General features: G+C 37.2%; 6 protein-coding genes across 8 annotated transcripts in view; 5 read left to right on the top strand and 1 right to left on the bottom strand.

The window, feature by feature from the left end:
* The first annotated feature begins 6 nt into the window (after nt 1-6).
* On the top strand, nt 7-4,848 carry pax1b (paired box 1b). Its single transcript, XM_079889435.1, has 4 exons — nt 7-39; nt 1,407-1,534; nt 2,036-2,231; nt 3,961-4,848. Exons 1-4 carry the CDS (start codon nt 27-29, stop codon nt 4,023-4,025), a joined length of 402 nt encoding a protein of 133 aa, XP_079745561.1. The 5' UTR covers nt 7-26; the 3' UTR covers nt 4,026-4,848.
* A 26,007-nt stretch (nt 4,849-30,855) lies between these two features.
* mgst3a (microsomal glutathione S-transferase 3a) lies at nt 30,856-54,692 on the top strand. Its single transcript, XM_079888016.1, has 7 exons — nt 30,856-30,928; nt 51,371-51,500; nt 52,003-52,127; nt 53,847-53,920; nt 54,191-54,248; nt 54,329-54,401; nt 54,510-54,692. Exons 3-7 carry the CDS (start codon nt 52,011-52,013, stop codon nt 54,638-54,640), a joined length of 453 nt encoding a protein of 150 aa, XP_079744142.1. The 5' UTR covers nt 30,856-30,928; nt 51,371-51,500; nt 52,003-52,010; the 3' UTR covers nt 54,641-54,692.
* An 812-nt stretch (nt 54,693-55,504) lies between these two features.
* Nucleotides 55,505-68,369, top strand: LOC307168253 (uncharacterized protein). Of its 2 annotated transcripts, none has more exons than XM_079888012.1 (11): nt 55,505-55,954; nt 56,224-56,266; nt 59,591-59,712; nt 60,960-61,041; nt 62,888-63,065; nt 64,334-64,407; nt 64,785-64,861; nt 65,674-65,774; nt 66,303-66,394; nt 66,590-66,715; nt 67,289-68,369. In XM_079888012.1, exons 1-11 carry the CDS (start codon nt 55,889-55,891, stop codon nt 67,453-67,455), a joined length of 1,128 nt encoding a protein of 375 aa, XP_079744138.1. In that variant the 5' UTR covers nt 55,505-55,888; the 3' UTR covers nt 67,456-68,369. The 2 variants fall into 2 exon arrangements, with proteins under 2 accessions (XP_079744138.1, XP_079744137.1); XM_079888011.1 differs by having other exon boundaries at nt 55,512-55,954; nt 66,590-66,748.
* Nucleotides 68,370-69,244: 875 nt separating this feature from the next.
* LOC307168254 (uncharacterized protein) lies at nt 69,245-86,594 on the bottom strand. Its single transcript, XM_079888013.1, has 5 exons — nt 86,238-86,594; nt 79,331-79,492; nt 73,194-73,598; nt 71,129-71,277; nt 69,245-69,808 (listed from the first exon to the last, which is right to left on the bottom strand). Exons 1-5 carry the CDS (start codon nt 86,308-86,310, stop codon nt 69,764-69,766), a joined length of 834 nt encoding a protein of 277 aa, XP_079744139.1. The 5' UTR covers nt 86,311-86,594; the 3' UTR covers nt 69,245-69,763.
* A 771-nt stretch (nt 86,595-87,365) lies between these two features.
* Nucleotides 87,366-132,142, top strand: ipo13b (importin 13b). 2 transcript variants are annotated; one of them, XM_079887982.1, is made up of 21 exons: nt 87,366-87,781; nt 94,994-95,119; nt 97,832-98,442; nt 108,642-108,782; nt 110,331-110,472; nt 112,538-112,704; nt 113,133-113,253; nt 114,390-114,537; nt 114,754-114,935; nt 115,033-115,059; nt 115,785-115,919; nt 120,092-120,241; nt 120,327-120,407; nt 120,553-120,690; nt 122,392-122,488; nt 124,378-124,430; nt 127,229-127,295; nt 127,420-127,478; nt 128,412-128,501; nt 128,615-128,796; nt 130,807-132,142. In XM_079887982.1, exons 1-21 carry the CDS (start codon nt 87,734-87,736, stop codon nt 130,901-130,903), a joined length of 2,862 nt encoding a protein of 953 aa, XP_079744108.1. In that variant the 5' UTR covers nt 87,366-87,733; the 3' UTR covers nt 130,904-132,142. The 2 variants fall into 2 exon arrangements, 1 of the variants encoding a protein (XP_079744108.1); XR_013822908.1 differs by lacking the exons at nt 124,378-124,430; nt 128,615-128,796; nt 130,807-132,142 and having other exon boundaries at nt 128,412-128,488.
* Nucleotides 132,143-135,358: 3,216 nt separating this feature from the next.
* The window catches only part of eva1aa (eva-1 homolog A, regulator of programmed cell death a), a 51,503-nt gene continuing 51,264 nt past the window's right edge, over nt 135,359-135,597 (top strand). Inside the window, exon 1 of the mRNA XM_079888963.1 lies at nt 135,359-135,549. Coding sequence (XP_079745089.1) covers nt 135,447-135,549 — 103 coding nt within the window. The 5' untranslated portion in view covers nt 135,359-135,446. The remainder of the gene's footprint in view (nt 135,550-135,597) is intronic.

Below are 135,597 nucleotides of genomic sequence, written 5' to 3'. Positions count from 1 at the left end.
GCAACATATTAGGAATACGGGCTTTCATGGATCCCGCAGGTATTCACACCTAACCGTATTATCAATTATCGAAGCCGCGTAAACGTTTGGTACGATTTTACGCGCAATGCATGATGCTATTTTGATTAATAAGAACATATTAAAAAGGGTTAATTTATCATCAGGTAGATCTTAACAGTTTTTTGTTCAGTTGACATCCAACAAAAGTTCCTGTGTTGACGAAATATTGTGAGGGAATGCCAGCGTGTTCTTAATATAAATAATTCAACTAAATCTGTCATTCTTGATGTCTGTAATCGTATTTTCACTAAACGTCACCATAGGCTGCCAATTCAAATTTCCAATTTCACATAGGCCTATCAGAGATACAATTCTTACTAGTAAAAATCATATTTTTTTATATCAATATATAACTTACTGTTACTAGTACAAATATTTTCACTATTTGAAATGTTAATTCTTGATATCTGTAAATGTTTTTCAATATGTTACATTTGTTATTTCTGATATCTGAAAATGTGTTTCTGATATAGCAATAATTAGCAGAGTAATTTCAGATATCTAAAATGGCTTTCTTACTGATCACATTCATGACATCAGAAATTAACATCGTCAGTATAGTGACAATCGAATTATTGTCAAAAATCAACATTTTTACTAGTGGCAAGTCAATTGTTGATATCAAGAATAGATATTTGCACTATAACCACTCAATCAATTATATCAATAAAATTTGATTTTTACTAGTAAGAATTGTATTTCTTTAAGAAATCGATTCTTGATATCAACTAGCCGATTGTGACATTTAACCAGTGAAAATACAATTACAGACATCAAGAATTCTAGTTTTTACTATAGTTGAAATGTAATTCTTGATATCAAGTGATGAAGTTATGATATCAAGAATGAACATTTAGTGAAAATTGAATTGTTGATATCAAGAATTCATATCCTGGGAAAGAGTAAAAGTTAAAACGGCTTGCCATAATGGGGAACCGTTTATGCATCTGGATTATATCGCTGTTGCTTCTGCTGTCTGGAGATGAAAATCTTTTCCTGCTGAGTAATATTACAGCTTCTTCAGATCAGTGTTTAGGTTCATCTTAAAGCATGATTACAGAGAATAAAAAATACAAGGTTTTCCTATAAGGCATAACTGAGCTTCTGAATTTGAGGCCCACGTTTAAATAAATCAGCCGCTCTGATCATGCATTTATAGAGTTTCTAAATGTGACAAATGTTGTTTGCATTATAGCAAGAAGACCATCATTTTCAATTCTTTATCTCAGTGTTTACTCCAAGATCAAGAGTGCATCATCGTGAAATCCCACTCTTTGAACTGTTGCTGTTAGCGTGATGCAGCTGCAACTATTAAAATGCGTTTTGATTTGTTTAATGTTTTACAGCCATTGCTGGAACAGAGAGTTACCAGCAGAAAATGGAGGACTGGACGGGCGTTAACAGATCTTCATTTCCTTCAGTGCACGGAGTCAACGGCATCGACAAACCAGAAAGTGACATTAAGTACAACCAGGTGAACTTTTCATTTATGCTTTATTTATTCTAGCATGAGTAATTATAAATTAACACAATTACTTGTTTCATTTCCAATATAAGCAAGCGACATAAAAATAAAAAGGTTTTTTTTTCGCAGTGATGTCAGAAAAGTCCCAATTGGGTCCCAATTTATTCTTGGTGTGAACTGTGAAGAATACTTTTTTTTTTTTTTTCACTTTAAAGAACCTTTTGTGAAATGGACTAGATACCAATAAAGAATCTTTATTTTTTTTTAAAGTGGAGAGATCGTGTGGATCTTCAAACCTTGTTTTAATGTTCATAATCTCTTTTTCTAAATTGTTTATTCAGAACTGATCTTGTACGTTCCGTCGAGTATTATTGCATCATCATTTAAAATGATCACAAACTTGTTGATTTTATTTTATTTTCTCATAATATAATTTTATGTCTTTGTTATTTGTAGTTTTTCTTGGTGCAAAGGTGTACAATTCTAAATGATACCTTTAATTGTTTTCAGGCTTCATCAAATTTATCGGGATATGTTCCCGCGTGCGCGTACTCCGCTAATCAGTACGGGGTTTACGGAGGGCCCGCCGGGAACTACGGGCACTGGCAGTCTCAGGGCGCGAGCCTCAGCCATCCGAACACCGGGGCCATGATCCAGAGCCCAAACCTGCACTGCGCCATAGCCTTCAAAAACCCGGCCCGGGACGGTAAGAGGCCACCTGTCCTGAGCACTCAGTCATCCACATGATGACCTCTGCACACAAACAAGAAATCGGTTTTCAAAAGTTTAGTAGAATATGTGTGTTAGGTTTTGCAATAAACACCACAATAGGAACCTTAACGGAAAAATAATGTAAAATCGCTGCAGTAAAACATATTAGTTTGTAAGCTATGACTTATAGGCTATAGAAATAAAAAGCTAAGGTTGTTTACTGACTAAAAGAAAGAAGTAGCCTAAGTCCCACCAAACTGCGCAATTCAGTTGTAAGAAATTAATACATTTATAGCCTACTAAAATCAAAAAATTGTTAATTCGTTTTTTAATGTCTCTGAATAAATGCCATATTTTAAAAATAGATTGTGTTATTGAAGTCATTCAGTAAGTTATCTGTTGCTGAAGCAGCGTAAAATTTGGGTGTACAGTGATACAAACTCTACGAAATCTTATATATCAATGGACAAATTTAATCTAATTTAATCCTATTTATATTGATTTATGTGCTTGGATTATTTAGATCAAAACAAGACATGGTTTGTACTGATTATTGACTTCATCCATCCGTCTTCCATGCCGCTTATGGGACGCGGCAGTGCTGGATGATGACGTGTACATCAGGGTAAATTATACCAGAGTAAAGAGGTTAGATGAACGTAATGAGAATGTTCTGGGAACACTGTAAAAAGTGATCAGTTGACTTCACTTTTTTGTGTGTGTGTGTGTGTGAGGAAACCCGTTGCCTTGAAATTATTAATAAACTTAATGCCTAATTAAAAAAAAAAAAAAAAAATTGTGAACTTGACAATTCCACATAACTTAACTTTTCATTTAAGCAGTTAAGTTGAGTCAACTGACCACTCTTTAAAGTGAAGGTTATAGGGGAACGTTCTATTTGCGTAAAGAAAACTTTCCTGCTATAACCAACATAGAACGTTTGGATGTCTGTTCTGGGAACCAGAAACTAACGTTCACAGAACGTTCTAAAAACCAAAAATTGTTAGCTGGAATATTGTTAAGAAATCTATATGCATAAGTTTACTGTAAAAATGTTGATGTTTTTTATAGCTAACAAAAGCGATCTCTTTTTATAAAGCAATGATGACATGATTTCCCTGCGTAAACAATATGTTTATAATTGATAAAAATGTTATTCTTTATGCTGTTCTTATTTTATATGTGTTTTATATTGCAGTTTGTTCATTTAGCTCATTAGTTGCATTATTTGCTGTGTGACGGCATGGCGACTTTGTCTTTTATGCCAATTTTAATGCACACAGCTGCCAGTTTTATTACTTAAAGGGAATAGTTCACCCAAAAATGAAAATTCTGTCATCATTTACTCACCCTCAAGTTTTTCCAAACCTGTACGAGTTTCTTTCTTCTGCTGAACACAAAAGAAGTTATTTTAAAGAATGTTGGTAACCAGACAGTTGACAATAGCCTAGACACATAGTATTTTTTTTCTCAATGGCTGTTTGATTACCAATATTCTTTCAAATATCTTCTTTTGTGTCCAACAGAAGAAAGAAACTCATACAGGTTTGGAACAACATAAGGGTGAGCATGTAATGACATCCCCTTAATGTAATGTGTCTCTTTAAATTTACCCCCCAAAATTGCAGTGTATGTCACTCAGACTTTATAAAGGAAGCTATCAGCTGAAAGGCTCGTTTTCATCTTGTTTGCTACATAAACACTCCTCTCTCTTTTGGCTCCAGCTGTAGAAAGAAAGAGTCCTCTGAGCAAACAGCAGCACGACGTTCACGGACTCTCAGAGTCATAAGAACACAAAGACCAGCAGAGAAAACTACTATCATCTGTTCATCCTTCAAAGACTCGCTCGTCTGGATAAAACGCACCTGAATGTTTCACACCATCACGGAGAAGTGGGATCTGAAGCTGTGGAGACAGAGACACCACAGAGGATTTCTGCAATATTTGCAGTAGATTTTTTTTTTCTTGTTCTTTGGTGTAAATAAATTTGGCGTCAGGCTGCAACATTGTTAGAGTCATGCGCCTTATGGAAATGAAATGAAACTGTCATTGCATTTTCGTGACTGTATGATATTGAATGGCCTGTAGGCCTATATATATATATCTATTTTTATAAATTCATTTCTGCTTAATAAAGGCATGTCAAAAGTGAACTGTCTTTCAGCGTATCAATTCGATGGCTGGTTTCGGTCACAGATAACATGTTTACAGAGAGATTATGGGATTTCACGCTGAAAACCTTGTGAATAAACAGATGGACGATGCTGTCAAACTGTTGCCACAGGTCCGTTTAGCTGACCTTAAATGTATATAAGATCTATTACGATGAATAATAATATCAACTAAATTGCTTTATAAAAATAGCAGTTTTTTGGCGAGTAACGAATGCGAGCTAAGATGCATTATCTTGTCTTAACATAGGTCTATATGTTAAATAAATACACAGAAATAGGCCTTACAACTATTAAATACAATAAAATTTGAAAGAACGAAAGAGAACAAACGAAAATGCATCATATTTCCTGACGGGCATATGCGGAATATTTCCAGATTATTCTTTTTTTTTACTTGCTTTTTTTTACTTTACGTGAGTATTTTATTGGTGTACACTGAAAAAAAAAAAAAAGATATATATATATATGATCAATAAGTTATGACAACATATGTTTTGCCTTTAGCTCATCAAAATAAATTAAGCTATACCAGATTCATATTATTTTTTTAAGTCAGCTTAATGTAATTTAAATTGAAATAACTTCAACATCCAAGCTGATTAAATAAATGAAGGAAGCAATTTACATTGGTTTATTTTATTTGTAATTTTATGCATTGAGCATACAATTTACCTTTCAACTTTTTAGTTGTTCGATTTTCTTTTACTTTTTTTTAAATTAATGATAATTATAATAATAAAGCAAAACAATTGGGGCTTTGGGTTTGACGTTTTAGCGGTTTTTTAAAGAAAATCTGGAGTTTACATTTTTTCTAAATCGGCAGGACTGAATTCAGCACTTCAAAATCCCGCAAAATCTTTTAATTAGCATATTTTTACTGCGTCTGTCAGATGAAGTTCACACTGTGAAGTGTGTTGAACTTGAACATCTGGGTTTACTTTTAGCACAAGGCAACTGCTTGGATTCATAATTAAATTAAGTCATTTGAACGAGGTGTAGAATGTAGAATCAAATGATTACACAGTTATAAAACGCAGTTGTTGTTTTTTTTGGGGGGGGGGGGGGGGTGACACTTTACAATAAGGTTTCATTATACAAACTAGGCTAAGTATTAATAATAATTACAGCATTTATTAATCTTAATTCATGTTAATTTCAACATTTACTAACATATTATTAAAATCAAAAGTTGCATTTGTTAACATAGTTAATGCACTGTGAACTAACATGAAGTATTGAATTTTTATTATAACTAACGTTAACAAAGATTAAATGTCTTGCTCATTAGTTCATGGTTAATACATTAACTAAGGTCAAAAAATGAGACCTTATTGATACTTTGCAGTCACGTGATATCTGGCGGGCAACAAACGCTGTTAGTGCATCCAATCGCACAACAACTATCTGGCATGTCGTGTACACCTCAAAACACCAACTTTTGTATATTAAAACTGGAAACGTCCTGGCAAGATCCTTGATTATTTACTGGTTTTCGTTGCTAGAGAATGACGTTCTTGCCCGCCAGCCAGTACAACTGACGTCACGTGCAATGTATCAACAGTAAATGTCACCGTTTTTTTAATAAAACAAAGACTCAAATATGTGAAACCATGAGAAACGTTTTATTGCAGATTTGAACGCTATATTTGTAGATCTAAGCATGCATCACTTGTCATATTTACACAGAGGGATTTCAAATAAAACTAGGCACACCATGAAAACAACTATATCCTGGAAAAAAGTTGGTTATTAACTGTGGGCAAACTTTTTGGTCCTATTGGTTCTTCCCGTCTAGAGCTTCTTATTCAGAGCTGAACTCTTGACAGTTGCAACAAACTCTCAGCTCAACTCAGTGAACCAAAGTGTTTTACCATCACATGACCAATAAGCAAAAATGCTAAATATTGAGTTCTAGTATATGCTCCATGAGACTATATGTTTGAAATATTAGACTCAGTCTGTAAGGCCCTGGAAGTCAAAAGTGTTGCAATGAAGATTGGCATCAATCTGTCAATGTAATTTATATGATTCACATAATAGCCAGTGGAACACACAAGTTTGAAACTTCATTGAAATTTTTTCTTTCATTTAAATAGGGAAATAAACAGTTTTGGGGTTTTAAAAATTGATTGTGTATATATGTAGCCTATATGTGTGTCATGTTTACATTTTTAAAACCCCAAAACTGTTTATTTCCCGATTTAAATTAAATAAAAAAAATCTAGATTTCAATGAAGTTTCAAACTTATATGACATATGTTATCATATATTCACACTTTAGATCAGGGTCCAACTCTCACTATTAACTAACTATATTAACTTTTGCCTCAAAAACCTGTAATTATACTTATTAATTTTTAGTAAGTTAGTTGTTAAGTTTAGATATTATGTAGGATTGAGGGATGTATATGATCATGCAGAATAAGGCTAAATTAACATGTGCTTTATAAGTATAGCCAATAGTAATAGAACTGTTTTTATATATTTTAATATATTGTGTTCCTGTGATCAAAGCTGAATTTTCCACATCATTTCTCCAGTCTTCAGTGTCACATGATCCTTCAGAAATCATTCAAGACATTTATAATGTTACAAGAGATTTATATTTCAAATAAATGCTGTTCTTTGTCCATTTTCACAGCCAACATAAGAACGTTTGGATGTCTGTTCTGGGAACCAGAAACTAATTACTGGGATTACTGGGAACCAGAAACTAGCTGGGATATTGTTAAGAAATCTATAAGCATGTTTGCTGTAAAAATGTTGATGTTTTCTAGCTAAAAAGCAATCTCTTTTTATAAAGCAAGCGCTTATGATGACATGACTTCCCTGCGTAAACATGATTTCCCATGGTTTCACAGACAGACAGATATATAGATAGATAAATAGACAGACAGACAGACAGATATATATAGATAAATAGACAGACAGACAGACAGACAGATATATATAGATAAATAGACAGACAAACAGACAGAGATATATATATATATATATATATATATATATAGATGGATAGATAAATAGACAGACAGACATAATGTCTCAGACTTTTGGACCCCATTGTAAGGCTTTAAAGAATGATGATATTCATATCATTGTGTTTTTTTAAGACTTTGCAGGCAAACAAAGAGCTGGTAAAGAAATACATCACATCTTTGAACACCTTAATCCACGTCTCAGACATAATCCTATACACAAAATCCTAATTTTCTGATGATGATGATGGAACACGCTCACAGCATCACAAGAAGAGACGAATGTCAAACCCTGAAGCTAATTATGGGGTATTATGGTACACGCTTTGTTGTGTAGAACTAGTTTTGTCTTTTGTTAGTTATGATTGTCCTCCACACCTCGGAAGATCATTAATCTGGTCCAAGTCAAACACGATTAGCTGTATTTCAGGCCAGAGGGTTTGAACGTCTCAGTCAGACAGCAGGCGCCGTGAGATGCTCTATACAGTCAGAGCGTGAAACCACAGCCTGACGTCTCCTGCACTGCTGGACTACCATCACACACTCATTCACAAGCACCACACACAGAACAAAACGTGTATCTTAATATCTCATAGACCAGCTGATGGGTTGCTATATATAATTGTGCATTGCAATAGGATAAAAAAAATAAATAGGCTTATCAAATTTGAAAAGGGAGGAGGAAACGCTTCCATATCTTTTGTTGTTGCTGACGTCAAAGGTTTTGTGTTTGACAGGTTGCATGACAAGCCCTCATCTTCAAAAACCATGAATAAAAAAAACAAAAAAACATGCCATTAAATACTGCTTTACTGGCAATGAGATTTTGTGCTGAATTCAAAGTGTTTTGTATCGTGAATTGTTGGCTATTTTTAAACTATCGAAATATAGACATTTACAAATAAAATACATTTGTATTATTACAAATAAATGATTCAATATTATTAGGCCTATAAGGTTCATGACAATATGAATCATTTTCAATGTTTGATTTTATATTTTGCATGAACAACAATTTTGGGTAACACTTTTAAGGTGACATGTTACTATACACTGTAATAATAACAGTAAACTATGCATAATTAACTTGGAGTAACTAACCCTAAACCTAACCCTAACTCTATAAGTACGGTATTAATATTACTCAGTACTTACATGAGTAATTACAATGTAACTACGTATATAAATAAATAAATAAAGTGTAGCCCAATTTTGTCACAGCACTTGATGACAATAGTTTGGTTGTATGAGATCAGTTTATAATAATGTAATGTTTTAATGAATCACTCAAGCGATTTGCAGATCCTGTCTAATCCAAAATCATAAGTGTTTGATCATATTTACATGTATGCATTTGACAGACACTTCTCCATAGTGACTTCAGTGCATTCAGGCTGTACATTTAGATGTTTGTGAGCTGAAACACTATTCTCAAAACCACTATTTAAATATGTATTTTAATACAATCGCATGGCTTTTTTGTTGACAGTTCATTGAGTTCAATAGGACAGTTTCGGTAAAATGAGCCTGCACTTCCCAACACTAGAGTCCCTGACACCAAATTGACACCGCTGAAATAAAGAATCACAAAATGACTCTTCTTTACTAGTGTGTTTCTTCCCCATTCATCAAACACATCCTGACGTGCAGCTTCATGGGAAATGAGCTAATGGATGCGCATGTGATCTCAGCAGTTTAGGGTTACTCTGTTTGTTGAGCACTTACACAAGTGTGTGTGTTGCCCATCTATTTCTGTCGTTTAGCCCATCTTGGTCTTCAAACCCAGGCTTTGTCTTCTAAACAGTCTCGGTTTGCTCTTATATTATAGTCATCTACGGCCGCTGAGGAAGCCTGCGGTTCTGATCCAGCGACGGGCTCAGCACTTCTTCTGTTTGTTTGGGTGATGATATGCAGGCTTGGCTTTGAAAGATGGCTGGACTGACTGACCTTTTAGAAGTCCGGCATACTAAAGGATATAAACTATTATCCGGAAGTCCATAAAATGATGGGTTTTATGAGGTCCCTCCGAGCATATTCATAAAAATTACGTTTTTTTAATTTTTTTAAAGTGATTAACCATTTTTGCTTCCCCAAAGAACCTTTCAGTGAACAGTTCTTAAAAGAACTAATTGGTGTCAAGAACATTTGAAGAACTTTTTTCCACTATAAAGAACCTTGTGTGGAATGGAAAGGTTCCGTGGAAGTTTAAGGGTCTTCATGGAATCATCAATGCCAATAAATAAGCTTTATTTGTAAGAGAGAGAGTGAGAGAGTCGAGGCTGTATTTGTTTTAGTTGTGGCTTGTGTTTGAGCCAGGCAGCTTGCAGAAGTAATGCTGAGAATATTTGCATGAAATAAACAGGAATTTCCTCTTTTTGGCAAAAAAATAAAAAAATAAAACTTTTATTGCTCAATGGTAAGATGGCGTAAGATGATCTCAACGTTTCCACGCTATATTTAAATATTAATAATAGTTAATGATCTAATTTTGTGTCTAGAAAATAGTGGCATTGCATTATGGTGAATATCTCAGTCTTTTGTGTCTATTTGTTAATAAGAGATGTGTGGACACATTGATGGTTTTAGATTTGTGGAGTAGAAATTACAGTTTGGTAATTTGAGGTTTAAAGAAATGGCACAGAAGTCCTAAGTGGTCCCAAATTTTGTAACTATTATTTTTATTTATACTTATTGTAATTCAGTGGGTTATTATTCAATAATAATAGATGTATTTCAGACACTTTTCATTAAAACCTATTGGTGAAATCTTTAAGTTTGAATTCATAGTGTTGCTATTATGACATCTTCAAATGTGGGCAATTAAGCATGTCAATTTTCATTTGCCTATAGATATAATGTGTCTTTCAGATGAGTCTCTTTGGCTGGGATTCTGCTTTGTCATCGGTAATAAATTGTAAAAACCACAATTTTAAACAGATTGGAAGAATGGAAATAAATGTTGTAATGTTATTTCCATCAAGAGGTGCATCAGTTTTTGGTCCAGATCTTGTATTGTCAATGCAAGAGTCCAGCTCTCTGTAAAGTCTCCTCCAGCACATCCCAAAGACTTTCAATGAGTTTAAGCTCTGGACTCAGAGGAGCCGATTCATGTGTGAAAATGATTCTTCATTCTCTCTCACAACCATTCCTTCACAATCTGAGTCTGATGAATCTTGACATCTGGAAGAAAGTCATGATGTGTCTTCATACATGGTTGTTTAAGAAATGAAAAGCTACACACTCCATCAGTTAGGGTTAGAAGAACTGTTGCCAAACATATAAAATTGCAAGAAACATAAAAATCACTGCAATAATGATCCAAGCATAGACTCGGGTACTGACCGGGCAGTATGTTACAATTTAAAAGTAAATGCACATTTGGGGCTCAGAAAATGTTATACTGTTTAATTTTTCGACACCGATCTTGCAAGAGCCAAACAGGCTGTACATTTTGTGCTCAAGTAACTGAAGTACAAGAATCCTCCCCTCTCACCAGCAGCCCACCCTATATGACTTCACTGTATCCCATAATGCAATGCTCCTAATGTTAACAGCTTCCTCATCTGCGGGCAATGCAAGAAACAGATGCGAAAAGCTGCAACACTGTGCCAGTGTTTCTACAAAATGAGCTTTAATATGCAGTCAGGATCCTGATTTAAAGATGTGAAAATATAAATCCAAAATGGGATGCATTTACTGTTGTATAATTAGTATATATTTGCCTGCATTATTTAATGAAAAGTTGTATTTTGCAATAACAAATTAAGGTTTGTGTTTCCACAGATGCAATGACTAGTTTTGATTCTCCTGAAGAAGAGAAAAAAAGACGCCTTTGCTTGTTAGAGACCGTCTGTGCTTTCAACAGTGTTTCAAGGTGGGTCTATTTCAAAATCACCTACCATGATTGAAAGACCTGGATAAGAGCTTTCTGCGGTCATGTGACACCAAGTTGTGTTTCATCTTTTGCACTGACTCTCTGCTGACCTTGTCAGAGTGTTTCATTTGTAACGGTGGTTGGCAACCGTCAAACTCGTTTTTCCACCGCAGTGACACGACTGTCTCTAATCTGAGCTCCACTAAACTCAGTCTGCACATTGGACAAAAGAAAGAAAGAAATGAAAAGAAAAGCGAGGTATTGAGATGCTTTTCATTGATGCCATTGTGTTGATTGCTCCTGAAAACACGGTGTGAATATGTCTGCGAGTCAAAGGCATCTTTAATGAAAAGCTGCACGCACACATGAACTTAACCGATCGCTATCTCCTCCTGAGGAGAGAAAATTCAAGTCTTGACTGTAATCGGGAAATTCCATCTCAACTTACTGGCTGACGTCCACAGAATCTCTCAGGCCACCGATATGGAAAAGGCCCACTAAAAAAAAAAGTGTGTGTGTGCAAAGAAATGTAATGATTTCTGAGAATTTATTGTGCAACATCCAATAAAATAAAATAGCGTATGGGATGAAAATGAGAACAGTTCTAGTGTAGCACAACAAGTTGAGCAATTTAGATGTCTTCATGTCTAAATTTGCTTAGTCCAATCCAGTCACACTTCTTCAGATCATTTACGTTTAGACTGAAAAATCTGTCATCATCCACCCACTCTCATGTCACTTGAAACTCCTATGACTCTTTCCCCAATGAACACAAAGGAGCCATTATCAACATGCCATGTTTTCCATGCAACAAAAAATGCATTATGATCACCGGCTGTCAAGGTCAGATGCGGTTTTAATTTTATTAAAATAAATAAAAAGAACTACTATTGTTTGTAGTTTATTTTGCTTGATTCTTTAGTCATGTCTTATCTCGCCTAGGGAAAAAAGTGAGCCCTCAACTGGTGCCCTTAAAAAAAACTGCATGACGCCCGTGTGTGTGTCCCGTTTTACCTTCTCAGCGGCTCTGAGCTTCTGCACTGATGGCGGTGACTGATAGAGTGTTGTGAGTAACCAACCTGTCTCCAACCTCATTGAAATCAACCAAGGGAACAGATCACCAATAGCCAGAGAGAAGCTGACTTTACCCTGCCGTGCCACACAGCACGACCCCATTCCTCCAATTCCCACTTCACTTTATCACCAGCAAACGACTGTGAACAATTATCAAGGGCACAGTACTGATTCTCTAATCGCTCCATTAGCCAGAGCGAGTCCTTTCTGACGCTAGGTTCTGGTTTAATCCGAAACATCAGTGCTGAGACGGCACATTCTGAAGCACTGAATCAGAAAGCCTTTAGACTTCTTTGAATAGATTCAGCAAACTTCCGTGTTTTATACACAATTATGATTTTATCAATGTGGGTTTTTTTCTCACTGACCTTAGTTGAGTTCAAATCTGTGTTCTCTTGTTCAGGCTATGGTATGTTTTCATAAAAATTTAACAGTGCCAAAATTTGTTCAAAACGTGCTCGACCTTGACCCTGTTTATACCTGGCATTAAAGGGATAGTTCACCCAAAAAATAAAAATTCTGTCTGCATTACTTACCCTCATGTTTTTTCAAAACTGTTTGAGTTTTTTTCTTCTGTTGAACATGAAAGAAGATATTTTAAAGAATGTTGACGGTATCCATTGACATTGAAAAAAAAAAACACTATTGAAATCAATGGCTACCGTCAACTGTCTGGTTACAACAAATTTCTTCTTTTATGTTCAACAGAAGAAAGAAACTCATACAGGAGCAAAATGAGGGTGAGTAAATGATGATAAAATGTTCATTTTTGGGTGAACTATCCCTTTAAATGCGATTACCTTAGTCTGATGACCCCATTGACCTGGGAGTTTAAAAACAAGACAAAAACTTAAACTGAGAAAAAAGAACATTAAAGATAGTGATACAAAACAATAATAAAATCCATAAAAAAATTAACTTTCACTGTTGTCCAGCCAATATTAACATTAAGTTATTATTAAAATGAAAAAAAAAAACACAGAGAAGAGAGAAAGTGGACAGAGGAACAGTTCTCTAAAGCATCTTTAAGTCACATTTCTAATCTATTAAGGTCGGTGTTAACAGCATGTACGGCAGAATGTAAGTGGGTCTCATGGGGAGACGGCCCTCAAATCTCACTCTGTTTCCTCTCTCGTGAAACTTGAAGCTTCGGCGTCGACAGACGGGTGAGTGGCCGAGCCACACCTCATTCTCAGAGGAGCTTTAAAAGCTTCACTCCTAATCCCTTAACTAAATATTTTCAGATTATTTAATGCGGTGAGGGTTTGCATCTCCAGAAAATCTCCGGAGATTAAGAGAACACTCAGGTAGGTGGGAATGTGAAGGTGAAGATCATGACAGAGACGTCAGCGACAGCAAAGACACCTAGAGGGAAATGTTATTGCCCAGAATGCTCTTTCAGGAAGTATCCCGTCTCTCTTTGGGGTCATTTTCTCCATTTGATCTTCATTTCATCTTATTGCAAACAATTGAGAAATCAAAGAGATCTCATATAGTTTCCAGTGGGCAGTTTCGGATGAATTTCAGTTGTTCAGTAAAACGCCACAGGATTGTTGTTCCCACGGACATACTTATCATTATCACTTCATTATTCTTCAAATAGACTGAATCTAATGTTATTGTGTCTCACGTGAAGCCAGTAGTCCTCATCTCATCCGTCACTTGTGTGTGCGCAGAGTGAGTGAGGATGTGTTGTTTCCTCTCAGCTCATCAGCTCTGAATAGGTTGTGTGTACACACTGGTGTGAGAGAGATGCATCAAATGGGGGCTCATTCAGGACCTGCAGTGGAGGAGGATGTTTTCAGCCCTTCTGGGTGGTACTGTGGACGCCCCTGATGCAGATAGGATTGTCAATGGGAAAAGGTGATGTGTTACAAAAGAAAAGAAGGAAGAGCGAGAGAGATGCATGCTGGGATACATGTGCAGGTAGACTGTCTGCAACAATGGTGCTCTTTGAGACTTATCTGCACAACTATAGTAACCAGTAGATGAACTCACACACGCAAATGCTCAAGACGTATATGTAAAATGCTTTATTTGGATTGACATTTTAATACGATATCTTAAATGGATAGTGAAAATGAAAATTCCCTCATTAATTACTCACTCTCATGTCGTTCCAAGACTTTCGTTAATCTTCAGAACATAAAATGAAGATCTTTTTGATGAAATCTGAGAGCTTTCTGTCTCTCAATTGACAGTTACGCAACTACCACATTGACGCTTCAAAAAGATCATAAAGAGATTATAAAACTAATCCATATGAATTGAGCAGTTCAGTCCAAATTTTCTGAAGAGACACAATCACTTTATGATGTACAGATTTAATTTAGTCTTTTATTCACATTTAAACTTTGATAATTGAACATTAATGGAAACTCGACAGAACCTGCTTAACATGCGAGGACAAACCTCATTGGTTCTTGCTGAAGCTTAAACGTGCTGCGTAATACGAGGACAAACCTCATTGGTTCTCGCATGTCAAGCGAACATGCTTGAACTTCCGTTTACCACAACTGACCTGTGAATTGATGAATGTTCATATGTGAATAAAAGCCTAAGTTCAATCTGTTTATCATATAAAGCGATCGAGTCTCTTTTGGACTAAACTGTTCAATTCATACGGATTAGTTTCACAGTCTCTTTATTAACTTTTTGAAGCGTCAAAGTGGTAGTTGTGTATAGCTGTCTATGGAGGGACAAAAAGCTCTCAGATTTCATCAAAAATATCTTCATTTGTGTTCCTGAAGATTAACGAAAGTCTTACGGGTTTGGAACAACTTGAGGGTGAGTAATTAATGACAGAATTTTCATTTTTGGTTGAACTATCCCTTTAATATCAGGGAATTTTTGGAACTGTGTTAAACGTATCATAATGTTAAACAGCATTTAAGACTTTAAGAAGTTTTTAAAGAGGCTGACAATTAGACACTTGTGTCCACTGTTAATATCACTGACACACAACTGTCCTTGCCAGATCAAAAGGTCTCAAAGGGAATAAAAAAATACTTGACCCGGGTAAAAACGGTACAGTCACACTCATTAGTTTACAATAAACAGATTAAGAAATGCAATTAAAAGTGATCTTAGGAGTTATACGTCTCACCTTTCAAATCACCCCCTCATTTGTTCCATGTCGGTGATAAGAGGCTTTAATCATCGGCTCGGTCTCAGGAGAAACGGTCCAACGTTCATGGTCTGCCTGCAATGTCTTTGCTAATGGGTTCAGGCAGCAGTCTTACCAGATATTACAAGGATATCAATGACAGGAGCCTGTCGACTATCAGTTAATAATGTTAAACATGAATATTAAAAATAACATTTACTTGATTAGTAGAAAAAAAGATTAAAAACACTGGTCTGACAAAGTTAGAATGCTGAAAATGAACAGCATAAATGATAAGTTACATGATTGCAGTGTACTTTTTAATATTATAATAACCTATTTTATTATAACGTTATAACGTTAACGTTTAAAAAAGTAAAATCCTATGTAGATATATTATTTTATTAGTAGAATATGTCCAAACAAACATTTGCCTAATTCTCATTGATTTGAAATGCTATCAGAGCACTTACAGACTGCTTTAGAAAGTAAAGGTGTGGGAAGACATTAAAAAGAGAGAGTGATTAACTACAGGTGACAAGTGTCTTTTACATAATCTTCTGTTGATCTTCTGTTTGACTGAATTTTATAGGTGGTCAAAGTTCAGGAAAATGGCGACATGTTCTTGTAAAACAGTCTGGTTCGATTGGACATGTATGTATACGGTCTGTTTAACGGCTACTATGATGGTAGGGCTATCCTAGCATCGCTTAAACTAGCGAAGCTGTTAGTTTAACCAACACTCTCAGTAGCCTAGCTAGGTGGCGTCGTTGCTATTTTCTCAAATCATTAAGCTTTCAGTTAAGTAGCCTAGTTTTTATTAAACGTGGATTTCGGCTAAAAAGAAGCATGTTCATTATTCACAAACCGGCTGTTTAGAATCAGAACAAGCGATGTCCGATTCAGGAATTAATGAGTCTTTCGAATCTGTTCATTTCGACAATTCTGAATTGTCAACCCGTTTGAATCGATCGGAGCTGTTCCAGCGTCAATGACTCCCTCAACCGGATCGGTTCCTCCAAACAGAGACTCCTCGCGAGTTCAGCAGCCATGTGGGTCCATTATCATATTTTGCCAGGTGCAAGAGATTAATAAGCGATATAAAAATAAGCGGGAAAAAACAAGTAGGCGTAGGCTACTTAAATGTTTGCTTTTCTTCAGTCCGAAGATGATGATGCTTTTACATACTGTAGAATATAACCAACACATATTCAGGTGAGGAAACTGCTGCTTAATTGCTGGTTTTGGATTTGAACATTCGTTTAGCCAATAATGAATAACCACTAACCAGCAACCGGCAGGAAAGCCCTAGAAATCACATAGAAATAGACAGAGCCCTATTCCAAAATTAATTTGAACTTTAACATTTTTAAAGAGTTAAAGTGATTCTGAAACAATGTCTGAAGTGTGTTGATATTTAAATGTTCGCTTTTAAGTTAGACAGCTAGAAGTACAATTGGAAATGCAAGGACTGAAATAACAAAAAAACTGTCTTTATTGTGTGGTATGTTTGAATACATGTGATAATTGATGACTTTGATCACATGAAATAAACATTTGAAAAAGTCATGAGATCACAGAAAGACAGTGTTTGACTTTGCTGTTTTATTGTTAGTCTAACCAATAAACCAGCCAATAAGAACGTATGTTTTAGTCATTTCAAGTGTTTTCAATGAGGCATTTTGTTATTTTTTCCCTTTTAATGGACGCACAGCACACATTTGAATGTTATGCAGAGAGAAAACTGCAGCAGACCACCCACTCCTGCACGTCTGAAACAGGGTCCAGAGAGGGTAATTAAGCTGTTTTCTCGGGTCATACAAGTCTTGCTCGTTAAAAATGAGAGGAGTGACGGGTGGTTGTATGCTGGAATACGCCAAAGACCGCTGGGTCAAGAAACTCCTGGGCCAAATATATTTTGCTGTTAATGAAGGACGCCAATAATATGATGGTCATCATCCTCATTGTGTGTGAGCGATCATATGTCTCTGAATCTCACGACACATGTCAAGAAGGTCAAGGTCATATTTCACCTTAAAACCAAAAGAAAAAGACAACATTAATTAGGCACTACTTGAAGTGATAGTCCACCCAAAATTAAAACTATTTGTTTACTCACCCTCATGGCAATTTCTCTAAAAAAATCCTGTCGTCAATGGCGTGCAATGAATTAGGGTAGGCAAGGTGGAGAAGGATCCATCTGTTGTATCCTTCATTGCCTGTGAAACAAAGGACCCATTTTAAGGCCGCGTTTGAAGGAGCCTTCGAACGATGCAGCCTCTGAATTGGGACGCTGCTAAAGGTGTGCAAGATGCAGGCAGTCAAGAGGGGTGACGGTGTGTGTATCACAGAACCCGCACTGTTTGCCGCTGTTTGTAAGCAAAGCCGAGCAGAGAGATTATCTGCAGTAAGAGCTGTGGGCTGTTGTAAATGATCTGTCGTGTGGGTGATAAACCCTGTCAAAAGCACCTCTAGCGCGGCACCTGGGCTTAAAGAAAGTCATGCTCAGATTTGTCTCTTGTGCAAGATTAAAATCAGGATGCGGTTGACTTCAGGGTAGGACTGAAGGGTTTATTTAACTCTAATGAATATTTTTCATTTCACACAAAGTTATTTCTGCAGAGATCTCTGTGTATCTCTGGGTTTTGCGTCTGCTAGCTACAGCATGAGAACAAGCCATTTTCATTGTTGCAAACCATCCGTATAGGAAACACTGAGCCGTGTGCGAGTGTGTGTGTGTGCATTTTTTGTGTATTCCTCACAGTGTTAATCATCAGTGCTAATTACAACAAACCCATGAACAGACTGACTGGAATCTGTAAAGATTCTGAGGATGATTGCGGCATAATATGTACACAGCCAACCGCGGCGTCTCATTTGGTTCATCCAAAAGAAACAGCAGCAAGCCCACAATAAATATTGTGAATGAAAATAGAAATAGCTTAAAATAGAAATCTCTTTTTCTTAACTCGTTGTGCACGTCTAACAAGCTCCATCAGCCAATAGATTATGACGTTACAGATGAAAGCAAATTACAGATCTAAAATTTGTTGTAATTGCTGTGATTAAATGGTTGGAAACGGGTGATAGCATCTCTCAGCCCTCCACCCACTAAAGAATGAGACTCAGCCATTAAATTATCCAGCTATCAGGAGTGCTGGAGTCCTACTTTGAAGTTGTTGGTTTAGAGAAATGGCGGGACTCGATTATGGGCAAAATTAGGGTGGCAGGCCGACCGGGAAGGCGCCGCGGCGTAAAGGGTCAACACCGAAACAGGGCGGTTGCCAGTCGTATTTGGGTAACATGTTACTGCCATTTCAGAGAATAATTTGTTGTTTCTGGAAACAGATCACTTAATCTAATGGGTTTGTAAATTAATAAAATCCTATTGGCATGAAATAAACCTGAATCAAACTCTTCAAAGAGTTGTTGTTAGCATTCTTATTCAGCTGTTTACTGCTGGACCATATGGTAAAAACTTGTTGCCTCGCTGCCCTATCAGACTTTGTATGCAGCATTTGCACACGAAGGAACCTCAAGAAACTGATTTCGGACAGACATAATGGTTTAATGATTTACAGCATTTAAAGCGAGCTTTCTTGTAAACTAAGAGAATATTTAATTACTACAATAGTAATTTCTCGCTAGAAATTACATCAAAAGTGGAAAAAGTTGGTCAAAAACGTATTTACACAAAAACGGACCAGCAACCGCAAACTTGCAGACGCCATTTTGATTTTTTAGCTCAACTGTCACAGAATTGAAAGCACATGATTGTGGGATATCAAGGAAGGATACATCTATGCTGCCTTCGAAAATCGATCAGATGAAGGTATTTTAGGCGACAGGAAGTTAAGCTAACTTTGAATTTGTAGCTTTCGGACACAACTTTGTAGCATGGGGTCTACTGACCCCATTTTGGGTTCGTCAAAATCTCTAGTGTCAACAAGAGTTTTAGCTTCTTAATTTTGAATTAAAATACTTGGAAACAAATTGATTTTTAGACTGTGACTGCATCCAAGAACGTATAGGCAGCTGACTTGTTGCCTCGCTGCCCTATCAGGCAATGACTTTGCAGGCAGTGCTTGCGCACGCAGGAACCTCACAAAACTGATTTCGGACAGACTTCTGAGGTAGCGTAACGGTTTAATGATCTAGCTAAATAGAGCGAGGAGCGAGGACGTGTCTTGATGCCTTCCGACCTTTGGAATGCGTCCTCCGAAGGCTGCAGTTTTCCAAGTCTTAATAAAAGTCATTCAAATACATTTGAAAAGTTTAACATAATTGAAAAAGCTAAATGAAATGGCTGGTGCAGATGTTTTTTTATTTTTTATTGTTGATTACTAACAATTATTGTAGTCATCATAACATTAAAAATGGAGTCATATAGGCCTACACTAGGCTACTGTTCAAAATATGTAAGCAGCACATTTTTTTTATGTTTTTGAAAGAAGAATCTTCTGCTCACCAACGATGCATTTGATCCAAAATGCATAACCATTTACTACGGAGCCCCTAAAGGGACCTTTGCAAAAATAAAAATAGGCTATAGCTACATATACTTTCACGTGCTCCCGCAAATAGTTTCTCGTGCGCACGCTATATGTTTCTCGTGAGCACGTGAAAGTCTTTATATTTTTATTTTTGCAAAGGTCCCTTTAGGGGCTCCGTAATTTTCTATTGGCATATATTTAAAATATAATTTATTTCTCTGATGGCAAAGCTGAATTTTCAGCATCATTGTCACATGATCCTTCAGAAATTCTAAAGGATTTTTATCTTCAAAAAAGGAAAATCTTTAGTAACATTATAAATGTATTTACTTTTCAAATTATTGCATCCTTGCTGAATAAAAGTATTTATTTAAATAAAAAAATTGTGATCCCAAACTTTTGAATAGTAGGCTACTAGGTCTTTATTGCACCAAAATGTAAATAAACTGTACAACAGTTAAATGTAGCCCTTAACATTGTGGCTTCCATTTCTGTTCTCGTAATAGCCCACCTTGGTAAATGTGGGTTATCAAAAGACGTCAGGAAATCCCCAATTTCGTCCATGGAAGGCTCATCTCCAAGTATGGATACTGAGTTTGGCTGGGCTGCCGTGAATTCCCTGTAGCCACAGACAGTTAAAGAGGCACTGATGCACACCGATCAGAACACATCATTTGGGCTGGAGCTCACACGGACAGATGGGAAAATGACAGGGTGAGTCAAGCCAAGGGGAAGAATGAGTTTCCTGTCCACAGAATATTCCTGATCTGGGATGATAGCGCAGGAATGACCGTCCACAATCAGGGCCCCTGAAGGGGAAGTCTCACAGAACAACATATACAGACTCGCTCGGAATCTTGTTCATCTAAAGCGACGCCAAGAGGACACAAAATATTCATCAAAATGTGAACTTTTGCCAAAAAGGAACTCTCAGTGAATAATTTGAATAATCTAAAGAACCTTTAGAACCTTTGTGGAATGTAAACGTTCCATGGATGTCAAGTTTTTAAAAGAGTGTAACAGACAAATTGCAAGATATGCACTTTTTTCCTCAGGGCAATAAAGTTAGATATGGTCACCTTCCTAAAATAATTGCCCAAGTCATTTTTTGACAAAAATGTCCTCTTCTCATGATGCTGGCCACCTCTGGTAAAATCGCCCACATCCTCCGTTGAACAGATCATGCAGTTCTACCCCTGTAGTGTAATGGCCTATGTCAAGAGTGTGACTTAGGCCGTTTTATTTTGCCTAAGTCATAAGACAATGAGACTTAGGCAATTTTACAAGCTTTTCAAGATGGGAGCTGCATCAAGAAGAACGAAAATCTACTCAACCTCTGAAATTAGGTTCAGTTTTTTGTGTTTTCTGAGAAACCTGAAAAAATGACATGGGCAATTATTTTTGGAAGGTGACGATATTTAAGATCCTTTTGAACACAATTTCTGGATTGTGATGCAAAACTAATGCTATAAATCTCAGGTCTGAATCCTGAAATCCAACCACAAAAAGAGAGACCACATCTGTGGCAAAGTGTCCATTAAACACCCATTTGTGAGTTAACGATGTGAATCTGTTTGGATGCACTTGTTGTATATGTCACTAATGGCTTTACAGTGACTGTTACGCCCATGTTTCTTTTCAACACCTAAAACCTGTAATACCCAGATGCAGGACTCTGAATAGACTCCGACATGCTGTTGTGTGTATACATGTTTAGGTTACTAACAGGCCACCTAAATATTTGTGTTACTAACATTTCATTGTGGTAACACCTTAGCGAGACAGGATGGCATCATATACAGCTACATGTTCAACATATACTGCCACTTTGATTTCAATTTTACCTCATTATCTGATTAAAAAGAGGCAGTTTACTATATCCGTATCTCATCTGAATGTCTCCTGGGATTAAACTAGAGATAGTAGGGGGTTTTCCAGCATCTCATTTGGGAATGTTTATGTAACCCTTACAATAATTTGGGCTGTTTGTTTCGGGTCCAGCCGGTGGTAATGAAGCCAGTTGAACTTAAGAAACCGTTTGAAAGCTCTGTTTGTTTTCACTCAGTCTTATCAAAAGATTTGAGAGCAATTACACTTTGATATAATTACTATTAGATTTAAACTGGCTGCAGTCATCAGAAAACAAGTCAGGAGCTTTAATGGAGTTTGTAATCGTGGGTGGCATAGTTAAAAAAAGTCTTTAAATACAGTATCCAGAATTATTTGATACTATTTAATTGAAAAAGTTATTAAAAATGTGTTCTTGGTGTGTTGAATATATGGTGTGTTTGTGTATATTATTATTATATATATAATATATATGTGTGTGTGTGTGTGTGTGTGTGTGTGTGTGTGTGTGTGTGTGTGTGTGTGTGTGTGTGTGTGTGTGTGTGTTTATGTATTTGGTTGATCAAATTTGTTTTAATTTAGGCTATAGGCCTACTTCTTGCTCTGTGAAGTCACAAAAATTTGTCTGACAAAAATAGGACAAAAGATTAATTATTTTCCCTTTACTTTAAAATATTTGAACCAGTAATTAATAAAAAATAAGGCATTGTAAATGCAGAATAAAATACTGAAATGGGGCATTTTACGTGCACTTCACACCATGAAAATAACTTTTTAAATCAATTAGCTAAATAATTATCAATGCCCTGCAATGATTCTGTTCTTTTGGTATGTTTGAATCAACCAGTGCATGTTTTGGCTCACTCTGTTTTATAGCCTAATATTTCCACACATTAAATGCATCCCAGCAATAAAACATCTAGGGTAATGAACTTGAATAATGTTTCAGTGAGAAAGATGTTTGCAGGTTATGGCCTATATGCATTTAACTATGAATGCAGTTAACTATGAAAAAATAGTTAAAATATATTTTAACACTACAAAAGTTTTGACTGAGAGAGAGAGAGAGAGAGAGAGAGAGAGAGAGAGAGAGAGCACGGATTAGGAGAGAAAACAGAGATGTAAAGTGCCGACATTAGGCGCATTGAGAAAAGTTGGAATCACAAGGTTAGAATAGAGCAATCATAAAAAAAGAGAGAACATTTGCTATACCTGCTAAATTCTGCAATGTTGACGGTTTTTTAAATGGTCTATTTAAAATGTCTTCTCATGCCTTAATTAAAAGTGTTAAAGAAACGGTTGATACGAAATGTCTGCGTCACTCGAGTTCAAACACAAAACATGTTCCCGATGTCAAGTCGTCATGTGGAATTCAGATGCATGTGTAATGTTACATTATTTATGTACAATTTTGTATGCATTTTAAAAATACATTTGGTTTGTAGCAAAAGAAAATATGTTTATCAAAATCTTATTTAAAAGTTTGAGAAGGAACTTGTAGCCTATATAAAATGGCCTACCCTTAATAACAATCTAAACCATGGTAAATCGTTATTTCATATTAGTTTGACAGACTGATCGACACTTGGCCAACAGCAACTCGACATATGTCTTTCATAGCAATAAAACACACTGAGTCCATCTCAAAAAACATCAGAATCTTCACACCACACTGCTGTTTCGCGCTCAAAGCGTCACAACGATGATGCAACACTGCCATCTACTGACCGGGAGAGACTATTGCAAACTCAAAAGTATAAAGTACAGTAGGCCTGTCACTGTGATTTTGCAAAGTAAGACATGTTCATGGATCAGCATATTTTGTTGATCCTGAAACAACATGTCTGAAAATGTAGTTCTACCCAAACATAACCCTAAAATCAGAGAGAAATAATAGTTTGAATACCTAACCCTGTTTTAAGCCTATAAACTTGACATAATCTGTAAACATGTCCATGAAATCTGATTGGTTGATTGGAATGTTGTTCCAGAATCAACAAAGATGTTAATCCAGGAACATGTTGTACAAATCACATTCACTATGCTAACCAAGTGCAAAGGGAGAGTGTTTAACTTATTTTTAATGTATAAACAAAAGAGAGTTATAAGGAATCAATAAATATCAAAAAGGCATTTTCTCATTGTAATATAAGTAAAACAGTTTTCAAATATACTTAAAAAAAAAAAAAGTTGCTGCCTTAAATTTTCCAGTACAATCAACTTGGATGTTTAAGTCATTTCAACTTAAATTGCATTACTTAAATGAGATGAATCTTGAAAATGACGTAACTTATTTTGATGAGTTAAAGCAATGTAAAAACATAAGTTGTATGTATAACATAATATTTTACAGTATCCAAACAAAACTGAACTCCATAATGTGACTGTATATACTCAGGTTATTAGTGTAATGAAAGATGTTTTGTTTCTGTCTAGAAAACCATAAGGGGATTTTTTTCTTTTTCTTTTTACATTAAGTAGCCTACATTTTATTTATATGACCACCAGCAGGAACTAGGTTTGATGTTTGACCAGATCAAACTCAATGCACAATTAACTTCTCTGAAACACACTTCTGGAAAATCACTTCAGTCGTGGTCTTTCTGGCTAATGCGTCGTCTTATAAATCTGATCCAGCGGTTGTCCATCTTCCATCTCATCACTGACATAAATCAGAGGTCCATTAATTCATGACTAGTTCTTATAATGAATAACCTCTGAAGATTTTGTCTGCAAAAAACTTCACTTTGCAAAAAAAATGTCTGATGGAAAAGTCAGTCTTTAATGATTTAAACTGAATGATGGCTGGCCTGTTAAAAGGAAAATGAAAGAATGCAAAAGTTCAGAAAAATCATATGCATTCATCAGCAGGGCAAAGCACCTGCAGGCACGCCGTCGACATCGGGATCATCTTGTGCGGCCTGAGCAGCCTGTCTTCACGTGGAGCTCAACGAGCGGCCGGGGAACTGAATGGAAGTTGTAAAAATAGATGAAAAAAAGCAGTAAAAGAATTCATCCTCATTTGGCTGTGACGGTGGTCTGGGTTTTTTTGTCCCGGGTGTATCCTCAGCAGCTGAAATCACTGAAGATGTTTGTGTTTGCAGGGAAAATATCACATCTATCATTCATTTGGGGCTTGTAGGCCAGAACCGTTTCCACATTTGACATACGGCTCAGTCAAGCGGTTTCATGTTACGCTGCTTTCCAAAAGACCGTTCTCATTCACTGCAGCACAGATTCATTTTACCTGACCCCGTATTACAGAGTAAAAGCACCAAGTTGATAGACAGACATATAGACGGACAGATAGATAGACAGACAGACAGACAGACAGACAGACAGACAGATAGATAGATAGATAGATAGATAGATAGATAGATAGATAGATAGATAGATAGATAGATAGATAGATGCATAGATAGATACATGTGCAGATATAGATAGATCTTTATTTACATGCTGTTCCTTCCATACTTTTAAATGATCAAGTTAATAGTGTTTAAGATTTTGTTTTTGAAATAAATCTTATGCTCACCAAGGCTGCATTTATTATTCAAAAATGGACCAGTAATATTGTGAAATATCATTACAATTTAAAATGACAGTTTTCTATTGTAATATATTTTAAAATGTAATTTATTCCTGTGATCAAAGCTGTATTTTCAGCATCATTACTCCAGTCTTCAGTGTCACATGATCCTTCATTCATGATGATTTGAACATTTCTGATTACTATCAATCATGTATGATTATTATCAGTGCTGTTTAATATTTTGGTGGAAATTGCGATTCATTTTGTTTTCCCCCAGGATTCTTCATTTTAAAAAAATGCTGGGTTGTTTCAACCCATGTTTGGGTCAAATATACATGGAGAAACACAACCATTGGTTTAAATTTTTAAATTACAATATTAAACCCAACATTTGGACGTGTCCATTTTTGATGGGCTGAAACAACCCAGCATTTTTTTTTTAGAGTGTTTGATGAAACAGTATTAAACAGAAAGCTATTATAACATTATAAATGTCTTTACTGTCACTTGTTTAATTTAATGCATTGCTGAATAAATGTTAACTATATATATATATTGATAAAAGAAAACTAAACATGGTTTCCATCTTGATAAATGTGAGTTTTATGTAAATTATGATGGGGACATGAAAATAATAGGAAGGACCCAGTCATGTTCATGTATCTCACCCAAATGCAGGAAACCTGCAGTATTTATTTTTCTTGGTCTCTTTGTGCCTTGAGTCTAAAACAGTGTGTCATTATAGTGCTGAAACTCCAAAACTCACAAACACAACCAGCAGAAACTTTCCACATGCGTACCAATATGCCAGAAGTGCTGTATCCTGACTCCTCCTGATGTGTGTATCAAGGCCTTGGGCCTGAGTCTCCTCTGCTGGTGGCCCGAGCTCTCATCTGTCCACTGTCCCTCAGAGCCCATCAATCCTTCAGATGAGATGAAGTCCTTGCGTTCCCTTCTAAACTGCTGCGTGAAATCTGCATGGCCGTGTTTTGACAGCCCGTGGCTTTAAATCAATGTTTTATGACGGCCAGGGAAAACGTGTCCGTGTTCCCGCCGCTGATTTATGTTCATTGGAGTCTGGAGAATATGATAATTTGGCTTGAGCAGATGGATCGAGAGATACCAAAGGGCTTCTGTGCCAAACGCTCTCATGCGCTGCACAAATGGAGTCCACATGCTGGAGAAAGACCCTGACATCTCTGTTCATCTCTGTTCATCTCCTCAACATCACGTGCCTCTTCTCCTGCCTGATGAATTACACTTATGTTCAACAAAATAAAGGAGGGATCAAGTCTCATAATTCATAACTCTGAGTCATACAATCATAAAAGAGCTTAGAGTGGGAATAGCCAACATCACTGCACACACACACACAAAAAGCTGAAATGAACTTGATGCCATTGATTTTTTCAGGAACAACTGTTTTCCGAGCAGAACAGAGCAGGATGAGTGAATGGAATCTGGTTTCCTCTATGACTGCAAATTTATTTGACTTGTTCTCCTTCTACAAAGCCAACAGTGTCATTGTTTATACATGGACTGTTATATCTGACTGTTGGCCTTATTATAAAAATGAGCAGCGTTGGGGAAAGTACTTTTAAAAGTACATTGTTACAGCATTGTTACACACATTACATTCTTTCGCATTACTTTTTCTCACCTGGGATGGGCTCGCTTGCTTGTTTTTTAATAACAACAACTAAAAAGTTATATTATGGCAAATGTAAAAGCCCTTTCACACCAAAAGTGAAATGAATAAGACTGAAGTCAGGCTGAAGGAAATGCAAATTCAAGGCTCAACGAACCTTTCAGCTGCTGAATCGCAGACGGGAAACACTCTTACTTCTGCAATGCAAACAACAAAAATGAAATGCGATGTTTATCTAAAGCCAGTTTGCTCATTCGTATAGGTTGAATTGGATCATTGGAAGGTCAGCAGCAAAGACATTGGTTAATAAAGTGAGATTAAGTATATTTGTGTTTTATAACATTATTGTTGGTTTGCGTAATATTCGGAGTTTGCATTGTGCAGTTTTTATTCATTTTGAGGAATACTGAATGTGTTTTTGTGCAAGTGAGATGAGTAAACGCCTGCTCACTTTTCTTTTTTTAAAGGGGGGGTGAAATGCTCATTTTCACTCAATCTCCTGTTAATCTTGAGTACCTATAGAGTAATATTGCATCCTTCATATCTCCAAAAAGTATTTTGTTTTATTATATTAATAACAGAAAGATAGACTGTACCGAGTCTTTCCGGAAAAAACCGAGCGGCTGGAGGCGGGCCCTGTGGGCGGAACTAAAGCTGTGCTAACGCGCCGAGCTAGTGACAACACACAGAGACATTTGTTCAGTTCAACAGTTTTACTCACCGTCCGGTTCCAACGCACGACCGCGAATCTTTATCATTGCGACTGCTCGATCCTAAGCATTAGACGATCTGCAAATCCGTCGATCTGGGCTTTGAAAACAATCATCGTCGAAATGCAGGGAACAAACAGTCTACACAACTCCGTTTATGCTCTGAAAAACAAACTCCATCCACGGGTTCCTTAACGCTGGGTTCTTTGGGAATCTGTGCAGGGTTGTCTTGCCCTGGCAACCAAAAACACACTTCTTTGGTGACATTGACTTCCCTAAAGCCGGGCAGGGCGCTTTGATGGCGAACTGCTTTCACTCTCTTGCTCTGGTCTAAGAGTGCGCGCGCGGCCGCGATCTTACCGGAGAAGTGCCCTTAGGACCCATATAAGGAAATTCCGTTACATCTGACGTCACACATACCCATACTCGAAAAAAACTTTCCGAAACTTGTGACAAACCGGAAGGAGTATTTTTGGAACAAAAATACTCCTTCAAACGTACAACTTAGTTTTTGAAACTTTGTCCATGTTTAGCATGGGAATCCAACTCTTTACCAGTGTAAAAAACTCAGTATGCATGAAATAGCATTTCACCCCCCCTTTAAGATTCCAATAAACTTCCATTGAAGGTTGATCAAGCATCTGGAGATCAGAAGATCACAGAGACTTGAGAAGGGACTCTTTATAGTGCAACCATCCAGAACATATCAGCAACACAGAACTCTTTAACTACAATACTGAAAAACACACAGATCACCTTTGCAACAACTGAAAACATGTGGCAACAAGGTTTAAATAAATACTGTTCTTTTGACCTTTCTAAAGAATCCTGGGGGGAAAAAAGTATCAGTTTCCACAAAAAATGAAGCAGCACAACTGTTTTCAACATTGATAATAATCAGAAATGTTTCTTGAGCAGCAAATCATCACATTAGAATGATTTCTGAAGGATCATGTGACACTGAAGACTGGAGTAACGATGCTGAAAATTCAGCTTTGATCTTACATTTTATAATACATTCACATAGAAACCAGTTCATTTAAATTGTGATAATATTTCACAATTGTACTGTATTTTTGATCAAATAAATGCAGCCTTGGTGAGCAGAAGAGACACCAAACCCTAGACACCAAACTTTTTCTTTTTCTTTTTTCTGAGGCAACTGTAATTCTCCTAAATGTTTACATGTACGCCTCACAGGTACTGGAGGTCATGATGTGGACACTGGACAGGCGATGGTGGTCTGATTCTGACAGCGGATGCCCAAACCACACGGGCACTAACTCACTCTTCTAGAGAGCCAGAGCGTCGTCCAGGACAGGCAGGAGAGCTGAGACAGCCAACAAAACTAAACAGTGCTTTGGGTCATATAAGCCAGCAGATGTTCAGTGGCAGACTACAGTCCAGAACATGTTGATCTTCACATTTCTACATTTATGTTCTTACACAACTTATGTATTAATGATTTGCCTTTAACAACATTTCCGTGCACCGCAGCATCTTGCTCATTATAGAGGTCGACTTATAGGAACAATGGCTCTGCACACATATAGAGGCTAACTGGGAATTTTGAGTGAGACCTATAATTATTTTCCCGAAAATGTTTCAATGAAGAAATGAGTCAGATGTATAATTTTCCCTATGATCTTGGCCAGCGACGCATTAGCTAATCTGTTATCTAAAGGGGTCTGAATTCTCAGAGCAGACTTTCCATCCTTTTTCACTTGATTTCCAGAAGTATCTAAACATCCCAGCGTAGACTTTAAACATAGTGTGGTTGAGCCATTTACCAAACTCTCTTTCATCCCACATGTCTTCCCACACTGTCCAGTGCACAGAGCCACAGCATGGAAAAAGATTTGAGCAGGCCCACCCATGTCTTACCTCACGCCCTTTGGCCCCGATCCTGCGAGATGAGTTTTCCTCACTCGTAAACGCAGCAGTTCGGGAGAAACCGGCTCTTCATTCTGATCCTGCTCTACTGTGTCCTGAGAGTAAGGACAAGGAAAGTCACAATACTCAGACCATTTTCACCAGCGGGTTTATAGTGCATATAAGTTGTTTTGAGCATTTATTCCCTTGAATTCCTAAAAGTTCATTTTAAAGCAAAAAAGAGAAAATAACATTATAAAACACTGACTGACAAAACAGCCATTTCTAACTTTGTCTTGCTGTGTGTGGAGCAGGGTTGTGGTCGTTAACTCAACTAAAACTAGAATTAACCAAAAATTGGTAATTGAAATATAAAAAATAAAATATATAAATATTACATAAAAAAACTGAAACACAAACTGAAAAAGTTGAAGCATTAAAACTAAACTGGAAACTGAAATAAAACTTAAACTGAAATAAAAAGAAATATAAATAATTATATTTTAAAAATTTAAAATTAAAAAATAAAATGTCAAAAGCACACAACAAATATACAAAAAATTAATTGAAATTAAAATGACAACTGAAAATATAAAAAAAGCTAATTAAATGGGACATGCTTTTGGGAAAAATATATTAGATGGGAGGAAATAATATTGTCCCTGATAGAGACCTGACGGTCAAAACAATAGTGTGGAGCAATTGTGCCATCTTTAAAGCGTAATAATAATAATAATAATAATAATAATAATAATAATTAATAATAATAATAATAATAGACCAGCTCTGATTTAGGTTATGGAATTTTGCCCACAGAGTTTGGAAAAATATTGAATTATTCTATTGAGGAGAACTATTGGGTTCAATTAGTGTGCAAGAACTTATTGTGCTTTTGTTCTGTAGTTTCCAACTATAGCCATCATTTGAAACCTATAAAAAGCATTACAGACAGCAAACACATTTAACACAGAGCTTCTCTGCAATCTAATTCAGAATGTAATATTAACTGCTCCTGTCTTTTATGTATAACCATAAAAATGCTAAATAATATGAAAGCGTGATGTAAAATATAAGTGTTGATTTTGTCCTGTGCATGATTTGCAAATCTGATGGAGTTGTCATGCGAAATGCCTGTTGTTTTTCATTTCAATATATTTTCTTTATTCCTTTTCTAATGGCTTTGTTTATTTTCTTTTTTTCTAAAAATCCTTTTACAATATTAGGCTATATATATATATATAAAACACATGTTTATCACAGCACAAACACGGTGCAGACTAATTAGCTACAGGCTTCATTAGTCCACTAATAAAGGACCTCTACGGTGGAGATTTCCAGCAATTTCTGAATAACATGTGACCGGAGTTGATGGAAAGATACAAGGTGAGCCTCAGTTTTACGGATTGGACTTAATTTGAGTCGGAATTGATATTTTAATTGAAATATAATGGTTGTTACTAATGGTTGTTACTTTCTGAGGGCTTAGCCTACTTTAAGGAACGACAGTTTCTCATAAATTATGTACAATTCTAGAATAACGGGCGCTTGTTAGAAATGGTTGATGGGTGAAAAGTTTGTCTGGTATCATGTTAATATTCACAATCGCTATTAACAATAATGTATACCTTTGATGGCCTTGTTTTTAATAACTATAATCGTGTTAAACGCAGTTTGGGCTGTAGAGTGCCGTACCGTTCATTAACACTACGTGTCGCTGCTGGTGTTATTCTTTCATTTACTGTAGTTTTAATGAATAATTTAATTTATATGTTTTATACATCAATATTTATGTTTTGATATGCCTCAAAGCTGTTCCTCAATACTTTCCCGGTTTAATTGCTGTTTCTCTGTTGATAATTCCATATCTTTTTTAGTGAGGCAGAATTAATGGGATAAAAAGATTTATTACGATGTGTTTTCCCTTACAATTTTCATCTGTTGTCTATAATTTCAGTTTTGTCCGTATTATATCAATGGAAATACTGGGAAACGAGTAGATGTTTGTTTGTTTTAGTGATTGAGGTGCTTTAGATTTTTGTTAATTTATTGTGTTAATTAAGTTCGTGAAAGAGTAGCGTGATGATGAAACCGGAAGCACTTGTATACCCACAGGCAGTGCGATTTGTTGCATTTCATTATAACCTATTGCTATTATTGTATAATCTATTGTTATAACCTATTTCATTAGCCTACCTAATGCTGCGTTCACACAAAACGCGAATTAAGCGTCAAATTCGACCATCTCTGTAATAACAAAGTACTTTTTAATTGGTGGTCTTTTTGCATTGTATTTCTTTACTAAGCCTATATAATCCGTGTGTTATCAGTTGTGTTACACTATTGTTTCTCACATACGCATTAATGCACTTCATGTTCGTACCGGTCCTGTGGGAGATGTGCCCTCCGTGGGGAGGAGCACAAGGAGTACTAATAATTGTTTTGATGTCGTGCTTTATTGCGGGGCTCTTTAATAATGATTAAAATCAGATGGTTGCAAGTGGAATGGGCTGTTTTAAGTTCTGCTTATGGTATTTTGTATATGTCAGATACACTTTTTCAATATTGTATTTGAGCAGATTTGGTAAATTTGGGCAAAAATTTAAAAACGTACACTTCTATTTATGTCAACTGAGTATTGTTAAAAAAAACAAAAACTAAAAAGTTACTTCTCCCCGTCGGGGAATCGAACCCCGGTCTTCCGCGTGACAGGCGGAGATACTGTCCACTATACTAACGAGGATGGGACTGAAGGTTGTAGGCAGGATATGGTACTTTTACCTTACTTTTATCCGGAACAGAAATGCGGAAATGTCAAATTAAAAGTCCCACATTCCGTTAGTAAAATCAGTCCTCTCCTCGTTAGTATAGTGGACAGTATCTCCGCCTGTCACGCGGAAGACCGGGGTTCGATTCCCCGACGGGGAGAATTAACTTTTTTTTTCTTAGTCAATTTGATTTCAAGCTTATACATACACAAGTGGACCAGGTAAAAGTACCTAAAGAAATTCCAATAAATTATAAATTTCTATCAAAAGTTTGGTTTACTGTAATTTTTATTAATTTAATTTTTGCTAAAAGATTCATATTTGTTTGTATTTATATATTCAACTTTACAAACCATTCAAAACTATTAACAACACGATTAAATAATTGATGAATAACAAAAAAATAAAATTCCACAGCGAATGATTGACAGATGAGACTGTGCTATTTAAATGACACGCCACGGAAAAGGCGAAACAGCGCCATGAAATCTTACATGTGGTCAAAAATATATTGCATCCGTAATGTTAAGCACTAGCCTACCATAGAGAATAAATGAGGAAAGTTAAGGGACTTTTTTATTTTTTATTTCTTAGTCAATTTGATCTCAAGCTTATACATACACATACACGAGTGGAGCAGTTAAACTTTTCGACATATTTGTGATTGTTTGTCATGATCATAAAAACAGTTCTAAATATTGAATTTTTTATTATTACTTTTTTATTTTTTTTAACAAACAGAAATTATACTTTGCTACAAAGCTTAGATGATTTTTCTTTTTTCTTTATGTATTTATTCTTAAATTGATTAGTGGACCCAGTCATGAAGGCAGCCAGCATGTGTCCAGCATGCATGCTGTTTTAAATTATATTTATTTGCATACTTTATTATTTCATAGTTTTGATTATTTTACTATAAATTAATAGCAATGACTGAAAAATGCTACAAGGTTTATTGCATATAATTATTATTATTATTTTTATTGCATGTTGTATTTGCTTGTAGTATTTCCTTTATTTCATTTAGCAGACATTTTATCCATAGGTCATAGTTTGTAAAGCCACCTTTCTATTATGCCAGGAAATATAGACGTATATTATATGTTTACAAGTAAAGCCAAAGCCGCTTTAAGGCAATAATATGCCATAAGAAGACAACCTATGGTAAAGCGACCTGATTCCGTGAGCGATGACGAAACCGGAAGTAAACCCTCTTACCCACAATGCAATGGAGTACTATACATTTCATTAAGTCTTTTTTATTTTATTAACCCATACACTCTTTGTTTGTTATAAAATTTAGTCGCATAGTCGTTTTAACATTATAATACGTTGTGCTATAGCATAATATTTGCAATGTTTATGTCTGTCATATTGTCACCGTTCGTGTGAACCGTGTGTCTGTCACTCGGGTACCCGCTGGTGCTCGAGCAATCTTCAGTACACTCATGTTTCTCTTCAGATCGTATAAATCTTTCGCCTTTTACTAAAGATTTCCGTGGGGAGGAACACAATGAGTATAAACTAATTTTTTGATGCCCTGCTTAACTGCGGGGCTTCCTTTACCTGTTGAAAATAAGATTAGTTGCATCTTGTCATGAAATTGGTGTTCTGACTGTACACCATTTCATTTTTGGTGTACTTTACATGCTTAGTAGTTTCTTATTATGTATGTTAATGTAATGGTATGATAAATATTATGTGTTGAAATCGTATGTTTTAAATGCGCGAGCGGCGCGATGTGTGGAAGCGTGACTGTACTGAAAAGTAGAAGTGCTGTTTCGTTTCAGGATGGCAGTTTCGTCTTGGGTGTAAAGTGGACACGATATTTTAGGCTGGTGAAATAATCCCTCCGATTGCGAAATATATTGTGCTCTTTTTGTCTCAACGCACACAATAAAGAAACAAGTTATGCTGTACTCATAAATGTCTGTCTGTCACTTGTCCAGAAAGTGCTTCTCACTTTCAGTTTGGTGTTTTTGTTAGTTTCTAAGAAGAATTAGAACGTTAGAAGAGAACTTTTCCTTTGTGTTCCACTCACTGATGGAAGAAGACAACGCCCTCTGTTGGTCTGTGTCAGTTCAACAGGGATCATAAAGTGTGATTTATTATTATTATTTTTTAATCTCATGTTTAAAATAAAAAAAGAGCAGATTGGATGAGTCACTTTATTATCATATGAAAAGGTTCTAACTATCCAGTCTCGCAACAAATAATCAATGTTAAATGTTGAACACACAGTGTCCTTCACCGTTCTCGTGAAGTGTGTTCCCTACACTCGGTCACGTGCTGGTACAGTGAGGAAATTAGTACACTCATGTTTCTCTTCAGATCGTATAAATCTTTCGCCTTTTACTAAAGATTTCCGTGGGGAGGAACACAATGAGTATAAACTAATTTTTGATGCCCTGCTTAACGGTGGGGCTTTCTTACTGTGTTTAATGTTAGAATCACGTGGTAATCCGGCCCTGTTTAGTAGTAGGCCTATTATAGAGGCTACCTGTGTGTAACGTGTGCATTTGTTCACAACATGTTAGCAGTAATATAATGGTGTGCTTGATTTAATATCGAGCGATATCACATCTAAATGACATTTAAGTAACTAAGAACTTCTTATAAAACATTAAAGGCTATAGTAATCAAGCAATTATTCAAGACAAACTAATACAGTGACAAAAGACAAGAAATTAATAAACTAATATATATATAGGCTTATATATTATTATATAAGTAGGCTTACCAGCAAAAAATAAATAATGTAGGCTATTAACAGCTAAGGTAACCATTCAGAAATTAAAAAGACTGCATTCAAGTGTAAAATAAAACGGCCTAAATTTCTCATTATCTTCGTCAAAAATATGCTACTGCATCATATTTTATTAAATAATAAAGATAATAAATGTATCCTTCAAGAGCAGTGATATGTATATTCGCGGTTTTTGGCAGTAGTGTTATCTTAAACATTTCACAACAGAACTTTAGAAGTTCTTTAAACTTTAAACTGGTCTGTGTCAGTTTAACAGGGATCATAAAGTGGTTTTTTAAATCTAGAAATCACGTTTAAAATAAAAAAGAGCAGACCGGACGAGTCACTTTATTACCAGACAAGGTAACTATCCAGTCTACAACAAATAATCTGTTAAATGTTGAACACACGATGTCCTTCACCGTTCTCGTGAAGTGTGTTTCTTACACCCGGTCACGTGCTGGTGCTTCATTAAACTTCAGTACACTCATGTTTCTCTTCAGATCGTATAAATCTTTCGCCTTTTACTAAAGATTTCCGTGGGGAGGAACACAATGAGTATAAATTAATTTTTTGATGCCCTGCTTAACGGCGGGGCTTCCTTACAGTGTTGAATGTCAGATCACATGGATAACTGAATGAGTTTAATCGTGTTTTCTACACGTGGTGCGTGGAATCTGTGCATTCGGTCACAAAAATGCATTGATTTAATCACTTCTGTATTCTGGGCCTCCACTCATATCAAATATGGGATAAGATCTGGGCATATCAATAGCATCATAAATATTACCTTTGCTTATTGTATATAAATTTATATAGGCTACAAGTCGATATAAATCTTACATCAAAATTGCGTTAAGCGATTATTATGAAATTATTATTCTTATGAAACATTAAAGTCATCAAGAAATTATTCAAGACAAACTAATGAAATAACAAAAGACAAGAAATGAATAAACTAATAAAATAAACATTATATAGGCTACATGTCTCCATTATAGCTACATCTCCAAAATGTCTTATAAAGAGCACTTTGTCTGGAAAGCATCTGCTGTGTAAACATCTGATATACGTCTTTAAAAGGTCAGTTTTACATAAATTCTAAATGAAGATAATATGCTACTGCATAATATTTTATTAAATAATAAAGCTAATAAATGTATTAGTGGCGGCTGCTGGTCTTTCAAAGAGGGGAAGCTCATTTCCGGCCTACATCATAAAAATTGTCCATTTATTCATACGTAAATTCTGCCCTTCGTTCCTTTTCAAGAAAATGCTCTGTGACCCTGTCGTACCAACTAGGCGTCTTTTCCAGTGACTTGACCAGTGTCCTCTCAACGGCCAGTTGAGCTAGGCTGCTTACACGGCCTTGGCCCATTGTGTTACAGGTCTAGGACTTGAGCTGCTTTAAACAGGAGAAGCTCCTTTCCACACCTGCAGATTTAGCTCCAATTGTTGCCACTAATGAGAACAGTTTGTAAAGCTGAGGCATTGCACTGTCCAACTCCATGTCTTTAAAGTCAGCATGAAACGGAAGTTGAGATTATCATTTTTTTCCTTGTTGTGACGTATATCTGAGTGAAATGGCTTCTGAAATTAGAAAAAATGTAGGGCGGGGCTTGATTTCGTCCTTCGGTAATTGATTGGATCGTTGGAGGTTAGGTGTTGCAAACAAAATGGAGGTAGATTTGAATGCCAGTTTACATTCTGTTGTGGAGGATTTCTCTCCACCGGATTCCCCACTGTTACCCTCCCATGAAGGATTTTTTATTGAGGAGCCCGGCGACGAGAACGAGGACGAGCAGCTAAATTTTCAGGTTTCTCTGAGAGGCGGTGCAGAAACGAGACAGACACTGATAGCCGCACCCTCATCGGCTCTGGCCGCACCCTTTCGCCATGGCACGTGACCGAAAGAGAAGAGAGGTCGTTTCGAGGGGGGAGGGAAGGGTAATGTATTTGATTAAAGGAGAACTCCGGTCAGTTTTAACATTGAGCACATTTTTTTGTAAATTTGGAGTGCTGTCAGTACAGAGAACAACGTCAAAAATTATTACGGTCGAAGCCCACGGTAATCGATTGTCGATACGCGCATAGGTTTAGTACGTACGATCATGCGCCCGAACTCGACAATCGACTACTGTGGACTTCAACGGAAAACAGGATGTAAATACAGGTATGTGCGCTGGCTGAAATAACATCATTTTTATTCATATCTTGCACATCTACTGCAGTCAGATTCACCCGTGTTCACTCTAAAGGAATCACTCACATTGGCTGTGCACTTGTAATGACACATCAAGGATGTTAAGAGGCTAAAAGCAGGTTTAAATATTGCCCCATTGAAGTCAACAGGGTGCAAATTTTAAAAAGAGGATAACACGGTGTAGGCAACACCGATTTTTGTCGTTGTTCTCTGTACTGACAGCACTCCAAATGTACAAAAAAATGAGCTCAATGTTAAAATTGACCGGAGTTCTCCTTTAAAGATTATAAGAGTACATGAATTTTAAAAAAAGAATGAAGTGCACAGATAAATCATTTATAATAAACACTACAATATTACATATAAAAAGAAGATTTGTCAAATTTGATTTCATGCCGACTTTAAGGCCTGGAACACACCAAGCCGACGGTCGGCCGTCGGGCAGTTTTTGTGCGTCGGCCGACTAAGTTTCCTCAGTGTGTTCCGCACCGTCGGCTGAAATTGGTCCTCAACGGCTTTTTTTCGGGTCGGTGAAAGAGGGAACTCTGATTGGCTGTTCAGCTTAGTGAACAGTCAGTGCATGAGAATAATAGCAAAACAGCGAGCAAAGTCAAAACGGTACAGATAGACGCTGTTCTAATGTTACGTCATCTTACCTGAGTGTTCCTTGGCGAATATTTCAATATTAACATGAGAGGAGTGGAATAAAGAAAGTGTTTAGCAGGATTGATTTTCAAAACGGTAAGCACGCACTGCTTTGTTTATGGTTTGTTTGTGTATCTGCAGCCTGTTTCCCTTTTTGAATGACGAATATAGACGAATATATCTGCAGAAATAGACGGTTGTCTCATTTACACGCAGGCGCAGAACACGCTTTCTAGCTAACAGTCGGCTGTAGTTCTCTCAGTGTGTTCAAGTGCAGCTTTTTACCCCGACGCGAGGCGACAACACAGTCCGCTTTCATCAGCGCTAGTTCGTCGGCGTCGGCTTGGTGTGTTCCAGGCTTAAGGAACACCAAGTAATCACACAGCTTTCCCCTGTTACCCTGCTAGTCCTGATCTGAATACAGGACTTGAAGTTCAGACCTCAGTCTCCCTGAATCAAAGTGATGGCCATAACTTTTCAGGACACTTTGGAAGGCCTCATCTGGAAGGTCATCAAATTTCCCTGGATTGACTAATTCTAAGAAGAGCATACTTTCCAAATTTGGAAAACGTAGAGGAATCTGCTCCAAGATGTTATCAAGGATGGCCATGTACAGATTTCTGTAGCGCTCTTGGGGATCCTGCAATTGGGTCAGACGGCGCTTTCTCATGGGCTCATCTCGTGGGTCTGATGTGAGATCTGCTGCTTTGGCATAAACAGCTTGGAAAGCCCCCTCTGACCTCTTCTCTTTGACAAAAGCAAGAAGAGACTCAATTCTTTTCTTGCAGTAAAGATCATCCATCGCCCTCTGCTGGACAATATCAAAGACCACATCAGTCTCAGAGAAGATTTGTTCATATGTGTACAACATGAACACAAACTCAAAATCCTCCAGTTTCCTCACAAAGCCTTCGGCACAATCCGGTGTATCATCATCCATTGTCGTATCTGCAATGATGTTATCAGATGTCTGCAGGAGGCCATCACAATTGTATGCCACAGTGCTCACTCACTATCCGTGATGTGAAATTCCATCTAGGAGCGTTTCTGGGCAACCTTGAACAACCTGCAGACTCCAGAAAAGACGTCCTCTTTGTGGATTTTGAAAAAAAATGTGGCAAACCCAGAGAGTGATGCACAGACATTGCACTGGGGACTATTGCTTTCACTTTGGCCTGCAGACCATTGAGAGCTGAAGTCATGACAGCAGCCCCATCATAGCCACAAGCTTATCCTTATAATTGTAGCCTTGCATGTTGTCATTTAATACATCAAAAACTGACTGAGCATCTCGCCCCCTAGAAACATCAACAAATCCAATAAAGCACACTGTAAATGATTTTTGTTGTTTTCATAGTATTATTGCTGTATTTTCAGTGAAAGTTTACTGTAGAAACAGTTAACAGTAAGTTGCTGTCAATTTTATAGCTTTTACATTATTTTTGCTGTATTTCCAGCTTTGTCACCATATAACTATTTACAGGAAAGTTGCTGTCAATTTATGCTTTTCTTTGGTGGGGGTGGGGGGGGGGGATAATTACAGTAATTCTTATACTCCTGTTAAATTGATGACGGTAATATTCCGACAGACAAGCCCGACAGAGGACATTTTTTGGTTTATTGAGGTTATTTCAGCTTAGGAATTTTATAATACATCGTTTCATAAGGTAACCCACATATTAAGGCATTTAGCATATAGTTTAAAAAAAAGTTAAAATTTGCTTGGATGTTTTTTTCTTTTCTTTTTTTCTTTATGGTTGCCAGATTTGGTCACAAACCCAACTAATCTCAAAGGTTATTTAGAAAGTAGAGATCTTGTATGGCATCAAATCGTTTATATTAAATGAGCTGTTTACTTTACACTATAAACTTGGTTCATTAAATGTGTGGATAAATGCAATTATTATAAAGCGAGTGCATATAATTTTACATGCACTATCCACATAGCGAACAATGACAGAAAGTCGGGCACGGCAGGATATATCAGCTGTTTCATCCACCTGTCATCCAAAAAAGGGAGCATCCTGAATTTCGTCTCTGATCTGATCAGAAACGGTGGCTGCAAGAGCAGAGATCAAGTCATTTTGAATAGTATGGGATATACCAGAAAACACAGTTGAGGACTCGAATTGTGTGGACAGGAGAGTCATATTTAGCTAATGTTTCTGTGAACTCCCTGTAATTCCCCTTGTTGGATGATTCACTACTTTCATCATGTCCGCTAAATGACAGCTCCTGCCGGCCAAGCAAGGATGTCACATCAATAAGGCGGTTTAGGAAGGCCCTGTTTTGTTTGACTGTTTCGTTATGTTTAGCCACTTGAATGTGAGCACCTTCATTGATTGCATGCTCAACCCTGATCCTGCCCTGCCCAACTTAATCTTGCACATGCACTCACATGTTCATTGCTCTTTTATATGCTGTCAAAGTTAGATCTCCAAACCCCACGTTTGACCAAACAACACCTCCGTGAGATGGTTTCATCAAGAGGCATGGCCAGCAGTACATTTTCTTTGTCACAGCACTTCGAGTCAGCTAGCTAACTTTGTCATACCAGGAGAGCTGAAAAGACCTGTTACTTTTCACTATCTTTTGCACTAAATCAATCTTAGGTGTTGATCTGCCCTGCTGTTTAATTCTAAGTTTCTCCTCGTAAGGAAGACGTTCAAATGGCTTCGCCAAAATCAGGTCGACAATATTAGCACTGTCTGCCATCGTGTGCAGTTCACCCCTACGACGCTAGCCTAGCCTACTGTATGAATGAATTAATCAATGAATGAATGAATCAATGAAGAAACGATCTGAAAAAAAAAAGATATTAAACTCGACAGAGGAAATGTGGGAATTAGGTTAAACTGAAACAAGGAATGTGGTGTATAATTGTGTGAAATGTATGATGAAAATTGGCTAGCAATTTCGCCAAGCAAATACCAAGAAATGGGTTGCAGCAGTTTGTCTTTCGACTACACTTGTGTCCTTCACCGTTCTTGTGAAGTGTGTTCCTTACACTCGGGTCCGTGCTGGTGCAGTGAGGAAATTAGTACACTCATGTTTCTCTTCAGATCGTATAAATCTTTCGCCTTTTACTAAAGATTTCCGTGGGGAGGAACACAATGAGTATAAACTAATTTTTTGTTGCCCTGCTTTACTGCTAGGGCTCTCAATTTTGTTGAAGTAATAGATTGTTATGATCCTAAGCTGCGTTCTAATTTGGAACTAATGCACTTCGTTATTCCATTTTGTATTATAAGTACTGCAAGTAGTGTTTACCAAACATTTCTAAAGAGAAAAAGTGACATTTTCAGTCAGTCTCATTTCCACTGTAACTTTTCAACCGTTCTCGGAGCAGCCTCAACTCTGATTGGTTCTGTTCTTAGACAGCCTCAACTCTGATTGGTTCTGTTCTTAGACAGCCTCAACTCTGATTGGTCCTGTTCTTGGAGCAGCCTCAACTCTGATTGGTTCTGTTCTGTTCTCGGAGCAGCCTCAACTCTGATTGGTTCTGTTCTCGGAGCAGCCTCAACTCTGATTGGTTCTGTTCTTAGACAGCCTCAACTCTGATTGGTCCTGTTCTTGGAGCAGCCTCAACTCTGATTGGTTCTGTTCTGTTCTCGGAGCAGCCTCAACTCTGATTGGTTCTGTTCTCGGAGCAGCCTCAACTCTGATTGGTTCTGTTCTTAGACCGCCTCAACTCAGATTGGCTCTGTTCACTAGCAGAGGCGTGATTTTATTGGGTTCCTCGTCTGTTTGCCGCTGACTGAAATAATTATGGGAGAATGATGGCAGAGACAGGAGATATTTGGAAAACTTCTTTAACTAAATCACATGGTTTTTGTGGTTTTCGTTCAAATTTCTCATTGTCTTCATTTTTGATGAAGATAATATGCTACTGCATAATATTTTATTAAATGATAATAATAATAAATGTATCCTTCAAGAGCAGTGAATTGTATATTCGCGTTTTCTTGTCAGTATCTTAAACGTTTCACAAAAGACGTTAGAAGACGTTTTCTTTTCTCTGTGTCAGTTTAACAGGGATCATAAAGTGTGTTTTTTTCTTATTATCTAGAAATCACGTTTAAAAAAAAAATAAAAACAGTGAAGACCGGATGAGTTATTTTCATAGGTCACTTTTTTTATCATATGAAAAGGTTCTAACTATCCAGTCTCACAACAAATAATATACGTTAAATGTTGAACACACAGTGTCCGTCACCGTTCTCGCGAAGTGTGTTTCTTACACTCGGTCACGTGCTGGTGCAGTTAGGAAACTAATACACTCATGTTTTTCTTCAGGTCGTATAAATCTTTCGCCTTTTACTAAAGATTTCCGTGGGGAGGAACACAATGAGTATAAGCAAATTTTTTAATGCCCTGTCTAACTGGTAGGGTTCTCAAACCTGTTGAAATAATAGAGTATGATGATCTTGATCTGCGTTTCAGTATCGAACTAATGCACTACGTTATTCCATTTCCTATTTTAAAAACACAGATTAGAAATTATCGAACATTTCTAAAGAGAAAAAGTGAAATTTCCACTGTAACTTTTCAACCGTTCTCGGAGCAGCCTCAACTCTGATTGGTTCCTTTCACTAGCAGGGGCGGGTCTTTATTGGGTCCTTTGTCTGTTTGCTGCTGACTGAGCTGAAATAATTATGGGAGAATGATGGCAGAGACAGGAGATATTTGGAAAACTTCTTAAACTAAATCGCATGTTTTTTTTGTCGTTTTCGTTCAACTCTCATAGAAGCTAACGCTGTAGTATACTATATTAATCCATAAGAGTAGGGGAATATAGGAAAACTACCCGATTTAGTGGGCCCCCTTGGTGATTGGGGCCCCTTTATTTGTCACCACTAATGACGGCCCTTATCAGATCCTGTGTTTCGTTTCAGGATGGCAGTTTCGTCTTGGGTGTAAAGTGGACACAATCTTTAAGCTTTAACTAATCCCTCCCAATTGCGAAAAGTTAGAAGAGAACTTTTCCTTTGTGTTCCACTCACTGATGGAAGAAGACAACGCCCTCTGTTGGTCTGTGTCAGTTCAACAGGGATCATAAAGTTAGATTTTTTTTTTTTTTTTAAACACCTTTAAAATGAAAAAAGAGCAGATCGGATGAGTCAGTTTATTATCATATGAAAAGGTTCTAACTATCCAGTCTCAACAAATAATCAATGTTAAATGTTGAACACACAGTGTCCTTCACCGTTCTCGTGAAGTGTGTTCCTTACACCCGGTCACGTGCTGGTGCAGTGAGGAAACTAGTACACTCATGTTTCTCTTCAGATCGTATAAATCTTTCGCCTTTTACTAAAGATTTCCGTGGGGAGGAACACAATGAGTATAAACTAATTTTTTGATGCCCTGCTTAACTGTGGGGCTTCCTTACAGTTTAATGGTATGATTGATTTAACCACTTCTGATTTCTGGGCCCTCACCGCTCTCCACTGATATCAAATATGGGCATTTAAGGAGTATAATAAATATTGCTTTTTCTTATTTTATATAAATTTATATACAAAGTCGATATAAATATTACATCAATATTGCATTAAGTGATTAATAGCTTATGAAACATTAAAGTCATCAAGAAATTATTCAAGACAAACTAATGAAATAACAAAAGACAAGAAATGAATAAACTAATAAAATAAACATTTTGTTTTTATATCAAATGTAGGCCTATAGAATTTATTTCCAGTCAGTTCCCAAATAGGCTACATCTCCAAAATGTCTCAGAGCACTTTGTCTGGAAAGCATCTGCTGTGTAAACATCTGATACACTTCTTTAATTGGTCAGTTTTACATAAATTCTAAATGAAGATAATATGCTACTACATAATATTTTAAATATAAAATTAAATAATAAAGCTAATAAATGTAACCTTCAAGAGTAATGAGTTGTATTCGCGTTTTCTTGACAGTATTGTTATCGTACTTGGGCAGGCCGGTTATCCTTAGGGGCTTTCGCACCGGAGGAACCTTTTCATAGTTCCTAGAACTAATGGCGGAAGTACCCGGATTTTGGCGTGTTCGCAACACAGGAACTAGGATCGATTCCTTTTGGAGGAACGAATTTAGCTCCTACTTCAGAGTAGAAAAAAATCCAACGCAACTTTGAGGGGACCAACCGAAACATGATTATGTATTTCTGCTCAGCTAGCAACACTGGACATCAACCACACGGCCTGGGGTTACCAACACAGGGTACTCCCTAGGCTGCTCTGGCCTCTGCTTGTTTATAAGATACCTGTCTCTACCATCGAGGAATTGGAGAGGAAGATTAACACCTATTTGAGGAGGTGGCTGGGCGTCCCAAGAAGCTTCTGCTCCATTGGCTTGTAGCACAGGCAGCAAGCTGCAGCTGCCAGTGACTACAGTGGTTGAGGAGTATAAAGCGACAAAGACATGCCAGGCCATGATGCTGCGAGACAGCAAGGACGCAAGAGTACGCCAAGCAGGTATTGTGGTCAGGACAGGTCGTAAATGGTCAGCCAGCAGAGCACTGACGGAGGCTGAGGATCGAAGGCATCATGCTGACATCGTTGGGACAGTAGCTCTGGGCAGGCTTGGACTGGGTTGCTCAACCAGAACGAGCTGGAAAAAAGCTGACCCAAAAGAACGTCATGGTATGGTGCAGAGGGAGGTCCGTAAAGCAGAGGAGGAAACCCGGCATGTCAAGGCTGTTGCCATGAAAAAACAGGGCAGCTGGACAAGGTGGGAAGGCATACGAGAAAAGGCCCTGACGTGGCAGGACATCTGGACCATGGAAGGACGTTGGGTAAAGTTCTTGACGTGTTCTGTCTACGATGTCCTGCCTACTCCATCAAACCTCCATATTTGGGGGATGGTAGAGAGCCCCATCTGCACGCTGTGTGGAAAGACAGCCAATCTTGGCAGATGGGAAATTCCGGTGGCGTCACGATAAGATCCTGTCTCGGTTGGCGGATGGTGTGGAACAGACAAGGAAGAAGGGTAAACAACTTTCCGACGGGCACCACTTTATCCATTTCGTCAGGATAGGAGAGAGCACTGCAGCAGGATGGAGGAGCAGAGGGGTCCTGGCCTCAGCAAATGACTGGGAGATGCGGGCAGACCTGAAGAAGCAGCTCAGATTCCCAGAGGAGATAGCACTCACTAGCCTCAGACCAGATATTGTCCTCTTGTCTAGAGGTACCAAGCAGGTGGTGCTAATAGAGTTAACAGTACCCTGGGAAGAGAGGATGGAGGAGGCACATGAGTATAAGCTCAAAAATTTTCAAGGCCTTATCCTCGAGAGCCAGCAAAAAGAATTGAAGGCCTGGAATCTACCAATAGAGGTCGGCTGCAGAGGTTTTGCTGGACAGTCGCTCTAAATTGTTGGGGATTGAAGGGATGGCCAGGAAACGGCTGATAGACAATGTCACTGAACAGGCAGAAATGGCATCAAATTGGATTTGGATACAGTGGGAGGTGCGGAGGCAGAACAAACCTGTTGAAGGACTAAAAACGGCATAGAGTTGGGTGGTGGTCAGAAGGGGTAGATCCAGGACGCTGGATCTGCTGTCAAGCCCTCCTGAGGTGTTATGGGCTTAAATCGACGAAACACCAAGGAAGGGGGGTGCCCATCTGATGACCGGCTGTAGCCACCAAACTCTTGTATTGTTGAGAGATGTAGCCAAGCTTTGAGCTAGCCCAGGGAGAAGGATAGTGCTTGAAAGGAGGAGAGAAGGAGAGGAGAGAGCGATGCCACTGACTCACAGATGGGGCAGTGCAGAGTACTCGTAAAGGTAGGCCATCTGCGATGATCACATCGTTTTTGCATGTAAATGTATCCTGAGTGATCAGAATCAGTTGGCGCTTTTCCACTGCATGGTACGGCTCAGTACGGTTCGGCTCGCTTTGCTATTTCCACTGCGTGGTACATCTCGACTCGGTACGGCACGGTTCGATTCGCTTAAGCTCGGTTGCTTTTCCACTGCAGTTAGTACCGCTTCAGAGTGGGTGGGACTGATCGTTATAGTTGCCGCCTCTACTGCCATGACATCATCGTAAACGCGCCACATTTTGAAACGCACAACACAGGAACAATGGAGCCTATCGAGGGGATGGTGTTCTTGATTCTCGGCATGTGGATGTTTTTAACTGCAACTTTCTGCAAGACGGAGAAATGTGTTTAAAATGAGGCTGATGGCAGCTAATACAATGACGCTGGTAGTGACGATTCTGTCTTACCAATCAGTGATCTGCAGTGTTTTCACGTCACATTTTAGTATCGGTACGGTACGCTTGGAACCTCAACAGAGGTGGTACCATTTAAAGTGAGCCGAAGCGAGCCGTACCATGCAGTGGAAATGCGCCATAAGTGAGCCGTACCGAACCGAGCCGTACCGTACCATGCAGTGGAAAAGCGCCAAGTGAGTTGTATATTCGCGTTTTCTTGACCGTATCTTAAATGTTTCACAATAGAATATTAGAAGACATTCTCTTTTGGTCTGTGTCAGTTTAACAGGGATCATAAAGTGTGTATGTTTTTTTTTTTTTTTTTTTTTATCTAGAAATCACGTTTAAAAATAAATAAATAAGTGAAGACCGGATGAGTTACTTTCATAGGTCACTTTATTATCAAATGAAAAGATTCTAACTATCCAGTCTCACAACAAATAATATACGTTAAATGTTGAACACGCAGTGTCCATCACCATTCTCGTGAAGTGTGTTCCTTACACCCGGTCACGTGCTGGTGCAGTGTGGAAACTAGTACACTCATGTTTCTCTTCAGATCGTATAAATCTTTCGCCTTTTACTAAAGATTTCCGTGGGGAGGAACATAATGAGTATAAACTAATTTTTTGTTGCCCTTCCTAATTGGTAGGGCTCTCAAATTTGTTGAAATAAAAGATTGTGATGATCCTATAAGCTGTGTTCCAGATCCTAACTAATGCACTACGTTATTCCATTTCTTATTTTAAAGTATTTATAAAAAGATAAAGTGACATTTCCACTAACTTTTCAACCATTTTTGGAGCAGCCTCAACTCTGATTGGTTCTGTTCTTGAAGCAGCCTCAACTCTGATTGGTTCTTTTCACTAGCAGGGGCGGGACTTGATTTGATTGGGTCCTTTGTCTGTTTGCTGCTGACTGAGCTGAAATAATTATGGGAGAATGATGGCAGAGACAGGAGATATTTGGAAAACTTCTTAAACTAAATTGCATGTTTTTTTGGTTTTCGTTCAACTCTCATAGAAGCTAACGCTGTAGTATACTATATTAATCCATAAGAGTAGGGGAATATAGGTAAACTACCCGATTTATTGGGCCCCCTGGGTGATTGGGGCCCCTTTTATTTGTCACCACTAATGACGGCCCTGATCAGATCCTGTGTTTCGTTTCAGGATGGCAGTTTCATCTTGGGTGTAAAGTGGACACGATATTTTAGGCTGGTGAAATAATCCCTCCGATTGCGAAACATTTTTTCCTCTTTTTATCTCAACACACACAATAAAGAAACAAGTTATGCTGTACTCATAAATGTCTGTCCGTCACTTGTCCAGAAGTGCTTCTCACTTTCAGTTTGGTGTTTTTGTTAGTTTCTAAGAAGAATTAGAACGTTAGAAGAGAACTTTTCCTTTGTGTTCCACTCACTGATGGAAGAAGACAACGCCCTCTGTTGGTCTGTGTCAGTTCAACAGGGATCAAAAAGTGTGATTTATTTTTTTATTTTTTTATCTCACGTTTAAAATTAAAAAAAGAGCAGATCGGATGAGTCACTTTATTATCATATGAAAAGGTTCTAACTATCCAGTCTCGCAACAAATAATCTTAAATGTTGAACTCAAGGTGTCCTTCACCGTTCTCGTGAAGTGTGTTCCTTACACTCGGGTCTGTGCTGGTGCAGTTAGGAAACTAGTACACTCATGTTTCTCTTCAGATCGTATAAATCTTTCGCCTTTTACTAAAGATTTCCGTGGGGAGGAACACAATGAGTATAAACTAATTTTTTGATGCCCTGCTTAACAGCGGGGCTTCCTTACAGTGTTGAATGTCAGATCACAAAAAGAATTGAACGTGGTTATACGTATTAAACACGTGCGTAGATCGTGTGCTTTTGTTCACAACATGTTAATGGTAATGATTTAATTTCTTGCGATCGAATTCAAGGGGAAATTCTGGGCCCTCATCGCTCTCCAATCATATCAAATAGGCCTACGGTATAATATGGGCATATAAATAGCATAATAAATAAAGTTTTTGCTTATTTTATATAAATTCATATACAAAGTTGATATAAATATTTCATCAGAATTACAGCGATTAATAACTTCTTATGAAATATTAAAGTCATCAAGAAATTATTCAAGACAAACCAATGAAATGACAAGACGAGAAATTAATTTAAAAATAATAATAATAATAATAATTTATATAAAATGTAGGCCTCTACAATTTATTTCCAGTCAGTTCCCAGATAGGCTACATCTCCAAAATGTATTATAACTTTGTCTGGAAAGCATCTGCTGTGTAAACATCTGATACACATCTTTAAAGGTCAGTTTCACATCAATTCTAAATCAAACATCTTAAAGACATTTTCTTAATGAAGATATTATGCGACTGCATAATATCTTATTAAATAATATAGCAAATAAATATCCTTAAAGAGCAGTGAGTTGTATTCGCGTTTTATCGACAGTATTGTTATCGTACTTTGGGCAGGCCTGTAATCCTGCCATTTTCTGTGTGTTATACAAACCAACAAACTAAGTAACGTTCCCTAATAGCCTAGTGCAATAAATACGGGGACTTTGAGCGCGAATCGTTCGGGCGGCGCACATTAATGAGATGCACCGGCATCCCATCCCATCGACATCCCTACACTGACTACACTAACCTGTCTTGATAAAGAACATTTTGAAAGACTGGTTAAGTCGTTCCCCTGGCCTCCCTCTCCTTCTTTTCATGACGTGACTGGTATCCAGATTTTTTTCCGACATTTTCAGTCAGTCTCATTTCCACTGTAACTTTTCAACTGTTCTCGGAGCAGCCTCTACTCTGATTGGTTCAAGTTTCAAGTTTTCAAAGTTACAGTGGAACGTTAGAAGAGAACTTTTCCTTTGTGTTCCACTCACTGATGGAAGAAGACAACGCCCTCTGTTGGTCTGTGTCAGTTCAACAGGGATCAAAGTGTGTGTGTGTGTGTGTGTTTCTTTTTTTTATCTTCACGTTTAAAAACAAACAAAAAGCAGCAGACCGGATGAGACACTTTATTATCATATAGAAAAGTAATATCCTGTTTGACAACAAATAATATACGTTCAGTGTTGAACTCAAGGTGTCTGTCACCGTTCTCGTGAAAGTGTGTTCCTTACACCCGGTCACGTGCTGGTACATTGAGGAAACTAGTACACTCATGTTTCTCTTCAGATCGCATAAATCTTTCGCCTTTTACTAAAGATTTCCGTGGGGAGGAACACAATGAGTATAAACTAATTTTTTTGATGCCCTGCTTAACGGCGGGGCTTCCTTACAATGTTTAATATCAGATCACTTGGAAATTTAATCATAATTATTTAAGTTATAAACACGTGCATGGAACGTGTGCTTTCGTTCACAATGGGATGTTATGGTATGATTGATTAAATCTCTTGCGATCGTATGCAGAGGAATTCTGCGCCCTTACCACTCATATCAAATAGGCTACGGTAGAAGATATGGGCATATAAATAATGCTTTTGCTTATTTTATATACATTTATATACAAAGTTGACATAAATATTACATCAAAATGGCAATAAGCGACTAATAACTTATTATGAAACATTTCTTATTCATATTAAGCAATTATTCAAGACAAACTAATAAAACAACAAAAGACAAGAAATTAATAAACTAATGAGATGTAAAAAATAATCATATAAAAAGTAGGCCAACCAGCAATATAATAATCTATCAAATGCTTTTCCAGTCAGTGTAGCTACAGCTGAGGTAAACAAGAGTAAAATAACACAGCCTACGTTTCTCATTGTCTTCATTTTTTATGAAGATAATATGCTTCTGCATAATATTATATTATATAATAAAGCTAATAAATGTATCCTTCAAGAGCAGTGAGTTGTATGTTCGCGTTTTCTTGACAGTATCTTAAACGTTTTACAATAGAACGGTAGAAGACGTTCTCTTTTGTTCTGTGTCCGTTTAACAGGGATCAGAAAGTGTGTGTTTTTATTTATTTATCTATAAATCACGTTTAAAAAAAAAAGCAGACCGGATGAGTCACTTAATTATCATATAGAATAGGTACAAACTATCCAATCTCACAACAAATAAGATTATCTACGTTAAATGTTGAACACACGGTGTCCATCACCGTTCTCGTGAAGTGTTTCTTACACGCGGTCACGTGCTGGTGCTTCGGTAAGCTTCAGTACACTCAAGTTTCTCTTCAGATCGTATAAATCTTTCGCCTTTTACTAAAGATTTCCGTGGGGAGGAACACAATGAGTATAAACTAATTTTTTGATGCCCTGCTTAACTGTTAGGGCTCTCAATTCTGTTGAAATAATAGAGAATGTTCTTAAACTGCGCTCCAAATTCGAACTAATTCACTTTCCATTCCGCTTTATAAATAGTGCAAGTAGGCCTAGTGTTTACCTAACATTTCGAAAGAGAAAAAGTGCACAACCATGCACATGCACTGCAATCTACTGTCGCAGCTTTAATTGCGTAGTGGAGAGGGCGGGGCTAACAGACTTGGATGTTCAATGACAAAATAACCGTAAAGTTCATACAATACACGTATGAGTGCATAGTGCAAAGTGCGTCAAAGTTGGGACAGAACTTTATTGTTCTTAAAGCTGTAATATTTTGCTATACTGCACTGTTTAGGGAACTAATGCAATTAAAGGGATATTGTTTCAAAAATCATAATTTACTCACCCTCATGTTGTTTTAAACCTGTATGAGTTTCTTTCTTCTGCTTAACACAAAATAGGATATTTTAAAGAATGTTGGTAACCAAACAGTTGCTGGTCCCCATTGACTTCCATAGTAGGAAAAAAAATACTAAAGGAAGTTGGGGGACCAGAAACCATTTATAAAAAAACAAAAAAAACTTATTTTGTGTTCAACAGAAGAAATGATCTCATACAGGTTTAAAACAACATGAGTAAATGATGACAGAATTTATTTTTTATTTTTGTGTAAACTATCCCTTTAAGTGTCAACCGAATGTATTTCAGAATTTTTGTCTTGTCTTAAATGTCTTAGTTTTTTGTTAATTGTACAACTTTTGTTGCCATAGCCCTGCTGCTGACATGGCGCTAAAAACAATAATAAATGGCTATAAATACATATTTATTCAAGATTAGAGAATAAAAGACAGGATGTGTTTAATATATACAAAGCATTTTTATATGCATATTTTTAAAATATACATATTTAACAAAATATTAAAAGTCTTTGCTTTTCAAATGTTTGAATTTGTGCAGTGTGTTTCTTGAAGGCAGACTGGATGGGACTTGTGGAGATTGACCCTTTACCCATAAGCGTCGCACTTAGTACTAGTAGTAACACGAGTGATCTTTGTCCTCCGTCCTCCAGATAACCAAGGAAGAGCAGGTAACAAAATATAGCAGCAAATGCTTTTAAATACTGCCTCTTGATTAACAATATTATATTGCATTGATTGTGTCTGAATAGAACAATGTGAACAAATCTTAATAATGCAACAGTGGGATTATTGATTTGAATAATTGTCTTTCACTTTTACACTGTTGTGGGTGCGCAGAAAATGAACCTGTTCCTGCATGTGCTTATTTTACAGAACTGTGTATCTTTGACAACTATTAGAACGACTTGAAATTAACTGAATTGCTACTACTTATGACCTAGACTAGTAGCACTGTCAGAGTCCACTTTGAGGTTACTGTACTATCACAGACAGAGATGACTAAGCACATTATTGATTTTTATGTCACAGAAAAGCTATTTGTCTGTCTGTAATCAGACTCAATTGGGACTATTTCTGGATTCACATATTTTCTAGATTTTTCTCCGTTGTACACTTGTATGCTGTTACACATAGCAGCATTTAGATCCTGTGATATTTCTGTTTCCTCAGTCTTGAAGATGGTGGTTTTGTCTAAAGAGTACGGCTATGTGGCGCTGACAGGAGCGGCATCATTTCTCCTGTTGGGTCATCTGTCTTATGCTGTGGGGAAGGCTCGGGATAAATACAATGTCCCGGTAACATAACAGACAGTGATTGTTCTGGAAGCTTGTTTCTACAAAAAACAAAAAAAAACAAAAACAAAAAACATATAAAAGCTAACTACAACTTTTTATCTCACATTTCTGACTTTTCCTCGCAATTCCAAGTTTATTTGAGAAAAAAAAAAATCTGAATTGTGAAATTTACACTAATGAGCCAAAGCATTATGAACAGTCACAGATGAAGCGAATAACGTCGATCATCTCTTAGGTAGATTAGATGGAAAGTAAACAATCAGTTCTCGTGATTAAAATGTCGGATGCAGGAGAAATGGGCAGAAATTAAGATCTGAGCGACTTTGACGAGGGCCAGAGAGTTAAGGCAGAGCGTCTGGGTCAGAGTATCTCTGAAAGGCTTGTGTGTCGCTCTTGGTAATTTACCAACAGTGTCCGAGGAGGAACAAACCACAAACCGGCGACAGGGTGTTGGACGCCCAGGGCTCATTGATGCACGAGGACAATGAAAGCTATCCCGTCTGGTCCGAGTCTACAGAAGGTCTATGAGGCACAAGTCACACATTTTAAATGATGGTTATGTGAGGAATGTGTCACAACACACAGTGCATCTGCTGCGTATGGAGAGCAATCAGAGATCTATGATGAACTGGACCCTGGAGCAGTGGAAGAAAGTCTGATGAGTCCTGTTTTCTTTACATCTCGTGGACTGTCGTGTACGTGTGCGCTGTTTACCTGGGGAAGTGATGCACCAGGATGGACTGTGGGATGACGATAAGCCAGTGGAGCGAGTGTGTGACTCAATGTTCTGCTGGGAAACCCTGGGTCCGGTCATTAATGTGGACGTATGTATATATATATATATATATATATATATATATATATATATATATATATATATATATATATATATATATATATATATATATATATATATATATACATATAAAAAAAAAATTAAAACATTTATTTTTGGCGTTTTTGCCTATTAAGATAGGACAGGTAGCTAGACAGGAAGGTCCATGAGCCGGGGCTCGAACTCGGGTCTCCCGAAGCACAACGGCGCACTTGCCCACAAGGCTATCGGCGCCGAGATGTGGACGTATATTTGACATGCCACCTTCCTAAATATTGTTGCAGACCAGGTACACCCCTTCATGACAACAGTGTTCACTAAAGGCCTCTTTCAGCTGGATAATCACAGTCACACTGCATATATTGATCAGGTTTGAGGAACATGATGAAGAGTTCAAGGTGTTCCTCTGGCCTCCAAATTCCCCAGATCTGTGGGATGTGCCAGACCAACAAGTTCAGTCCATGGGAGCTCCACCTCAAACTACAGGACTTGAAGGATCTGCTGCTAAAGCCTCGGTGCCAGAGACCACAGGACACCTTCAGGCTCTTGTAGAGTTCATGCCTGGGCGGGACGGAGCTGTTTTAGCAGCACATGGAGGACCAACAGCGTATTAGGCAGGTGGTCATAATGTTTTGGCTCATCGCAATGTCAGAATTCTGACGCAATGTCTTGCAATTCTGAGTTTGTATCTAAACTCCGAATTGCGAGAAAAAAGTCAGAATTGTTAGATATAAATTTGTATCTTTATGATGGTAAATTATCTAAAATGTTTTTAACATTAAGAAGAAAAATGCTCTTTTAAGAACTATTCACTGAAAGGTTCTTCGATGCACCACTGTAATTAAGTTTGAACCTATGATGAAAGTATTAATTTTATTTTCTAGTATCCTACAATGTACAGTGATGATCCAGAGACCGGCCACATATTCAACTGTATCCAGCGAGCGCATCAGAACACGTATGCGTGCATTACTATTCATTATGCATTAATATTCTCAGTATACATTATAGACAGCAGATATATTACTGCTAAATATTAAAGTTGTCTATACAATAAATATCAGCTTATTTAATGTTTTACATTTGATTGAGAAGTGATTGTTGTGATTGGTTTCCTTGCTGCTTTTCTGATGGTTTATTGATGCTGTTGTGGATATTTTGTCATTGTAATTATAATTGTAAAACAAAAAGCATGCAGTATATTTATATATGTGCCATTTTCTTACAGTGTTGAAGTTTCGTCTCTATTCCTGTTTCATTTATCTGTGGGTGGGATTCAGCATCCAGTGAGTGTAGATTCAAGCTTTATTAACACCCATGCAAGCTAATGCTAACTGAGAGATTAACTGTTTCTTGTGTTTCTCAGCGCCTGGCCAGCGCGTTGGGAATGATCTGGATTGTCAGTCGGTTGCTGTACGCTCGAGGATACTCTACTGGAGGTGAGTGTCTTTGCACCTCCACAGAACTGATTTGTGTAGATTTAATGAATTCTGGATTATGAATACAGCTAGTGAAATGAGTTTGAGTGTTGTGTTCTGTCCTGTTAGACCCTGAGAAGCGCCGGCGTGGCTCGTTTGGGATGCTTGCTTTTCTGGGTCTGTTCATCTGCACGGTGAACACCGGGAGAACACTGCTCGGATGGGGACCTGGCTTCAAATGGCCAATATGTTTTAAATAGTGGAAATCATGTTTCCAGTTCAATTCTACTCTAATTCCACATTCTATAAAGTGACTATAAAGTAAAAAAAAACAAAAAAAACATGTTATGTAAAATTAGAAAAACACAAAGAGGCTCATTTCACACTGTAAGACCTCTGGGAATTCTCTGTGTGTACATTTCTGTTTTAAATAAATAGCATAAAAAGTTGAAACGTTCAATTCAGTTACTGTTTTGTCTTTAAAAAAGTACAGTGAAATTATGTGAAACATGCTATAACAGCCAAGTGGATATATTTTAATATCATTGAGATACTATTAGTTTTTAAATTAGTTTCTATTTTTGCATTTGAAACTTTTGGTAATTTTTGTTTTGTTTTATTTTTTACAGTAACAAAAATGGTAGTTTATTTTATGGTAGTTTAAGTTTTAGTTAACTGTAAGAACCCTGTACCACAGATTTGACTAAAGGGAAGTTCTGATGGTTTGCAAAATATGTATAAAAATACCATATTAAGTTAACATCAACTAAAAATAAAGCTAAGAAGCTAAAGTTAAGATAAATGTAATATTGTCTCTCACTCACGGAATTGTATTAAGTAAACTGTAATGTGACAATTTGTAAATGTATGGTAGGCTAGTAAGCTATATGTTATTAGGCCAGATTTTAATCAATAACAGTTGAGTTTACAGTATGTGACCGTAAGTATAATGGCTATAGCACTTTTTACGTTATTTTTTTTTTTAAACATACATGTATATACAGTAGAATATAATGTATGTGAATGGTGTCATATCTTACTGATCCAGTATGTTTGCTAATGCTAGGTCTCATAAAGGAGTGCGCGGCCATTAAACCAGATTTACTACATTTCCCATAATACATGTGACGGAAGTGACGTATAATATAGTGGCTCTGGCTCCTGGATTTAAACTGAAACGGGCACTGACCCCATAAAAAGAGGATTTTAGACATGCAATCGAACTTTTAATGATATTATTTATGGAAGGATATTCGTTCGTGAAGTTTCTCTGAAATAAACGGTCGCTTCGGTGTTTCGCGCGCGTCTGTGTTTGGTTTTGAAACATTATTTAAGTTTTGTTTGTTTACTAATGCTGAAACACACCTCTGCAGAATCCGGTGACACTTTATGCGATCCGTTTACCTGTCCCTGTAACCTCACCTGTCATTATTCCCGCTGGTATAAAGTGTCTTCATAAAGCAGACAGGTTTTATGCTCGTGTTTAATTGGGTTATCAGGCGCTCAGGATGAACTGGGACCATCAATTGAGCTCCATCATTTCCGAGGCGGACGGAAGTGTCGCAAAGATGAGGGTAAGAGACTATTTCATCACTAATAGTCATTAATTTTAATTTAATTTAGATACATTTTTAATAAATGTATGTCAGTTTAGAATGTAGCAGATACTGGCCGCTAGAGTGCGCGCTCTGTCTGATAGATAAATTAAAGCGACAGTTCACCTAAAATGAAAAATTCTGTCTTTATTTACTCAACCTCATGTTATTCTGAACCTCTATGACTTACTTTATTCTGTGAAATACAGCTTTAATTTACCTCAGTTACTAATATTGTGTCTTACAAGGAACGCCTAACTACATATGGAAGATCTCATAGAGGAACTGAAGGTAAATCCTTTTTAAATGATTAAGTCCATTAATAGAAAATTGACAGATGGAGAATATTCTGTAGGCTATAAATCTTTTCAATTCCCAGAGTCATGGAAAACCTGGAAATAAAAAGGGAATTTTAAAAAGAATCATTTCCTGGCCTAAAGAAGTCATGGAAATTAGTAAAAGTTTTGGTAACACTTTATAATAACGTTCAGTTGTAAGTCATTTATAAGTGGTTAGTTAATGATGAACTAATCATTAACAAAACATTCATAAATGATTAGCAAGTGATATACTAACATTTTATGTATGTTTAGTAAATTCAGTTACAAGTCATTTACAAGTGATTAGTAAATGATTAACTAATTATTTATGAAACATGACTATGCGTTCATAAATGATTAATAAGTGGTATGTTAATTATTGTATGTATGTTTTGTAGATTCAGTTATGTCATTTGCAATTGATTAATTAATGATTAACTAGCCTAATCATTTACAAAACATGAATATGCATTTCATAAATGCTTAATAAATAATTTTTTTGTATGTATGTAGCAATTAGAGGGTGCAGAAAGTGTTGTAAATGCCTTGTATACACGTACAGATCATTTGTAACAGGTCAGTAACAGTGTTCAACACAATGATGTGTAAACACATGAATAAATCATTTACAACACTTTCTGCATCCTCTAATCTAAAGTGTAAACTATTCATCACTTGTAAATGTGTTACACATCATTCGTAGATTACCACTTCAAGAATCAATGAGGCATAAGATCAACAAATCTTATCTACAAATAATGTGTAACACATTTACAAGTGATGAATAGTTTACACTTTAGATTAGGGGACGCAGAAAGTGTTGTAAATGATTTATTCATGCGTTTACACATCTATAACAGGTGTTGAACACTGTAGTGTGTGCTGCAGTGTAAGTGCTGACTGGTGCGGGTATAGACAGTTGTCTTCTGTAGTGTGTAGTGTAGTGTAAGTGCTGACTGGTGAGGGTATAGACAGTTGTCTTCTGTGTAGTGTAGTGTAGTGTAGTGTAGTGTAGTGTAGTGTAGTGTAGTGTAGTGTAGTGTAGTGTGTGCTGCAGTGTAAGTGCTGACTGGTGAGGGTATAGACAGTTGTCTTCTGTGTAGTGTAGTGTAGTGTAGTGTAGTGTAGTGTAGTGTAGTGTAGTGTAGTGTAGTGTAGTGTAGTGTAGTGTGTGCTGCAGTGTAAGTCCTGACTGGTGAGGGTATAGACAGTTGTCTTCTGTGTAGTGTAGTGTAGTGTAGTGTAGTGTAGTGTAGTGTAGTGTAGTGTAGTGTAGTGTAGTGTAGTGTGTGCTGCAGTGTAAGTGCTGACTGGTGAGGGTATAGACAGTTGTCTTCTGTAGTGTGTAGTGTAGTGTAGTGTAGTGTGTGCTGCAGTGTAAGTGCTGACTGGTGAGGGTATAGACAGTTGTCTTCTGTAGAGTGTAGTGTAGTGTAGTGTGTAGTGTAGTGTAGTGTGTAGTGTAGTGTAGTGTAGTGTAGTGTAGTGTAGTGTAGTGTAGTGTGTGCTGCAGTGTAAGTGCTGACTGGTGAGGGTATAGACAGTTGTCTTCTGTAGTGTGTAGTGTAGTGTAGTGTAGTGTGTGCTGCAGTGTAAGTGCTGACTGGTGAGGGTATAGACAGTTGTCTTCTGTAGAGTGTAGTGTAGTGTAGTGTGTAGTGTAGTGTAGTGTGTAGTGTAGTGTAGTGTAGTGTAGTGTAGTGTAGTGTAGTGTGTGCTGCAGTGTAAGTGCTGACTGGTGAGGGTATAGACAGTTGTCTTCTGTAGTGTGTAGTGTAGTGTAGTGTAGTGTAGTGTAGTGTAGTGTAGTGTAGTGTAGTGTGTGCTGCAGTGTAAGTGCTGACTGGTGAGGGTATAGACAGTTGTCTTCTGTAGTGTGTAGTGTAGTGTAGTGTAGTGTGTGCTGCAGTGTAAGTGCTGACTGGTGAGGGTATAGACAGTTGTCTTCTGTGTAGTGTAGTGTAGTGTAGTGTAGTGTGTAGTGTAGTGTGTAGTGTAGTGTGTAGTGTAGTGTGTAGTGTAGTGTGTAGTGTAGTGTGTAGTGTAGTGTGTAGTGTAGTGTGTAGTGTAGTGTGTAGTGTAGTGTAGTGTAGTGTGTGCTGCAGTGTAAGTGCTGACTGGTGAGGGTATAGACAGTTGTCTTCTGTAGTGTGTAGTGTAGTGTAGTGTAGTGTGTGCTGCAGTGTAAGTGCTGACTGGTGAGGGTATAGACAGTTGCCTTCTGTAGTGTGTAGTGTAGTGTGTGTAGTGTGTGCTGCAGTGTAAGTGCTGACTGGTGAGGGTATAGACAGTTGTCTTCTGTGTAGTGTAGTGTGTAGTGTAGTGTGTAGTGTAGTGTGTAGTGTAGTGTGTAGTGTAGTGTAGTGTAGTGTAGTGTAGTGTAGTGTAGTGTAGTGTAGTGTAGTGTGTGCTGCAGTGTAAGTGCTGACTGGTGAGGGTATAGACAGTTGTCTTCTGTAGTGTGTAGTGTAGTGTAGTGTAGTGTGTGCTGCAGTGTAAGTGCTGACTGGTGAGGGTATAGACAGTTGTCTTCTGTGTAGTGTAGTGTAGTGTAGTGTAGTGTAGTGTAGTGTAGTGTAGTGTAGTGTAGTGTAGTGTAGTGTAGTGTAGTGTGTAAGTGCTGACTGGTGAGGGTATAGACAGTTGTCTTCTGTAGAGTGTAGTGTAGTGTAGTGTAGTGTGTGCTGCAGTGTAAGTGCTGACTGGTGAGGGTATAGACAGTTGTCTTCTGTAGTGTGTAGTGTAGTGTGTAGTGTGTGCTGCAGTGTAAGTGCTGACTGGTGAGGGTATAGACAGTTGTCTTCTGTAGTGTGTAGTGTAGTGTGTGCTGCAGTGTAAGTGCTGACTGGTGCGGGTATAGACAGCTGTCTTCTGTAGTGTGTAGTGTAGTGTGTAGTGTAGTGTAGTGTGTGCTGCAGTGTAAGTGCTGACTGCTGAGGGTATAGACAGTTGTCTTCTGTAGTGTGTAGTGTAGTGTGTGCTGCAGTGTAAGTGCTGACTGGTGCGGGTATAGACAGCTGTCTTCTGTAGTGTGTAGTGTAGTGTAGTGTGTGCTGCAGTGTAAGTGCTGACTGGTGAGGGTATAGACAGCTGTCTTCTCTGAAACACATGGAGTCTTTAACCACTGTGCACCTGATGTGAGCAAAACATACAAAAAAAGTATCAATTTATTAAACATTTATGAAACGCATAGTCATGTTTTGTAAATGATTAGTTAATTTAAAAATAACTAAATTTTGTCCACTACTGTATATGTTAATTATGATTGAATTAGTTCATGTGTATGTGTCTGTAGATGTGTTTCCGGTCAGAGAGGTCACAGCCGGTGTTGATTTGAAGCCCTCGTCCTCTCTCTGTCCTGCGGTTCAGTGGTCAGATCTGACCGCCATCCAGACACAACTACAGCAACAGAGTCAGGTCAGGCTAACACCTGCTCTGGTCACATGACCCATTTTCACCTGATATCAACGTCTGGCTCGAGTGACCCCATAACACGTGGAGAGTTGACTTCATCTGCTATTAATATGTGTTTGGATCACATGACGTATTGGATAGTTTATCTGTATTTAGTGCTGTCCACTTGAGATCTGGGGCACAATATATGTGTTTATAATCTTGTTTTTAAGATTGTTCTTTAAGGCAAGACACAACAGGTGAACAGGGTAAACATTTGAACTAATAGATATTATCACCATAACTCCCTAGTTGATTAATCACAGTACATTATAACAATTGTTTTGTATTTAAAGTTTTCTAAAATGTAAAATAGATATGTGGGCGGTTTCCCGGATAGAGATTAAGCCTAGTCCTAAACTAAAATGGCCCTTTAAACCAGATTAACAGAAATCAGCTTTCTCTGTCATGGCTTTAAATAGTCTTAGATTTAGTTTATTCCAGAGTTTAATAAGATGATTTCCTGGAGGACGACTAGAGCTACTCCAGGACTAAATTGAGGCTTAAATTAACTTCAGGTTTAACTTCAGATTAACTTTGTGTTTCAAAGAAGACACATGCATTACTTGGACACATGCATTACTTGGACACGCACGCACATATTAATATGTCATTTAAACATTTAATTTTGTTTTAAACCCATTGTATCAGGTTTCTAGTTCAAATGTGATTGGTTCATGTTAAACTAACTCGAAATGGACACTCTTTGACTTCACTTGATGTTTTCATTTTAGTCTAGTAACTTGGGCTGCATTCCAGCCCACTTTTAGTAACATTTTTTTGATTGCAGTCTTTTTCTGATGCCATTGTTTTCCTTGGATTTGCTTCACAGTTCCATGCAATTTTAATCTTTTCTTAGTTCATTCCATGTTTTATGGGCAAGCTCTGTCATGCCAATTCAGATTAACCCAGTTGGTTTTAATTGAATCTGGTTTATTTTAGTTCAGGACTCCATAGTCCATGTATAACTAATCTGTACTTAATCTGTGTTACAGAAAGCCATTTTTAAGACACAATTAACTATTCTAGATTAAGGCCTACTACTGGCTTAATTTAAACCCTGTCCGGGAAACCGCCCCATGGAGTCTATAAAGTACGATGCATGAAAAAACTGTTTTTGACAGCAGTGTCTTGCCTTAATATAACAAACTGAATCCTACAGTGTATCATTCCAGAATAACAAATAAGTGTTATATGTTATTTTGCCACAGGCCATTGAGACTTTAACACAGAGTCTTCGATTATTGGAAAGAGAACGAAATGCTCAGCACAGACAAATACAAACATTACAAGGTGATCATCCATCTTTAATATGCTAAGATTTTAAAAGGGTCATGACTTGAGAAATCAAATTTGCCTTGATCTTTTGACATATGAGAGGTCTTTGTACCAATTTAAACATCCTGCACGTTTCACTGCTTCCTCCTCAAAATGTCCTCCTCATTATAAACAAAGCATTTATTTAATCAAGCTCCAAAAACGGCTCGTTTTGATAATGCGGGATCTGTGACATCACACAGGCAAATGCATTTGCATATGCCCGCCTCTAGAGCAACACATCAGCCAATAGCTATAAATCATCAAACCATAGGCCCCGCCCACTTAACGGCTGACATTCGCCTACACTGGATGTGAGTGTCGCGTCATGTCGAAAGCGAATAGAACTTATTATAATAACTGGATACAGTATACAGATACATGTTCAGTTTCAGTTACATACTCCACACACTTGAGTCTGCTGAAAACAGGACAAAAGAAAGAGTGAAAGAACGTTCGCTTTGACACATCCAGTTTAAACAGCTGGTTTGCGTCTCTGTACAGCCTTCACAAGTGTCGGAAACAACTGGATGATTTATTTTAATAGCATCCAGGATCGCATCAGAGGATTATATGTTTGTTCAGAGCATTTAGTTTCGTAAACGAGGCACAGAGTAATGTAGCCTGGTTAAAACCAGACCATTCTCAGTAGTAACTGAGTTATGGTCTGGCAAAGCTTCTTTAATAACTCGTTTCCAAAGGGGCGTCACCAACGGACGTCGCTCAAATGCCTCTGGGCGCAATTGGATAGACCTAAAAGTCCTAAAACCAATCAGAGCGATCGTCATCGTGTAAAGCCATATGCTGCGTCTCAATTCGCCTAAGTTACACTACGCCATAAAAGTATGTACTCTTTTTGTGAAGAAAAGGTATTTACTTTTGAATGTGTAGCAAAAAAGTAGGCAAGCTTTGGGACATACTACTTCGTCATCTTTATCGGACGGATCTGTCACGTGATTCCTGTCACGTAAACTGCCCTGTCAATCATCTTGTCACAGTTAAAATCCTCTATTAAATCTAATTTAATTTCCTACCGTTTCGGAGAGAAATGTAGTAGCACGTTCATCTGCCAGTGGGTCTTTCATAGAGACTGAAGTTTGTGCGCTTCACCAACGGACGTCGCTCAAATGCCTCTGGGCGCAATTGGATAGACCCAAAATCAATCAGAGCGATCGTCATCGTGTAAAGCCCGCCTCAACGTTTCTGATGGGTGCCGCGATTTCGACGGATTAGAAATGGGCTTGAATGAGCTCTTTGCCAGACTACTTGCAGAGCAAATCTAAATTTGCCGGAAGTTTGTCTGGGTTTTCCCAGGCTAAGAGTAATGGAGAGTTCACAAATAAACTGTTGTTAAAAGATGAAGCAGCCGACAGCAGCTGCATCACAAACCGGAAGTAATTGATTTCATAATGCTTTGTCTGTAAATTACGGTTTTATATACATGTTGTCAAAACACTCAGTCGTGTGCAATAACGAGTGGCCATTGATACTGTTTCCTATGCAATGATGTTAGCCAATCGGACATTTACTGACAAGCCTTAACGGAGCTGCGCCTTGAAAAAATGTATCATTTCAAACAGAGAGGCAGAATGAAGGTTAAAATAGTCATTTTTCTACATATATGTGTATTTTGGGGGTTTTTTTGTGCAAAAAAAAATTATTACTAAAACTATATTAACATTATAAGTGAACCTCAAGGAACGTGTTATAATAAAAGTCCATGTCATGACCCCTTTAATGAATACTTCTTTTCAATAAGTAATTTAATAGAATATGCCAAGAACAAAATCTGCTCTGTGTGAGTTGATGTTAATTCTTCCAGAGGAACAGAAGAGACTTCAGGATAAACTGTTGGAGAGAGAGCGGGATGTGGAGCGGAGATCATTGAGCCCTGGACCGGATCGACGGACAGAGCAGTGGAAGAGAGAGATGGATCGAGAGCTGAGCAGCCTGAGAGCTCAGATCAACCGAGCCACGACTCTAGGAAACCAGGAAGAAAGGTCTGGAATGACTCTGTGAAAAATAAATAAAAAATGGTCAAAAGTTCGGAAAAATTATGATTTTTGTAATGTTTTTGAAAGAAATCTAATATATATTTTATTTTTATATATATATATTCCTGTGATCAAAGCTGTATTTTCAGCATCATTATTCCAGTCTTCAGTGTCACATGATCCTTCAGAAATCATTCTAATATTCTGAGTTAGTGCTCAATTATTAATTATTACTGGTGCTCAAGTATTAATAGTTCATATTATTATCAATGTTGAAAACGGTTTAATATTCGGCTTAATATTTTTGTGGAAACTTTTTTTTTTTTCAGGATTTTTTTAATAGAAAATTACATAATTTATTTGAAATGGAAATCTTTTGTAACATTCTAAATTAATTTACTGTCTCTTTTGATCAATTTAATGCATACTTTGCTGAAGAAAATATTACTTTCTTTTGAATGGTAGCATATCACATTTTCCACAAAAATATGAAGCAGCACAACTGTTTTCAACATTGATAATAATCAGAAATGATTCATGAGCAGCAAATTAGAATGATTTCTGAAGGATCATGTGACACTGGAGCAGGGTTATTTCTCTTTAACTAAAACTATTAAAACTTTTCTGTTAATTGAAATAATGCTGAAATAAAATAAAAATATTAGTTATAGAAAATTTTAAGCTGAAGCAATGTTTAGGTTGACAAATTATTAATTGGAAATAAATAATAAAATAAGTAAACATAATGAAATGTATGAAAATTAAACTAAAATTAACAAAACTCAAATATAAAAATAAAAGCTAATCCAAAATATGAATAAAACTATAATAAATCTAAAATAAAAACTAAAATAAAACCACACTGCACTGAAGACTAGAGTAATGATGCTGAAAATTCAGCGTTGCCCAAAGAAATAAATTATGTTAAAATATTTTTTTATATATTTTTCAAAATATTAAAGTTTTTACTGTATTTTTGACCAAATAAATGCAGCCTTGGTTAACAGAAGAGACCTCTTTCAAAAACATTTAAAAAATCACAATTATTTCAAATTTTTTCACCAGTAGTGTATATTATTAAAAAAAGTGTTGCAAATATATTGTGAATATTCACTCTGTCGACCCAACCCTGTCATGCACATAAAATCTAAAAAAGTGAATAGTTTAAAGTCAAGATGAAATCAAAACGGACCCAAGTGTGCTAGTAATCAGCTTGTAGTGAACCGCTTGTGCAGTACAGACACTGATTGTTTGTAATATTTGTGTGTCCACAGTTTCAGCTCTAAACTCCGCAGAGAAGAACTGGAGCAGCTCAGGAGAGAGGTGGACATCCTCAAAAACAAACTGAGTAGGTCGTATACTAGTTACTTTTCATATATACGTTTGATGCCATAGATGCATGAACCGACTGTTCCACCTGTGCATATCAGATACACGCTATAATGTTACATGCATAAATCAAACTCTTTCAGTTATTACAGTCAGGGCTTTCTGCCAGTGCAAATGCACTTTGTGTTAAAATAAACACACACACACACACACGTGTTCTACACTGCTTCCGCTGTCACGCAAACAAACATCACGCCTCGAGACTGGCTGTGTTTGTGTTGGCTTCACGTTCATAACCACATCAATATTGATAGACATTCTGACTCTGGGCATTTTGGCTACATTTATATCATGTTCGTGAACGTTAAAAAAGCAAACTGGCTTGTGTTTCTGTAGTGCGGCAGGAAGAAGATACGTTCCAGCTCCAGTCAGAGGCCAGAGAAACAAGGAGACAGTATGAACGCAGCTCTAAGGTAAACGACACACACACACATATGTACAGTATTATTCATTCATTTCTTTATCTTTTAAAGAAATTAATACTTTTATTCAGCAAGGATGCATTAAATTGATCAAAAGTGACAGTGAAGACATTTATACTGTTACAAAAGATTTCTATTTCAAATAAATGCTGTTCTTTTGAACTTTCTAAAAATCCTAAATGATATCACGTTTCCACAAAGATATGAAGCAGCTTAACTGTTTTCAGCATGGATAATAATCAATAATCAAAATGTTTCCTGAGCATATTAGAATGATTTCTGAAGTATCATGTGACACTGAAGACTGGAGTAATGATGATGAAAATTTAGCTTTGAATATGTTACAATTTTATTTATTCCTGTGATCAATATATATATATATATATATATATATATAATTTTTTTATTATTTTTTATTTTTTTACTGTATTTTGGATCAAATAAATGCAGCCTTGGTGAGCAGAAGAGACTTTGAACGTTGGTGTATGTTTTTCTATTTTGCTTTTCTGATCGTCTGTATAGTATCCTTTACATTATGCTAAATATAATATTTAACATTTTACCTAAAAGGGTGTTTTTTTGTTTCTTTTTCTAAAGTTAGTCAAGATTTGTATTGACTGTTGCTACTGTATCTTTAATATGCATTTGAAATGACTTCTGTATGTAAATGATGTGCAATATATAATATGCAATATTCATTTGCATAAGGATTTATGTTGTGAACGTTTGTAGTTTCAATAAATAGCATGTTCTGGTTCAGTTCACTCTCATTTCAGAGCTCATGTGATGTTTGTATTCTGCAGACGTTAGAGAGTTTCACAGATTCACATCGCGCGCACAGTTTTGAACTAGCTCGGATGGTGTCGCAATACCAGCACACTCAACAGGAAGTACGTGACGTCAGGTGAGTGTGTCCTTAAAGCTGGAGCAGTGGTTCTCAAGGGGTGAGCGATGAAAAAACTGAAATGAGAGGAAATCAAGATATCTCACCCTCTTAAAGCTGGAGTAGCCAATGTTTTTCATAAACACTTTTTATTATACTGTTTGAAACTCTCTTCACGTCCTGATAGCAATCAATAATAGCAGTCTAAATATTAAAAAGTGTACATGCGCATACTGTATCTTCTGTGGAAGTCTCAGGACTGAAAAATATTCATCCAATCATTGCATTCGGTCCAAATGCTGTCCCAATTCAAAGGATTCTTCGAATGTGAGCTCCTACAAGTGGATCCTGCGCAGCCTAGCCTATCCCAAGATTCATTGCATTTCTGACGATTAAATTTAGGGTGGATGCTAAATGAAATGAAATTATTATTATTATTTTGAATATTAACATTTATTTTATTTCATGAATCAATGAATTTTTTTACGGTTTTAGCTAAAGATGATAAGCCTGATGAGAGGAGGCCACTTTATTTTCTGTGTGATTCAGAGTCACAGTCTCTGAGCTGAAGGACGAGGTGAGAGGTTTGGTCCTGAGAGACTCTTTCCTCCCCACACCTGCACAGGTGCCACAGAAACCAGGTGAGACGCAGCTGTGAACACACACTCATTAAAGGGGCGTAATACCTTTTTTCTTCCCCACATGAAGGTCATTTATAAGCCAAAATCCTTCATTTAGCCTCTCTCTGACATTTGGAATTGCCAGAGATTTCTGTGTAATTTCCCTCTTTGCATGTGGTGTCCTTTCACCGTTCTCTTGCACCTGTGTGGTAACAGTGGTAACCGTGAAGACGAGGGCCGAGAGACGTGTGTCGTCAGTGTCGGAGGATGATTTCAGTCCCACTCCCAGTCTGGCCGAGATCAGCTCAGACGAGCTGGATGCATCCTGGGTGGAAGAACCAGGTGACGCATGGACACATGACACGAGAGATACACGTGAATCTCATGCAGAGCTGCCCAGGTCCTATTTCACTGTAAAAGCTAAATCAAATAAGCCTTCAGTACCTTTTTTCATTCTTTTCTTAAAGGTACACTATGCAACTTTTTTTTTCCCCAAAAATAAGTCAATGCATCAATCCCTCTTCCAAAATGTGTTTTTGTCTTACCCTGATTCACTATGGTAAGCCTATTATAAGTGTTTATATTTTAGACCTGACTGGATGGTTTTATATATATATTGTTTTTAAGGTTTAGTTATTGTAGTTCCTCGAATTAAAATTGCCTTGGAAACTAGCTGAAATAAAATAAGGTGAAGAGCTTATATTTTATTTCATTTTAGTTGATAATGTATTTCAAGCAATAAAAAAAAAATGTTTTATATGATTTTAGTTAGAGAAGAATTTTATTTTAAAATTATTTATTTATTTATTTATTTTATTGTACATTTTTACGATTTAATCAAGTATTCGTTTTTCATCAACTTTGGAGAAACCCAGGTTTACGCTAACAATTACTAATTTTTCTAATTGATTTTAGAGCAACGAACCAGGAGGAGGCGCCAACGGGTCCGTCTTAATTCAGACCTGTCAGGAAGTGACATCAGCGATGCTGGAAGTGGGCTTGAGAGTAACCTTGACAATGATGCTGAAGGGGTGGACAGAGTTTCAGACAGTCCTCCAGATCTCAGTCTCAGTGACCTCTGATCTTAAAGGCCAATAAACCATCGTGCTGCCATTAGAGGAAATGGAAACCCTGTTCTTAAGTGTTGACTAGGTAACGGACCGTTTACTTCTGTCATGAAGGACTGGACTGGGCTATTTCTAATATAATTGATCTACGTTGAGGTAAAATCAAGCCCATGGTGCTCACTGAGTTTCTGTAGTAAGACTGACACACATTACACACAGATAGTCTCTGTAAAGGCATACTCTTACTTGTTTAAAGTATCTTTCTATGGCAGAAGTAGTTAGAGTAGTATGCGGCTCCAAATTCAGCCACACAGTATTCAGGAAATTGGGTAGTATTTAACAATAAAAGTTGCAAAATGGCTTTCGAAATAGTGCAAAATGGGTTTTGAATATGAACATGCAACACAAAACGCCCAAACAGTGAAAGACAGTTCGACTTGGGCTTGTGTGCATGTTTCAAACTTATTTGCAGTCAGTATTTGAAGCATGTTTCCATCAATGTTTATTTTATTTTTTACTTTAGAACAACATGCATTGATGAATAATAAGACCAGAAACCTCTATTTTACATTGACTTCAAATTGTAAAAATTTTGAAATAAATCGCAATAGTTATTTTATCATGTCATAACTTAGTGTTTTTAGTGTTGTGAGACAACTTTCAAAAAGTAACAATTTAGTGTGTATTTCAAAGACTTTTATTAATTAAAAAAGAACAATGTGTAATAAGAAACACTTGAAATGCACTCTTACAAGTTATTACATGAAGTAAACAATATCACACATCCATCAGCCAACAAAGCACAAGAAGAAAAATACTGCATTTTTCACTTTAATCAATAAAAAATGGGTGTTAAGTTTATAGCAACATTTTGTTCATTTTTTTTTTTTTTCTCAGTTTTTATAAAAAACATTTCAGGCACAAGAAAAGCATTAAAGGGTTAGTTCACCCAAAAATGAAAATTCTGTCATCATTTACTCACCCTCATGTTTGTTTCTCTCTTCTGTTAAACACAAGAGAAGATATTTAGAAGAATGTGTGTAACCAGACAGTTGACTGACTTTTTTTTTTCTTCTATGGAAGTCAATGGCTGCCGTCAACTGTCCGGTTACACACATTCTTCTAAATATCTTCTTTTGTGTTCAACGGAAGAGAGAAACTTGGAACAAACATGAGGGTGAGTAAATGATGACAGAATTAAAACATTTTTGGGTGAACTAACCCTTTAAAACTATGGCTAAACATCTTTCTGTGCGTTGATAAGTGTTGGCTGCCTGTCAAAGTGCACCTAAATAGATCTTTTTTATCTTAAAACTTAATTTTAAAAGCAGCAGAATTTAGCTGTTTTGTTTAAAAGAGCCAATTGCATTTTCACCGTTGTTGTTTTGTCTATTTGAAGACATTCCAAATGATGAAGAAGAAAAAAAATCCAAATGATTTCTTGAAGTTAAGTGAACATGTATATGACTGACAAAAATAGTATTTTTAATCAGAGGTGGAAACATCCTTGGTAACGAAGCAGAGAACAAAGTGAAATGAAAATCATTACTGATGCCGTTCATGGAGTATTAAAGAAATGTTCTGGGTTCAATACAGGTCAAGCTGCAACATTTTAATATTTCAGTCGTTCATCACTCAGTTTGAAAAAATAAGCAAAAATCAGTTTACAGTAATGCATTTGCTATGAAGTCTATTATTGTGTGTGTCATGCAAAGGTTACAGGGTTTAGACTTTGAAAACAAAATAACTTTACACAGACAAGGTTAGTAACTGTTTAATCACCCTAGTCTCATGTTAATGTGTATTATTTGCGATGTCATGTGGCTGTACGCTTGAAAATTCATTTCATTGTTTATTTTAGTGCCTCATAGACTTGCATTATAAGTGCACTACTGTAGACGTGATTGTTGCTGACTGAGAGGTGGAGCATTTCTTTAACAAAACCAAGAACTTGATCAGAAAAACAACAAAGCCACAAGTTAGAATTCAAGAATTAGACCAAATGTAACGGATCCAGAGACGACGCAGCTCTCAGAGAAACAAATGAACACATGGAGCCGAAAACAGCTCCCAAATATTCCCGCAGCACACGACCCTTCCCAAAACCCACGTAAAGTGCAAGAACACAACCCAACAAACAGGCACTGACGGCACACGGTGAGTTTAACAACTAAAGTGGAGTATTACGCTACATTTAGTCCTTTAACAGAAACAACAGGAGTGTTTGTGCCTCTATGAAGCACATGAGCCATTCAATTGTCTTTCTTGTGTTGAACAGAGGATGTTGGGCGCTCTGAAGATGTCCGGGGAACATCTCTGTTTTTCAGTAGCTGTACATGGAGAGAGGGGCGTCCTCCAGCATATCGTCCTGAAACACACAGATGTCAGCGAGGCGTTCTCAGGAAACAGTGCCATATGTGTCCCAATGACATAAAGGGCTCCTATTATGCTCTTTTTCAAAGTCTTGATTTTGGTTTTGGGCTCTACTAGAATAGGTTTTCATGCTTGAATGTCAAATATGTGAAGAATTATGTTTTTTTGAACAATGTTGCAAGTCTGTCAGTAACGCTCTGTTTAGTTCCTGTCTCTATGAAGCCCCTCCTTCTGAAAAGCACAATGTGCTCTGATTGGTCGGTTGAACCAGTGTGTTGTGATTGGTCGAGTGCTTTGAGTGTGTTTGGGAAATGTCCCGCGCCTCACTATAACCGTGAGTTTCAACACACTACTAACTAACTCAACCAGGCCCCGCCCCTTTATTCTGCATATTAATTATTTAAATGAGGAATATTGTGACGTGTTCGTTCCCGCAACAAAGTACAAGCAGTGGATTCGCAGCACTGAAAACTTCTCAACATGTCGACACACGAACCAAACTCTTCCAGTCCTCAGCTACAACTACAGTGTTTGAGGGTCAAAGTAAACGCTGTTCATGTGCAGCCAATGAAGACCATAGGCTGGCATTATGCTAATTCGTTACCAACCTACATATATTTTTGCAGGAAGTGAGACTGGAATTACAGCAGTTCAGAATCAGTTCTGTCTTTTGGAGACAAAACTCCATTCGTGATCTTTGCAGACCTTTTACATTCACAAACGATATTACACACTACATGAATATCCGAAAAACATAATAGGGGCACTTTAAAATCAATATCATTGTGGTTCCTCTGTTCATGGCGGTTATGCTCCTGGTACATTTGAGCCTAAAATGGGAAATTATAATGTCTTTAAAGTTTTTTTTTAATGAAAGGGAAAAAAAATAGCATATCATGAGTATAAATGGCATCTAAATGGTTTCCTGAGAACGACCCTTTTCCTGTCAGTGTTGAACTTCTGTGACGGGGCTGATTGCTTAGACATTTACAGGTGAAACTCGAAAAATTAAAATATCGTGCAAAAGTTCGTGTATTTCAGTAATTCAAATTAAAAGGTGAAACTAATATATTTAGTATATACAACTATATACATAAGCATGATTATACTTTTCAGAGGGCCGAAATTTCTGTATTTAAAAACCTTTTTTTAAATAGATTTCATGTAATATTCAAATTTTCTGAGATTTTGAATTTGGGGTTTTCATAAGCTGTAAGCCATAGGTTAGCCAACTTTTGCACGATATACACATTTTCCGAGTTTCACCTGTATTCATCAAGAATGTGTTGAATGAATCAATAAACCCAAGTCCTACCATGGGGAGATCTTGAAGTCTGCGAAACTGTGGGCCGTCATTTGTGTTTCTGAACTTCAGGAATACGAGGACCGACACAATGGCAGCAACAACGACAAACGCAGAAACCAGTCCAGCCAGGAGCGGGTCAGTGGACACTTTGTTATTGTCTAGAAATCCCAGGAAGAAGGAAAACAAGAGAAAGAGAGAGAGAATTATACTAGAACACTTTCTGGAAAAGAACATGTAAATATTGTGTGTTTTTGTGCTTGATGGTTTCTCCAGTGACGCACAGGCCTGGCGAATCCACAAAGATCTGTGTGTTCTTCAGTTGTGTCAGCGTGAAGACGTCCCGGCCCTCAGAGCTCGATGTTTCTCTACAGATATAATGATGCTCTTGTTTCCCAAACCTACCATTATCAGGCTATCTGCTGTTAGACCTCTATTCATATCCAGTTTTATGGGGATTTGTTTTGCTCGCCATTGTGGTAAACAAAAACGCAGATGTGCGCTGTAAATATTTGTGTGTGCAGCTGCATTCGGTCACAAAGGCATCAACAAAATTAATGACCATGTGATGTTTCATATCACAGCAATAAATCATGTCCGCTTTCAAACAGCAGGATTTCAGTCCGAATGCACCCTAACCAGAGGCACGAGAAGTTTCCAGCAGAAAGTCACGTTTTTGTCCTCATTAACTGCCTCGAAATCACAAGCAAGCGGGGCAAAGTTACACGACCGTTCAAACGTTTGGGGTCAGAAAGCACCAAAACTGCATTTACTTGATCAAAAGTACAGTAAAAACAGTGAAATACTATTACAATTTAAAAGAATTGTTTTCTATTTGAATATATTTTAAATGTAATTTATTCCTGTGATCAAAGCTGTATTTTCAGCATCATTACTCCAGTCTTCAGAGTCACATGATCCTTTAGAAATCATTCTAATATGATGATTTGCTGCTAAATAAAGCAACATTTCTCAGTTTTTTTTTTTTTTTTTTGGTGGAAACTTTTTTTTTCAGGATTCTTTGATAAATAAATAGCAAGTTCAAAATAACAGCATTTATTTAATATAGCCTATAATTTATTTGTAACAATATAAATGTCTTTACTGTCACTTTTGATCAATTTAATGCATTTCTTTCAAAAATGTAAACTCTTACTGACCTCTAACTTTTAAGCGATTATATAACAGTTAGTTCCAGTCCTGGATGCTGATTGGTGCAGTGATCTAGTCATGCTAAAATACATAATATGAGCTCTGTTTCAGAATCTAGTGAGCCGCCTTTGTAGGCTACAAACACAGGCAACTTAATTATGCTGCCTTCTAAAACTGCTCATTTTGGTACCATTGCAAGTATCCTTCATTGAGAAGGTAATCCCAGAATGCAATGCAAGAAGCTCTGAAAAAATAAATCAAAGATTGCGGATGATGCAAGAGTAATTAAATATAAATGCAGAATTCATACTAAAAAGCACTGATAAATACAGTATAGTTCATGATAATTAAATTATATTTAATACATACATTACATTTAAGTGTACATAAATATATTAAGTGTAATGTATGTAATATTAATAATTCATACTGAAAAGTACAGATAAATATAGTTTATACTAATTAATTTAATAAATGCATTATATTTAAGTGTACATAAATATATTACATGTAATATGAATAATTCATACTGAAAAGTACAGATAAACAGTTTATACTACTTAATTTAATAAATGCATTATATTTAAGTGTATTTAATTATATTTTGATATATATATATATATAAAGTATATATATACTTTACTTCAGAAGGCCTTTATTAACCCGCCAGAGCCGTGTCGAGCACTTTAATCATGGATGGATGCGCTTTGATGGACATAAAAAAATATATATACCCATTGACTCCCATTATAAAGCTTAAAAGAGCCAGGGCATTTTTTTATATAACTCTGATTGTATTCGTCTGAAAGATGAATGTCATATACACCTAGGATGGCTTCAGGGTGAGTAAATCATGGGCTCATTTTCATTTTTGTGTGAACTATTCCTTTAAGGAAAAGCAGGAATAGCCACTGTTTTCACGTACCGTCATCTCCGACGTTCAGTGCCGAGGGTGTGTCGACGTGGGCTTTGGCCTGGACGGCACTGCTGCTCGCTGACATCTGTGTGTTGACCGAGGGGAAGGCGGATGATGTGGGTGATGACGCTGTCGGAGAGGATTTCTGTGTGGGATGAGCGCTCGTCGACCCTGAGCTGGTCACCTCTGGAGCTGTGGTGGGTTCAGGCGGTGTCGTGTGGAAGGTGGTGATGATGACGGTGTTCGTGGGCTCATGGGTTGGTGATGGCAGGACTGTAGTAGGTGTTGTAGGTCCTGCCATGGTCACTGCTGTCTGATTATCCACAGGAGACACATCAAACCCATTCCGACTGTCTGTGACGTTCCCCGAGAAAGTGACGTTCTCCGCTGGAGTGGATGAGGTCGCCACCGTCTCTGATGGTGAAACAGGCATGATGGCATCAAACACACACTTAATAAAAGTCAACTTCCAATAAAAGTAATTAAAATTAGGTATATTACAGACATAAATCAACAAGATATTTTAATGTTTTAAAAAAAAAGTCTCATAAGGACTGCATTTATTTGAGAAATATTACAATTTAAAATGACTGATTTCTGGGAATTATGTCGTGTGGGACTTGATCTTTCTGGATTTGATTGACTCATTATTTTTGGCTGTGATATTATTGGTTAATGTTTTTGTTCCCCATCAGTGTGTCTTTGATTATATTATTAACCATATAAACTACTGTTCAAAAGGTTTGGTAAGATTTTTATGTTTTTTTTTCAGTCTCTTCTGCTCACCAAGCCTGCAGTTATTTGATCAAAAATACAGTAAAAAGCTTAATATTGTGGAATATTATTGCAATGTAAATATATTTTAAACTGTAATTTGTTCCTGTGATCAAAGCTGTATTTTCATTACTCCAGTCTTCAGTGTCACATGATCCTTCAGAAATCATTCTAATATGATGATTTGCTGCTCAAGAAACATTTCTGATTAATATCAATGTTGAAAACAGTTGTGCTGCTTCATATTTCTAGAAACTGTGATACAAGATTTTTCAGGATTCTTTGATGAATAGAAAGTTCAATCTTTTCTAACATTATAATTGTCTTAACTGTCACTTTTGATCAATTTAATGCATCCTTGCTGAATAAAAGTGTTAATTTCTTGTTTAAAAAACTGAACTGTACACTGTATACTTTAATGAAAAAAATAATACGTTGTTAAAAAGTGTTTTCCCCCTTTGGTCGTGTCTTATCTCGTCTATTGCGCAAAGTAAGCCAGGACTGCCACTAATGCCCACTCAAAAGAATTAAAAAATGAGTGTGTGACGTCCCAGGTGGGCCAGAAGTGTAATTATCACCATGTTTCCATGGTGCCCTCTGCATAATTACACAAACATGACAGCATATGAAGGATCTGCTGACAGAAATGTTGTGAAATAATTAAAAATATACAAACTGAGCTGAATAATGCCAGATGAAATGTAGCTTTGGGCTTTTTACAATTTAAATCATGAGCACATGACTCAACAAGCGGCAGCATGTTCAGTGCTGTTTCTTTGGTTGGTTTTGCCTTTTCCTCGAGTCTTTGTTCGAGATAAAAAGCATTTCCAAGTCCTGCACTGTGACTTATGTCTGATTGAAACATGATATTCAGTAAGTCAAATAAATCGCAGGGTTAGACTTGTTTTAATCCATCAGGAGGTGGTTGGATTGTGAAAAGTGGTCTCTTAATGATGGATGGGGGAAGGGATGCAAAATAAGAAGGGTTTGGTGATATCAGAAAAAGGAAATTTGTTTCAGAGGTAAGTTGTTCATATATTTTGCATTTTGATCATTTGGATTATCTTTTTTTCCCCAGTGGAATGACAGGAACACGTAAATTGAGTTTTTTTTTGTGCATATGTCTGTCAACCAGATATGAGGAACCACTGGAATTGGTTTGCAATGATCTGAATGTGAAAACACTGAATGTTTGCCACATATGTGTGAGTTCTTTAGAGAAAGAGAGAGGGGCTGTGTTCACAATATCACTATCTAGCGTACTACTACTATTTCTGCAGTGTATGCTACCATGCATTCAAAAGCGTGGGGTCACTAAGATTGGTTTTAAAGAAATAAATACTTTTATTCAGCAAGGATGCATTAAATTGATCAAAAGTGACAGTAAAAGACATTTAAAATGTTACAAGAGATTTCTGTTTCAAATAAATGCCGTTGAACTTTCTATTCATCAAAGAATCCTGAAAAAATGTATCACGTTTCCACAGACATATGAAGCAGCACAACTGTTTTCAACATTGATGATAATCAGAAATATTTCTTGAGCAGCAAATCATCATATTAGAATGATTCTGAAGGATCATGTGACACTGAAGACTGGAGTAATGATGCTGAAAATTCATTTAAATGACATTTTCAAATATGTTACAATAGAAAACAGTTCTTTTAAATTGTGACAATGTTTCACAATTGACATCGACGCTTCAAAAAGTACATAAAAAGATCGTAAAACTAATCCAGGGGTGGGCAAACTTTTTGGCTCAAGGGCCACACTGGGTTTTAAAAATTTGACAGAGGGCCGGCCCAGTAGCAGATTATGAAGTACGATCTCATGAAAGTGCGTATCTATACCACAAATTTTATTTCTCGTGCCATTTATATGCCAAAAATGTTTTGTTTTTTTGTTTTGTTTTTTTGTTTTTTTGTTTTTGCGTGCATGCTACACACTGTAAACCCCTTGGTTAGGATTAGGGGTGTGGAGTGCGTGCCTATTACACGCCATAAAGTGCATATCATATGCACGCGATTTAACATTATGCACTACAAATACAATTCGTGGTATTCGCACTTTCATAAGATCGGGCTGAGCAAACAGACAACGTTGTGTCAATGTCTGTGCGAAATTCAACAACTGAGAGACGACATTCTGACAATACATTTTTTTTATACTAGATATCCCCCATTTAGCATGTTTTGATGTTAATTTTTAAAGATGTTAGATAATTATATCCTATACTTTTTAAATATTGTTTATCCTTATTATTATTTAATGGCCTAACAGTAAATTAGAAACAAAACATCTGCAAGTGTACACTTAGAAGAGTAAAAATTACAGGTTACGTTAATTCAGCTTTATTAAAACTGCATGGCAATTTGCACTTCCAAAAGTCATACATTTGTGGAAATAAACGAATATACAAATTTATTTTAAGAATAATAAAATAAAAAAAACATAAAAGGCAAAGGCAGATCAGAACATTTAATAAAAAATAAAAAAACGGGTTCTGTACATGGCAGACAGGGTAGCGTAGTCGAAAGCCGGACGATAATGGTCGTTAAACGGAATCGGGCAGGATACATCCAGAGGAGCAAAGAAACTAAATAGCAGACAAATCAAAGGAAAAACTAAGGTGTGCAAGTGGTTACCAAACATTTTTTTTTTCTCATTGAGTTACCAAAAAAGAAAAAAACATTAACGTGCTTGAAGTCTATGCGCTTAAGTTGCTGTCTGTTTGGTTTCCATGGTGACGCGCTTGTTACGTGACACACCGCAGCCACAACAGCGCTGAATGAATGATCTGCTTTTATGTCATTTTTCCTTTTTTACATTTGTTAGCTATGGCATGCAATATATGATATTCCGATTGTCAAATATATGCAACGCAATATATATATATAACGCAAAGTATTGCAAGAAAAAAGGCAAAATTAATGCGATCTTAAGACAATTTTTTTAAATACTCGGCGGGCCGGATTAAACAGCCTAACGGGCCGCATGTGGCCCGCGGGCCGTAGTTTGCCCACCCCTGAACTAATCCATAAGATTTGAGCTGTTTAGCCAAAACTTTCTGAAGAGACTCGATCGCTTTATATGATGAACAAATAGAATTTGAAAAAATTGAAATGGAAAAGTCTTACGGGTTTGGAACGACATGAGGGTGAGTAAGTAATGACAATTTTCATTTTTGGGTGAACTATCCCTTTAAGAAAAAACTGTTTCTACACCAAATGTTTTTCTTGTAGTATTTCCTCTGAACACAGCCGGGGTTTTTAACACTGCGGTATTGCAGCAGGATCATTTTTAATGGTGTGTTGGTGAGATCTTTCATTGATTCACAGTGTGTGGCTGTGCATGTGAGGAGTGTGAGTGTGTGTGTGTGTGTGTGTGTGTGAACAGCATTGAGCTGTATGTGCTGTGTGTCATGAGGATTCAAACTCTCACACTCTCACGTCAGATCTCACACTGCATTTACTCACTGTCTCTCTTTCTCACACTCCTCCCTTTATGCCATTTACATTGCAGTTGCAGTTCAGAGCCACAGATTATTTTATAAATGATCTGTTTTCTGATGTCAGGGGTGGTAGTTAAAGGTGCAGTATGTGATTTCTGAGAAACGCTGTTGAAAATGGATCGGATAGAACAGCACAACACACTTGTAGCCAATCAGCGGTAGGGGGCGTGTCCACTCATGATGGGGGAGGAGAGAGAGCCAATCAGTAGTAGGGGGTGTGTCCACTCATGATGGGGAGGAGAGAGAGTTAGCCAATCAGTGGTAGGGGGAGTGTCCACTCATGATGGGGGAGGAGAGAGAGCCAATCAGTAGTAGGAGGTGTGTCCACTCATGATGGGGAGGAGAGAGAGTTAGCCAATTAGCGGTAGGGGGAGTGTCCACTCATGATGGGGGAGGAGAGAGAGCCAATCAGTAGTAGGGGGTGTGTCCACTCATGATGGGGAGGAGAGAGAGTTAGCCAATCAGTGGTAGGGGGAGTGTCCACTCATGATGGGGGAGGAGAGAGAGCCAATCAGTAGTAGGAGGTGTGTCCACTCATGATGGGGAGGAGAGAGAGTTAGCCAATTAGCGGTAGGGGGAGTGTCCACTCATGATGGGGGAGGAGAGAGAGCCAATCAGTAGTAGGGAGAGTGTCCACTCATGATGGGGGAGGAGAGAGAGTAAGCCAATTAGCGGTAGGGGGAGTGTCCACTCATGATGGGGGAGGAGAGAGCCAATCAGTAGTAGGGGGTGTGTCCACTCAATGGGGGAGGAGAGAGCCAATCAGTAGTAGGGGGTGTGTCCACTCATGATGGGGGAGGAGAGAGTGTGAGCAAATCAGCAGTAGGGGGTGTGTCCACTCATAATGGGGGAGGAGAGAGAGCCAATCAGCAGTAGGGGGTGTGTCCACTCATGATGGGGGAGGAGAGAGAGCCAATCAGCAGTAGGGGGTGCGTCCACTCATGATGGGGAGGAGAGAGTGTAAGCAAATCAGCAGTAGGGGGCGTGTCCACTAGTGGTGGGGGAGGAGAGAGTGAGCCAATCAGCAGTAGGGGGTGTGTCCACTCATGATGGGGGAGGAGAGAGTGTGAGCAAATCAGCAGTAGGGGGTGTGTCCACTCATAATGGGGGAGGAGAGAGAGCCAATCATCAGTAGGGGGTGCGTCCACTCATGATGGGGAGGAGAGAGTGTAAGCAAATCAGCAGTAGGGGGCGTGTCCACTAGTGGTGGGGGAGGAGAGAGTGAGCCAATCAGCAGTAGGGGGTGTGTCCACTCATAATGGGGGAGGAGAGAGAGCCAATCAGCAGTAGGGGGTGCGTCCACTCATGATGGGGAGGAGAGAGTGTAAGCAAATCAGCAGTAGGGGGCGTGTCCACTAGTGGTGGGGGAGGAGAGAGTGAGCCAATCAGCAGTAGGGGGTGTGTCCACTCATAATGGGGGAGGAGAAAGAGCCAATCAGCAGTAGGGGGCGTGTCCACTCATGATGGGGGAGGAGAGAGAGTGAGCCAATCAGCAGTAGGGGGCGTGTCCACTCATGACTCATAATTTGGATATTCATAGAACTGCATATACTATAAGAATTTTTTTCAAGGAAAAAAACATTTAAACATGGCATTTTGGTGATCAAAGTTGAGTTTTAAGGCATACAATTATTGAATTATTGAGTACTACCTACTTTTTTCCCTACAGTGTTTTCTGTAGATTTTTTCCTACAGTGCACAGATTATTTTAGAGACTGAATATGTTTCAAATCCAGCGATTAGTTCTCTCTCACAAGCGCTTGTTGTTGCAGTCTAGGAACTCGGTTAAAGCCTATCAGATTGGGGTTTCGACGGCAATGTTAATCTCTGATTAAAACCCCAGATGAATAAATGTTGTACCTGTCGTCGAGCCCGTGTGAGGCGTGGTGTCACTGCTGCCGCTGTGGTTAGTCCAGGACTGTGTCTGATTCCTGCTGGGTGTCTCGGGCTGCAGGGACGAGCTCATGTTGACGCCGCCTCTTCTCTTCACATGATCCGCAGACGACACGCAGCGGTAATCACCTGAAGACAGGAGGACAACGAGGACACAGGTGATGTATGAATCAGGAACACAGAACTAGGGGAAATGTCAGTCTGTGACTTAAATTATTCAAAGTAATCAGCATATTTAAATGAAAATGGGTATTATCATGAATTAAAAATGAGAGAATGCCTCCGCCAAATCAGAGGGAATATTTAAACATCTTTTGTCTTTCATTATCTGATGAAAAGTGTTAATAATTAATTCAATCATTTAATTAAGCAACACTGGCATCTGAAATAAAATGTTGAAATATTAAAAATATATAAAAAAATAAAGCTAAATAGAAATATTGGAGAGAAAAAAAATAAAGTGACAAAAACAACCAAATGACTAAAACTGAAAACTTAAAATAAAAATGAAAAATTTACAAATAAAAGCTCATTCAAAATATTACTAAATACAAAATTTTTGAAGTTGTAAAATAGAACAGAGATTATTGGAAGATGTTTTTCAGGAAATTTTCTGAATTTCATGTTTAATGTGCTAGTTGCTTTTACTTTGTCATTAATTATGAAATTACAATTTCTGAGTTGTTTCTACACCAATTTTTTTTTTTTTTTTCAGTGTAGTATATTAGTGTATAAATACTAAGATAACACTACTGATTTAACAAGAAACATGAATTGACAGTATTATTAACTAGTTTTATATGATGTTTGATCACTGGTATATGATGCTAGTATGTTGTGGGTAGTTGCCAGAGCAGATTTAAAATATAATTGATCAATCATAACTAAAAAGATATTTATTTGTTGTAGATGCTGGCTAATATCTGTGCATCATTATTTGACTCGAGACTTCCTATATTGAGTTATTTTTGGATCCCTAATCTCAGTCTCACTCGCTGACACGCACACACACACACACTGTTTGCGGGTCATTACCCAGAATCCTGAGGGGTTTTGTGCACCACCACACCCTGCCACTTCACAAGATTTCTTTTGGCTGAGCTCCTCAATAACACCCCTGTTCACCCCACGTCACGAAGCACACAGCCCGCTCGCAATGGGAATAAGCCTATACGACGACTCCGGGGGATATTTTGGGAGTGTGATTCAGAGCATGATTCAGCAGTTTATTTTGTTCTTTTATTGGGGAAAATACACCAGTCCACAGCATGACAATGGCCCGATCAGCATCACAGAACAGATTTATCACAATGCCACATAAAGACAGTCTATGGCCTTTTCAGATTTTAACCTTTGTATCATTCTCTCTCTCTCTCTCTCTCTCTCTCTCTCTCTCTCTCTCTCTCTCTCTCTCTCTCTCTCTCTCTCTCTCTCTCTCTCTCTCTCTCTCTCTCTCTCTCTCTCTCTCTCTCTCTCTCTCTCTCTCTCTCTCTCTCTCTCTCTCTCAGTCTATTTTTGTCTCAAGACACACATCTTCAATTCAAGCCCTGTGTGTGTGTGATATAAACACAGCTCACATTATATCAGAGAATGGTACAGAAATACACACAAACTTTAATTCTTTTCACAAAGGATTCGAAAGGAACGTAACAGGTAAACTCTACATATGCCCATTAGTGCAAAATAACTCATGTAAAATCTGGTAAATAATTAAGGCATGTTTTTTTAAGCACTCATATGTGACCCTGGACCACAAAACCAGTCACATGTCGCACGGGTATATTTGTGGCAATAGCCAACATGTATGGGTCAGAATTATTGCTTTTTCTTTTATGCCAAAATTCATTAGGATATTAAGTAAAGATCATGTTCCATGAAGATATTTTGTAAATTTCCTACCGTAAATATATAAAACATTTATTTTTTGTGAGTGAATGCTGCACAATCGTGAACATAAATGGACAAATTTTCCCATTTTCTCAATGTTTAGATTTTTTCTAAGATTTTCAAATAGTTGTATCTCGGCCAAATATTGTCCTATCCTAACAAACCATACATCAATGGAAAGCTTATTTATTCAGCTTTCATATGATGTATAACTGTCAATTTAAAAAAATTGACCCATGTGACTGGTTTTGTGGTCCAGGGTCACATATTATTTTGAATGCAATTTGAATTGAATGCAAAACTGTGTTATATTTGAGCTGTAGAGTCATGGAGAATCATTTTCCTCTTCCAGTTATTCTTCACTAGTTCCTGGTTGGATTTTTTCCTCCTTGTGTCATGCATCATTTTCTGTGTGTGCATGCTTGTAACTTTTCAGTTTCAGTCTTGTGATCCACATTGAATTACAGTATTTTAAAGTTTACTGTGTTTATTTGTGTACGCCCATTGTAAGTACTGTACCTACAATTTTTTGCTTTTTTTGTGTGAAAAGTCTGTAATGCACATTATGCCACAAATGCTGCACAAATTAAACCAGGATCATTCCTTTAAAAATTAAACACAATGTGACTTCTGTGTCAAAACTAGAAGCAATATGATGCATGCATTAAAATTCTTTGTATATTTGCATCCGGGATTTTAAACATGATTTTATCATCTATGATTTTACATGTCAAACAAAAACCTCCTGTAAAGATAAGATTTGCAGATATGAGAGGTGAGAAAACCAGCCCGTAGATGTGAGAAACATGCAAGAGGAGAGCAAGTGAGAAACAGATGATGACATACTGGGTGAATATTATTAGTGGTGTTTGCCTCAATTTCAATTATCACCATAGTATGGAAGCTTGTTACCAACACTTGTTTGCGACCAGAGGTGGACAAAGTACACAACTTCCTTACTTGAATGAAAGTACAGATACTACTGGTCAAATATTACTCCGTTACTATTGTAAAGATCGATTTTTACTTAAGTAAAAGTACAGAAGTACTTGTTTTTAAAAGTACTTAAGTATCAAAAGTAAATTTCAATGCATTGTTTTATTATTGTTGGTACTTACAGTACCTTATGCCTCTGAATCTATGCCTATCTACCCTCATATCAATATCAAATTTATTTCTAGAACACAGTTCCAGTAGTGGGATTGAATGTGAGATTGAATAAGTGCACTCAATATACAATGGTTTCGGACACCCAAATGGCTGTTCCCTCAAATAGTGCCCTCATTAAAGTTGTTTGGCTTTAAGTATGCATATGTTTGCCTTACTGTTATCTATAAGCTAGTATGCACCAAAACAATGACAAAATTCGCATTTAGAAGACCAAACCCAACTTTGAAAATGAAAATCAGGTTGATGTCAGAATCCAACGCCAAATTGACATTAAAGGGATAGTTCACTTTGAAATTAAATTTTGGTATGTTTTAGCTTACCTCAAGGGCATCCAAGATGTAGGTGTCTTTTTTTCCACAGTAGTTTCAATTTTGATATTTTTAGGTCAAACCGTTCTTGTCTGACAGTCATATCATGCAGGTCTGTGGTCACTGTCTCAAAGAGCATGCACAGAGTCCAAATTAAAACAATTCCCCATCGTAAGTACACATTGATGGCCTAAGACACGAAACGAGCGGTTTGTGTGAGAAAACGAACAGTATTTATATCGTTTTTACCTCTTGTAACACAGCCACGTCCAAGTGATCTGAGGGCGCGCGCATCCTGGTGTGTGACGTGTGCGGAGACTGGTGCATAGATATATACACTAGATGTCGCCTTGGCTACGGCATTCGTTAGGAACTGCCGTAGCCAAGGCGACATCTAGTGTATATAACTATGCACCAGTCTGCACCAGATCACTTGGACGTGGGTGTGTTACAAGAGGTAAAAACGATATAAATACTGTTCGTTTTCTCACACAAACCGCTCGTTTCGTGTCTTAGGCCATCAATGTGTACTTACGATGGGGAATTGTTTAATTTGGACGATGGGGAATTGTTTTAATTTGGACTCTGTGCATGCTCTTTGTGACAGTGACCACAGACCTGCATTAAAGGACTGACAGACAAGAATGGTTTGACCTAAAAATATCAAAATTGAAACTACTGCAGAAAAAAAGACACCTACATCTTATATGACCTTGAGGTAAGCTAAAACATACCAAAATTTAATTTCAAAGTGAACTATCCCTTTAATCTCCAACGTTGGACAGACGTTGTATTGTGGTTGAAAATGAAAATCGGGTTGACGTCAGAAACCAACATCAGTCGGTTTCTGACGTCAATCCGACTTTCATTTCCAGCCAAAATGCAACCCCTGCAAAAATGCAACTCCTGCGAGTCCCTGCAACCAAAATCATCCCCTGACTGACATTACTACTTTCTACTCAAGGACCTGATAGAATTGTAGTGGAGTAAAAAGTACGATATTTGTCTTTCAAATGTAGTGAAGTTAAAGTAAAAAGTTTCCAGAAAAAATAATACTTAAGTAAAGTACAGATACTCAAAAAGTGTACTTAAGTACAGTACTCAAGTAAATGTACTTTGTTACTGTCCACCTCTGTTTGCGACAAGGTCATTTTTCACCCTCCAAAGCATCTCCATGGATATGTTTCTATTTCAAATCTATCATTATTTTAAATCACTGAAGTATTCATTAATATCTTACATTATTTCAATAATTGAATACATTCAATTATTGTGTTAGCTAATATATTACAAAGGCTTCATTACAACAGTCGCCTAAAACAATGACTTAAAAGATATTTCACTGCTGCTTAGCATTACCAAGTAAGCTAGTGAGGCTTTTGTGAGGCTAAAAGTGTTATTGAATTTTAAAGTAAAGAGAGAAATTATTTTTCTTTGGAATACAGAGCACAAATGGATTGGGATAATACCAAGAATAATACCAGGAATGAAAGTAAAAATGTTTTTTCAAAGCTGCAAACGTGGAATAAAAAAAAAGAAAAGAAAAAGATAAGGTAACATAGTTCCAAGATGAAAGTGAGAGGAACAGGACGTCAGAATGCAAAGAGAACAAGCAACAGAAACGCTCTAAAAATACACCACGATTGTTCAGCCGCACGTCCTGAACAATCTCACTCTCACTCAGTCATCCTCAGAGAACTACAGGCCGATCTGTGAGAAGAGCTCAGCTGTACGAAAACAGGCCTTCTGCAATACAATCTGATTTAAATACACCGCTACGTGACCCTTAATTACAAACACTGGCTATAAATGAAAGCATTCTGGGATTGAGAGACAGTATGTGTGTTTAACAGCATTCCCATGATGCTCTCTGTGCCAGTGCTGGGAGAGAGAGAGAGAAATTTAATGCATTTCCGCCCTTATGAGCATGATTATGTGTGTGTGTGTGTGTGTGTGTGTGTGTGTGTGTGTGTGTGTGTGTGTGTGGGTATAAAAATAAAGTAATTAAAGTTTTTTGTTTGTTTTTTTTATGTAAAAATGCAGAAAGTTTTGTTTGATGGGCAGGTTTAGGGGTCGGGTTAGTGTGAGGGGATAAAACATACAGTTTGTACAGTATAGAAACCATTATGTCTATGAAATGTCCTTATTTAGAAATGTCCTTATTTAGATAGCTAAGTAAACGTGTGTGTGTGTGTGTGTGTACCTACTTAACTATATTTTGGGGACAAATTTGTACCCAGAAGTGACCAAAACCTGACAAAATCTCCAAAAAACTCCCTTTAGGGACGTGACGTCCTCATTTGTAAATCTGGTATAAAAATAACGTAATTAAAGGTTTTTTTTTGTTTTTATGTAAAAATGCAGAAAGTTTTGTGTGATGGGCAGGTTTAGGGGTCGGGTTAGTGTGTATGTGTGTGTGATGGGCAGGTTTAGGGGTCGGGTTAGTGTGTATGTGTGTGTGATGGGCAGGTTTAGGGGTCGGGTTAGTGTGTATGTGTGTGTGATGGGCAGGTTTAGGGGTCGGGTTAGTGTGTATGCGTGTGTGATGGGCAGGTTTAGGGGTCGGGTTAGTGTGTATGTGTGTGTGATGGGCAGGTTTAGGGGTCGGGTTAGTGTGTATGTGTGTGTGATGGGCAGGTTTAGGGGTCGGGTTAGTGTGTATGCGTGTGTGATGGGCAGGTTTAGGGGTCGGGTTAGTGTGTATGTGTGTGTGATGGGCAGGTTTAGGGGTCGGGTTAGTGTGTATGTGTGTGTGATGGGCAGGTTTAGGGGTCGGGTTAGTGTGTATGTGTGTGTGATGGGCAGGTTTAGGGGTCGGGTTAGTGTGTATGCGTGTGTGATGGGCAGGTTTAGGGGTCGGGTTAGTGTGAGGGTAGAGAATATACAGTTTGTACAGTATAGAAACCATTATGTCTATGAAATGTCCCTATTTATATAGCTAAGTAAACGTGTATGTTTGATAATGGAATATTCACAATTAAATTTGAGTGACTTTTCACAAAGCTGGTGACCATGTGATCTATTACACTCTAAACTGAACACATAACTGACAGCAAAAGCTTTAACTAATGTCATATAAAATATCATTTTTAAATATTCCAATTGAAAGCACCAGCTTATGTTTGCGTTCATATGAAGTCATGTTATTCTTACTGTCCAGAAACCAGTGTCAGGCTGTAATTAGAGTTCTGGATGAGTCTCTTCACCGCAAGATATACGGCTATGGCTCAAAATATAGTGAGCTCCCTAACTAGAAAACATTTTTGGGCATCCAAAATGAACTATGGTGGCTGCCTAGGTAGGCAGCTCGCTAGGTTTTGAGATATAACCATTGTTTGACTGCACAGGATACGCGTGGCAGCAGAATGTTCAGAATTTCACAATTGCTGTTACTGTAATTGTTTACAGACACATAACGATAGATAGATAGATAGATAGATAGATAGATAGATAGATAGATAGATAGATAGATAGATAGATAGATAGATAGATAGATAGATTTTGTTTACCTGTAATCAAAGAACAGTAGAAGAGCACCATCGCGCAAAACGCAACATTTCCACATCTGCCCATATCCTTCATATGACAATAGAAGAAAACTAACTTTAAGTTAACCTAAAATTATCGAGTCCTTCTTCCGTTCTTTCCTTCTTCAGGCATAAAAACAGAAACAAAAGTCACAATTAAACACCTCTGGGTGGGCGCTGGAAGCGGACAGAGATTAATTTAGATGTCAACGGGTTTTTCTTAGTTTCCAACAGCGTGACAGAATCCAGTCAGATGATCAGATGAGTCCTCAACAGTGAACAGTTCATTCACAGCAGATCAAGACCTGAAGTGATCCTGCGCGCTCTCGCCTGAGCGGTGGGCGGAGCGCGTGAAGCGCGCGCACGAGGCGTCTCGAAACATTTGTTTTATTTTCTATTCTTTTTTTATTTTTACAGTCTGTGCTCGAGACGCGTTTCTGTAACTAATTTCCATGTGCATATAACAACTTTTGTCATTTATTTATTTATTTATTTATTTATTGTTTATTTTGTTGTACTCCAAGATACTCTCTATATAAAGATGCGCTATATAAATGTAACAAATTATTAATAATAATTATTATTTAACTTTTTCCTTTATCAAGGCTGTGTGCTCTCATACCAATAGATGTAAATCATACGCAATTGTTACGAAAAATAAAAAAACAAAATGGGAAATGGTATATAGTTTTGGTATAGTAATGGTATATAGCTATTTTTGTTCATTTATAAGCAAACATCAAATAAATATGGTGTAAATATATATAATGGAGCGAGAGCCCCATCTATTGTACACTAACAAAAAACGAAATCTATGGAAAACTTCAAAAGTGCCACAACGAGTCGCTGTGACACCGCATATGAGCATCAGTCTTTAAAACTACATTGCCCACAATGCAGGGCGAATGACTGTTTAGAGAGCCATTCGAATTTAGCCTGATTAAAAACGAACGTCATGTCAAAGTCAAATGATCCATTGTTATATGAAAGCAGCATACCTTTAAATACAAATACAAAAAAATAAACAATGGAATAAATATGAAACACATCTAAGCTGAGAATAGTGTTGTTTTTTTGTTTTTAATGAAGGCAAAGGATTGGGCACGCGCAGAGCGTGTCGAATCATCGATTCATCGGTTCAGTCAGACCGACAAGAACGGTAGAGGGAGGACACACGCACACCGATCACCGAGACCGGACCATACAGAGACCCGCGAGCATATAGATGTGGCATATGGTCATATTTATCGGTCATCTGAGATATGAATGAGATTTATCATGAGTGAAATATGAGAATGAGAGACATGAGCTCGCGCGCACCGGCCTGATCGCGCGCCGGGCCAAATCAAATTCACCTCAGTGAGATTTATCAGCGTTATTATTATTATTATATTAATCAGCAGGCCTCTTATAAGATATAAGATTATAGATTGTGTTCAAGAGAGCGAGAGGAGGTGTGTGTTATAGTAAACACTGCGATGGAACCGGACACAGCCGCAGACTTCACTGTGGAAAACGTGGAGAAGGTAAAATAAATACGTTTATTATTATCATTCTGTCAGTAGCTAATATTTTTTTACAAGGTCATTTGCTGTTCATTTATTCTTAATGAAAACTTGGAAATATTGTGTTATACATTCATATGTTGAAACATATTGTTGGGCAAGAAATAATAATCATTGGGATTTATATATAATAACTTAACGTTAATTGTCCAACAACAATATTCAAAATATCAAATACATATATATATATTGTATATATAATATATGTTATATACTGTTGTTGTACTAGTGGATGATAAAGAACATGTCCAACAATTTTTATTTAGCATTTAATGAATCCTATTTTAGGACCATAAAGATTTTTGTTATATTCATTTGTTTGTAATTTTCAATATACTCAGGTTTGATTAGTTTCTCACTTCTGTAATTTTTTAAACCAGCATAAATCAAAGTAAGTACTTCCATAATGAGAAAATTGAATAATATATCATAATTGCTCCCATTACAGTAATGAGAATTAGATTTATTAAAGAGATTGTGGGGTTTAATGTGCGGAATTGTCATGAAAACTAGACGCCATTGCTCAAAATAATAAAGGTTTCGATGTTCTTTAAGCCGCATTGCCTATTACTTTCTTTTGATTTTATAGTGAAATATGACAAAAATATCTTTTTGACAGGTGTTGTGGGATTCGCCTGTCAGCATCAGTGTAAAAAATGTGATTGGTTGTTCTTGCTTTCTATTTTTGACAACTTTTGTTGCTGCACGTATTAATTCGATGCCTCTGTCTATTTCTGAGCGTAATTATTTCTGTATGTCTGATTGTAATGCAGCTGATCTCAGATGATCGGGTTACAATCGTGAAACTCCTGTTCATCATTAGATTAGATTAGAGAAAAGAGAGCCGTATCGATCCATCTGTAAGGATGAGGAGAGGAGAGCGGGTGGTGTCCCGTCCGTCTCATCTCTGCCTGGTGGAGGGTTTCTCATCTTCACCCTTGACAGTCGCTGTCAGTCCTGCTCATGCGATACATACACTCATAGTTGTTATAGCTTTTGATCCCATTAACAGCAAACATTGTGTTTTTTAAAGCAGAATAATTTCCAGTCATGCTTCAGTTTGTGTACAGTCCTGTATTTACAGTGGAAGTCTTTGGGGCTAGATATTCAGGAGGGTTTAAAAGGAGAAATGTTACATTAAAATTTGTGTTAACTCACTTATGGTTAATACATGCATTTAATATGGTCATGTATGTATACTAGGAATGCCACCGTATCGGTGTTGGCCATAATGTTTTCAGTATCGCCCCATAAGAAAATTTGCCTGATATATTAAAGCCGATAAATAATGTATTATTTCCTTCAGCTGAGACACTTCAGATGCGCACTGTTCACCGTGATGCTGTTGAATTGCTTGAAATATGATTGGAATCACTTCAAAAATAAAATTAAGTATGATAAAATCATATATACGCTACATAAAATTATAATGTGAACATCATTATAATTATGTGCCTGGGATATGGATGTTAATGGTGAGACTTTAGTTTTTGTAATCAGGCTCTCAAAAAGTGCATAGCCTAAAAATTTGGATTTAGATTTATCAGCCAATGTATCGGTTATCGTTTTTCAAATATAAATAATTATTGGTATCGGCAAAAATTTTCATATCGGTTCATCCCTAATGTATACACACACACACACACACACACACACACACTGGACGTATGCTTTAAAAATATATATAGGTGTGTTATGTGAACTGTCAAGTTGACTAAAGCCTGGTGCAAACAGTTTAGTTTTAGTCGATTATTTGTACGAAATCATGACGATTTCTGTGTTCGTGGCTCCTAAACGCTGGTCCTACGTCGTACAGTGAGAGAGGCTCAACAGTGTCAGAAATTAAGCATGATCATTTCACAATGTTTGCTGCTACGACCTACGTCTACTGACTAGCCAATAAAAATGCAACATGAAATGGCGAATTGATCAACTCAACATGGCGCTAAAACTTAAAACTACTTTCCTCGAGCTCCATTTGCAAAATTGGCATGCCAAGTCATCCTCTTTTCTCTAGCCATGACCGTTTCGCTTCATCCTCTCTTTTTTTTTCAGTGCACATAAAAAACATAATTGCCAAAGTTTGTTTACCACACTAGCACATTCTAATGACGTTTTATTCTTGTATACTAACTTGCGTCATATGATTCAATAAGTGTAATCATTGTACAGTCTACAAACATGTCATACACAAGTTTATTAGATCCATGTCGCACAGTGTGATTTGTAATGATCTTATAGGATTGCCAAAATCTGTAGCAAGCATTACTGATTTAATCCTGAGTTTTCTCTAATATGTAAACACTAAACGGTCCCGAAAATTCCCAAACTCTTTAATTTCTGGTAATCAATTTTGGCTGTTGTTTTCTGATGCTCTTATGTGTTGATTGCTGGAACTCGCTGTCAGATAGATGGTTAAAAATACAGTTCTGCCTCTTCTTGGAAGATGTGCGATCGCTCCTGTATCAGGACGTCACTGTCTCGGTCCTTCTTTCACGGTCATTCTCTCTCAGTCTCAGTCACAGAGGTCGTTGTGTGTGTTTATTGTGTATTGTTCTGGGCGGAGTGAGGGTCAGGCGTAACCATCAGCAGAGACGGGTCATTATGCAGAAAAATGGGAAATGTTCATGTCAGTTACAAACAAAATAATTCTATAAATAATAATAATAAATCACAGGAAACTTAATATTTTGCTGGAGATGATCAGACTGAGATGTTTGACTTTAGATGTTTCCCATGTGAATGTGTGTTTTATTATTCACCCAGGGCGTCTGGAGTGTGTGTGTGTGTGTGTGTGTGTGCAAGTGTTGTCATGTTCCACTATTGTGTCTTGATTGGCTCGACCGTTAGCATTGCTAATTATATCTCTTGGCTTGTGCACAGGGATTCGGTTGTTGGGGTAACATGATATATTTTTCAAGCCATTGAGTGTTCAAACCAGTCAACAGCCACGTCTCACTGTGATTCTTACACACACACACACACACACACACACATTCATCTGATATATTAGTGCTGGAAGGTCAAAACGCATATCTCATAATAATATGATAATATCTGCTGTTTGTGGCATGTGTAACAATTTGCTGTAGTGTCTCTCATCATTACTGGAATATCAAGTGTTTGTTTTTGTTTACTTGATTATTTACTTCTGACTCAATGGAAATGAATCACAAAAATTCTGAGATTTAAAATTCACAAACACATGGCCGATGATGTCAGAACAACCGTTCCTGATTACTCCAGATGGGCTGTTGAACACGATCCCGAAAATCTTTAAATGACTGGATTTATGCAGTTTTGGGGGATTCAGGACGAACAGGTTTTTGAGTTGTCCAATGGGAAACAAGTCGTGTTTACAAAGTATTTAGCTGAGTTTTCTGAGGAAGAGCCAGTCGATGAATTGTTCAATGACATCGACCTTATTCACAGTGCCATCTTTGATTTTTAACGGGAATGAAAGCGAGGCAATAAGGGATAGACACGCATCTCTTCAGTGGGTTCGTACTGTTATTTATTGTGTTTTTGGATTGTTCTGCTGACAACACTGCACAAATATCTTTCAGCGAAATTTCAGTAGACAATAAACCCCAGACACCATGAGCTGTGGAAACTTATATAAGTGATCAAGGAGCTGTTTTTGTTGGCAAAATAGAGCAAAAACAGGCAACACTGTGTCTAAAATGTAGCCTGAAGGTCCTTGCACACTTGACTCCAAAATGTTCGTATGCATTTTTTCATATTCGTCATTCGGTGGCTCTGAATTGTCAAAACATCAATCAAAATGCTTGCTACGGATGCGGAAAAAAACGCAGAAAATCGAACCCGATCCAAAAAAATTGTATGACGGACAAAAGGCAGTGTGTGTGAGCGTGATTGACATGACGTGAGGTCGTATTTATTTTTTAACGTGCGAAAATTTCGGACTCTGTGTGAACTTTTGTTTATTGAACTGTTGTATAAAATCAATATCACATTTGCACTCATGCATATTTGGAGAAAAAATGCGATATTGATTAACTATATTAAATTATATAAATATAAAAGACATACAGAGGTATTTTTACCTCCTTATCTTGAATATTGGGGGCTTTCTAAATGCATTTTAATAGACTAAATCACACAGTGAAAGCATGCGCACTAGTCTAACCTACTAGACTACTACATCACGTAGTGCATGCACTCTCTCTAGGTGTGTTTTTGCAAAGTGAGGGACATACACTTGATAATGTCAGATTGCACATCGTTAAAACAACAATCACAACATTATTGTAGACGATATATCGCACACCCCTACGGCCAAGTCAGGAATTTCATTAAAAAATACATTAAATTTCATATCGTAAATCCCCATAACACTTGGAATATACGACATGTGTCGCATGGGATCATTCTGTGAGACTTCTGCTTCTTTTTTAAAACGCTTGATGCTGGCCAGAATGTGGAGCAGAATTTATACTGATAGTACAAATGCAGACAATGCCTGTAGCGCAGCTCATAGAGTCAGATTAAACGAGTGATTAATAGATGTCTGGGTAAAATGGATCCTACAGAATGACTGAGTCATCGCACACACACACACACACACACACACACACACACACACGATTGAATGCGGTAACCATGTCAATGGACCAAAGTCATTCAGCGCTGGTCTTTAAGAATGAGTTTGTGCAGAATAGATGGTTGCCATAGAAACATTTCAAAAGATGTAGCCATGTGCTTGAACACCCATTTATACCATATTTATTTTTAACCATTTTAGCATCTCCGGCTAATAGCGCTCACTCAAATCTTGATCGCACACAGTTGGTATCATCATGTCACCAGGTTTACTCTGACAGATGGCTGTTTCTCATGGGGTTTCTAATGTACTGTGACACACACACACACACACACACACACACACGCACATCTAATTCCTCTCTGATCGCATTTAATTTTTATATTTTATGATATTAGTATTTAGACTAATTCATAAAAATAGGTACACCTTAACAGTGTAGTGATATAGATGTTTTGGCTAATTATATATCAAGATCAGTAAGATATATATATATATATATATATATATATATATATATATATATATATATATATATATATTAGGGCTGTCAAACGATTAATCGCGATTAATCGCATCCAAAATAAAAGTTTGTGTTTACATAATATATGTGTGTGTATGGAGTATAATTATTTTCTATATATAAATACACACACATGCATAAATATTTAAGAAAAATGTGTTATTTATATATAAAATATTTATATATAATATAAATATATATACACAGTATATACATGCAAATATTTCTTAAATATATACATGCATGTGTGTGTATTTATATATAGTAGGGCTGAACGATTAATTGCATTTGCGATAATATCGCGATATGATGAAACGCGATTTTCTAACCGCAAAAGCTGCGATTAAACTTTGGTCACGTGACAAACGAGAGTAAAGCAGTCTGCACTACGGAGGAAGCATCAACTTGGCACGCTATTATAGACCTGGCATAGGCTACAGGAAAGAATAGTTTGTGTTTAATTTATGTGATATTGTGTTATAGATTCTCTCCAACGATTTTGTATCTATTCAGATCATTTCAGAATAGAGTCTGAGCTGTTTTAAACACAGATACGTGATGACGCTGCGTGTGCTTTATAAACAACCGTAGCTTGCTTCCTCTGTCTCACACACACGCACACGCGACACCACTCGAACCTTCCGAAAAATAATCTTTCATAAAGTTCGGAGAAGTTGAAGCGAATTACAAGGACATTCGCAGGCTGCATTGCACAAGATGCGCGATAAGATACGCGTCACGCGTGCTCTGCTTGATGTCTTGTAGTCTGGCCCGTTCAAATACTCACGCGCGCTTTGCGAAGACCGCTTGAGCATGCGGCTGTGAGCGACTCCGTCTACGTGGTTTAATGTACTTGCATCTCAAAATGCTTTTATGACGCGAAATTAATGTAAACGCAGTCAGTTATTTTAACAGACAGGACAAACCACATCTTATTTCAAAAGAGATGAAAACGTTCAGACAGCCTACCCTTAAATACTGAAAGCACTCTTTGTTTATTGTTTGTAATGTTTTTATTTCATTTGCTTTTATGTTTTGAAGCTATATTAGTTCAAATTCTTAACATATAGTTGTATTATTTAGTTTTTTAATGTGTATTTATTTTTAAAAGTACTTATAATTATAAATATTTTAAGTTTTATTAATAATATTAATTAATAAGAAAATTTTTTGATTGGCTCGTGAGGTGCCTAAAGATTCCCATCCTATTTTACAATGATGTATTGCTTGTTTTTGTTGAAATAATAGAAAAGATAAAGAGCTTAAAAAATAATCGCATATTAAATCGCAATCGCAATATTGGTGAAAATAATCGCAATTAGATTATTTTCCAAAATCGTTCAGCCCTAATATATAGAAAATAATTATACACCGTACACACACATATATTATGTAAAAACAAACTTTTATTTTGGATGCGATTAATCGCGATTAATCGTTTGACAGCCCTAATATATATATATATCATTTTTTTTACAGCAAGGATTGCTTTAAATTGATCAAAAGTAGCAGTTGAAACATTTATAATGAAAATAAATGCTGTTCTTTTGAACTTCCTATCAATCAAAGAATCTTTGTGTGTCGTGATTTCCACAAAACTATTGACACTGAAGACTGAAAATTCAGCTTTGCATCACCGGAATAAATTAAGTTTTTAAAATATATTCAAATAGAAAACAGTTCTTTTAAATTGTAATAATATTTCACAATATTACAGGTTTTACTGTATTTTTGATCAAATAAAATGCAGCCTTGCTGAGCAGAAGAGACTTTTGTGGTAAACACTAGAAGCTTGAATAAATTCCTGTTATTTTTGAAAGAATATGTCATTATTCGCTGTGTTTTTTGCCCTCCCAGCATATTAAACGCTTTACTTGCAGAAATGAAGGCACGTGCATCAGCAGTTGTGAGACCCGTAGATTCACTTTAAGAGCACACACTTTCATATATGTGTCTGCTAAACTGCCTCGCAGGAACCCTGGGGTTAATAAAGCATTATTAGATTCCACTCTGGCCATTATGGAGCACATGGATACAATGTACCTCAGTCTAAAACTGTCTCTCTCTCCCTCTCTTTCTCTCTCAGGCCCTGCATCAGCTCTATTATGATCCTAACATTGAGAATAAGAATCTGGCTCAGAAATGGCTGATGCAGGCTCAAGTGTCTCCTCAGGCCTGGCAGTTCTGTTGGGTTTTACTGAGACCAGAGAAGGTAAGAACATCCCGTTCTCTTTCTTGCACTGTCATTCCCTCCTTTTCCATCTGTGCTTGTCCTTTATACCCAAGTTAAAAGGGATATTTCACCGCTGGAAAGATGAATGTGTATTTACATTGGGTCATTTATGTAGTAGAAATGTGAAATTATTATAGAAGTTGGTGCCGGAGACAAAAAAGCCTCCGATGATGCTTAATGACGATTTTTGCGTCATCTGAGGTTTTTTTCCAGACACACAATACAGAAATCTCTCATCTCAGAGGGACATGAGGGAGGGAAGCACGGTCATTCGAAAATACTACCGGGTTTCTACTGATACAAAGCTTAATGGTGAAGTATCCCTTTAAATGGGTTGGGAATGCTGTTTCACAATGACTTTTACTATTTCTGGCAGTTGCATTGCAGCAGCTGCCGTTGCATCAACTAAACTACACATCTCAACCTCACTTTTCTATTTCATTTGGTTTCATTTGACAAAAAGATGTCATCTGAGTTATATTTCATCCCAAAATATACAAAAAATAAGTAATTATGTTTTGCATAAAGAATTTATTTGCATTGTGACTTCGCAACTTTCCATCCATTCGTAAATGCTTTGCCATGTAAACATCATTAATGTTTTATAATGAGAATTGGTTTTTTTTTGTATCACAGTAATGAAAATGGAGTGGCCAAAAATGTGTCTAATTGTCAGGGAAATAACATCATAATGCAACCGTATTAATCATCCTAAAATAAAAAATAGGTTAAAATACATGCAAAATACATTTTCTTTTGATTTGATTTCGTAATGTGATTTCTGAGTGAAATATGACCCAGTTCTTTACAGGATTCATGATATTATAACAAAGAAGGTTCTTTGGTTTATTAACATGATCATGGATCCTGGTAAGAACTGGGTCATGTTTACTCCCTAACTTGATTTTCATATTTTCTTTTACTTTGAGTCAAGTATGTTTGAGGATGAGGCCATGTCCCCCCCTGTAAAGGTCAAAGGTCACACTACCTCTAAAGGTTACGTTTATCTGTTGAATTTAGGTAGCTTCAAGTGACATTTGTTTCCTCCTTCCTTTACACAATTATTTAGCTTTATTTTTTATATTAATATATTTTATTGAATCTTTCATTTAAGAGATTCATTCAAAAACGCTGATTCATCCAGCAATGAAACAAGTGTAGTATTTATGATTGAGTCATCGAATCATTCATTCAAACAGATTTTTTTCAAATAATTTATTCAAATTAACCATTTTGAACAGACTGCGGCAATTAACATGTCAGAACCTCAAGTAAATTACATGTTATTTAGTCTCGTCTGTTCAGAATTGTGGGAGAATCGATATTTTTATTTGAAACAAGAAAATTGTGATTCTCAATTTATTCTGAATCGTGCAGCTCTAGTGTCCGTTCAAAGAATTGAGTTGTCTATTGCCTCGTCTTGCACTTGAATTGGTTTAAAATCATTTGAATGTTTAAATTGGCAAGACTTACAAACATGTGCAAATGATAAACTTTCACTCTATATGATGGTTAAACTTCACAATTACTCTTTACACATGCGTGGCGAACCGTGGGGCCGGTCTGTACGGATCATTGACAATCCATTACACCTCTTACATACAGTGGAACAAAATGTTGTTTTTGAAATGTTATTTTAAAAATGTTCAGGGAAAATGTCCTAAAATTATTATGAAAATAAGCCAAAAAATGTTGCTTGTGACACACCTTTTGTTCTTGAATTTTTTTTTTTTTTAATTACTGAGTGTAATTACTGAGTGAGTTTACTTGTCTTTAATAATGTTTGAAATTTATATTAGTTAGGCTAGTTATTTTACTATGCTATTTGAAAAAAAAAATTTGTTCGTGATATTCAGCTACAATTAAATGTTTTGCAATAAGACTAAATGTGAATGATATCTAAGTTTTTTTTTCTTTTAATTTTTTTAACCTTTTTGGAATTTAAATTAGGAATCGATAAGAATCGGAATCAATAAGCAGAACCGAAATCGGAATCGGAACCATAAAAATTCAAACCATAGCCAGCCCTACTGATCATCATAAACTTTGTGTCGACTAATGATGCAAGAAGACTTAAAGGAGAACTCGGCAACTCTAGCGAACTCTAGTCACTTCTTCGCTGATTTTTCCTTTTGTTGTCGCATGTTTTCCCCACGAGCTCCCCCTACAGCTGTGGGGGGGGCGTATATTTCACAACACGGTCGTAAAAAACTCACTTGTGGCGGCCTCCTCCCCCTCTCTACCGCTGCTCATGTGCGTTTGTTTTGATCGGAGCAAGCCAGCTGTATCGTGTGGAGCTATGTCTACCGAGGTGGGTAATCTGGTAATACATCATACATGCGTGTGTGTTTATGTCGAATTGCCGTAAAGCAATTCGTGTTTCGCGCTCGTTCTCGTTCTCGCTTTCGCTTCTCACGAGACTTCCAATTTCTATCTTGCCGGGACGGTAGTCCCCAAGTTGCAAGGTTGGTTTTCCGCCTGGGAACGCTGGGGGGAGCGGGGAAAGTCACCAATATCACCAGAACAGGTTGTTTAACCATCCAAATGAATTCTAGACAGTTTTATTAAGTTAAAAAAGTTGCCAAGTTCTCCTTTAATGCTCATTGTACAGTTCATCTGATTTCTTCTTCAAGTAGTCTATTAAAAAAAAACACACAATAAAAAACTGCATGTCTTCCTTCTTCTCCGCAGGTTCCAGAGATCCAATACTTCGGCGCCAGCGCCCTTCATACCAAGATCTCCCGCTACTGGGGCGACATCCCTGCCGAGCAGTACGACTCGCTCAAAACCCAGCTGTTTTCCCAGATCGCTCGCTTCGCCTCCGGCTCCAAGATCGTCCTTACCCGGCTGTGCGTGGCCCTCGCGTCCCTCGCCCTCAACATGATGCCCGAGGCGTGGCCGGGGGCCGTGACGGAAATGGTGCGCATGTTTCAGGAAGAGGGAGGCGAGGTGGACGGGCGCGCTCGCTGCTTGGCCCTGTTGGAGCTCCTCACGGTCCTCCCGGAGGAGTTTCAGACCAGCCGGCTGCCGCAGTACCGGAAGGGTCAGGTGAGGGGCGCTCTGGGCCGGGAGTGGGTGGCCGTTTACCCTCTCCTACAGCAGCTGTTACGGCAGCCGGACTCGCCTCCGCTGGTCAAAGCCCGCGTGCTCAAGTGTCTTTCGAGCTGGGTTCTGCTGGACGTTCCTCTGAACGAGAGCGAGGGATTGGTCGAGGCCAGCTTCACGGCGCTGGCAGATCCGGAGCTGTTCGATACGGCTGTGGAGGCCATCGTCAACACCATCTCACAGCCCGACTCACAGAGGTTAGTCTTCATCACTGCACTACTCAGATAAAACACATGCAGTGGGGAAGGAAAGCAATGGAGTGAGAGAAGTGTGATGGTAGTGTGAGAAACTGAGCTGCACAGAATTATACAAAACCAGTTGAGGAACTTTATAGAAACATAAGAAACTTGGAAGTAGGGCTGGGCGATATATCGCATGACATTGTTAGGCGCATCTCGTCAGTAAAGCCGGTTCCTTGATTTGTAGTAAATCGCCATCACCTGCTTTCAGATGGAGCGGCATTCACTACAAAGAGCCGTAGTTCACTGACAAGCTGAGCCATATCGCATTAATATTGCGGACGTATTGCCTGCGATAATTAATGCGATATGGCTCAGCTTGTCAGTGAACTACGGCTCTTTGTAGTAAATGCCGCTCCATCTGAAAGCAGGTGATGGCGATTTACTAATCAAGGAACCGGCTTTACTGACGAGATGCGCCTAACAATGTCATGCGATATATCGCCCAGTCCTACTTGGAAGTGTACAAATGCAATGTTTTGCACACCTAGCGATGGCTGGTGAATTGAGAATTTTTTTCTGGCCATTAATATGTTTTGCATTATTTATAATGAACCTGTCACGGAAATTGCTTATTATTGACTTATTATTTCACCCCAAAATCAAAATAAATTAAAAAAGAATATATTGCTTGAAGAAAATTTAAGCAATATAAATTCTTATATTTATTATATAAGAATTTATAATAAATATATTATGTAAGAGTAATATATTTATTATATTAATATTAATATATTTATATATATATATATATATATTTATTTTAATTAATATATTTATACTTATATTATATAATATAATATCACACTATATTTATATTTATACTTAAGTAATATATTTAAAGCCCCCAATTCTTATATATATTTGTGCTTCCTAAAATTCATGCTGACAATAAATACTCTAGTTATTAACAGTTAATTTATTAAAATGTTTAAAATGATCATTCATTTAAAACATTATAATTTATACAATTAATGTATTACAGGAATTATTTATTACAGTTATGCAAATCTTATGAGCATCAGCAAGGGGAAGTAAACAGTCCGGACTAATGAGAATTTGTCAAGTTTATTTTCTTTTTAGCCACTTACATGGAACAAAAATTTTGTTTTTGAAATGTTGTTTAAAACATTTTGGGGGAAATCCTTAATTACGATACTATCGCAATACTTTAAGTTAAAATAAAGAAAAGTTTTCAAAATTATTATTATTTATTAAGACCTATAGTAAAAATGTAACAGAAATGTACATGGTGTAAATGTACAAATTGGCTTGGATATGGTCATGGTCCCCAATGCACAGGGCAATGGTGACACCAGAATAGAAATATTCATGATTCTGAAGCTGAATATATAGAATTATTAGACACATATGCTTGCACTCTCACTGACTACATATATTTAAAATAACGTAGGCCCTTTTTACTGGTAAAATCAGACATTTGGCATTATGAGGACCCGCAAATATTCCCCCATGGCATTATTATACATTATATTCAACATTAAATATAGTAGTTTAATATATTAATGTCACTGAAACTCTCTTCAATGCAGCCATTCGTTGGATCACTTACACAGACTTTCCCTGTGCTCGCTATGTACTGTCTCTGCCTCTATTAACGCACTTAAGTGATAAGAATAGACCATCTAAAAATCTTTGAATCATCATACTACAAAAATTAAAAATGTGATATGGTGATTTAAATGATGTTTGTGCTTTCACTTTGAGGAGTGCCGCTCCAGCGCGGATGCGTTTCCGATCTCAGTCAATCCCTGTTCTTCATATAAAGCGATCGTGTCTCTTCATAAGACTTGGATTAACCGCTCAATTGATTATTTTTCAATGCCTTTATGACCTTTTTTTAGATCATTTAAGTTTTAGGGGAATGGACTTTTAATAGAGGGACAGAAATCTCTCAGGTATCATAAAAAGTTTGGAAGTTGAACGAAATCCTTTAGGCAGGGACACACCAAGCCGACGGTCGGCCGATCGAACAACGTCAAGCCGTTTTTGAGCATCGGTCGGCTCAGTTTTTCCGGTGTGTTCTGCGCCGTCGGCTCTAGACGGACACGTGTGGGTTTTTTGGGCTGATTCAGCATGTTGATTCAGCGTCGGGCCGTTGGTGTAAAGGAGAACTCTGATTAGCTTTACGAACGAGTCAGTGCACTTTATGCAATAAATTATATATATATATTTTTTTAATTTACGATAAAATATGACCTGGACAAGTTCTTGCGAGATGCACCCAAATATATATTTTATAATGTGCAATTTTAGTAGCTCTCAATCCAGTGTCGGACTATTGTTCTTACATTGTGATTTTACATCATAATTGCATTATTAATAATCGCACCAGTCTTTTTTTGCAAAGAGCAAAGCATTTTTAAATTTGAGTTATTAGTAGCTATTGTTTATATGTTATATATACACTTATAATAAGTATATATAGATATACACTTCAGTATGCCTGCTTGAACAATATGAGATGCATATGCATCTTTAGGAATATCAGTGAATGCAAAAATGTGTACAACGTGATGGAAAGAGAGAGAAAATGGTCTGAAGGAGAACAAACACAGGTGAGAGAGAGAGAGATTGGGCAGAAGAGAGACAGAAACAAAGGCAAATTGAAACAGTCACATCAGAGGAGAGAGGGATGGGGGGGGGGTGGCGGCGGCGGCGGTGGCAGGTTTATTTCAAGGATGGCTGGCGTTTCCATGGAGACAGAGCGAGGGAGCGATGTCTTACGCTCTGGTTGGTACAGACTCGACGGGATCCCTCCCCTTCCCCCCTCAGAGAAAGCAAGAGCCAGCGGATGCTGAGGACGGGCCTTTAGAGGTGAAAGCTTCCTTGATTGTGGAAAGCTGGTGGTACGAGGTTAAAGTGCTTCTGCCCTGATGGAGACAGACAGTTGTTCACCGCTCAAGTACTTGAGTCTAATCCTGTAGTTTAATAGCTTCTACAGGTGTCTCGCACACGGTTACGGCTGAATTCACTTCGCAGTGCATGAGGGATCTGATTAGGACAGGTGACCTTTAGAGGGAGGTTTGGGTTTTTCATGGGAAGTTTGTGCAGCAGGGCTGATTGGGAGCATGGATTTTTATTCTTTGTATTTTATTTTATTTTGAGGGCTAGATTATATATTTTATTTTATTTTAAATTTAAATTTGCAATGTATTGATCAACACTTGCTGTTCTGGAACTCATGAAGTCCACAATAACAAAAACAAAAGAGCAATTTAAATTGAATTTAAAGTAATTCACCTTTAGTTAATTTATTTATATATGTATAGAATTGGTGATTATAAAATATCAATCAAATATATTAATATTATTAATCAAATACAGTATTGACTAGAGAAAAATACTAGCTGCTCCTGGCTGAATAACTTCGTAGTTTTAATAAGCCTTCTGAAACCGAACATTAACACAGAGTTATGCATATTAAGAAGAATCTCTTTGGCTCATTTTAATTACATACATAATTAAACTGCGAATTAATTCCTTCTCAATCAAACTCTGGCCGCACTGAATAAATATTGTTTAGTATTATTTAGAGCTGCACAAATCTAGATAAATTGAGTTTATTTTTTTTTATTTTTTTTTATAGATATCATGATTATCCCACGATTCTGAAAAGACAACTAAACAAAATAACATTAATTTTGCTTGAACTTCTGACAAAATATTAATTGCTGCAGCATATTTAAAAAAATTATAATAATTTGAATTAATGATTTTTTAAAAATCGGTTAATATGAATGATTCATAAACATTTCAATTGTTTCATTCCTGTATGAATTGTTTTGAACTAATCTTTTGAATAAATGATTCAATGACAAATAAAAATTTAAAGTCACTTGTCGCCACCTACTGGCGTAACGATGTAATCGATACAATCATTATTTCAAGCGCCAAGTTACTTTCAAAAGGTAATGTTCTCAGTGTTTATATCCGAATTCTGAACTATAAACTTTTATCCCGGTTTTTGTAACACAAATAATGATGCTGTGTGGTTGAAAAGACTGTGAAGCTTTCATAACTAAACATGACAACTGCTCTCTCTGGGTCAGCGGCAGTGCCAACGTGATATGAATGTCTGGATATGATTTTGCCAAAGGTTTAATAGACACAGAGGCAGATTGTTGTCATTTAGGAATAAGAACTCGCGTGGGAGTTTGAAATGAGATTTTTTTAACCATTAATCGTGCAGCTCTAGTATTATTAATGTATAATTTTGTTAATGCATTATTCGTTTTAACAGTTGCATGTGATTTTGTTTATTAGATTGGACTCCTAACTCAGGCTGCGTTTGACACCGCTGTTGTTGACAGACAGTTGATTTGATGAGTAAACACTTGGACAGTTAGCGTGCGAGTTTTTACTCTCAGCTGTCATATTTTGATCTGTTGCTGAACGTGTGAAGTGTGTGGTCGACTCACAACCACTCAAATCTCTTTGTGTTGTGCTTTGTGTTCAGTATGGCAAGCGTGTCACTTGATCTTAAAGGTCACATCAATGATTCTGCATTGATTTTTGTTATTCATTTCACCTTTGTCCTTTTCTCCATCATGCCTGGTGCCTCGTCCTCTCTCTCGTTATCCTCTGTCTTCATCACCTCATCGCCTCCTCTCACTGTTTAAACACATTACAATCAAGCCTCTCGGGAGGATGCCATTGGACCAAATGCATCCTGTTGCCAGGCAACTCATTTCATCTGTCTCCTGGTGTTTGAGGGTAATTGCACAGAGAGGCAGAGGGAGCGTCTGTGTCCGTAGAAACACAGTGAGATGGCAGAATTCAAACAAGGATAGCGAATTAGAGGTGAAAATAAGTCTGTGCTATGATAAATCAAACTCAAATTGGTGATTCTGAGAGACATGAAAGCACACACACATGATGAGAAACTCTGATCCTGAAATTAATGTTGTACTTATGCTGCATAATGTCATCCAAGGTTATTATTGTTAACTTATAATTGCTTGAATCTGATCGGTTGACGAATGTTCTAAGGTGTGCGATTATTTTGAGGGAAACGCACGGATAAAGTAGTTCCAGGCAGGTCTCGGACCGCATTACAGATCCATATCACTTCGCCAAATCATTTCAGTTATTTCAAAGGGCCAAAACCCACAACGACACTGACCAAGCAAATAAATATAGTATGTGTTGGTGATACAGTCTGTTTTGCTGTGTCTCAGACAGAAACCTGGTTAAATCAGGTCAAAAGGGTCTGAGAGGATGGAAAAGTACCTAACAAGCTCAGAGAGAAGACGTGTGTAGGTGGTTGATACAAGATGGTAATAAAAATATGTTAATTAAGATGATGGATGGCACCAAACACTGCAGGTGCAGGGAATCATGTTACCTGAGATATATATATAAAAAAAAGAAAAAGAAAAAAGGGTGTGGCCAAAGATTTTTCCACCAATAAAAAGATATCTCCAGGAAAGATGATTCTAACGGTAACAAGATCTTGAGGCGGAGCTAAAAAGAGAAAGATTGCTGATTGGCTTCCTAGTGATAAGAAAAGGTATAAGACCCGAAATTCAACCATTGCAAGTCAGATGAACAGCTGCATCTCACTTTGTTGCTTGTCAATAAAGTTAATTCTTCTGAGAACTGGAGCTTCGACTCTTGAGAGATTTCTTTGAGACCCGATCTGAGGACTTCGAAATTTCCACAACATAAACGATAGGATAAAAATGACAAATTATGTCCATGTTTTTTTCCACAAAATTATGTTTTATTATGAATGGAAAGCTCATATTCTCTTTCTCCTGCTCAAACACACACACATACAGTACGGACACACACTCGCACAGAAACGCATTGTCAGCGCTGCTCTGACGATTTTGTCAGTAAAATAGTTTAACAACTTCAAATCTATAAGACATTCTCAACGGCGCTGTTCTTGGAGCAGATAAACTTACAGTTTTGCTATTATTAGACGCGCTGCAGCCGAACACTGTTGAGACACTGAGATAATTCATACACTCTCTCTCTCTCTCTCTCTCTCTCTCTCATAACTGCATTACTAAGTGCAACGGCTCAAGCCTCCGTTACTAGCTCAAAAATTACGTTTTGGAATTAGCAACGAAGGCTTGGGATTAGATGCTTAAGATATTAGTCCTACACACAAGAGCGTTTTAAGGAGAAAAACCTGACAGAAAGTTTTGAAATGCATGATGAAGGATGTCTTGAGGTGTGTTAACCGTAGTATAAGTTGAATTATTGAATAATAATGCACTTGTCGTGGCCGCATTACCACCTCGAGTGTGCATTATTGTTTCTAATAATTCAACAGCTCGTCGTCAATTATTCCTTACATAGACTAGTAGTTTAAAGATTTTCTGAAGTCATATGATAAAATTTAAATCGTTATTCGCTGAATCTTGAACCGTGAATGAGAGCATAGATCCGATTTATCAGTGATAGTCACTCTTGGCCACTTGAATCCGGATACATTTGAAAACTCTTCTTTTTCTCTGCGTTTTGGCCTTTCGTCCACATTAAGGCCCAGTTTTTGTCCAGCGAAAGTCCAAGTGGATACATTTGAAAACGACACATTTTCCATCCATCCATTTTGAGTGCAACCTGGACACACCAGTGAGAGTTGGGATAATGTACTAATAAAATGATCGTGACAGAAGAAAAGCGTGAGAATATTATTATGGATGGTCTCTGAGTATCATCTCCGTTTGCTTTTATGATGATATACGCATGCGCAGTAAGATCATTTTAGCGTTTCAGAGGCTTCATTGTGGATGAGCAACTTTCGGAAAATGCTTAAAAATGCGTGTGTGTGGACTGAGAATGTTTTGAAAGAAAAACACGTAGCCTTTGATTAGCCCAACGTTCACCATCTTAACACAAACAGGTGTGCTGTGACATTTTCCTGATGGTGTTGAAAGCCCTTCTTGACCTTGACTGCAGTGTCATTGACATGATTATTTATTTATTTAGAGCCTATTCAAGTAAAAGCATCTTAAAACCCGAACTCATAAATAAATGCTCTCGCTAGAGCCACAGTCTCACCAGCCATAAGATCAATGAAGCCAGGAAGGACACGGCAAACACCACATTCTTCATCTAAGGATGGGTCATGACTAATTTACTAGCCATCCAACAACCAGCTAGTTTATCTAGATTTTATTTATATAGGATCTGTCAGAAATCATTCTAATTTGCTGCTTAAGAAACATTTCTGATTATTATCAATGTTAAAAACAGTTGTGCTGCTTCATTTTATTTTATTTGTGCAAACCGTGATACTTTTTTTGTAGGATTCTTTGATAAATAGAAAGTAGTAAAAAAAAACAGCATTTATTTCAAATGGAAATTTTTGTAACATTATAAATGACTTTTTTCCCCCATCAGTTTAATGCATCCTTGCAGAATAAAAGTATCAATTGCTCCAAAAAAAAAAAAAAAGTTTTTCATAAGCATTTTCCAGCTTTTCATTGTTGAACTGAGTGCGACTTTAAAAAGATTTCAAGTTTCCATTTACTAGAAATTTGGATCGCGCACTGAAAAAAGGAAAAGCTGCACGGCATGAAATGACAAAATGCCAAGCGGAGGATATTTAATATATAATAAATTAATGGAAAGCAGGATTTGACTTTTGAAATGAGCGTGTTTACACAATAAATGATTCACAATACACACGAATAGACTGAAGCGTGATCATTACTTTCAGTACTTAATGAAATGTTGCATCATTCATCTTAGATGATGTTTTAATTACTGTGCAATGTGTGCATCCTGTGATTGCCTCTTCTGTGAAAGATGCGTGCAAAACTGCATTCGAATTTGGACAGAACATTGTGTCTCTGCATGCAACGTAAGGTTTCTGCCTGACATTGGAACAGTTGGTTGCCTGAAATGCCTTTAAATGCTGCCAACATGGGTTTTGGAACAGAACTTGTGTTTACATAGTACATCAGTATCTTATTTTCTTTTTAAATAAAGAGCAAGAAATATAATCTTTTCCATGATATGAACCCTTTAGAAAAACATGAGATCCTTCAGTGATGTTTAGTGTCTGCTTGACAGCCATTCTTTTCACTGCAGAAATGGATTTAAATGAAGAAAACAAGACCTATCGAATTGTGGAACATGTCTTTGGTAAATCGCATGGACTCGTCTATAATTTATTCTCACCACATTACATCACAATCTGTGTAATATCGTCAAACTTAGCACATTCTCAGAGAAAATTATCCTGTTTTGTCACGTGATCTCCAACACAAATGTTTTGGTTGATTTACAATCAGATGCTGGAGATTTAATGATTTATTTTATCTGTAATTTTTATTGTAGATTTTGCTACAAATAAAACTAAACGGTTTGAGTCAGATTTGTCAAAAAAAATCAGATTTTTTTGTCCCTATCTGAATAAAGCCTAATAGTAATGTAACATTCTCATTTTCCACTAGATATTTTCCTCTACATCTCATCAGCAATTTCGATTTTGGCATGCTCTGCAGCAGCCGACCACTAAAGAGCGAATGCATCGTCTGTCGGCCCAACCCTACGCTGAATATTTGAGTTTCATTAGGATGTTTGCCCTAATGAAGCGCTCTTTAATGCCACAGAGCCGTGATTTCTGATGTGTCTGTCGAGCGCTGAGCCTCAGACGAGCCAGTAATGAGCTGGCGTTCATACTTTTTCTCTGTCCATACCTCATTAACATTTCCACTTGTGTGTCCTTCCTGCTGTTGACTCCAAAAAGAGGATGAGACGAGAGGGAGAGGGAGAGAGAGAGGGAAAGGACAGATTGTTCCAGAAGCGCTGAGATGGCAGCAGGGGTGAGGAACATGACAGAAGTTCATGAGGGAATGAGGTAACAGCTGTAGACAAATGAAGGAGAGCGTGATCTGATGATTTGAAGAGAAGAGAAAACTGTACATTTTGCAGATGAGAGTTAATGTTGTCCGTTGTGTTTTTGTCAAGAGAGCATTATGGGAATGTGTTTAGAAGTGAATTAGCCAAGCCAGTCATTCTAATGTACAGCATGAAATGGATATTTCACCCAAAAATTCTGTCATTAATTACTCACCCTCATGTCGTTCCAAACCATAAGACTTCTGAGAGTCTGACATCAATCTGTGAGCTTTCTGTTCCTCCATAAATAGCTTATGTCCCATTGTTTTGACTTGATGAAATCAATCGTTTTAAAATGGCATTGCAAAAGTATGGCAATGCTGACAGACATAATTATTTTAATACATATCAGATAACGGTGGAATCTATAACTTGGCAAGGTCTATTTACAGGCAAAGCAGTAGCTTGTTTAGAGATTGGCATTGTTACCAACATAGACATAGCAAATCTGATGCTATGCAAACTATGTCGATTTGTGTTTTATTACTGTCACTTTCCCTTTTTTTCTTGCAAACTCTTTTCAGTTCATGGTTCAGTTGTTGTGGCTCCAAGCTACAAGTAGTGGCCTGACCTTCTTTCCATTATTTGCGGATATGACACATAAACATGCAGTTGAATGATGAAAGTATGCAGTTTCCTGGGAAATCCATCTTGAGAGTTTATATTTTATTTTATATTTGTATAAAATTGAAATATAATTAATTATAGACTCACCATAGTTGTTTAGTGTAAGGCAAAAACACAGTTTGGAAGATGGTTTTATGTTGTACTGATGTGCTGCTCCTATTTTTAAAAAAAAATAATTTAAAAAAATGTTCAAACAAAAAAGTTACCTGTGAAGCTTTTGTGTTGCTAATGTGTGACCATGGACGACAAAACCAGTCACATGGGTAATTTTTTTTAAATTGTGATGTATACATCACCCGAAAGCTGAATAAATAAGCTTTCCATTGAAAATCTGGAATCTGAGGGTGCAAAAAAATCGAAACATTGAGAAAATCTCCTTTAAATTTGTCCATTTATGTTCGCGATTTTGCTGCATTCACTCACAAAAGTAAATGTTTTTTATGAAATTTACAAAATATCTTCATGGAACATGATCTTTACTTAATATCCTAATGATTCTTAGTATAAAAGAACAATAATTTTGACCCATACAATGTATTGTTGGCTATTGCCACAAATATACCCGTGCGACTTGTGACTGGTTTTGTGATCCAGGGTCACATATGGTTTCATGTCGAGTCCTAAGCATTGTCCGTGTGTTTCAGGTACGTGAACACTCTCCTGAAGTTGGTGCCGCAGGTGCTACAGTTACAGGAACAGTTACGAGACGCCGTACAGAATGGAGACATGGAGACGTCACATGGCATCTGTCGAATTGCCGTCTCTCTGGGAGAGAATCATTCAAGGTACAAATACGCACAATAGGTGAAGAAATGTAATTTGAGCACCATTAGAAAAGGTAAAACATTTTCTAAAAACAAATTGATAGGGCTGTTAATTTATTGTGCTAATTGGATGTTATTAATTATAAAACAAAAAAATAATTGACTTGTAAAAACCTGAATAAAAATATTTTCTAACATTATAAATGTCTTTATTGTTAATGCATCCCTGCTGAATAAAAGTAAAAAAAGAAAAACATCTTACTGTCCACAAAAATATAATTTATATAATCGGGGCTTGACATTAAGTTTTTTGCTCTCCAGCCACTGTGGCTAGTGGTTTTCCAAAGTAACTAGCCACTCAGCATTTTCACTGGCCACAATTTTGATATCGTACCATGAGGAAAACTGCCGTATAAATATTATTATTTGGCAGCAGGAATATTAGGCTGCTGTCACTTTAAGAGCTGATGTACAGACCTATTATACTATTACACATTTTCTTTCTCAACTATTTACGTTCACTTAAAACAGATACTTAAAACTGACTGTGTTTATGTGAATACTCACCAAGAATGGTATTTCGACATTATTTTGTGTGTATTTGACTGTTTAAGCGCAATAAGCAGCGAAAAACAACTCAATTTAGTACTGAGAGGTGACTTTGTTCACACACTTTGGGCAAATTATGCGCAATACACTCAATTTCATGCCGAAATTCAAGCCCTGTAACACCAAGAACATTCATCTGGAGCAAATGAACCAAGTGAGTGAGGGGAGGCGGGTTTGTGCGTCAACACGCTACCGTGTCGGAGAGATGAGAGAGAGAGAAAGCACAGCTGGTATCGTGTATCTGTGGAAAATGAGTATTGGAACCGTTTCAGTATCGAGGTGTATCGAAAAATCTATATTTTTGTCAACACTACATTGCACTGTTTATTATTTCAGACGTCTTTTTAAAAGACTACAATTGGGAGAAAAAAAAAATATATAAAGAGTTGTGGAAGGCCTATACTTCATGTTAAACATAACTATATAGCCTACTGATACAGCAAAGACAACGTCGGCAGTATTGACGTCAAAATAGGCTACAGAATATTTCATTCTGTATTGACAGGTTCAATATTTGAAAATTGCGAATTATTTATTATTATTTTTTTAAATTACATTTATATCTGCATTTATGTCAAACCCTAGAGACTTTCAAACATCCAAATGTCATTTATTCATATGAAAAACAATTTTTCATATTCTATTTTGCCCGGAAATGCTTCCAACACGCTTGCGTGGCACGTGAAAAATAGGCGTCGGTTTTCGAGCCGCGCCTGAGACATGCGTGTCACGCAGGCGGTGTGCAAGCTCTAACCTGTTAACATGGGAGCCGAAATAAAAACGGACACCCGGCCTCACACACCACTGCTGAAATCAGTCAACGGTGTTAATGTCAAGCCCTGTATATAATATTTACTGATACTGGTATGGTCAATATATCGTGTATCGCTAATGATAAAGATTTTCCAGATATGAAGCAGTGCTGGTGTGATGAAGGTCTCTTCTCCTCTTTTCTGCCAGAGCTCTGTTGGAGCAGGTGGAGCACTGGCAGAGTTTTTTGGCACTGGTGAATATGATCATGTTCTGCACGGGCATCCCCGGACACTACCCCGTCAACGAGACCACCAGCTCTCTCACACTCACCTTCTGGTACACACTACAGGTGAGCCTCACTGCTGAGATCTGAAACCGACTGCATCTCTACCTACAGTGTGCCTGTATCTGTTCAGGACCTCAGTGGTGAGCAGGTGCATAGATTAATTAGTGTATTTTTCCCTCAAATCCAGCACTTGTTGATGATAGTGATGATATATGGATGACAAAGTCTTACAGTCACACAGAAGCAGAATATAATGTCAGTTCAGGACTTGCTACTGAATTGGGAATGATTTTGACTTCAGTTACTTGTCCATACTGACATTATTTAAGCCACTTCAGTCTATTGTATGTACACAATTTTAGAGTCGCACCTGTTAGAAAACACACTGTTCATTATTTGTAATGTGTTGTCTGTGTGTTTGTTTGTGTGTAAATCTTCCCTGGAAAGAGCACAAGTTGAATTTGCTCAGCGAGTTTACTCTGGCGTTGAGTAATGATGCTCATTAAATATGCCCTTGTATCCGAGCTGCACCAATCACATCGGGTTATCTGATATAGGCGGGCCAGAGGCGAGCTAAAGATGACGACAGCGCTGTGACGTCGAAGTCATTAGTAAACATTGCAAGATGGCTGTGGATGAACACCAGTTGTTTGAAACGGCTTTGGCCGCTACAATGAACGAGTTAGACTTGACTTTTTATCTAAAAGAGGAACAGAAGACGGCGCTCGAATCGTTCCTTTGCAAGAAGGACATTTTTGCTGTTTTGCCGACGGCGAGAGTCTAATCTACCAGTTAGCTCCGCTGGTAGCTAAGCCTATGGGGCTTATTGTTGTGATTGGTCGTAGTGTTATCCAATTGCGTGATGTGAGATTTTCAAATGCATGCTTGGTGCCGCCCCTCGAGCTGGCCGATTTTCATTAGTCGATGCCAGACCATTAATCTTTCAGATTTGGGTCTGGATTTCCAGGCTAGTGTAAATATGCAGTAGTGATGGAGAGTGGCTGTTAGAGACATTGAACCGTCCTTCACACAGTATCTGTTCACCTGTGCTGTGTGTGTTTACTACAGTGTGTGTCGTCACGTGTTGAATATTCAAGAATGTCCTTTGCCTGTGTCCTTGCCTGTCTTAACAGTCTGCATTGAGTATTTTATGTATATGTTTAAAGGCTTAAATCCAGTAGCAAAACTATTAGTTTATGGATGTTCCATTCAATTTCTCCATAGAGAAATAGAATATTAACAATTTATAAACTTTTCAGTACAAACCTGCCATGCTCTCTGAGGTTAAAACACAAGTCAGTGTGATTTCAACACAAATTTTAACACTGCCGATTTTTTTCAACAGTGACCACCTTATTGCATGAAGCATTGCATATTATTATTATTTTTATTTTATTAAAAAAATATTATTTTATTTAGCTCCAGGATCCCAGCGACCCTACAAAAGACAACTGGTTTGGATAATGGATGTATGGATATTATTGCTTTATATAAAATATTTATTTATTTTATTTTTTTATTTATATTTTTTTATTCTATGAAATATAATAATTACTTTATAAAAATAAAATTTAATTATTACTAATATTAATTGGTTATCGTATTAGTCAAGGCCCCGATATACTCATGGCAAAGTTCTTTTTTGTTCTTTGCTTAGGGGTGAACAATATATAAATATGTGCTGCTGCACATTTTCCTCTCAATAACAAAATAAACACAACAAAATTGAGATTTTTTTTAAATTTTATTTTATTTTTATAATAAAGCATAAGATAAGCATCTGATCTTAGCAACGTTTGCACGAGCTCTGCAATTCGGCACTCTAGTAAAGTCACGTCACATTTACTTATATAGCACTTTATATAATAGATAGCTTAAAATCAAGCAGCTTTATCATATTAAACATGAAAAACAGTGTCAGTGTCTCGTTTCATCAGAAGTACATCTTCATTTTCTACCATAAAGCAAATCTATTTAAAAATAAATTAAATTAAACTCAAATCAACATTTCAATTATTTATTTTACTAAGTAGCTGTGTGATAAGTGATTCTGACTCACTGGCTGTAATCTTCCTTACTTTATCAGTAGTTTAGTGTTTATTTGTTGATGTCTGGCCATGTGTTTCAGGATGACATCATGTCGTTTGAGGCAGAGAAGCAGGCCGTGTATCTGCAGGTCTACAGGCCCGTGTATTTCCAGCTCGTAGACGTTTTGCTGCACAAAGCGCAGTTCCCCACGGACGAGGAGTATGCTTCCTGGTCATCAGACGAGAAGGAGCAGTTCAGGATCTACAGGTGTGTGTGTGTGTGTGTGTGTGTGTGTGTGTGTGTGTGTGTGTGTGTGTGTGTGTGTGTGTGTGTGTGTGTGTGTGTGTGTGTGTGTGTGTGTGTGTGTGATTAATTTTCTCATGAGCCTGTTGTAAAAATTTCTTCTACACTCAGCAGTTTCCTGTTGGATTTGCTGAATTGGCACAGTAGACAATGTTGCTTTTCTTATTAGGAATGTGCAATATTAAATATTATTAAAATACACAAATATTACAATTTAAAATGTATTTAAATATTTCATATTTAATGAAATATTTAATAATACTTTAATATTTAAATATTGAAAATGTGTGGCTAAAACTTTTTGATTTAATTGTCTTAAAAAACGAATATCAACACAAAGCGAGTGAAGGGTTGATACAATAATGCATTTGTGTGATGTTTGACTCTTTTAGGGTGGATATATCTGACACACTGATGTACGTCTACGAGATGCTGGGAGCCGAATTACTCAGTAACCTGTACGACAAACTCGGGCGACTCCTCACCAACACAGAACAAACACCATCATGGCAGGTCAGAAGATAATGGATTCAGTTTCCATTGTTTTTGCTGTTTCATTAAACAAACAAAGCAAAGGGGCAAACTTTTGTGCACAAGTAATTAAAATAAAACTCAAACTGATATGGCTTAGTGTGATTATAAATTGGTTAAGACTGATTTCAGTAAATAAATATATATGCTTCTTGTTTCATAGTGAAGCTCGGCTCTGTGTTCTTTTACACGAGAGCGTCTCAGAGCGGCTCAGTTCACAGAAAATGTGGCTCCACATAAAACACATAAAAAAGGCGGCTTGGGTCACTTATGAATGCGCCAACTATCTTCCCAAACTTGTAATGAGAAGCTCTTATAAACTGAATGTTGTCAACTTAAGAGAAGATGATTTAAGGGTTCCCTGTGTTTTTCCATTTCCAACATTTGAAAATGAAGAAATTAAGAGTAAGTATAAAATGAATATGAATATTTATTTTAGAAATTGTACAAATATTAGAATTAAATAAGTATTAGTACTGTAAAATTAAATTATTATAATAGAAGTATTACAATAATTAACAATTATTTGCACAAGCTCTGCAATTCGGCACTCTAGTAAAGTCACGTCACGTTTACTTATATAGCACTTTATATAATAGATTAGCTAAAAATCAAGCAGCTTTATCATATTAAACATGAAAAACAGTGTCAGTGTCTCGTTTCATCAGAAGTACAACTTCATTTTCTACCATAAAGCAAATCTATTTAAAAATAAATTCAATTAAACTCAAATCAACATTTCAGTTATTTATTTTACTAAGTAGCTGTGTGATAAGTGATTCTGACTCACTGGCTGTAATCTTCCTTACTTTATCAGTAGTAATAATTAACAATAATATTTCTTATTTTGGTTAACATTTTTATTTAGTAATAATAATATAATTATTATTATTTTATAGTCATATCAATATACAATCACAGAAATGCCTATAATTGCATATAATTAAAAAATTGTGCAGCCCCTTAAACAAAGATAGCAAATCTGGAGTTAAAAAAATAAATAAAAAACTATAAATGGTAATTACAATTTTCATCAGAAAAACGCAATTGGATTTTCCAACCCAAATCTTGCAACCCTACATGGGGTTTTTAACAGGAATGTGTCTATTTTGTTCCAGCATACAGAAGCACTGCTGTACGGATTCCAGTCCATCGCCGAAACGATAGATGTGAACTACTCTGATGTCATCCCAGGACTCATTGGCCTCATTCCACGAATCAACATAAACAACGTCCAGCTGGCTGACACCGTAATGTTCACAATCGGTGTGTGTGCTTGCGTATCGGCGCTCCTGTAACATTAAAAACAGTCGTTGTGCCATTTCTGTGTTTTAGGAAATTGTCATTTGCCATCTGAAGCAATTTAGACTGTTTTCACACACTTTGGTCAAGACCAGACAATTACACATAATTACTTTCCCACACAGACACTTAGTTTTGTGTTCCAGCCCAGATATTTACCCATTACGTGTCTCCCTGTAGGAGCGTTGGCGGAGTGGTTGGCGGATCATCCGGTGATGCTGAGCAGCGTTCTGCCACTGGTTTTGCAGGCATTGGGCAATCCAGACCTGTCTGTTTCCAGCGTCTCCACACTAAAGAAGATCTGCAGAGAGTGCAAATACGACCTGCCCCCGTACGCTGCCAATATAGTCGCTGTGTCACAGGTATTACATGCTCTAATGATGATACTAACACATATGAGACACGTTTAAACAGTTTTTCTCCTCTAAATGTCTTGCTTTTATTTCTTCTTGTATGCAGGAAGTGCTTATTAAACAGATTCACAAGGTGAGTTTGTATTTATTTCGATGAGTAAACCCATTTGGTTTTGCTCAGATAAAGCTGATTTCATAGAGCTATAAATGTTAATTTGTCGATTATGGTCAACCGTTTTGAAATCAAATTCTACTTTGCGTAGTATCCTAACCAAGGGCTACACAAAGCATCAAATGGTTTATTGATCAACATTTTGAAGCGTTGATCATTGTAGCCAATCAGAGACATATATGTTGAGTGTGTGAACACAATGGCCAATCAGAGGTGTTTAAGAATCTGTTCCACAGCGCTCAAAATACTAAGAGGAAACGCTGGTGTCATCACATTTCTAAAATTTCAGTTCCAACTTGGTATCGAAGTTGGTACTTTTGACAACACTTGTTTATGCACTGATATATCAATACATACGACAACACTAACATAAACCAATTTCAATTTGAATGTAAAGTATGTATTTAAGTCTGAGATGCATGATTTATTTTGAGATTGAATGGTTTTGTTGTGTATGGACATATGTTATTAATTTTATTTGTGCAGGTCTTTAATTTGATTTAAAAAATTCAGCAGATCCCTGGGCATAATTGTTTATCAAACATGAAATATGGTTGGCAGTGATTTTTGGCACTTCGCACAGCTTTTCCACTTTCAGTGAGGCCAAAAACAATACATGAAGCCGGAAATGCATCACACCTGGTATTACACCTGTTCCTATTTTCAATCTCTCTCTTTCTCTCTAGACGAGCCAGTGCATGTGGTTGATGCAGGCTCTGGGGTTTCTGTTGTCTGCCCTGCCGGTGGAGGAGATCTTGAGGAACCTTCAATCTCTGATCACTCCGTACATCCAACAACTGGAGAAACTAGCAGAAGAGACGGTGAGACATCAAACTGCTCGCCCTTAGTCCTCTCAGTCCTCTGGGTTTGTTTATCCGTGTGTTCGTTTGGCTCGGTCGCGTGTGAACAGACCCTGTGTCTGCGTGAGTGTGTCATAGGATGGAACATTTCTCAGCAGGAACAGATTGCCATTACTCTGGGCGCTGGAAGAGTAAACTGCAGGAGAAATCCGCTTAATGTTACCGAGAGCCCTGCATGGATTCATACTAAAGGGTTAGTTCACACAAAAATTTAAATTCTGTCATTAATTACTCGCCCTCATGTCATTCTAAGTTTGTAAGACTTTCGTTCATCTTCAGAACACAAATTAAGACATTTTTGATGAAATTTGGGAGCTTTTTGTCCCTTCATTGACAGACCAGGGACAGAGATCTCTCAGATTTCATCAAAAAGATCTTTATTTGTGTTCTGAAGATGAACGAATGTCTTACGAATTTGGAGTGACGTGAGGGTGAGTAATTAATGACAGAATTTTCATTTTTGGGTGAATTATCCCTTGAAGTAAGTGACATTTCAAGCACAATATTTGATCTATTTTTGCTGCACAAATAGAAGTGTTGCCAAAAAAAGCTGAAGCAGGATCAATGTAAAAACTCATAAAACAGCAGATCAGGGGACTGGCAGTAACTGTTGTATAATTTAAAATTATACCTATAATTGAAAATAACCTTCAAGCATTCTCTCTTTTACTGCCAAAACATTCTGGATGTAATGGAATAAGTGCTGTCCTTGTTTGTTTTGAAGTTTATACATGCTGAAAAAGAGCAAAATATTTTCGTTAGTGATGCACCAAAATTGTGGTCTGGTTGAAAATGAATTTTCAAATTTTTGAGGGCCGAAAACATTGACAGAAATGGTGACATTAATTTAATTGTCATCTTTTATGAAATCACTCAATCAATGTTTCAGCTGTGGAAAGATCAATAAAACAGCTTGTAAACAATATGTAACATTACATTAACCTCATGAAAAGCTATTGAATAACTATAAACTCGTTAGTTAGAAAAAAATAACTCTAGAGAGCAGCATTTTCCTAAATATGTATGCACAACATTATATTTTAACTTGACCTGTTGTCTTCATTATTTAATGTATGTTTGAATAAATGTCATGAAAACATTTTTTTATTACATCTAATATTTTTTTTATTAAAGGGATAGTTCACCCAAAAATGAAAATTCTGTCATTAATTACTCATCCTCACGTCGTTCCAAACCAGCAAGACTTTCGTTCATCTTCAGAACACAAATTAAGATATTTTTTATGAAATCTGAGAGCAACTTTCAAGGCCCAGAAAGGTAGTAAAGACATTGTTAAAATAGTCCATGTAACTACAGTGGTTCAACCTTAATATTATGAAGTGACGAGAATACTTTTTGTGTGCAAAACCCCCCCAAAATAACGACATTATTCAACAATCAATGGAGGGACAGAAAGCTCTCAGATTTCATCAAAAATATCTTCATTTGTGTTACTGAAGATGAACAAAAGTCTTACGGGTTTGGAACGACATGAGCGTGAGTAATTAATGACACAATTATCATTTTTGGGTGAACTAAAGGATTAATTCACTTCAGAATTGAAATTTTCTGATAATTCACTCACCCCCATGTCATCCAAGATGTTCATGTCTTTCTTTCTTCAGTCGAAAAGAAATGAATTAATGTTTTTGAGGAAAACATTCCAGGATATTTCTCTATATAGTGAACTTCAATGGGGTGCAACAGGTTGACGGTCCAAATTGCAGTTTCAGTGCAGCTTAAAAGGGCTCTACATGATCCCAGCCAAGGACTAATGGTCTTTATCTAGCCAAACGATCGGTCATATTCCAAAAAATAATTATATACTTTGTTTTTTTTTTTAACCACAAATGCTCATCTTGCACCAGCTCTGCGATGCGCCATACATTACGTAATCACGTTGGAAAGGTCACATCTTGGATGACATTGGGATGAGTAAATTATCAGGAAATTTTTATTCTGAAGTAAACTAATCCTTTAATATATCATTGACAAGTTGAAATAACTTTTCAATGATATATTAAGGGATTAGTTCACTTCAGAATAAAAATTATTATTGCTTATTGCATATTATTACTCTTATGTGCAATTTACAACTAATTTTTTATTTGGTGTTGTTGATTGGTAAATACATTTGATTAAGTGATTGATACTTGCATTTCAGTTTTTGGCTTAAGGAAAACTTTTGGTGTTTCGATGAGAAATTAATTTTGGTGTATCACTATTTTTCATTTCTCTTAAGATAAAACGGAAGGAATAAAGCTATTTAATTAGTATTGCACCCTGCCGCATATCTACAGACAGCCTCAAAATGTGCAGCTTTTTCTTTTTTCAAAGTGTTTAGACTTATGATATTAATCTGGCTGAGATAAAAAGATTTTTTTTTAAAATGAGCAAAAAATGTCTTCCATTGAAACCAGAATTTAACAATGGCTCACTTCAGTGAGCAACTAAAACACCCTAGCAACTACATTGCAGTGCCCTGGCAACCATATGCAAACATCATAATCTATCTTCTAAATACTTTTGCATTGCATTTATTTTTCATCTCATCTATTTCCATATCTCGTCTCTCTCTAGATGCTGCATGTCTATTTTTGACTTTCGTTTTCTAATATCTTTCCTCCCTGTCTGGTCCTTCCCAGAAAGACATTACATCAGCCTTAGTAAACAGGCTGTGATGGGGCGCTCACACAGCGCCCCCTGCTGGTCACAGACACTGAGTCTAGACACTCACATCTCATGTATCAGCTCTGATGTTATTTTCAGATGGGGCTGTCAGTACATTGGCTAAAAATACCCAAAGTAAACAGGACCTCAGTGCACAGTTCTTCACATATTCTTTATAAAACAAACGATTCCAGTTCTGATATCTGATTGGATGAGCTTTTTGAAGCAGTTTAATAGACAACACATGCATGCATCTCTGACATCATATCAATTGAATTCTACATGAATGATTTTTACTATCATGTACGTACCGGTATTTTATAGCATAATGTTATAATGTTATTCCAGGTTAACCTTTTGAAGGAAAGGTCGTTTGTGCAACGATGCCTTTGTTAAATGTTTAATTGAGCGTCTCTTTCCTTTTGTGCTTGTGTGCATGATGTCATAAAGGAAGTAAGACAATGTAGCGACTCGCTCTGCCTCTCGGCCAATCACTGAGCTGTTGTCATGGAGCTAACAGCAGTAATTAGACTGTTGGCCTAATGGATGTTTAACGACTGTTTAATTACCGCTGATGATCCCGGGAGTGCCGGTTCAGAGCGCACGCCCACCCCACCCGCCGGGTCTCGTTATTTTACATGATTCAAGGGATTTTTCTTGCTCGTTTCGTTAAATGTGTTGAAATGTACTATGGCACAGTGTTATTTTAGTGTCATTGAGATGCTATTATAGTTTTTATTAATAGTTTGAATTAGTTTTTATTTGTGTATTTTCAGTAATTTTGTCATTTTTATAGTTTTTATTCATTTATTTCAGTATTAGTTATTATAATAAATCAAGTTAAACTAAATGAAAATGAGAAATGCTTCCTTGGCAACTAGTTGAAATAAAGTAATATTTTATTTCATTTCAATTCACGTTTATTTTATTTCAGGGAACAAAAATTATTTGTATTTTTATGGTTTTAGTTTTAGTTAACTATAATATCAGTATAATTATAAAATAATTGTACTTATTAATAAACACATAATTGTAAATAATAATTAAAAATGTGTAATTCTATTTCACTGTAAAATAACAAGTACAACTCTAAAATTACAATACTCATGTTTATTATATCATCTCAATTTCTTTATTATCGCACTAAGCCATATTTAGATTTTATTTACTTCAAATGTTCAGTCCTGACGAACAACAGTTTGAGCTATGCTAATATGTGAAGTATAGCCACTCACAATTGATGTCATTATGCACAGTTGTCTTAAAGGTACACAACATAAACATAACAAAAACAGTCGGTTTAATCCAAAGTGTGATTGAGAGGGAAAATGGCCATGGATGTCTAAGTAACGACTGATTTTCTTCATGAAATATCGACAAAATATAAATTGTATGTGAAATAAAGCCCTTTTAAAATGAAAAGGCATATCGAATAACAATCTGACCCTGTTTTCTCTTTTCAGCCCAACCCCTCGAATAAACTGGCCATTATTCACATCCTCGGTCTGCTGTCCAATCTCTTCACCACGCTGGACATCACCAAACAGGAGGAGGAGTCAGGAGAGAACGCCCCGCCCATCAAATCAGCCCCGCCTCAGACCGGCCCCAACCCTGTAAGCACGCCTGCTCTCCACGGTCACGCCGCAGCATGTGTGTCCGTGTGTCAGAGGTGGACTATAGTGTGTTTGTGTGTTTTAGGTGGTGGTGGTGCTCCAGCAAGTCTTTGCACTGATACAGACGGTCCTCAGTAAATGGCTGAACGACTCGCAGGTTGTGGAGGTGAGATTCATCTCAAGCTCCTTATTCTGCATCACCTTCAAATTTGATCATATTCATTCCTCACTATGGAAGCAGAATTTGTGTGCAGGACAGATGTAATTCTTCTCTCTCTCTCTCTCTCTCTCTCTCTCTCTCTCTCTCTCAGGCGGTGTGTGCCATCTTTGAGAAGTCTGTGAAAACTCTCCTGCACGATTTTGCCCCCATGGTGTCTCAGTTGAGTGCGATGTTGGGGCAGATGTACAGTACCATACCGCAGGCGTCTGCACTGGACTTAACCCGCCAGGTACACGACACACACAATGACAAATGAGTGTTTATACAGGCAGTAATTTTAGGGTTCCTGTGGGTCCTTAAAAGTTCAGTTTGATCAAGTTTAACAGTCTAAAATATCTTACACAGCATAAGAAAGTCTTAAATATAATTTTAAGAGATCTTAAATTCGGGGTCGTAAAAACAGGAATCACGATGACGCGACGAATAATGTGATTATTAAAACTTCAAACCAATGCTGTGTTCTGGGATACATACATATTGATTTTTGACTAGGTATTTTGACTAGCTGAGAACTCATGAAGAGCTTATAAATGTGTAAAGGAGTCAAAACAGCGTCAGTAATCCCTCCGTCACACACACACAAACTAAGATTTGCTGCGAGGAGACGCGGTTCTGATGCCTGTACTGAACTGTGATGGGCAACATCGCGACTATGACGAGAGAAAACAGGCATGCTTGAGCATTCTGTCCTTTTTATGGTCACATCTTGTGACATCATGTTCCTGTTTTTGGTTCGTTTACATGTCTTTGGTCCATGTTGCGTTCATATTTCAGTCGAACCGTGCCAGAGTTTGTTTGAAAGTGGACCTAGACCCATCTTTTCACGCCTCGGTCCGCTTGTTTGGTGCACCAGGGTTCAGATGGCACTGTTCACACTTATTCAAATGAACCACACTAACAGAGCAATCGCACCAGGGTTCATTTTAATCCAACTAAATATGCCAAGTGTGAACACACCCCAACTCTCTGGGTTTTGTTAAGCTTTTTTATGTGCCGTCATCGTGTAATGTCGGTCACTAGCGCACAAGGCAATAGGCTTCACGAATGGACCGATGAGCAAACACTGTGTGCAGGAAGTGCTCATGGGAGTTGTAGTGTCACATTGCAATTAGTTTATAATTTCAGATGTCTTTTGAGAAGACTACAATTAATATACTATATATATTAAAAATTCAACCTCCTAAAGTGGCTAGTGGGGAGTGACTGTGTTACACCTTTAGCAGGTGTTAATGTCAAGCCCTGGGTGTATTGTAATATGCTGAAGATATTTGTAAGATTTGCATATTTTAGGCCCCTCATCTTTTTGAATGAGCAGCTGGAAGTAGTAAAGCATAGGCATGCCAAACCAAGATTTTGATTTGTTTTTTGGGGGTTGTATATTATTAAAAGTCTCATATTATGGATAAACTATTTTGATTACATAATTAACTGTATTTAGCATTTAATTTAACTTAAACTCTTCTAGAGCTTCTCTCTATGCCGCTGTGTCACAGGAAGGAAAGACTAAGAACATTAACACATTCATATACATTTTACCAGTATTGGTGCAATAATCTTATTGCCTTTCTTTAAACATAATATTACCGAATCTGCAAAATCCAATATCGATCGCCGTCTAATATGTATGTAATAATATATTAGTGCATAAACCAATTTCAATGCAAATGTAGATATTAAATAAAAAATATCTTATTCATTTAGTATTTTAGAGTATTACATTTTTAGAGTATTTTATCATGTTTTGCAGTTGAATGTGTGCTTCTCTAAGGATCTGATATACATGATTTATTTTGAGATTGTATGGACATATGGCATTTGTGCAGGTCTTAAAAAGTCTCAAATATGATTTTTAAAAACTCTGCAGAAACCTACATGTGCTGTGCGTCTTCCTTTGTGGAGTTTCACTTGATTCATTTTGTTTTTTTTGCAGATGGTCCATATATTTGCCAGTGAAACGAATCATTTCCCCCCAATCAAAGCACTGTTCGAACTGGTGACTTCTGTTACTCTGAACATCTTCCAGCAAGGTAGGCATGCTGGGAACAACCAGATGCAGAGGGTGAAGGAAATCATGTGGTTTTGATGTCTTTACAGTCACTTCTTCCTGTTGTTTGCATGTATCTGTTTTTTTAAACCCGCGCACACAGAAACGGAGTTCAGAAATGAGCATGTTTTTGAAACCGTTCTTGTTTTCTGAAAAGGTGTGGTGACTTTTGATCCTGTTATTCTGTTTGAGATTTTTACCCAATGAGTTTCTCACACACACGCTCAATTCAAGGGCGTTTTCACACTAGAGTTTCTGATCTGGATCCGAATGCATTCAGTCCTGTTTACACCTGGTATTAATAGACATTTCGTGTGATCTGATTGATTGACAGGTGAGTAGGCGGTTCTTCACTGTTATCTGGGATGCATCAGAATGCATTGTGCAATGTGGTGTCAATTATTAATAACCATAACACAATTAAGCCCCTGTTTGCACCTGTTTCTTTCACTCACCACTTGTAGTTGGATCACCTGAGACGGATCTTAATACCAAATGTAAATGGGGTCTTTGACGTCAAAGCCGCTTTCCGAATCTCTTTTCAAGACCATTTGAAAATCCGCTGCTTGCCGTACTCTGTCATACACTTAAGCTTTCATTGAAATGATCTTGTCTGCAGAAATTTGATTATATTATTAATCATGTTCTCATTTGAGAAATTTCTTTTTTACATTTCATCAGAATTATTGCACTTTCATGTAAGCAGACATTAAGAGAACATCAAATCACATGCAGGATTTATGTTAACGTTTTATTATTAAAACAACAAAACATAAATTCCTATTCACTCAAAAACATATTTAGGCCTAAATTTAAGATTTATGTATTTGAATTGCATGTAAACTTTCCATTTGTTTGGATTGTGTAAATAATCCAATAATAATTTTTATGGTGTATTCATTCAGTGTTCATGAACAAGATTTTTTTTTCTTGTCAAAACACCAACTCGTTTTAGGAATGACATATAATGACAATTTAATTTTTGATGGTATCGAACTCTGGATCAACCAGTGATAAGAAGTGTGAAAACAGCCTAAAATGATCCAGCATGACTCCCTACTTTACACACGCACACACACAGTTGTTATTTGCATGTGCCCTCTAGCGCACTAACCACGCTTGCATCCATCACTTCCTGTTTGTCACTCTCCACGTTCTTCTGTTTTAACCACATTGTTTCCAAATCAGCAGAAATGTGAGATAACACTCTTATCCCGCTCAGGTGACTTGGCCGAGAGGATCTGCCGTGGCCTGTGTGTTTGTTTGTTGTTTGTTTTCTGTGAAGGGGCAGGGTTTGGTGGGCTGGGCGGGGTCTGGGTTTGTGGGGGCGGGGTCTTGTTTGGAGTTTGGGAACAGCAAAGGGAGGGAAGTTTGGGACTGACTGCTACCTTGCTCTTTCGGGGTGGCCGTGGGAACCAAGCACTCACCAGCCGCGGCGGGCTAGTCGGGTGTATGAATTGAATTTACAGACAATGAAAACAAATAAAACACACTAAAAAGAAAGAAAGAAACACAAGTGTCATCACAGTAACAGGTGCCTCCTGGGTTCCCACTCCAAACCCACTGTTTCTTTTGTTTTTTAGGTTTCTTTACTTTCTCTCGTTACTTCTTTTTGTTTTCCTTCTTTGTTTCTCCCCCTCAGAACGGACTCATTGATCTGTCTTTTTCTTTTTCCTCTTTTGTTTTATCGCAACTGCCTTCAAGTCGTTCATGTTCCCTCCTCTTTCTCTGCCCTATTTCTCTCACACGTGCGATTATTTCCGTCCAGTTGACTTTTCCTTTCCACATGACTGTTCGATCTGTTTTGTTGCTGTTTGTATATATTCTTATTATTATTATTATTTCTTAAGTTTCATCTTTATTATATTTTAGGGCCCAGGGATCATCCTGATATTGTTGATTCATTTATGCAACTCCAAGCTCAGGTGTGTTTTTGGTTTCTTATTTCATTCACTTTGGGTTTCTCTCTTCTCTTTCGCTGTCTCTTTCTTTCTCACTTTCTCTTCCTTTCCGTCCTGTGTCACGGTCTTTTCAGACCCTTGTTTTGCTCGGGCTCTGGAATTGACCTGAGGGGTTTTCCTATTGGATGATTGACAGCTCTCTCGTCCAATAGTCAGACAGAACTACAGAACCTCTGATCTGTGCACTTCTCATTCGATCCAAAATCCTGCTCCTTGTAGCTGTATATTAAATGTCTCAACTTGGCTGTGATTTTGGTTGCATCTCGCCACAATAAAAAAAAAAAATTCTTTTATTTTTTTACAGTGAAGGTGGACTAATATATTGATTTATTTTTATTTTTTTAGATTCTGTACTATTTATAGGCCACTAATAAAATAAGTAAATAATAAAGATCTTCCTCTTTGCAGTGGCTTTATATCAATATAAAAGTATATTTTTTTGAGTGTCATCCACAAAAAATGGTAAATTCCAATAATTATACAATAATTATACTTTTTTTCTCACTTCCTTTAAAAATGGAACTGAATATTAACATGTTTTTAAATGTATATTTTAATAATAAAAAAGAAATATATATATATATATATATATATATATATATATATACACATATATACATATATATGTATATATATATATATACACATATATACATATATATGTATTAAAATATACATATATACACACATATATATATATATATACATATACATATATATATATATATATATATATATATATATATATATATATATATATACATATATATATATATATATATATATATATATATATATATATATATATATATATATATATACATATAAATATATATATTACAATTTAAAATGACTTTTCTATATTAATGTAATATAAATATATATTATTACATTTCATTTTATGTTGAAATTGAAAATGGTTGCACAGCTTAATATTTTTGTGTGGAAACCATGATAAATTATTTCATGATCCTTTGATGAATAGAAAGTTCAAAAGAACAGCTTTTATAAATACAGACCCTTTCCAAAAAATTTGAATATCATGGAAAAGTTTATTTATTTCCATAATTCCATTCAAAACATTAAACTTCCATAGATTATAGATTCAGGGCCCACAACTGAAACGATTTCAAGTATTTAGTTGTTTATTTGTACATAATCTGGGCTTCCAGCTCATAAAACCCACGAAAACAGGATTTCAAAAAATTAGAATATTACATGAAATCACACAGTAGTTACACAGTGATACCATGGTCATTGAACCAGGTTTTGGTTCTTTTGGCAGTGTGGGCAGGTGCAAATCCTGCTGGAAAATGAAGTCAGCATCTCCATAAAGCTTGTCTGCTGAAGGAAGCATGAAGTGCTCTGGAAATGTCCTGGTAGACGGCTGCGTTGAGTGGACAGCACAGTGGACCAACACCAGCCGATGACATGGCTCCCCAAACCAACACAGACTGTGGAAACTTCACACTGGACTTCAAGCATCTTGGATTGTGTGCCTCTCCATTCTTCCTCCAGACTCTGGGACCTTGGTTTCCAAATGAGATGCAACATTTGCTCTCATCAGAAAAGAGGACTTTGGTCCACTGTGCTTTATTAAATCCAGAGTCAACGCAGCCGTCTACCAGGACATTTTCAGAGCACTTCATGCTTCCTTCATTTTCCAGCAGGATTTGCACTTGCCCACACTGCCAAAAGAACCAAAACCTGGTTCAATGACCATGGTATCACTGTGTAATTACTGTGTGATTTCATGTAATATTCTAATTTTTTGAAATCCTGTTTTCGTGGGTTTTATGAGCTGGAAGCCCAGATTATGTACAAATAAACAACTAAATCCTTGAAATTGTTTAAGTTGTGGGCCCTGAATCTATAATCTATGGAAGTTTAACGTTTTGAATGGAATTAAATAAATAAACTTTTCCATGATATTCTAATTTTTTGGAAAGGGTCTGTATATATATATATATATATATATATATATATATATATATATATATATATATATATATATATTGTAACATTATAAATGTCTTTACTGTCACTTGATCAATTTAATACATCCTTGCTGAATCAGAAAGTATTAATTTATTTGTATTTCTTAGAATTAAATCATGTAAATCATGTCACTTTGACATAAATATAAACATAAAATATAACACAGTTGAAAGAGTCAAAATCCCACAAGCACCCTCTACCCCCTTCCAGTGTCATTCCAGCCCTTAAACCGATGAAAGCCTAAATGAATTCATCTCAATCAATTGAATCAAATGAATTGGCTCCCTCATTTATGTATTTGGTCCTCATGAAGTTCTCATGAGGTTTTCCCTCTCTCGGTTTCTCTCTCTGTGTCTTTCTCAAATATCCTCTCATCCTCAATGAGTTTCTTAATGCATCAGTTGTCTTTATCGTACATGTTATTTAGATTTCTGTTGCATTCAGTCCAACTGAGCAGAGAAAGTAGTGATTGAACAGATGTGAACAAAACAAGTGAAAAACGCTAAAGAGAGAAAAAAAATCATCATACCTTTAGTTTCTATTAAATTTCAGTATTTTAGTTTTTTTGCTGTTGATTTCTTACTTACCTGATCTGTTTGCATTAAATATGTACGTTTGGTTGATTTTCTAGAGCTAGACAGATATAGGGAGTGAGTGATGGGGATGGGGGGGTGGGCACATGAGTGGCACATGAGTGATTGACAGGGTTCCAGGGGCGGGGTTTGAGTCATGTGCTCTGTTCATTGGCTCTGTCTGATTCGTAGGCCCTCAAACGGAAGCCCGATTTATTCTTATCAGAGAGTCTTGACGTGAAAGCCGTGTTCCACTGTGGTAAGTCTGTTTCAAATGTAGAAAACACTGATGGATCCTTCTTCTTTGGTGTGTGTGAACGTCTGAGCCTCTGAAATGTTTAATACAGAGTCATTTCTCTAATGCCGCTGTGTTTTGGCCGTAGGAGTGCTGTCACTGAAATTCCCAGAAGCCCCAACAGTCAAATCTACCTGTCTTTTCTTTGTAAGTCAGAAATTGTCGTAACAATCTGAAGGCCTATTCGCACCAAGAGCAGAGGAATACACTGCTGGTCAAAAGTTTGAAATAATTTATTTGATGAAAAATAGTAATATTGTGAAATATTACAATTACAAAAACACTTTTCTATTTTAATATATTTTAAAATGTAATTTATTCCTGTGATCAAAGCTGAATTTTCAGCATCATTACTCCAGTCTTCAGTGTCACATGATCCTTCAGAAATCATTCTAATATGATGATTTGCTGCTCAATTATTATTGGCGCTGTTATTAATAATGGTTCTTATTATCAATGTTCTCTGATAATTCTGAATATTTTTGTGGAAACCATGATCATTTTTTTTTCACAATGCTTTGTTGAATAGAAAGTTAAAAAGAACAGCATTTATTTGAAATAGAACTTTTGATCAATTTAATGCATCCTTGCTGAATAAAAGTGCACACATATATAGATAGATATAGATAGACAGATAGATAGATAGATAGATAGATAGATAGATAGATAGATAGATAGATAGATAGATAGATAGATAGATAGATAGATATAGATATAGCACAACTGTTTTCAACATTGATAATAATGATAAATGTTTCTTGAGCAGCAAATCATCATATTTGAATGATTTCTGAAGGATCATGTGACACTGAAGACTGATGCTAAAAATTCAGCTTCGCTCACAGGAATAAATTACATATTACGATATATTCAAACAGAAAACGATTATTTTAAATTGTATTTAAACCTTAAAAGTATATTCATTATTCCAAACTTTTGACCAGTAATGTATATTGTTTTGATTGAATGGCAAGATGCTCTGTGTGTGTATTGACCTTTAGTTTCCTCCTGTGAAATATACCATTATAAATGTTAGCTGTGCGCAGTGTTGAATTGTTCCTTTATTTGCGTTGACTGCAGACTGAGCTAATACCCCACTGCGCTGACGTTCCTCCTGTCGGTCGGGTCGTACAGGAAAACGGTAAACTCCTCCTATTGGCTGTACTGGAGGTGAGCGCACAACTTTTCACCAGAGGTTCACAGTATATGAAGGTTACTGTAAAATGATCCTGTAAAGAAAAACGCACAAGAGTCTGATCTGGGTTTTTTTTTTTTTTTGTCAGGCCATCGGTGGTCAGTCGTCCCGCAGTCTGATGGACCAGTTTGCAGAGGTGCTCTTCTGTCTGAACAAGCATTGCTTTGCTCTGCTGACGGTGTGGCTCAAAGAAGCTCTGCGCTCGCCAGGCTTCCCGTCCTCGCGTGTCTCTGATGAGCAGAAAGACACGTTCAGTCAACAAGTGCTCAGGTGAGATGAGTTCAAGTGTGCCATTTGATCATTCTGGAGGGCAAATACTATGGGATCAATATCCCGCCAAATGTATTGTGGCCACGGATCAAAAAATAATAAGCGTGATTCAAAAATTTACAAATATATTGCACAAACTGAAAAAATAATACAAAATGATCAGAATAGCAAACAACATGGTCACGGATCAAAATATAAGCGTGAATCAAAAAATAACAAGCATGTATAAAAACCTTAAACGCATTAAAATTATTTTGCACGTAACTTAAACTTATGTTCATGTTTTCTTTAAAGGTCCCGTTCTTCGTGATCCCATGTTTCAAACTTTAGTTACTGTGTAATGTTGTTAGAGTATAAATAATATCTGTAAAATTATAAAGCTCAAAGTTCAATGCCAAGCGAGATATTTTATTTAACAGAAGTCGCCTACATCGAACGGCCGGTTTGGACTACATCCCTCTACTTCCTGCTTTAATGACGTCACTAGAACAGTTTTTTGACTAACCTCCGCCCACAGGAATACACAAAAAAAGGGGGCGTGGTCTTGTTGCGCTCCCACGGAGAAGAGGAAGAGTTGCGTTTGTAGAGTGTGTTTGTCGCCATGTCGTCGAGACGCTTTATTTTCATCCCGGAGTCAAATCACCTTTGTTTGGCCTTCCCTGAGCGCATGCATCTCCGCGTTATGGTAAGAGGCGTGACCTTTCCGGGCACAACACAACACAGGAACCGCTGGCACAATCAGAACTCGTTACGTATTTCTGAAGGAGGGACTTCATAGAACAAGGAAGTCATCAGCCCATTCTTAGGACAGTGAAAACAGCGGTATACAGATAAGTAAATTGTGTGAAAAATACTGTTTTTTACACGTGAAACATGAACATGTTATATTGCACACTGTAAACACAATCAAAGCTTCAAAAACACACGAAAAACTGGACTTTTAAAATGATGTTTTCCTTGGTTTTATTACTCTGTACTTTGTGCTCTCTTGCATTTTCTGCTCATAATTTATTTTTTGTACGCTTGTGCTGTTTTTCTCTTCGCTCTTCTTTCTATGTTCTGTGCTTGCTTTTCCAAATGTTGCAGTTCAAGTTTCATGTAAATTAGGCTGGGCTTAAGCGTCACCATTGGTCCACTAGTTCTAGATTGACAGCTCCTCCTCTAGCCAATCAATCCAAGAGTGGAGTTGAAGTCACAAATGCGACTCATGCTACTGATGTTCACTCGTACAGGGGAAGATAACCATCAGCTCAGCTGGCAAAAATCTTTCCGTGGCAGGACACCGTTGAACTGTAAACTGTGATCCTGCAACTCCACCTGTTACTGGTATACGTCTACCTGGCGATCCGTTATCGTTAAATTCGTCATCCTAACGACGACCTAACGACGATCCATCATATCCACCTTTAATGCCCTTAATTCTGGACCAATATATTTTTACATGTGTTTTTTAATTTTTGATTCAAGCTTATTATTTTTTGATACATGGCCGGAATGGATATTGATCGCATAAAAAAACATCCTGGTATACAAGCGAAGTGATACACACTCCTTTAAAATGTTTGCTTGAATATGAATTTAAATTCAACATGCCCCAATGCTACATTTTTCTAAATGTCATAATCATTTGTTAACAAACGAGTATTCATTACTTCAATGAGCTCATTGTTTCTGCCTTATTTATTACATTGTTTAAATTAATAAATGTTTAGCTAACGGTGACTTTGTATATGTACATTTCTGAAATGCATAACTTAGTCACCTCTGATAACCGAACACTCTCAATTGTAATGTGGACTCATGCATTTTCTGTAAAGCTGCTTTGAAACGATGTGTATTGTGAAAAGCGCTATACAAATAAATGTGAATTGAATTGAATTCAAAGAGGTTTGAGGTCGGTAAGATCTTTAAATGTTTTTTAAAAGAAGTCTTCATGCGCACATCCTCAGAAAACCCAGTATCCTCATCTGAGAATTAATTCATTCATTTATTTTCTTCATATCCTCTCAGGGAGCGAGTGAACAAGCGGCGAGTGAAGGACATCGTGAAGGAGTTCACCCTGGTGTGCCGTGGCCTTCACGGAACCGAGTACGCCGCAGATTACTGAGACACGGTGCGAGGAAACCCAAAATGTACAATTCCCAGAAGCCCTCACTGCGACATGAATGATACTGACAGTCTGAGAGTCGGGATCTTCCTCCAACTCGTCCTTCTCGCTCTCTCTCTCTCTCTCTTTCAACCACTCTCCCATTGGATTTTGGGGTCTCCGTAGGGCGATCCGAACAGTCGACTTCTCCGCTCCCCGCATCTCACGGCATGTTCGCTGGAAACCGTTCTTTGACTCCCCCACGTTCGATCTTCCGTGGCTCTTGGGCTGTTTTCCTTGTGATAATTTGCATCCGTTTGAACTAAGAAATAGTGTTAGGTAAATGTTTTTTATTTTTTATTTTGGAGAAATAAAAAGCATATATATATATATATATATATATACACACACACACACACATATATATTAAAATATATATATATAAATGCACATAATAATCTAGTGAACCGTGGGGTGACGAGTCCGTGTGCTGCTAACAGAGAGAGGGACCAATACAGACTTGTTTTTTCTCTGTGGCTTTATATCTATCCTCTATATCTGTCTGTCTAACCCCTCACACTCAATTCTGCCAAAATGTTGTGGACGTTTTTTAATAAAATGATGATTGTTTTTGATATATATATATATATATATATATATATATATATATATATATATATATATATATATATAATAAAAAAAGGTCAGCAGCATATTTGGGGACTAGTAAAGACTGGGTGTTACACGACGAGAAAGAGAGATCCGGAAAGATGATAGTTCACTCAAAAAATGTACTTATTTACCCACCTTAATGTTGTTCCAAACTAGTATGATTTCTTTCTTTAAAAATTCTCCTTTTGTGTTTGATTGAAGAAATAAAGTCAAACAGGTTTTAAATGACACAATGGTGCATAAATTATGACAGAATTTAAATTTTTTGAGTGAACTGTCCCTTTAAATTTGGTTGGTACATGCACACAAATGGAGTGCACTCAAGTAATTGAACAGGTACTGCTTGTCTCTCTCTCTCTCTTTCTCTTTCTCGTTTCGCCCGGCTGCTGCTTGCCGACATGTAGCATGTGTGTTGCGTTACATACGGGCCCAGAATGTGTCATAATCAGTGGATGAGGGCTGATTGTTCTATCGTGTTCGTTTACTAGTGAGTCACAGAGTGAGAACAAAGGGAGAGACAGAGGAGTCAAATGTACATTAGTTTTTTTTGTACCTTGTTTTAATTTATTAAATACATCTGAGATGGCAGCACTGGGTTCTGTGGTCTGTTTGTGTGAGTGAAGGTGTGAATGCTCATCACAAGACAAAACCAAACCACAGGCTCTTCAGGTGAGTTCATTTTTATATTTTTTTACCTCAGTGAATATTTATTTTTTGAAAGGTGTTTATTTTTGAAAGCCTGTTGCTGTATGAACTCAAACCTTAAAAAAAAAAAAAAAAAAAAAAAAAAAAAATTATTTTACACCATTATTATTGTGGTGTTTTTAATGTGCTTTAAGACAAACCATGTGTAAATTCATAAGTCGACAGCATTGCTGAGTATTTTCTCCTTAAAACTGCAGTGAACCAAAGACAGTCTCAAAAACACAGTTTGAAATCGCTTGTGTTTCTGACGTCACAAACTACCTTGTAACCAATCAGATCAACGTGCCAGCGGGCTTTTGCATATCATTAACGGCGAACTAGCAGGGAAGTCTCAAGAGATGCCAGGTTATCCCAGTATAATTTTCTGTTGATATGAAAAATCGAGTAGATTTAGCAATATAGCGTGTGTAGGATGTATATTACGATGTTATGATGAACTATATGCCTTTCTCCTCTGACGTTCTATGTTGCAAAGCGTTTCTGATGATTGTTAAAAGGCAGACTGAGATGGCAAATGGGAACATAATTTTTTGTAGCATTAGCAACACATATTAGCTGTCTGATAACATAGTCAAGCAAATGGCTAATCATATGAATTACCATTATGTGTCCAACGCTGTAAAGAGCGATACCATTGTGCAGCGTTTACCTCAGTAAGTTGACCCCTGTGAATCTGTGTGTTGGCGTGAATGGGGGCGGGACTAATAATATAAGCATATTCATGAATTGGCAAATCCTAAATGAAGCAAAGGTGTAGAGTTGCATTCAATCTATTTTAAGCCATGAAGATTTTTTTTCACAAGAAAAAACGTTTAAATGTAATTTTGGTGATCAAAGATGAGTTTTAAGGGATACAATTATTGACTAGGGGGACTTTAAAGCTACACTGTGTAGGATTTTCTCCCATCTGGCGGTGAAATTGTTTATGACTAACTGAATATTACTTTCTAGCCCCTCCCATTCCGAGGGCGTTTTAACTCCTACGGTGGCCGTATTATTTCAAATCTGCCGGCAGTCGCGAGTAATCTCCCCCTCACATTCGTCACGGTGCCACTGAGTGTAAAAACGCGAAAGGCGAAGCTTGAATTTCCAGGTATGTCCCTCTTTGCCACATGTATTTTCAAGATGGAGGCACAACATGGCTGCCGCCATTCGAGTGACTCGCTCGTATCTATTCTAAATGGCAGATTCTACGCTTACGAGAATACTTGATTAGTTGGTGGAAGTAATTACACATTAATGAACACATATCATTTTGAAAGAATAAAAAGTGTTTTTAGCTAAAAGAACCAACTTAAAAAATTACACAGTGTAGCTTTAACAAATGTTTACCTTTTATGACAACATGTCCCAATACAGACAAAATGGGATACATTGAACTATTGGAACTTAAATTTAAACGAAATTATAGACTTTTCTGCTAAACAAGCTATTCAAGAAACAACCATTTAAACCAAACCTATTACCTACCTGTACAAAATGGCAGTGAAGTAAATGCGCTGTCACTAAACCGATGACTGCCTTTTTTATTTGATGACAGGGAGTTGAGGGCCCTTCACACCGTTACGATAAAGATGTATTGTTTTAAAAATCGTTCTAAATGCAGGCTAATAGAATATCAGGGTCCAAACCACAACTATGACGATAACTGCATATAATAATATGATGACGTGCGCATATGATAAAAAACTGAATGTGATTGTCCTCTGGTGTGGAAGCTGAGATCGTGTTGTGAATGAATAGGCCTTTACTGCAATTCTTCATATTCACCAACAGATGTCTCTACAGTTTTGGGGAAATATCAAGAGATTTTCATGATAAGGACCATAAACAGATCTGCTTTATTTACTTTATATGACCTTGGAATCTTCAAAGGCATCAACTTGACAAAAAAAAAAAATGCTGCCATTTCCAGTTTAATAAGGTGATTTCAGACATTCTATCAAACATGCATTATTTAAGTGTTAAACTGCATTGTTTCGGTAAGATAAAATAATAGTGGAGATATTATTATTATTATTATGTGTAGGCTATGGAAAATGCATTACTTTGAAAGGGAAAACTCAGTGGTGAAGGAGACAAATGGCATCCGCTTTGTAAAATGACCTTCATAAGTTGGTAACACTTTATCAAAAAGGCCCAGAGAAGCTCAACACTCAGACTGTGAAGCACAGCGGTGGATCAGTGATGGTTTGAGCTGTAATATCATGATATTCCCGACTGTGTTTGATGGACTTGTCACTGCCAAGAACTACAGAACCGTTCTAGAGGGCCGTGTGCTTCTAATGCTTCAAATATTGTATACTCTGAAGGAGGTGTCGTGTTTCAGCATGGTAATACACCAATACACACAGAGAGACTGGTGACAGAATGGTGTGATGAACATGAAAGTGAAGTTGAACATCTCACATGACCTGCACACTCACCAGATCTACAAATGTTTGAGGTATTTTGGAGGAGCGAGTCTGAAAACGCTTTCCTCCTCCAGCATCACATAGTGACCCGGACACTGTTCTGGAAGAGGAACGGCTCAGACTCCCTCTGGACGCTGTGAAGGACTCGTATCTGTCATTCCCAAGATGAATCGTGGCCACAATAGGAGGCTGTACAACATTAATAAATGACTGTGGTCTAAAAACAGGTGTTTCAGTTTCATTGTACAACCCCTGTAGGTCGTAGCAGGTTAATTTCCTCGCCTCGCTTATTTGTGCATAATTTGGTATTTTCTGTGTTTGCAATCGTTTATCATTGTGTGAAGTAATTTTTACAGTGCATTAATACAGTGACTTATGACACCATTAAAGCTTGACGGTTTGTGATGCACTGGATGGGTTTAATCTAATTAGTTGATTCGTTTTGATTTCTTTTTATTCTTTTGCTGCTGTTGTTATTTTTATTTTATATTTTTACTTTATATATACTACAGTATTTTGACAGTCATGCTGATTAATTTTCCTTGAATTGAACTGAATCTTTAGCAGTGAGCATAAATTCAGGGACTTTGGGACCAGGGGGAATTCTGCCTCTCTCTCTCTCTCTCTCTCTCTCTCTCTCTCTCTCTCTCTCTCTCTCTCTCTCTCTCAGGTCTTCTTCCCCAGACTCTCTCCTGTGTCTCCAGACTGAAGTCATGGAATCAGACATCTCTTCATGTCCTGCAGTCTGATCCTCTCAGGAATCATCGGATCTGATGGGACATTTAAGGATGTTTTTCCCTGATGTCTCATATTCACTGCTGTTGTTGGGAATCTCGTGTCTGACTGGCTTCACTAAGACTTCACAGGAGTTCTCAGGTATCACCATCATCACGCACCATCACCATCCTACAATAAGTGTGCGTA

The sequence above is a fragment of the Squalius cephalus genome, assembly GCF_949319135.1.
Source record: "Squalius cephalus genome assembly, chromosome: 12".
Classification (NCBI taxonomy): domain Eukaryota; kingdom Metazoa; phylum Chordata; class Actinopteri; order Cypriniformes; family Leuciscidae; genus Squalius; species Squalius cephalus.
Note: the sequence above shows the minus strand (reverse complement) of the source record. Positions and strands in the feature narration are given on the sequence as shown.

Bases quoted from the DNA above. Each gene is read 5' to 3' on its own strand.
- pax1b (XM_079889435.1), top strand. The intron at 1,535-2,035 runs GTGAACTTTTCA...AATTGTTTTCAG, and splicing joins GTGACATTAAGTACAACCAG to GCTTCATCAAATTTATCGGG. The intron at 2,232-3,960 runs GTAAGAGGCCAC...TTTTGGCTCCAG, and splicing joins CAAAAACCCGGCCCGGGACG to CTGTAGAAAGAAAGAGTCCT.
- mgst3a (XM_079888016.1), top strand. From the start codon at position 52,011: ATGGTGGTTTTGTCTAAAGAGTACGGCTATGTGGCGCTGACAGGAGCG. The intron at 52,128-53,846 runs GTAACATAACAG...TTTATTTTCTAG, and splicing joins GGGATAAATACAATGTCCCG to TATCCTACAATGTACAGTGA. The intron at 53,921-54,190 runs GTATGCGTGCAT...ATTTTCTTACAG, and splicing joins CAGCGAGCGCATCAGAACAC to TGTTGAAGTTTCGTCTCTAT.
- LOC307168253 (XM_079888011.1), top strand. From the start codon at position 55,889: ATGAACTGGGACCATCAATTGAGCTCCATCATTTCCGAGGCGGACGGA. The intron at 59,713-60,959 runs GTCAGGCTAACA...ATTTTGCCACAG, and splicing joins AACTACAGCAACAGAGTCAG to GCCATTGAGACTTTAACACA. The intron at 64,862-65,673 runs GTAAACGACACA...TGTATTCTGCAG, and splicing joins AGTATGAACGCAGCTCTAAG to ACGTTAGAGAGTTTCACAGA.
- LOC307168254 (XM_079888013.1), bottom strand. From the start codon at position 86,310: ATGAAGGATATGGGCAGATGTGGAAATGTTGCGTTTTGCGCGATGGTG. The intron at 73,599-79,330 runs GTACAACATTTA...TTTCACCATCAG, and splicing joins TCACACGGGCTCGACGACAG to AGACGGTGGCGACCTCATCC. The intron at 69,809-71,128 runs GTAGGACTTGGG...TGTGTGTTTCAG, and splicing joins GACTTCAAGATCTCCCCATG to GACGATATGCTGGAGGACGC.
- ipo13b (XM_079887982.1), top strand. From the start codon at position 87,734: ATGGAACCGGACACAGCCGCAGACTTCACTGTGGAAAACGTGGAGAAG. The intron at 112,705-113,132 runs GTGTGTGTGTGT...TGACTCTTTTAG, and splicing joins GAGCAGTTCAGGATCTACAG to GGTGGATATATCTGACACAC. The intron at 114,538-114,753 runs GTGTGTGTGCTT...GTCTCCCTGTAG, and splicing joins CACCGTAATGTTCACAATCG to GAGCGTTGGCGGAGTGGTTG.